Source organism: Lissotriton vulgaris, chromosome 10, assembly GCF_964263255.1.
Source record: "Lissotriton vulgaris chromosome 10, aLisVul1.2, whole genome shotgun sequence".
NCBI classification, from domain to species: domain Eukaryota; kingdom Metazoa; phylum Chordata; class Amphibia; order Caudata; family Salamandridae; genus Lissotriton; species Lissotriton vulgaris.
Window position 1 is genome coordinate 934,286,587 of NC_141698.1, and position 144,179 is coordinate 934,430,765.

Here is a 144,179-nt window from a genome sequence, read left to right on the forward strand (position 1 = left end):
GTTATTCGTATATGCGCACACTGCCCTTGTCCCTGTGGAATTCAGCAATCTCTCTGTTGCAACCATTCCCAATCCTTTCCATGGCACCCTTGTCCCTCCCATTACCCATGTCTGCAGTATACCTTAAAGTGGTGCCCAGATGGTCCGCTCCTCCCTTTCCAACCAGCTCTCCAATGGTCCCTATATGTCCATGGGCCTGGACCTAGTGCGCAACAATTCCCAATAATTTGTTAATTGATCCCTTCAGTACGTTGCTTCATGTATCCAACCCGCTATCCTGGGTGGGGTCTTTTTCTTCCAATGCAGAACTACTTGGCGCTTTTCCAACAACAGTAATATAGCTGAGAGCTTGCAGGTTCCCTTCAGAATTTCCAAAACAAAGCCTAGTGAAGCTAATTGTGGGGTCAGATTCAGCTGTATTCCCACGATATCTCCTATGTGTCCCAGTACTTCGACCCAATATTGGGCTATCATCCTACCATGCCATGCCAGATGTATGAATGTTGCGTCTTGAGCCCCACATCTCCAGCACCTTGTATCAGGCTGCAGGCCCATGCGGTGCATTTTTATCGGCGTTCGGTACGTTCAGTGGAAGAAGTTGAAATGTATGAGCCGGAGCCTGTAATTTGGCAACAGGTGTTCTAGCTGTGTGCAGCAGACTTGCCACTGCTTGTCGGTTATAGCATGGGCGAATTTTGCAAATTCGCAGTTCGCGAATTTGCGTATTCACGAACTCGCAATCCGCAAAATCTGCGAATTCGTGCGAATTTGTGAATTTGCTATTTTTGCCAGTTCGCGGGGTTTTGTACAAGTTCGGGAACGCGAACATACTTGTGTGGTCGCAACAGTCGCGACCATGTTGTTTCTACGTGTTGTTTCTATGTGTCACTGAATTTGTGCTTCAAGTCTGGCACCTGCTTCCTTAGCTGTAAGACCTTCCTGTTGCAGTTATTTTTTTTACAGGAGCATTGTGCCATACTTGTAACTATTCTCTGACCCTGCTTTGAGGGTCAGAGCAGGGTCAGAGAATAGTTGAAAGTAGGCAACTGAACTCTGGAGTGACCCCTCAGGAAGCACTACAGGGAATGGTTACAAATTAGTTTGAACTTTTGCACCTGCTAAGTGCTTTCAGTTTTCCAAAATGTGTTTTTCTTCCATTTCACGAGATTTGCGGGAAGCAAAATCAAACTTGCAATCCACAAATTCATGCAAATTTGCTGATTTCTCTTCTTTTTTGCATGTTCGGGCGGTTTTTCTTTTTTTTGCGTGTTTGGGTGGTTTTTTGCTTATTCGCGGGCAGCTTGCAGCGCACCGACCCCGAGGTTGCCCATGAGATCATGTACGGGTGCGGCCATCTTGTTTGCGTGACGTGTTTCCGTTTCCGGGCGCTCGTTGCGAGTTTGCGTCGTATGCGGCACGCGATTACGTATTCGTGGGGGTTTTTGCGTGCTCGCGGGGGAAATATCGCGTGAACTTACCCACGCGGTCCTCTATGGGCGCGGCCATCTTGTTTTTCATTCACTGCTATGGTTTTGGGCATGCTACCTTTCTATCCACCTTACATCTTTGCAATCCTATGTTTTTCTGAACTTTTTCTTTTTGCTTATTAATTCTCTTTTCAATTTCCTACATCTATATTTTGTGTTTTTTTTTAACTTTTTGTTACTTTATTAACTACTTTATTTCTTTTGCTCTCTCTCTTATTTTTTTTCACACCTATTCTTCTTTCCTTCTTCTTGTGCCCAGGACCATGGCTAAGGGAGGCTACAAGGGCAAAGGGAAGGGCCCAGCCCCACGTACCCGGCTCCCTTGCGGGCGTTGGAGGGGGGAGGAAGTGAAGCCCAGGGAGATCTTTTCTGCGGTGGAGGTGGCCGCCTTGCTGGTTTTTGTCCAGGTCCACCTCCCTAAGACCGTGGCAGCAGGTGGGCGGATTGCTTCCGGTTACGGCCTCCGGGAGCGTCGCCAGCTGTTGGAGAAGGTGTGCCGGGTCATGTATAAGGAGTCTGGGCTCCGGCGCACCTACCACCAAACACACCGGTGGACTGACATCTTGGACCGGGAGCATGACATGCTCGACCTGCTTGGTGTGGAGATCCCTGGGCTTGGTAAGTAGCTATTTAATAACTACTTTTTTCCTTCTGCTCTGTTATATTGCTAATCATTTTTTTTCCTGAAGAGTACGAATGCTGCTGATTAGATTACATTGCAGGTAAATTAATGTTTAAATAGCTTCTGTCGTTGCAGGTGCTCGCCTGGTTATTGGCGTTGCTACTATGCTTACTTGTTTGCAACTTTTTAGTCATTTGAGAGCATTACTACGTAATGCTAGAGACAGTAGACTCAAGTCTAGTCCTTCTTTGTACTCCTGCTGCTGCCACTTTGAAGAGATAGTGGTGGATTGATACGTTGAGTATACTATTTATTACTTGTTCTAGGACATTTCTTAGTGGTCTGCAATCATGATGATGGACTGTGTCTGTCACGCGACGTCTCGTGCTGCTGAGTGATGGCAGTCGTAGTAGAACCTTTTTGTTGTTGATGTAGTTAGTGAATTACATAACTTTCCTATTAGACGGTCTGCGAATCCTGCAATACTGTACTACTATCCTCTTAGTTGACCAGATCAGATGCAATTGATGTTAATTTGTTTCCCCAACATAATTTTAGATTGAGTACAAAGAAATCAAATATTTCCCAAAAAACAATCATCCATGTTGTGTTTCTTTATTTCATGATCACCAGCAACTCCCAGGGGCAAGGCGACGGCGGCGACAGAGACTCCGGTGGCAGAAGTTGGACAGGAGCAGTCCCTTCCAGGCTCTTCTGCTGGCCCCAGTAAGTTGTCTTATTGTTATCTTAATACTTATACTTCCCTAACTTTTACAGCTCCTATTTATTATAAACTGGTTCCTAATAATTCTATGTTTTACACAATAGTCTTGGATCTTCTTCTAATGTAGACTACTTTCTACATTCTTATCCTGCCTCTACCATCACTCTCTGTGCTACTACTATTTACAATTATGAGTCGGTCTGTGAAGGTAGCTAAGCTTGCCCATTCGGCAAACGGTGTGAAACAAAACTCTGATACAGCAATAGCTCTAGGCACTGAGTGTAGTCCTCTGGGTTGCCCTTGCTGTCTATTCCAGTCTTCTTAATGTAAGTGCTTTGACAATTTGCAACAACAAAATGTAATTGTTTACACCAAGTAAAAGGTAGCAGTGTCCTTTTTCATTTAAGAGGAGCACATCCCATACCGCTAGTGTTTCAGGGACTATTCTGCAGACAAAGAAGTATGGACAAGATGGCAGGTGCAGTTCCTCTTTCGACATACCTCAGTCCGAACAGAAGTTGAACCCCCAATCCCCTGACCAACTATCTAGAATGTCTGACCAATGATTTTTACGACCCAGAAGAACAGAAGAAGACTACCTCCGAGTCCCGACCTATCTGAGTCACGGAAACATGACTGCCAAGTGCAGTAGTTCAAACCTTTCGCTCACTCACTCGTAAACAGAAACCACGCAGTGTTTGTTAGTTTTAAAGTTTTATTTTCAATTAAGAAATGAAACACTATTTCTTTATTTTTAATAGCGTAGTATTCTGTTGCAACAACATTCCCATGAATGAAATTAGTATGACTCAAAATTAATAATAGTTAACAGACACATGAAATTATCAGAATAACTGTGCAGGAGCCCCCACCTTCTTTAAAGTACTTAAAGTACTGCTGGTGATGACTTACTAGTAGTTGGAGAATTGTCTGGCAGAAGTGCAATGGAATCTTCTTTCTGTAATGAGAAAAATGGTGCCTGTTAAGCAAGCATTCATCAGTTGTCATATGAAACAAGTGTAGCATTTAATGGAATAAGCATATAAAAGGTTAACACCCTCCCCAAAACCGTTACTTTTTTTCAATCCCAGTAATAAAAAAAATGTGTTATGTAACATTTTCTTCCGTTACGAGACAAAATAGGGGGTTGTTTATGGCATCTGAAAATATGATATGTTTTTCCTAGACGTCACAACATCTGATGCGGCACAGATGACAACCAGTGCCGGGGCCAGCAGTGCGGAGGGGTCCACTCAGGATGCGGCGGCGCCAACAGGAGGAGCTGGGGGGGAAGACTCAGCGGCGCCGGACAGTGATAAGTTTTTATACTCCTTACTTATTGAATTTTTTTTTAGTAGCCAGAGTGTATGATGTACTGTACAGTAGTACACAGTACACTAGTATAAGTGCACTGTACTGTCAAGAACATTTACTAATTTAGAACTACTTTTTTGGCTATCACGGAGAAGACAGTCAACCTTGACTTTTATTAGCGTTAGCTGCAGTACTTCTCTGGTAATCAATGGCCCCCTCTATTTCACTTCAACTCAGCAGGCAAATTTTTATTGTGATTTGTGAAGCCGAGTCATATCAGATGAAGTTTAGGGATGTGAAGAACGAAAAGTTAAAGAAGGGTGAAACGAAGGACGAGCGAGTCTTAATATTTATGACTGTAAAGAATGGTTTTGTTGAATGCAATTCAACATAAGAAGACAGCGCTTTCCAAAATATAATGAAAAGGGTGTTAGTTGGTTTTTGACAAAAATTAATTTTGGTACATTTGAGACATCAAGAAGAATCATAGACGTACTTTCGAAGCTTGGATGTTATCTTCTTTATCCTCCTCTTCGATAGCAGAGGTGTATGATGTAGTAGAGAAGACGCTGAGTGGAAGAAGTATGGCCAGTGGCAGTTCCACCCCTATAGAAAAGTAAGACATTCAGATCCCCACTTGCATGTACTGTTTAAAGTACTGCGAGTCTGCATCATCATGGCCTGTGTCTGTATTTCTTGGGTGAAAGCAGAGTGCGCTGCCATTATGGCGGCGAGCACAAGTTCACGTACCAGTGATTTAGTTTGCAACCCAAGAAAAAAAAAGTAAAAAAAGGTCTTTTTTTAGTACTCTCTGACTATGTATGTAGTAGTGAGTCCACCCATAGTGCTGCTAGTGGAATTCCTGAAACTCCCAGTAATGTCACAGGCTTACAAAGACGGCGGAAAGATACATGCCAAAATGTTATACTGTTACAACAGGTATCTGTGCATACATCGCCTTTTACAGAGTAAATGCTGTAGGTAATCAAACAACACAACCAATAGACAAACAATGTGGAAGTAGTCTTGATAGAAGTCTTGATAGAAGTTTTTCTTCAATTCAGATTTTATCCACCACGCCCAGCCAACACGTGTTTCGTCAGGGCTAGTAGCCCAAGACTTCATCAGGGCTCCCGGGGGCAGCGGTTCCAAAGCTATTGCCACAATGGCTAGGTGCTCTCAGCCGCTTCCAATTCCGACCCGGCTACCGGGTATTGTGGAGGTTCTCGCTGATTCGTCTCAGCTTTACAGCGTCTCTGCGTGTAAACTGTAAATGACTTCCGCATTTACACGCGGAGACGCTGGAAAGCAGTACGGCTTAACCTCCTATGGTGTGTCGCATCTTTGGTATTAACCATCACACGGATGGCTGAGACGAATCAGCGAGAACCTCGACAGTACCAGGTAGCCGTGTCGGAATTAGAACCGGCTGAGAGCACCTAGCCATTGCAGCTAGGCCCTAACTCCCCTCTGCCACCATGGATTTGCTTCAAACCTCTTGCAATCAAAGGTATCAATTCCCAGCAGTGCTCCCAGACCCCGAAACCCACCCACAAACACCAGGAAGCCCCCCAAACAGGCCCCCAAAAACATGATAGTGAGCAAAAAGGCAAAAACTTTTTCAAGTCTGATTTTCGCCAAACCACTTTTATGCGGTATTAGACCTTCCCAGCAATGGCCCCAGAGCCGTCAACTCACCCGCAAAGAAGTAGAACACCCCCACAAGTGCAGAGTCTTTCTTCATTGGGCGTAATCCAGCCCTCTGCTTTGAGGGAAATAGGAGTCTGGAGGAGGAGGATAGAGGAGCATGTTCTTGTGAACTTGTGAACATGAGGAATGCAGACTGCGGCACCTTCAAATCAATAAGCAAATAAGTGAAGACAGTTCTGCTGATGGGCTTGTTTTTGTGATTAGGTGATTAAAGTTTTTATTTATATTGATTTTGCAAAACAAAGAAAGACATACACACAGGAATAAAAGTGAATAAGGACGAAAAAGAAAGTTATTGATTCATTGGCTCATTTTCAGGGCTCGGTGTCAGGGAAGAAGAGTTCGTCCTCATACTCTGTGAATTCAGGCGGGAGTAGGTCTCTTAACAGAGAAGAAATTCCCTCATCTAAGTTGGTGTCCTCCTCGTCTTCTTCCGGCGTGTATTCTTGTACTTTGTAATCTGGTGGTATGAGGTGCTGATTCATCTTGATCATTGTTAACCTCTCCACATTTTTGGGCGAGAGGTGGGTCCTTTGCAAGTTACAATGCCACCAGCAGCACTGAAAACACGTTCAGAAGACACGCTTGCGAGTGGGCAAGACAAGTAGTTTATAGCCAGGTTGGAGATCTCTGGCCACAATTCTTTTTTCCCACGCCAATACACCAATGGGTCATCATGAACATAGACCTCTGTTGAGTCATTCAGATAGTCCTGCACCATCGACTCAAGGTTCTCCACGGTTCCTCCACTTTGCTTACTTTTTGCTGGGACCTTTTGAGAAGCAAACCCAAGCTGAGTTAGCCAATCCTCTTCTTCACACAATGTTACTGTTGCGTCTGGTGCAGATGATCCGGTTGCTGGTGTCTTTAACGGCTGAGAGGTCACTTCTGCCACAGCCACAGCTGCAGAAGTGGATTCTTTTGACTCCGGATGGCCTGCTGATGCTGATGTACTGCCTTTTCCTTCAATTTTCTGCCGTTCTCTTTCAAACCTCATGGCTGACAGAGCTAGCCAACGTTTGTACTTTAAAACTTCTGCGTCACCAAAAGGAAAGAATGCTCTGCCTGCCAGTGCCTTTTTGTAGCGTGGATCCAGAATAGTAGCACAAATGTAATGCTGTTCTGTGTGGATCTTTTGAAGACGTTCATCGCAAAGTAGGTGCTGTAATAATTTTTCCGCGAAATCAAAAGCTATTTGCTTTTCTTCATCTTTTTGAAACATAGAAGACATTGCCTTCAGTTGGTGCTCTAGCATGCGCAACAATGGGATAGCTTTTCCCAAACTACAGTCCTCCTTGCTGACTGCATGCGTGAAGACCTCAAAAGGACAAAGCATGTCTGTCAGGCTTTTAACTAGCTCCCATTGCTCCGCATCTAGCCTCAGGTCCTTCATAGCTGTACCCAATGTAAAGAAATACTGATCGACTACCGTAAACTGCTCATACAGACGCTCAAGCATGTAGAAGGTTGAGTATCAACGTGTTGCCACCTCCTGGATGAGTGCTTTCACTGGCAGTCGACGTTCATGTAGCAGGCCCCTCAGATGCTTCCGGGCCTTAAAAGAATGGCTGAAATGTGTGCACATTCTTCGGCAGATGGTCAGTAACTCGCACACTGGACTTTCTTCACTCAAGAATTTTTTAACAACCAGGTTTATACAGTGCGCCAAACACGGCACTCTGAAATATTTACCCATATCCGTGGCCTTAAGTACAATGGCGCCATTATCCGTGGAAACATAACCAATCTTGCGTGTTTTTGGGGACAGCCATTGAAAGACCTTTGTGTTAAACTCCTGCAAAATGTTTTCTTCTGTATGACTTGTCTCCATGCCAAACATGGCTAGTGTTGCATGTTTCCGAGCAGCTTTAAAAACGTTGTCCGGGTCAACACCTGCCCTTAGCTTTGCTGTAACTCCTGAAAAAGAGACCCAGTGTGCAGTGATGCAAATGTAATCAGTGCCTGCGCCACTGGTCCACATGTCTGTTGTCAGATGCATAGTGTGAACAGCACTCTTCTGCAAGGCTGCCCCAATCACCTCCTGCACATTTGCATATAGTGCTGGAACCGCAACTCTGGCAAAATAGAACCGGCTAGGAACCCTTCATTTAGGGCTGAGCGTTGCCACTAATTCACGAAAACCAACCCCTTCCACTAAAGAAAAAGGGAGAAGGTCCGGAGCTAGCATTTTAGCCAGCTTAGTGTTATACAGATGCGTCATTGGGTGGTTGTGTTCAAATGGCGCTTCTGAAACCAACATGCTTCTAATGGTGGGCTGGACCATGATTTTACGGGATGATGATGATGACTTCTTCGACCCAGTTACGCTTGGTGATGATGAACTTTTTCGCATTGGTGTCTCACTCTCTCCCACACTCTTAGTGTGGCTCACAGGGGGTGTGCTGCTGACAGGGGTACTGGGTGTAAGTGAAGAAATGTTTGACGCTTCTTCCTCCTCGTCATCATCAGATGAAACATCAACGAATACAGTTTGTTGACTTCCAATTCGGGCTTCCTTGATCTCCTTTAGGTGCGCATACCATTGGACAGTGTGCTGTCTCTCAAGATGACCTCTCTGGCCTCCGGTACCATAGTTGGTACCAAGCTTACCACGACTCACTGCAAGCTTACAAATGCTACAAAAGGCTATGGTTTCCCTTGTTGTGCAAACACTAAAGAAGTCCCAAACTGCGGACTTCAAATGTCTGTGGGGGGGCGGAGGAGGCGATACTGGTCATGCTGCTAATGCCAGATGAAGTGGAGGATGTGTGTTGCCGAACTTTACTACGTTGTGCACTTGCACCACCACTAATTGATGTCGAGGTGGATGGAGGTCCCTTCTGGCGAGAAAAAAAAAATGGAAGCGGTAGGTGGTGGTGTACTAGTTAACTCCAATGACGGTGGTCCCATTGCCTCCTCGTCAACAACATCACGCTCAGCAGATTTTCAGGCTAGGGTAAAAATGTCTGTTTGCTGCATGCCCGCTGAGGCTGGAGTGGCATGTATGATGACTGCGTCGTCGTCGTGAGAGTCTTCATCAGCAGGAGTAGTATACGCCACTTCTTCTTCAGCACCACACTCCATAAGTACGAGAGTTTCGGGGACCTTCCTTTTATGCTTAGCTACCTTTGTCAGATCATGGTGTGCCTAACTCTCAGACGGCAGTGGTGGTTCCCAAGTTGGATCCATATCATCAGAAGAAAGGGGGCTTGAAGAAGATGTAGACACCATCCTTGATCTTTTCCTTGCTAGGGATGTGGAAGGCAATAAATGATCAGGAGGAGTGGCTTCCTCAAATGATACCTCGGCTTGAATGTCGATTTCCTGATGTGCCCCAACTTCGGGAGGAACAACTATTGTGGGCACTTGTGCCCCTCCATGCACCTCTGCTTGCTCATCTCCTTGCGCTGCCTCTCCTTCTGATGGCGCGCTCTATCACTTCCACATGTACTTGGGCTTGTACTTGCACATGTGGTTGTTGTTGCGGCTGTGGTTGTTGAACACTCGTCAGATGAGTTACAACAACATGTGTTGATTGAGGGACATTGCTGCTACTTTCTTGCGATGAGCCAACTTCACTGGTCAATGGTGATTGAACAACTAGACGAAGTGCCTCTGCAGCCCTCAAGGGCTTGGACTTAAGTTGGCGTGGTGGTGGTGTGCACTGAGCCCAATGGAGCGGGGGTGCTGCTCCCAGCTTGGTCCCCAGTAGATCCTGCTGCTGCTGCAGGCTGACTGTTTTTTGTATTCCCAAAAAATGTGGCGTGCGGCACACCAGTCTCCTTGGTAACTTGCTTCTTCTGCTCCTTACTGGCAACTTTCTTGCTAGAGGAGCTACGGGGAACTTTTTTTGGGGCCATCTTCATTCGGTATCAGAACAGCAGGCAGCAGTTGCACGAGTTGCAGAGTTGTCTTGTCTGTGGCCACACGTAACGTCGTATGACGTATTCCTGCACACACCGCTGCAGGACTTCTTCCTGGCACTGGTGGTTCTCTTGTGCACCTAAAAGCAATGGAAGACAGAGGAACATCAGTTATACACCCCAAAAAGTCGAAAAACACATCAAAATCAGCACAATCCCATGCCATCCATGCCCTCAATGATGTTTAAATTCAAGACACCCCAGAGAAAGTCTAGATCCATGCACCACTGAGTACCCCTGGGCATAATGGATGAAAGTTAGGCAAAATGGGTGCAGGCCTGAGAATGATGCCTGCCTTCAAAATGGCCCCTTGCCCCCAGCACATGGCCAGGGCCTGCCTGTACCAGCACTCAAAATGGCCCCCACCCACATGGCCAGTCCCAACAACACCCCCAAAAAGTTGAAAAACACATACAAATCACCACAATCCCATGCCATCCATGCCCTCCATGATGTTTACAATAAAGAGACCCCACAGAAAGACTCAGTCCATGCACCACTCACTACCCCTGGGCAAAAGGCCCCAACAGCAGCCAAAGAAATCGAAAAACACACAAAAATCAGCACAATCCGATGCCATCCATGCCCTCAATGATGTTTAAATTCAAGACACCCTACAAAAAGACTAGGCCAATGCACCACTCACTACCCCTGGGCAAAAGGCCCCAACAGCAGCCAAAAAAATCGAATAACACACATAAATCAGCACAATTCCATGCCATCCATGCCTTCAATGATGTTTAAATACAAGACACCCCACAGAAAGTCTAGGCCCATGCACCACTGAGTACCCCTGGGCATAAGGGATGAAAGCTAGGCAAAATGGGTGCAGGCCTGAGAACACTGCATGCCTTCAAAATGGCCCCTTGCCCCCAGCACATGGCCAGGCCCTGCCTGTACCAGCACTCAAAATGGCCCTCACCCACATGGCCAGTCCCCATCAACACCCCAAAAAATCGAAAAACACACAAACATCAGCACAATCCAATGCCATCCATGCCCTCCATGATGTTTACATTAAAGAGACCCAACAGAAAGACTCAGTCCATGCACCACTCACTACACCTGGGCAAAAGGCCCCAACAGCAGCCAAATAAATAAAAAAACACACAAAAATCAGCACAATCCCATGCCATTCATGCCCTCAATGATGTTTAAATTCAAGAAACCCCACAGAAAGACTAGGCCCATGCACCACTCACTACCCCTGGGCATAAAGGATGCAAGCTAGGCAAAATGGGTGCAGGCCTAAGAACACTGCCTGCCTTCAAAATGGCCCCTTGCCCCCCAGCACATGGCCAGGGCCTGCCTGTACCAGCACTCAAAATGGCCCCCACCCACATGGCCAGTCCCCAACAGCAGCCCAAAAAATCGAAAAACACACTAAAATCAGCACAATCCCATGCCACCCATGCCCTCCATGATGTTTACATTAAAGAGACCCCACAGAAAGACTCAGTCCATGCACCACTCACTATCCCTGGGCAAAAGGCCCCAACAGCAGCCAAAAAAATCGAAAAACACACAAAAATCAGCACAATCCCATGCCATCCATGCCCTCAATGATGTTTAAATTCAAGACACCCCACAGAAAGAATAGGCCCATGCACCACTCACTACCCCTGGGCAAAAGGCCCCAACAGCAGCTAAAGAAATCGAAAAACACACAAAAATCAGCACAATCCCATGCCATCCATGCCCTCAATGGTGTTTAAATTCAAGACACCCCACAGAAAGAATAGGCCCATGCACCACTCACTACCCCTGGGCAAAAGGCCCCAACAGCAGCTAAAGAAATCGAAAAACACACAAAAATCAGCACAATCCCATGCCATCCATGCCCTCAATGGTGTTTAAACTCAAGACACCGCACAGAAAGTCTAGGCCCATGCACCACTGAGTACCCCTGGGCATAAGGGATGCAAGCTAGGCAAAATGGGTGCAGGTCTGAGAACACTGCATGCCTTCAAAATGGCCCCCTGCCCCCCAGCACATGGTCAGGCCCTGCCTGTACCAGCACTCAAAATTGCCCCACCCACATGGCCAGTCCCCATCAACACCCCAAAAAATCAAAAAACACACAAAAATCAGCACAATCCTATGCCATCCATGCCCTCCATGATGTTTACATTAAAGAGACCCCACAGAAAGACTCAGTCCATGCACCACTCACTACCCTTGGGAAAAAGGCCCCAACATCAGCCAAATAAATCGAAAAACACACAAAAATCAGCACAATCCCATGCCATCCATACCCTCAATAATGTTTAAATTCAAGACACCCCACAGAAAGACTAGGCCCATGCACCACTCACTACCCCTGTGCATAAAGGATGAAAGCTAGGCAAAAAGGGTGCAGGCCTGAGAACACTGCCTTCCTTCAAAATGGCCCCTTGCCCCCCAGCACATGGCCAGGGCCTGCCTGTACCAGCACTCAAAATGGCCCCCACCCACATGGCCAGTCCCCAACAGCAGCCCAAAAAATCGAAAAACACAAAAAAATCAGCACAATCCCATGCCATCCATGCCCTCCATGATGTTTACATTAAAGAGACCCCACAGAAAGACTCAGTCCATGCACCACTCACTACACCTGGGCAAAAGGCCCCAACAGCAGCCAAGAAAATCAAAAAACACACAAAAATCAGCACAATCCCATGCCATCCATGCCCTCCATGATGTTTACATTAAAGAGACCCCACAGAAAGACTCAGTCCACGCACCACTCACTATCCCTGGGCAAAAGGCCCCAACAGCAGCCAAATAAATAAAAAAACTCACAAAAATCCGCACAATCCCATGCCATCCATTCCCTCAATGATGTTTAAATTCAAGACACCCCACAGAATGATTAGGCCCATGCACCACTGAGTACCCCTGGGCATAAGGATGCAAGCTAGGCAAAATGGGTGCAGGCCTGAGAGCACTACATGCCTTCAAAATGGCCCCTTGCCCCCCAGCACATAGCCAGGCCCTGCCTGTACCAGCACTCAAAATGGCCCCCACCCACATGGCCAGTCCCCATCAACAGCCCAAAAAATCGAAAAACACACAAAAATCTGCACAATCCCATGCCATCCATGCCCTCCATGATGTTTACATTAAAGAGACCCCACAGAAAGACTCAGTCCATGCACCACTCACTACCCCTGGGCAAAAGGCCCCAACAGCAGCCAAATAAATCGAAAAACACACAAAAATCCGCACAATCCCATGCCATCCATGCCCTCAATGATGTTTAAATTCAAAACACCCCACAGAAAGTCTAGGCCCATGCACCACTCACTACCCCTGGGCAAAAGGCCCCAACAGCAGCCAAAAAAATCGAAAAACACACAAAAATCAGCACAATCCCATGCCATCCATGCCTTCAATGATGTTTAAATTCAAAACACCCCACAGAAAGTCTAAGCCCATGCACCACTGAGTACCCCTGGGCATAAGGGATGAAAGCTAGGCAAAATGGGTGCAGGCCTGAGAACACTGCATGCCTTCAAAATGGCCCCTTGCCCCCAGCACATGGCCAGGCCCTGCCTGTACCAGCACTCAAAATGGCCCCCACCCACATGGCCAGTCCCCATCAACACCCCAAAAAATCGAAAACAACACACAAATCAGCACAATCCCATGCCATCCATGCCCTCCATGATGTTTACATTAAAGAGACCCCACAGAAAGACTCAGTCCATGCACCACTCACTACCCCTGGGCAAAAGGCCACAACAGCAGCCAAATAAATCGAAAAACACCCAAAAATCAGCACAATCCCATGCCATCCATGCCCTCAATGATGTTTAAATTCAAGACACCCCACAGAAAGTCTAGGCCCATGCACCACTCACTACCCCTGGGCATAAAGTATGAAAGATAGGCAAAAATGGCCCCCACCCACATGGCCAGTCCCCAACAGCAGCCAAAAAAATCGAAAAACACACAAAAATCAGCACAATCCCATGCCATCCATGCCCTCCATGATGTTTACATTAAAGAGGTCCCACAGAAAGACTCAGTCCATGCACCACTCACTATCCCTGGGCAAAAGGCCACAACAGCAGCCAAAAAAAATCGAAAACACACAAAAATCAGCACAATCCCATGCCATCCATGCCCACAATGATGTTTAAATTCAAGACACCCCACAGAAAGACTAGGCCCATGCACCACTCACTACCACTGGGCAAAAGGACCCAACAGCAGCCAAACAAAATCGAAAAACACACAAAAATCAGCACAATCCATGCCATCCATGCCCTCAATGATGTTTAAATTCAAGACACCCCACAGAAAGTCTAGGCCCATGCACCACTGAGTACCCCTGGGTGTAAGGGATGCAAGCTAGGCAAAATGGGTGCAGGCCTGAGAACACTGCATGCCTTCAAAATGGCCCCTTGCCCCCCAGCACATGGCCAGGCCCTTCCTGTACCAGCACTCAAAATGGCCCCCACCCACATGGCCAGTCTCCATCAACACCCCAAAAAATTGAAAAACACACAAAAATCAGCACAATCCCATGCCATCCATGCCCTCCATGATGTTTACATTAAAGAGACCCCACAGAAAGACTCAGTCCATGCACCACTCACTACCCCTGGGCAAAAGGCCCCAACAGCAGCCAAATAAATCGAAAAACACACAAAAATCAGCACAGTCCCATGCCATCCATGCCCTCAACGATGTTTAAATTCAAGACACCCCACAGAAAGATTAGGCCCATGTACCACTCACTACCCCTGGGCATAAAGGATGAAAGCTAGGCAAAATGGGTGCAGGCCTGAGAACACTGCCTGCCTTCAAAATGGCCCCTTGCCCCCCAGCACATGGCCAGGGCCTGCCTGTACCAGCACTCAAAATGGCCCCCACCCACATGGCCAGTCCCCAACAGCAGCCAAAAAAATTGAAAAACACGCAAAAATCAGCACAATCCCATGCCATCCATACCCTCCATGATGTTTACATTAAAGAGACCCCACAAAAAAACTCAGTCTATGCACCACTCACTACCCCTGGGCAAAAGGCCCCAACAACAGCCCAAAAATCGAAAATTCCAAAATTGTAGTTGCAGCAACTGTAATGCCCCAAACAAACTTACTTGTGAAATTTCTAATCCAAAAGTGATCCAAAGAAAGTCAAAAAGGCCTCAAATCTAAATATCCAGCAGCATCCACAAAAAGTTATCCTTCAGGTCAAGATCCAAATGAAAGTGACCAGCACATGAAGAAAGCACTGGGAGGAGCCTGCTGAACAGGAACAGGAAGTTGGAGACTGTGGGGCATTTCCTTCCTCCCACCCCCCCACCCCCGAAATGGACTCCTTGTAAAACAAGCATTTGCAATGCAATAGGTCTCGCAGCATTAAAGTTTGAGTTACTGGCATTGTAAATGACAATGCTTTGCATATTTTTTTTTCTTTAATTTGCAATTGGTATATAAACATTATTTGTGAATGGTTAGCTGTTGCTTATGCGAGTTAGTGTTAGTGTTTTCTGACTCTAGAGCAAGCTGTGATGGCGGACCCATTACCGTGCGCTGTCACTGTGCCCCTGTTCCATCCTCCCTGTACGTATATCAGGGTGTCTTTGCGTCTGCCAGAGCATGTCGGTATATCAACACGAGTGTCCGTTAGCGTCTCCTGTGTCGCTATCTACGGTCTCTGAATGAGCCTATCTCTTCCTGCCGCAGTACAATTTCAGTGTTGCCTGTTAATACTTTGTCACACTGTTCTGTGCTCGTGCCTGTTAAACGCCCTGTGACAGTGTCTCCTTCACACAGTGCTGTCCTTGATACCCGTCATTACACTGTGAGTGTCTCATTGCCCAGTTTCAGCTAGTTAGGACAAAAAGCATGAAATAGTCACAGCAGGGTCTCCCTATAGTGTGCTGTCTCCCGACTCCCTGTAGTGTGCTGTCTCCGTAGTGTGCTGTCTCCGTAGTGTGCGGTCTCCCTCTAGTGTGCTGTCTCCCTCTGGTGTGCTGTCTCCCTCTGGTGTGCTGTCGCCCTATAGTGTGCCGTCTCCCTATAGTGTGCTGTCTCCTCTCCTAGAGTGTAGTCAGTTTTCCGTGCCCAAGTGTAAGTGAATGTCGGCCACTTGACTCAATGCCTTGCCATCCTAATGCACATAAGTGTATCCCTAATTGAACATGTCAGTGTCTCATCTCCATTCTGTCAGTTTCCAATGTCCCAGTGTACTGCATGCGACTCCTGTCCTAGCGGTCACCGTCTCTTGTTCCAGTGTACAATGGTGTCTTATTCTCCAATGCTTGCACCAGACCTAAACAAGGAATAAAAGCAGATAGCTTTCTGTCTTGGAGTAAAATAATTGTACTCTAAGACAGCCAGGCGCCTTATATTTCTTGACAGTACCGCAGTTATTTGTTCTGCGAAGCGCAGCCAGGGATTGGTGCAATATCCAAGCAGTAAATGACCTGTCAGTTAACAGAACACCACAATGACTATTTCTCCCTGGGGCGGGTCCTCTAAAGAGGGCTTTGCTCCCCCAGTTTGGTTGTTTGAGCTGTGTCACAAAGTATCCCTAGATGAAATAGGTTTACTAAATATTCCTACCCGAGGAAAGACACACAACCTGAAAATGCGAGGATAGGGCACCTGTTCAGCAGCCCAGGGACTGCTGAAACAATGTCTCTCACCTTGTTCTCGCACGCCAAATAACACAAGTAAATCATGAAATGATATAAACCCCTATGAACTGCATTTAATACTGCTTCCTGCAGTGGGAAAATAACGATCATTTAGTACAACACCTATGAGGAAAAATAAATTAGATATTTACTAAGTAAGCTTTACACACTAATCAGTACATAAGATGTGCATCTAGTAATTGTATACATTCTTGTTCATCAGTAAACTAGAGCCCAGTGAAAAGTGCAGTTCCGAGGTAGTGTCCCAAAGTTCCCTGTCCCCATTGTGCACCCCGGATGCAATACCTCGAAAGTTTGGACCTGTTGTTGCACTTACTACCTGAAAGTGAAAGGTGCTGTAAAGTCTGCAGCAGAGCTAGCTCCCACAATGCACTTTGGATGCATGGTTTGTAAAAGCTGCACTTTCCCAAGTAATGATGCTGTCTGCAGCGCACATAAAGCGACAATTTTACAGGCTGCAGCTTAGCACAGCATTCACCTGCCAGACGATACCGCTTTTATCTGCATGATATCGCTCTAAACAAGCTGGAGATTGGGGAGGGGGCAGGGTGGAGCGCTTGCACCTGGGAGGTTGTTCTAACCCCCTCAGGGAAGTTATTTTCGGGGCAAGATCGCGTTAAATAATCCTTGGCTTTATGGGTCGCCCTCTTTATGCAAACCTGCAACAGAGTTACAGGGCTATCCAAAAGACTTCGGTGTGAAAAGCAACCTTAAGAAAGATCTCATGGGGGCTTCATACCTACGAGGAAGGAAATCGGAGTTTTTCCTGTCTGGTTGTTTCTGTGTTTTTTAAGCAAACCGCCTCTCTTACGAAAGATCGAGCCCACAGCCAAACCCGGGCTGTCCTCTCGCATTACAGACAAATACAGCGGCCTCCGCCGACACCAAGTGCAACAGAATACCTTACACCAGGCATTATTAATGAAGGAGACGGATTAATTTCCTATTTATGAGAACCTAACCAACTAGCCAGTCTGCTGACAGCACTATTAATGACTCTTAATGCCCCGCAGGCGGTAATGGGGCCCTCTGGGACATCCGGGAGCGCAGCAATTTGTATTAAGGATTTAAACATAACAAAAAAAAAAAAAAAGACAAACCTCGAGGGAGCGAGGCAGTTGATCAGCGGGCGCCCCGGCGGAGCGAGGCAGACAAATAATAAATGACAGGCCTGCGATTAAATCAACCTTCTCCTTGAAGTGTTAAAGTGTCTGGCTGAAGTGTTAAAGTGTCTGGCTGTCACTTGGAATGTAGCGCTTGTTAAAACCTCCTGGGCGCTCCAGGCGCAGAGGCTGCGAACTGGAAGGCGAAGCGGAGCAGGGAAGGAGGAAAAGAAAACACAGAGGGGACGGAGCTCGGGGCGGGCTCGGCTTGACAAGTTGAGCTTCTGAGTCATGTTTTCAGTATATTTGTATTTCCGAAGGGGCAGTAGGTCCGTGGTTTCCTGTTGCTCTGGGCTAGAGTGCTGAAATGAGGTCTGCTGCTGACACGGAGGAGGACACGTCTGCGCGCGCACTCCTAAAAACGAAACCTATGGTGGGGGCGGGACTTCCGTTTTGTGAAGCCCGCGCCCACGGAGTGCCTGGAGGAGCAGTGGTGCCCGAGGGAGAGCCCCGCGGACGGAGGCTGCACAAGTCCGGAGTGCCGGTGAGCGGGGAAGGGGGGGATGCCTGTATGTGTGCGTGTGCGTGTGTCTGTGTGTGCGACGGCGGAGGGAGGGGGGGAATGTCTCTACATGCGTGCATGTGTGCTTGTGTATGTGTGTGCGCATGCGTGCAGGGGGGGTGTGTGCCTGTGTATGTATGCGCTTCCCAGGAGACAGACACGGCAAGCGCGTGGCCTGCGCCGATCGCATTTTGAGAGAAGCGCGTGGCCAGCACTGTCTCCTGGGAAGCAGTGTCCGTAACATTAGATCTCTCGGCGAGTACAGTGCTTACGCACTGTATCGCTACGAGACCTAAAAAGTGCAGGTAAATGTCAACCTGAGGAGTTATTCTGATAAAAATCATCATTTTCAGAAGGTTTATGCTGCTTGCTGGTGGATTTCTTGTGCAGAATTGCAAATGTTGCAATTTCGCGAGTGCAAGATTGTTGCTGCCCGCCGCATCTATGTGTTCGCAATTGCGAACTATCGCGATGCGTGCTGTGCAAGCTGGCAAGCCGCGATGACGTAATCGCGGTCGCCAAACTCCCGCGGGATCCAGCAGCAAGATCCAAAATGGCGCAGCACACGCAAAATATCGAGAAAAACAACTCTGCAAATGCTGAATGACGGTAAGTGAACGAGGCACGCCACAATATTGTATCACCATGCAAAAAAATCCACTACGTGCGAATTTGCGGATTTTTGGTAAATTCGCGAGAGTTCGCGAAATGCGAATTTACCGAAAATCCGCAAATTCCGCGAGCGGAACGAATTTTACGCCCATGCTTATTCATTTCCGATGTCACCCTCCCAGTGCGCCTTAGACGAGCTAGATATAATGGAGGATGCGTCTTGGGTGGTACTATATATGCGGGTTATCAGTTTACGGGGAGATGGGTTTGACAAAACATTTTACAGTGCCGCCGGTGTGGGGGGGGCTGGGGAAATGAGGCGTATCTAGCCTTACATGCGGCCCTGATTTGATAGTAAAGCAGCATATCTGATGCTGAAGGTGTCTGCTGTTTACACAACTGCTGAAGGGTTAGGAACGTATACTCCGGGAATAGATCGCTACCTTTCATCAGCTCTCGCGCCTTTGCTCTCAGTGTGGTTGCCTGGTCCGTCAAGGGTGCCAATAGTGGATTGCCCCCTAGTGGCATCGAAGGTGCAAATAGTTCACTGTGACCTGCCCAACTAGCTATGCCCCTCCACGCCCATCGTGTTGCTTCCACAGTGTTAATTTCCATATGGGCAATCTTGTAAGTTTGATATACTAATGCGTTAAGCGGGGTAGGCACAACTCTGTCGATTTCAATTGCCACTTGGGCTGATAGAGTATAGGATGATGCCAGAAGTGCAAGTACTGCGCTTGTGCGCTATATGCATAAAGTTCAAAGTCTGGAGCTCCAAGTCCACCCTGTACGATGGGCAAAGTCAAAAGGTCCCAGGACACCCGTGGATGCCTGCCTGCCCACACCAACTCAATTATACTAGTACGGAGGTGCCTAAAAAAATGCTTGTTTAGTGGCATTGGAATATTAACAAATAAATAAAGGAGTTTAGGGAGTATTACCATTTTTATGATAACTATAAGAGACGCCCAGGGACAAGGGGAGCTGTTTCCAGCGCTGAACCCTACTGTTGAGCCACTCCATCACTCTCCCTTAATTTGCCAACCAAATTTCTTGCATGGATCTGCTTATTAGCCAAATGTCGAAGTACCGCTTTTCACCCTCCGCCCATTGAATGGGAAATTCCGTGGGGCAAGGGACAGTGTCATCAGTGAGTGGAAGGATTAGGGATTTTGCCCAATTAATTTGAATCCTGGTAAGCACTCCGAATCTCACGATTTCGCTCATAACTATATCAAAATTCTCCCTGGCGTTCACATGATAGATTGTCATATCATCTGCGTACATAGAGATCAATAGGCCCCTAGTCGTTAACCCTAAACTCCGCTGTGTGTGGTGCTGGCGAGTCTAGCTGCCAATGGTTCAGTGGCTATTGCGAACAAGAGGGGGGATAGCAGGCAGCCCTGCTGCGTTCTGCTTGTGACGGCAAACAGGTCTGACACCTGTCCGTTCACCCTTACTCTCGCCATTGTGGAGTTATAAATCAATTGGATCTGCCTTACCAACCCTAAGCTCAGCCCGAGTCGGGGCAGAAGCGTGAAAAGGTATTTCCACTCCAGAGAGTCGAACTCTTTCATAGCGTCTAGTAAAGCAGCCGCTGCCTGAATGTGGGGGGCCAAGTAATGCAACAGCCCAAAGATAGTACATAAATTGTGCGCCATCGAGTGGCACGGAATGAATCCAGACTGATCTGGCAACGCGATCTGCAGCAGCATCGGTTGTAGTCTATTTGCGGGTAACTTTGCATAGATCTTGGCTTCCAGATTTATTAACGACAGTGGCCTATATGAGTCTGGCTTAGCCAGGTCTTTATCAGGTTTAAGTAATGTGATTATTGTGGCTTCTCTAAGGGTGGGAGGTAAAATATCCATCTCCATCGCCTCCAGAAAGACCTGCAATAGATGCGGCGCAAGTACGTCGGCGTATTCTTTATAAATGGCCGCTGTCAGCCCATCAGAACCCGGTGATTTATCTGCTGGCATACCACTTATCACCTGTTGCACATCCTCCACCGTTATTGATAAATCCATATATTCCCGCGCACCCTGATTAAACCACGCTAGCGCAACAGTGTCCAGGTAATCCTCAATAACTATCTGGGGTGAGTGTTTGGGAAGTGTACAAGTGTTTATAAAAGGAGGTCATCATTTGAAGAATGTCACTCGGTGTCCTGACCGTCTCCCCACTCTCTACCTGCAATTCCGTGATGTAACTGGCACCCCTCTGGGATCTAAGCATTAACGCTAGAGTTTTCCCAGCCCTGTCCCCCTCACCGTATCTCCTGGCTTGTACATATTTATTTATGTAAGGTGTTTCCCGTTCCGCCTCCGACTGGTAGTCTGTCATTTTTGACCACAGCTGGGCCAGAGCAGCGGGCTGCGGAGATTGTTGTATCGAGCGCTCCAGCTTGCCTATTTTGCGCTCTAGCCTATTAAGCGTAGTGCGAATATCTCTAAGTACCCCTGTTTTAAGTGCCATGCAATTCCCTCTAGTAACCACTTTAAATGCCTCCCACAACACTCCGGGCGAGTCAACTGTCCCCTCATTGAGTGCAAAGTAATCAGTTATTTTTACTCTTAATTCCTCTTGGAAGACCTGATCCCTTATCGCCCCTGATGGGAAACGCCAACTAAAGGGTTGGCAATATGGAGGTGGTACAAGCAGTGTCAACAGGGCATTCGTGTGATCAGATAGCGTGCAAGGGCAGTGCATGGCGTCGTTCACCCAATCATGTATATCTTTGATAACTAGCCAATAGTCCAATCTGGATCATGCATTCCGGTGGTGGGTCATGCATGTACCTTCCCTAACTGTGGGGTGTAACGCCCTCCACGAGTCTATGATGTTGAGACCTTCAATGACTCCCAACAGTGATTGGCCGCATGTGGATGATGTTCCTGTGGCACCCCTTGCCTATTCAATGAAGGCAATAGAACAACATTAAAATTGCCTCCCCACATATTTGCTACATCCCTCAAGGCCTAAATTTTCTGCCCTAAATTCCGGAAGAAGACGAGATCATCCACATTCGGACCATACGCATTGACTATCACCAGAGGGGTGTCATAAAGCAAGCCATGTACCAGTTTAAACATCCCCTCTTTATCAATTAATTGGGGATGTGTTTTCCACTGCAGCCCCTTATGAATGAGGATAGCCACTCCCCTAGAATAGTTTGAATATCCCGCCTCCATCACCACCCCCCACCTTGTATGTTTTAGTATGGCGGCAGTGGCGGCTGTTAAATGAGTTTCTTGCAGCAAATAAATGTCTATAGTATGCCGCAGTAAATAAGAATAAACTAGCCTAACTTTACGATGGTCGTTCAGACCTCTAACATTTCAAGATACACAATTGAGCGTTGTCATGTAGAGTGTATGAGGTGTACCATTGGGTAGACAGCCCTATGCAGGTCATATGTCATATCATGTACCAATATATACAACATTGAAAAAGCAATCAGCGTATCCAATCCGCGTGGTGGCCCACATCCTAGGAAAGAGCATGTGTGAGCCTATATGGTTCTCCCAACAAGCAATGACATAAATGATGGCAACACCAACAAATAATAAACATTTCCCCACCCTCCCCTCCACCCACACCAACCCCCCAAACAGGTTGTGAATCACCCACCCCTGTCCCCATAACTGTAAACATATGGTCCACAGCCGCCGTGAACACAAGGGAATCATCCCATGGGTTCACCGGCAACACTCCCCTGTACTTGTGACAGGGTGGCCGGATATATAGCGCCCCCTCCCTGATCCCATAATTAAACTAGCATTTCGCATTCCACAATCCGTATCCAGGTTTACAGGCGTTTTAAAAAAACAGGATAAGACCCTTGCAATTCAGACTAACGCCAACACATAAATGACCTCCCAGGTGAGACATTTCCCAGTGACCCAATATCCAGAACGCAGCTCTTATCTGTACATCCGGCATAAGGGCCGCTCCCATTCAGTCATTGTGGCTGAGATTATTTACGGCCTGTGAGGCAGTTCGTTGCTGCATATGCGAGCGCTGCCTTTGCATCCGTGAAAAAAGTGGGCTTCCCTGGCCCTTGGATTCTCAGTTTAGTGGGGTATACAGGGAATATTTAATGCTCAGTTGTTGAAAGATTTTCTTGCCCGGTAGAAATTCTCTCCGAGCAGCCTGGACCTGTAGGGTAAAATCCGGGTAAAACGCTATGTTGTTTCTCTTTTATTGTATTTCCCCTCTTTCCCTCGCGAGCTGCAGTATCATGTCCCGGTCCCTGTAATTCAGCACTCGTGCCAGGACGGGCCGAGCCGGTGCTCTTGGTTTAGGATGGGGTCCCAGCGTGCGATGAGCTCTTTCAATGAGAAACATGGCTGATAGGTCTTGTCCAAAAAGGTCGGTCATCATTGTCTCTATGTACTTCTCCATGTTTGGAATGTCTGACCTCTCCGCAATTCTTGTAATAGGAATGTTATTGCGTCGTGACTGAGCTTCCAAATCCTTGTTTTTCTGCTGTATTGCATAGAGGATGCCATCCATTTTCCGTATTTCTTGTCCAACTCTGTGTGGCCCGCCTCTGTTTCAGTGACTCTTGTTTCCAATATGCTAACTCAGCCCTCTGGCTTATCCATTCTCTGAGTGATTCTGTCCATCCTCTCGGCCAGGGAGTCCACCTTGGTGTCAATGCCCTGGAGAATGGTTTTTAGGGCCTTGTACATTTCTCGTATATCGTCGGCTGGCAGCTGCGACGTCGCAGGATACTCTGATTGTTCTTGGTGGCCTGAGTCCGCATCAGCGCTCTTGGCAGCCTTCGAAGTTCAGTCTCGGTTGCCTAGTGTCAGGCTTCCCCATCCTGGGTTCCACGCACTTTTGTATATGTGAGCTGCAATAGACCAATCCCAGTGCAGTGTCCTCTCGCGGACAGAGAAGCCTTTGGTCGGCTTGCGATATGGGCAGCAGTATCTTCTCTCAATCTAGCACTATGGATCACTGCTCCTTTGATTTCCCCAGCGCTGGCGTTGTGAATCCTACCGTCCCAGTGTTCCCGTCTGCTGTAGAGGCCTGTCAGACTGGTGTTTACCGCCTATTCAGGGTGCAATCATTCCTGGGTAGGGCGTCCATACACTACAATTTGGCATTGTTTTCTTCCCCCTCGAGTTGCAGTCCGTGCCATGCACCCTCTCTCGAGTGCGCCCAACAGCCCACCACCATGGGCTCTATAAGCGCCACTCTGCGGGATACATTCCCACCAATAATGCCTTCTCGCTTGAGCCCACTTTATGTGATTGTGCCTAGTGGTATGCCTTCTCCTCACCTCTGGGGCCACCTTCCATCCCTGATGCAGTGACAGGTCGCCCTCCATTCAGGCAAGCAATGTCCTCCTAGTCAGGCAGCCGGTCACAGCACAACAGTCTTCACTGCGCCAGCTTGCTCCCGCGGCCCGTGTCTCCCCTCGCCATCCCCATTTACCTCCTTTTCCTCTGTCCACTTTTCTTTCAAGGCGCGGAACGGGCAGCGCGCTCTTCTATGTTGTCGATGACCACCTCCGGACCCGCAACTTGTACAGGTCTACAAAATGCGGCTCCGCAGATACTGCCTCCCCGAGGTGGCCGGCCGTCCTTCTGGGCCCAGATCGCTATCTTCGGCATTAAGTGTTCCAAAGTCTCTTGGTTCAAATTTCCACACAATGTGTGGTCCATTCAAAAAGTCACTGTCCCATTTTCAGCCCTTCTGCCTTTGCGTGTCAGCCGAGTCTTCCTCAGCCAGATATTGCCTGGGGGCTTCCGGTGCCCCCATGCCTGTCCTGGATTTGGCCGTCTGCCACCTGGGATCCCGTCGCCATGGGTGTTGGCCGTACTGTGCTTACTCTTCAGCGGTCAGACCCACTGGGCCCCCGGCGCAAAACGCACTGTGCTCGGGGTGGTGTCAAAATTATGGTCCAGGCTTTGAGTGGTGGAAACGCTGGTAGGCCCCACTCTTACCTGACCTTTCCGCCATCTCCACTCTCACCCCAGAAGGTCCACTCGATATTGTGGTGCGCACCTGTTGCCATTCACTCTCCCAGCGACTTTCATGCCTCATGCCGCTCCTCAGCATCTTTGCCATTGTGTAGTAGGTTGCGCCCTCTTCCACCCGATAATTCCCGGGAGCTCCAGTCGCTCCCCGCTGGTCACAGATCCGGTCGCTTACCACCAGGGATAGCATCACTGTGGGTTAGCGTTGTTTCCTGCTTTTTCCCTGCCTTCCGGATTGTCGGGCCCCCGGTGCATACCGCAACGCGCTCAGAGTAGTGCCAAAATCGAGGTCCCGGCTTGTGGTTGAGGACACTCAAGCAGGCCTTGTTCTGTCTCGGTGCTTCTGCCGGCTCCTCTTTGCTCTTTTTCAGTGCTGCAGGGCAATCGTCTTGCTGCTGGCACCTTGTGACATGTTTTCCTTCACTAGGATCGGGGTCCCGTGCGTTGTGTTACAGATTAATGTCGGATTCATTTCCCGGCCAGCGGAACCGATCTAACGTGCGGCCATTCCGCTGCTCAGTCAAGCCACGCCCCCCAACTGTCACATAAATTAAACTCTGACTCACCAAGTCACATGTGAAAGTAATTTATTGCCCAATCATGCACAGCACAGAATGCAATGTGTAAATGCCATGGTGTCAGAGCATGAAGGCCCATATGAACACAAAACATGCATGGTCAATCTGACAAACTAAGTAAACTTAATGATATAAAAAAGGTATGTATAACATTCCATTGGTTAGTTCTTGCTTAGCTGAAATTGATTCCATGAAGAGGAAAGAAAAAAGGTGCATTACATAAAGTTGATGTGCAGCAAGTTGGTAGATGATGACAGGTCCTTGCAATCACATAATCTGTACGTGGCAGTGGAAACCCCCACCAACATGCAGAGCCTCCCCCTCCCCCGAAACGTGAACTCTCTGATGCAGACTCCCTACATTTCTTGGAGGAGCAGCAACAACCTGGCGCACTACATCTCAGGCCCTCATTGTCTCTACCACCACCACAGTAACAACAACAGTGCTGACCCCAGTCATTCACAAATGGGATGTGGTCTTGTGACATATGCTGCAATATGAGTGTTATGTGAGTGTCATAGACATCACCTGGCTTTGTTTGCATATGATGTTTGTGAGTATGACACTATACTGAACCAATATCTCTGTCTCTTGTAGCATTTACCAAGGCCAGGGAAGGACAGGGGACAGGCACCAGTGGGGAAGCTTCTTGCTCGACAGTACACAACGGTTCAATGACACATATGTGACCAGCGCCTCGGAGGGGGCAGGAGTGCCCTGGATGAATCACGCCCGGAAACACCACCTCCACATCTTCAGACTCCAGAGGTGACGCCTCAATGTTGGTGGGCACAGGAAGTTCCATACTTGCCTCTTCTTCCGGCACACCTCATCCAGTGCCCACCCTCCCAGATGCTCCCACAAGTGCTGGCCGTGCAAGCAGCCCTAGGAAGGTTAGAGTCTTCTCCCCCCCAGGCACTGCTGCCCCTGCCCGTCTCCCCTGCTGCACTCAGTGTGGAGGCAGTAGTCCTTTTGTGCCAGCTGTGTGTAGGTCAGACTGCTCTCCTGAATGCCTTCCAGGATCATGACAAGAAGTTGGCACAGGTAGTTGCATTAATGGAGGGCATTCATTCTGACGTTGGTGGCCTACATCGAACTGTCCAGTCTTTGTCCTCCACAGTGATGGCAGCCATGCAGCAGTCTCAAGCTCCCATTCTCCAGCTACTGTCCTTCAGCAACTACCCTGCCAGTGGCACCACCTGAGGAGAGTGCCCACATGCCAGAGTCCTCAGGCACCAAGTCCTAAGCATGCAGCACACAGCAGCAGCACACGGAGCGTACCAGACCACAGACAACATCACCACAACACAAAACGGGCACACATTAGCGCAAAAGCAAAAGCCCATCATTAGGTATGGGCCAAAAAATCGTTCCGCTTGCGGAATTTGAAAATTTTCCGCAATTTTGCGATCCGCGAATCTTGCGAAATTGCGGAAAAATTAGCGAATTCGCGAGCAGGACAAATTTTTATCAGGAAGCACTTACAGGGTTACAGCAGGTGCCAAAGTTGAAGCTCATTTCTTTGTAACTATTTATAAAATGGTTACAAAGAAATTAACTTCAACTTGGGCACCTGCTGTAACCCTGTAAGTGCTTCCTGAGGCGCCTCCAGAGTTGTTGCAACTATTCTCTGACCCTGCTTTGACCCTAGAAGAAGGGTCAGAGAATAGTTACAAGTATAACACCTGTCACAAAAATTAAACTGCCACAGGAAGCACTTACAGATAAGGAAGCAGGTGCCGGACTTGAAGCTCAAATTCAGTAACACATTACCAGCCCCAAAATAATTTGTCTCGTTGAGGCTGGCTGGGCAGGTGTGCTTTCTGCCCATAATCTACAGTGGTGAACCAGAGGGGGCTGTGATGCACAAGAAGGTGCAGTGGTGAACCAGAGGGTGGCAGTGGTGAATCAGAGGGTAGCAGTGATGAACCAGAGGGAAGCAGTGGTGAACCAGAGGGTGGCAGTGGTGAACCAGAGGGTGGCAGTGGTGAACCAGAGGGTGACAGTGCTGAACCAGAGGGTGGCAGTGGTGAACCAGAGGGTGGCAGTGGTGAACCAGAGTGTGCTGTGATGAACCAGAGGGTGGCAATGATGAACCAGAGGGTGACAGTGATGAACCAGAGGGTGACAGTGATGAACCAGAGGGTGGCAGTGGTGAACCAGAGGGTGGCAGTGATGAAACAGAGGGTGGCAGTGATGAACCAGAGGGTGACAGTGGTGAACCAGGGGGTGACAGTGGTGAACCAGGGGGTGACAGTGGTGAACCAGAGGGTGGCAGTGGTGAACCAGAGGGTGGCAGTGATGAACCAGAGGGTGGCAATGATGAACCAGGGGGTGACAGTGGTGGACCAGAGGGTGGCAGTGGCGAACCAGAGGGAGGCAGTGATGAACCAGAAGGTGGCAGTGATGAACCAGAGGGTGTCAGTGGTGAGCCAGAGGGTGGCAGTGATGAAGATAAGGGTGACAGTGATGAACCAGAGGGTGCAAGTGATGAACCAGAGGGTGGCAATGGTGAACCAGAGGGTGCTGTGATGAACCAGAGGGTAGCAGTGATGAACCAGAGGGTGACAGTGATGAACCAGAGGGTGTCAGTGGTGAAGCAGTGGTGAACCAGAGGGGGCTGTGATGAACCAGAGGATGGCAGTGATTAACCAGAGGGGGCTGTGATGAACCAGAGGATGGCAGTGATTAACCAGAGGGTGGCAGTGGTGAACCAGAGGGTGCTGTGATGAACCAGAGGGTGGCAGTGATGAACCAGAGGGTGACAGTCACGAACCAGGGGGTGGCAGTGGTGAAGCAGTGGTGAACCAGAGGGTGCTGTGATAAACCAGAGGGTGGCAGTGATGAACCAGAGGGTGACAGTGATGAGCCAGAGGGTGACAGTGGTGAACCAGAGGGTGGCAGTGGTGAACCAGAGGGTGGCAGTGATGAACCAGAGGGTGGCAGTGGTGAAACAGAGGGTGGCAGTGATGAACCAGAGGGTAGCAGTGGTGAACCAGATGGTGGCAGTGATGAACCAGAGGATGGCAGTGATGAACCAGAGGGTGGCGCTGCTAATCTGCCCAGGAGCCCTGTGGGTGTGAGCCCCCACACTGCTGAGCTGTCCAGGGGTTGTACATATATACCCGTAACGCACAACACCATTATGCTGGAACAGAGGTCCTTGTATATTCATGAAACAAATTATCATTCCCATCCACTATGGGAAATGTGACTCAAGAATAAAAGACTTCGAAGTAAAGAGCATGGTTCTATAACAAAAACAATGTTAGTCCCTGCATTTAGGATCCCATGTCGAGTCAAGAAAGTTGTAACAGCTGTACTGTTTGGTGCCGCAATAGCGACCAATTGTGCCAAAGTAGATATGGAATAAAGAACTAAGAAAATGGTAGCGCAAAACTGGGTAAAGAGGAACCTTTTCAACATCAAGCTTGAAAAACCTATAAACATAAAATATAGGCTGCTAAACCTCCCAACCACAGATGTCTCTGGAAATTGGTGTGAGGGTATCATGGACAAGCACAAGCGCTATTCAGGGGTATCGCGACTAAGTACCAGGCCAAATGTTGGCGGTGCCGTGTTATATGGATTCTTCCCAAGAACAGAACTATGCGCAGGATTATAGGACCTTGCTGTATAGAGCTGAGTCCTCCTACAACCTTAGAACCCAGAAGCCCAGAACTGACTAGCGGTAGTGTCTCACTTGCTCTCCTACTCCCTCACCGAGAAACAAGTGATTAGACACCCCAGAATATAACACTCCGGATCACTCAGGAATCACTGTGAAAAGATACACCCTTTCCCATTCCACTCTTTTACAGTTTAAAATATGTATTTTAACTAACGTACCCTAACATGCAGTATACGTGCCACAACAAGCAGGAAAATGCATAGTACAAATACAGTCAGCATAGCAGCTAGTCCATATATCATGAAGGGAGATGTTATCATAAAAATAGAATGGAGGACAAGCAATAGAGTCTAACCTCCCTCCCCTTGCTAAGGAAAAGTATTATTATATATTAGAATATCTCTGTACTTTGTCAGCAGACCCCATGCCTTAGCCTATAGATGGTGGATCTACATCATAGGTGCCGTCTCACTCTTCTCTCTGGAAACTTCCCTTTCCAAGTGTGTGTTACCTATTTGTGTATCCCCATAAGACCAAAGTATGTTGTACCAAACAGCAGCTGCATCTGTATGTTTTGTCTAGATGCTAAGGCCTGACCAGAATAGAATAACAAGGGGCATTATTAATCGACCCCGCTCACAATGTTCAGACCAAATACTGGGAACCGGTAGAAAAAGCACACAGCAGACTGTTCTCATGTGAAAGTTGCAAAGAAAGTCCTTGTAAAAATAAAGCTATGTAGTAATGTGTGCAAAGCTGCGTAATGTCTGCAGAACTCATGCCAACTTAGTGGAGACGACAATGCCCCCAGGGTCCACGTGACAGCAAAGAGGGCCCTAATGATGATAGGGGGTAGCTATGATCATCCCAGTTTCTTAGACTTGCCACCACATGCTTTGTTAAGCAAAAGGACAATCTGCATACACCTAGAAATAAATGAGAGGGGTCAAATAAAGTGAGTTTGAGGGATGAAGCCTTTTCATTGTTGATCTAATGTGTATCTTTCTTAAAAGACTAGTGCTCAATAGAAGCTGAAAATGGCGTGTCTATGTAATAAATGTAGGCGAGCATGAGCCATGAATGATTGAAGACTTAAATGAACATTTCTGTAGAGCTTACTGTAAGTCTTCTGAGTTCAGCCTGTTAAAATCATCTGTTTTTCCACTTTAGGACCTCTGTTTTTTTGGACTCCAGCTTTGATGTGGGACCCCATAAAAGAGTCCCATCCCACTCACAGTAATACTATGTTCAACATAGATTTTAGCTGCAATCAACAATGCCATACATTTTAAAGTCAGCTGCTGTGAACAGCCTTAATAAGGGGTGCGGAGCATGTTGGGCAGGAGGTGTGTCATATGTGTGTGCACCCAGGAATAAAGTAGACTGTTGTCTGACACTGTGGCAAATGGGACCCAGTCTAAATAGTTACAATTTATTCGGAGACTTAAAAAAATGGCACTGTTAATTTTGGGCAAAGTGTATAACGCAAGGTGATTTTCACTTTGTGCACTTTATGTTTAAACTGCACTAAAATGGTAAATTTGGATTGGGATGTGGTGCAAACATCAGAGTTGCTGTCTGGAATATGTGTGCCTATGCACTGAATCCACCTCTATGATTATTTTTGCCTAGTTTCATCCCAAAACATAGTATGTTATAACTGCGTGACTGAATTAGTTATTTACTGGGCTCCAACTTCAGGCAGATCAAAGAACCAAAAAGACAGAAGGCTCGTTCCGGGGGGTCGGAATGAGTTAAGAATCTCATGGTTTTGGAAGTCGTGCAATTGAAATTTCCCTACTTTTTTCTTTAACAACTTGTTTACTAAGAATCGGAAAGCAACCATGGTTAACAATGGAGAAGCGTCAGACCCCTGTCTCTGGTGCGCAGAAGTAGGCCCCCTTTTTTTAGATTTTGGTGGAAAACACCAGGGATTGCATGGACTGAGAGATAAGCTCAGACTCTAAAGTGCTCAGATTTTAGAGAGTATACAACACTGGGGAATTATTCAATTTAGGGAAACTGAGGCCGGAATCAAAAACTAATATATTTATACACAAGAATACCTCTGACACCATAGATTACACTCTTTCTTATGGCCACATAAGGCCTTTTTATTGACTATGGGCTTGAACAAATAATTTTATGTTTATCATTCAATATTTAATGATTTCTTAATTAGCTTCTCAGCCTAAAATATAAATAAAAATAAATCAATATGACATAATGTACAACATTAATATCAATCACATTCTCACTTAAAAAAACTATTAATTAATTAATAACTAATTGTCACTTCATTAATTTCCCACCCGATCCCCAACAAACCCAGCAACCCGCTATGACACTATAAATTACTGTTAGCAATTAAATAAAAAAAATGCAATCACTGAAAATTATAAACTATATTAAACAAATAACAATTATACAATTAATACATAAAATTAATATATGCACTAAAACATATTAAACTAATCAAAAAACAATATTTGGAACAACTATGTTATTGAAAACGATATTAAAAACAGTGACATTCTTAAGGATCCTAACAACAAGATGGGAGGCAATATGATCACAAATGAAGAGTCCAAATTTCAATGGTTTCAATCCACAGTTCCCAGTGTGAACAGGAGATTTGAATCAGACAACGTTGGAAAACCCGATACAAACACTTGGACATGAACTTTCAAACTATGGATGTGCCTAAAATATGCTTTTACAGGACTACTGAATTAGTAATACTCAGAGGAATTAAAGAACTGTGGCAGTAATCTGTCATGCTTTACCATGTTCTACAATCATTGATATTACTTTACAGTGCCCTGAAGAAGCCCTTGTTGTAGGGTGAAACGCCTTGGTTGGCTGCGCCCAGTCTGATATATACAAATTTGAAATAAAGAAACTCCTGTTCGCATTGGGAACTGTGGCTTGAAACCATTGAAATTTGGACTCTTCATTTGTGATCATATTGCCTCTCATCTTGTTGTTATACTTGTATTTGATTCATGACCATTTGGCGGCTGGTCATTTGAGGTGGGCCGTATAAAGCTTGTGACTTGAGTGACTATACTGGATGGTGCTGTAAATTGTGCCTTTCTGCCATTTTTTGTTCACATTCTTAATGATATTACGTAGTAGCCAAAAAAAATGATATTCTTGACAACGATATTTCTGCATTACTATATTTCTGCATCACAAAATGTATTTTCTGACATGTCTATCTCGAGATCTTTTTCCAAATTCCGGCCTCACAGAAGTGAAAAACGTATTTAAGAGTTGTTCATTACCAGGACGTGTAAAACTTAAAAGTACATGCCCACCTATAAAAATGCACTGCACCCTGCCGTCTGGGCTGTTTACGGCCTTCTTAAGAGTTGATTTAAATATATGAAAAAGGTATTTACGTAGGTTTGGCCTGGCAAAAAGGTTTATTTTGCCAGGTAGAGATTGCAGTTTAAAATGGCACACACAGGCTGCAATGACAGGCCTCAGAGATATTTAAATGTCGAATTAAGTGTGTGGCACAATGAGTGCTTTGGGTACATCAGTAGCATTTAATTTACTGACCCTGGGTACAGATAGTACCTCTTTACTAGGAACTGACAAGTAAATTAATAATGCTAATTGGACGTAACCCAATTTTAACATGTTTAAAGGAGATAGCACTAGGGCTTCAGCACTGGTTCTCCATGGTAAAGTGTGCAGAGTCCTAAAGGCAGCAAAAAGTAAGTCAGCAAACCAGGAGGGTGGAAGGCAAAAGGTCAGGGGAGAACCATGCCAAGGATGCTAGGTCCAACTGCAACCATTTTACAACCCTTTCCAATCCAAGATGGAGGGCAATTAGGTTTGACATAATTTCTTACTTCTAGCCTATAAAAAGAGAAGGACCAATCTATACTTTGCGTCACAACAATTTGAGTAGTAATTTATTGTGTTTCCTGACTCCAGACCTTTTTCTTGATCATCAGTTATGTCATCTGTTTGTTGCCTTCTTTTCCCCAGATTCCTCTTCTACTCCTCAGTTTCTATTCAATGATTTCTGATGGCTTCTTCGGATTCCAGGGGGGTCCAGCGTTTCCTGCTCCAGACACCACTTTGACTCTCATGCCTACTTCTTCCATCATGACCTGGGACCTAATCAGCATCTTGGAAGTTTTTTCCTTTGGACATTTTTCCTCCTGTACGGCTCCTTACGAAAGGCACAATCTACTGGGCATTTACTGGTGTCAGTGGCAATGTGGGTACTAGAATTGGTTTCCATTACCTCTAGCAGACTAAGTATGTGAAGACCTGGGTGTCTACACCTAGATGCGGCCTGAGAGGCTCTAAGTGTCAGCCTCGTTCAGTGGCTGCTGGTAAACTTTGGAAGTGGTGGGTTGTAAACAACCTCAATTAATTTCAGGGAGTGGAGTGAGAGAACATGACCTCTTATAGGGGAGTTCAGGGTGTGGAGGATTCTGACATAAAAATATTTAATAATTAAAGGGCCTCTGAATGATGCATTTTACAGCATAATTTTTACAGAAATTTGGTGGGAATTCAGGAATATGTTTTTGTTACCCCAGGCAAGCCTTGCCTTATCCATGTATGTTGGGACTCACCTTTCCCAAGAAGACATTGAAATCTTGATAGCAAAACAGTGAATATTTCAATTAAATGCACCCTAAAAACTGCCCAAAGAAAAATATGTTACAGACACTAAAGAAAATTTAGTTATGCAGGGTCATACGACATCGATTTTCCACATGCTTTTAGTCTCTCTGGTTTAGCTCGCATGTCTCTAGGAATAACTACAATAGGTGCCAGGCCACTATTCTGATAATGTTAGCGAACATGTCCCAAGAAACACCTAAAATATGTCTCTCATGGGCATGTTTATGTCACTATCAGCCAGTATATACCCAGGAATGCCAACCATATGACTTTAACATGTCATTATTATGTCAGGGTTAGCCATCATGTCCCACAGGATCCAGTAACATGTCACTAATTGGTCTTTATTCTGTTAAAGTTATTCTGCATATCTCCATAAGCACCAATAGGATGTCACTAATGGGCATTATTAAGTCACTGTCAGCTAGTAGGTTCCCAGTCATGTCAACAATGTTTTTAAATAGACATTATAATGTCACATTTAGCTAGCATGTCTCTCCAATACCCAGAATATATTTCTGATGGGCCACTGTCATTTCAGGGGCTGGCTAGCCAACATGTCCACGCTCATCATTACATGCCAAGATGACAATTTTCTCAACATTACGGGGCATGTTATTAAGCGGCTGCGATAAATATTATCGCTGGCCGCTCTTAGCGTGAGTATAATTATCGCCGGCTATCACTGGATCATATTTCAGAGATAGCGCGTTATCAACAACGCTTATCTCCAATGCGATATAAAATCCAGCGATAGCGCCAACATGTGTGATCATCTCTGGAAATCCAGCGATAATCGCACAGCGATAGGCAAATCCTTGTAGATAGGGCAGTGTGGTGTCGGCCTTATCATCCACCACATACAGGCTATTATGGCTTGGAAAGATTTAGAGGAGGCGTAATGAAACCTGCAATAAGCTCGGTTAGTGCTACTTTTCTCATCGCTACACAGGTTAGTGAACAGATTGGTAATTGGAGAAATATCTGTTAGCAACATTTTCCACGTTATTTCTGTCAGTTACGCCCACTTTGCATACCATTAACGTTGCAAAGCTGAGTGTTGAGGAAACGGGCGCAGAGGCATAGAAACATGCACTAGCATGTCCTTGCTGATAGTGCAAAAACAGATGCTAAAGAGGCGATAGTTTTAACACAAGGCCTTGATAATATACCCCCACATGTCTTAGCTTCAACTTATTTGTCCTGTAGGTACAATGTATGAAATGCGGTTGTCGGGATCTGTAAATATATTTCAGGAACTGTTGGAAATTTAGACTCTCCTGGTTAGACGTTTATCTGTGGAATGTTGTATTTTACTATAACAAATAAATAATATCACAAGATGGTTCTTTTTTTATAACAAAAGTAGCATACCCTCAAGGGAAACTTAGGCTGCTAGTTCTTCAAATATAACTTCTATTCAGAATCATGGGTGAGGAAACATGCATGTAAAGGAAAAACATGTACAAGGGCTTCACTTAATCTCTATGAAGTCTCATGTCAGCACACATCTAGATAAAACCAAAGCAAAGAGTGTATGTGGTGTTGGAAAATTAATTATCTTAATTAAAAATCAGTTGATATCTTTCTGAAGGTGGTGCTGTTACTTTCAAAAGTATAAATCAATAAAACTAAATTATTTTCAGCACATGATAAAGAGATATACTGCCAATTATATTAAAAGAATTAGAAAAAAATAAAAGATTGAATCAACAGACTGCTTAAAAATTTAGTCACATCGAAAGTAGAACTGGCAGAGTTCAATGTATGAAAGAGTCAGCCATAAATGATTCTAAGAACCTGATTTAGCGTGACAGTGATTCAAACTGAATGAATATGGAAATTAAAATAATTCATTGTGCAACAGCATTTAGGAAAGGTTTCAAATGAGTCCCTACTCATGACTCACCTTCACCAATCAACCATTCCTCATTTCCGGTATGATGTGCAGTAAGTCTTCAAGTAAAAAGGCAAGACGGGCTGTCGTAAAAGGAAGTTTAAGCATGTTTGTGTTTTGAGAGTTAACTAACAAGTGACGTGAGTGGCTGATCTCATCACGCAAGGCTTAAGCCATTGACGTCCTGTGACAACGTGAAGGACTGGGTTCTTTTGGACCCAGCGGTGCCAGGGCACAACACCTGAAACCTTCGTGGGTAACCTGCTCCGGCGTACAAGTCACAGAGACACGGGACACTTCCTTCGGCGTCAAAGATTCAAGGTTTATTTGCTGCAGGGAACACAGAAGTCACAGGAAGTACATCAAGTGTAGTTCGGGGAGACTGCTTCAAATTGGTTCTGTGGATCGCTCCTTTTATACAGTTTTTACCCATAGGATAACATGATACACAAAAGTTTGCAACCCGGTTCCCACAATTAGCCCCCAGAGGGGTCGCTTTGGTCACTTTGAAACACACAAGGTCCGGAACATAAGTGCGGAAACATTTGGCGGTTCCCAACTGTAAAAACCCATCTTCCCGCCATTAGCAAATTCCAATCAGCAGTAAAGTAGATCGAAATAGGAACGAAGACAGGTGCAGAGGAAGACGGAGACAGTGGGGAGATCGGAAAGGGTGTAAAAGGGGAGGTATCGGGAAACACGAGATACAGGCATCAAAGGGACGTGCCTAATGAGATGCACGGCTGAGACAATAAGTCCGTGCGGCAAGATGAGCCTCGAGCGGCGCCATCTGCCTTACAGCAGCAACCCCCTTGTCATAAAGACACTTACAAGGAACATGTGTCTTCCGCAAATATCTTGGGAGTCCCAGGGTCGCGAAGCGGACAGCGTCCGTTCGCTGACTACTTGAGGGCAAGAGACAAAATGGATGCCGTATCTAAGATGGAACCCGTGGGTGCAGATGAAAAAACCCACATAACAAACGAACGGTTTAAGTTAGCACAGCGAAACTGCGCACACTTACTAAACTCGTCATTTGCGGTTCATAGATACCAGACTCGACCATATTCGTGCGAGTCGAAAACACCACTTACAATTGTCACGGAACCTCAGACGCTCCTTTTGCCCTCATGTAGGCAAGCACTAGTCGGAATCATATTCGATATTCATCAGACCATCAAGATGTTGTTGTAGCATAGCTCTGTCCAACCGAGTCCCCTTGGTAACAGATGGTTGTCTCATACACGTTGTAGCACAGAGGCCACATAAGGCAGGACCACACTGCACGCAAAGGCAACACGTGAACAGGAACACTACCACAACCCCGATGATCATCAGAATCTTCCAACCCCAAGTCGACATCAGGCCCCAAAACCATCCAAGTAGCGTCCAATCCCCTACATCCACGTGTATGGATTCAGAGATCTTATGCAACTTCGAGATGGCTTGATAGACAGTAGGAGCATTATCTGGAATGAAAATGCAGCAGCTCGAATGGATCACCTTACATACCCCACCGCGATCTGCTAAGACGACATCTAAAACCATACGGTTTTGTAACGTCATAAGTCTCTCCGCCTGAAGTTCTGTGGTGATATTACCAAGGGCACTGGCAGTAATATTAGCTGTCGATTCTACCACTCGAGTCAACTGTCTCAGGTTCCTACTATTAACCATAGGTCCCCAAAACGGGAGGAAACCCTTGAAAAAGTCTCCTGCCTCTTGACCGGCAGTGTCCTCTTCGCTAATTACGCCTCGTACAACTCTAGTCTTATGGTAATCGGCATCTACAGTGAACGTCGGAGGCAACAGATTTGCAATAAAACATGAGCCCATGAAGTCTGCGGGCAACCATGTGTATGCACGATCATAACAGATAAAGTATGTACCCTTGGCAGCCAGAAACACAGGGGACGAGAACATTGGCAGAATGTAACTTTCAGTGCAAGCACTTGCTCCAGGTAAGGCTTGCGAACCACGACCCACAAGACAAAGATTACCAGTGTGGGGTACGACCCATATTGGAGGCGAGCTTTTAAGCTGCTTTTCACTAGTGAACATACTATATTCCCCTCTACTTAGGACCCTATAGGCTTGTACCTCTTCTTTAGGGATAAGAAAAGGATCATGGATCTCATCTTCCATATCCTCTATTGCCATCGATAGCAGCCTCTGATACGAGGTAGGACCAGAGTTGGGGGAACGTTGTTCTTGAATGGGGTGGAAACCCAGTGTGCTTCGAAACATTGTTTGGAATGCTCGAGCTGACCCTTGGGAACTATACGGTAACACCAGATATGGAATTCCCTTACCCGTAGTATGTGGCATCAACCCACACACCCAACAATTAGTAGTGTTAACCACTAACTGATGCTGATGGAGGAGCTGAATAAAGGAATTGTTGCGGAATTCTACACGTCTAGCCTGCTCGTGTTCCGGTAACATGTGAAAGGAATGGGGAGAAGCAGTAGTGGTAAGATTAGGGTAAGGAGTAGGAGTAGGGGTAGCAGGTAAGAAGTAAGACATAGTGTAATACACCCCACCCGTCAAAAATGCAGAAGCAGTCAGAAACAACACAAACAATTGAAATATAAAACATTTGGTACGACTGAGTTGCTGCAGCTTGAATCTGTACACCTGAGCTCCTTCCAAATCATTCAGCTTCGAAAATGCCATTCCCTACGACCGTCCGCAACGTTTCTTGACGCACTTCGTTCTGTGCAGCAATAGTCAATCCCTAGGAGTTCCTAGGAACCGACGGCCTTTAACCTAGCGTCAAGACCTACTGTCCAGAAGGAAGTACGCGCGCGGCCCTACGGCCCTTAATACACAATATGTATATATATAAGCACAATGTCTCTCAGCTGTGGAAGTAAAAAGATACAAGGAAGAAGCTTGATATATGTACAAAAAATTCCAATGATAAGAATGTTCAAAATTGATCATGGGAAATCGGGGATAATGCAGTTATCAATTTCAGCAAAGCAGGAAAAATTTTATTTGTCCTTAGTGTGAGATCGCAAAGAATATCGATGTTTCCCGGGACGTGTCTGCTCGTCGAACAAAGGATCCGTTGAAGAGACAGCGTCCTGCTGATCAGTTGGTTGATCTGGTCTTGAGTCTTTTGCTGACAAGTGTTCAACAGTGGCTTTCTGCTGCGCTGAGGGTTCTCCAACAAGCTGTGCGTCGCTAAAAGGTACAAACGCCGGCAATGTTTCTGTTTCTGTTGACGCAATGCCTTTCCTTACCCACGGGTCTGCCGGCAGAGGAATAGGGACTCGCTTACAATGGGTAGCATGTACCCAATTTTTCCGCCCCTCAAGACGAACGGCAGTCCTCGTGGCCAGGAGTACCTGGTAAGGTCCGGTAAATCGGGGGTCCAGATTGTTCTTGCGTGAAAAGTTGCGAGTAACCACCCAGTCCCCGGGCTGGAGCTGGTGGCCTGGACCCTCCGTCTGCGTCGGCAAGGCGTCGTAAACCTGTTGGTGAATTAACCTCAGTTTAGCAGTCAAGTCATGTAAGTAGTCAATCAACATCGGATACTCAAGATCAGAGAATATTCCTGGCCTAGGAACCCCCCACACATTCGCAGGACGGCCGAACACTATCTCATAGGGACTAAGCCCTATTCGGGAGTGTACAGTCGCCCTAGTTGACAGTAATGCTAGAGGCAAAGCATCAGGCCACGAAAGTCCAGTCGTAGCCTGAATCTTCGCTAGCTTTAGTTTAAGGGTGCCATTGTACCCCTCAACCAAACCAGCTGACTGGGGATGATTGGCGCTATGGAATTTTTGATTAATTCCAAGGCCCTTACACACACTCTTCATCACACTTCCAACAAACTCACTTCCGTTATCTGACCACACGACTCTGGGCATGCCATACCGAGGAAAGTATTCCTTCAGTAGGATTTTCGCAGTAGACAAAGCAGTATTGTCTTTGAGGGGATAGGCCTCGATCCATCGGGAGAATGCACAAACCACAACCAAAACGTATTTCAGGTTATTGCATCGCTCCATATGGATGAAGTCCAATTGGATCACCTCAAAGGGATACGAAGGAGGAGCAAAACTGCCAGGGGGAGTTGGGGTTCCTTTGCCAGGATTGTACATTATACACACCATACAATTCTTCACCAAACGTTCAGCACATTTCGTAATTCCATCATTCTTCCACACAGCAGCCAGCAACTTGCAAATGCCTTTCGCGCTAATATGTGCCAACCCATGTGCCATTGTCACAACGGCCAGCACATACGCATCAGGCAACATCCATCTTTTCTGATCTGACAAATCAATCCAACAACCATTCGCATCCAACTTTCCCATACTTTCTTTCCACTTCGTCTTTTCAGTCTCAGTGGCCTCATTCTGAATTGCTTTCACGCTCTCTATGGTATCTTCACACATACTTGATTCTGTAGGCCACCTAACCGAACTCGTCACATACATTCGAGTGCTAAGGTTCCGGGCAGTCTCCTTAGCAATCTCATCTGCAAACGCATTACCACGACCAACATCATCCGTCACTTTACGATGCGCACTACACTTAACAATCGCAACTTGTGCAGGCAAAGTCAATGCATCCAAAAGATCGTTCACAAGCTGGCCATGCTGTATTTTCGTGCCATGCGACGTCAAGAAACCACGCTCTCGCCACAATCGTCCAAAACTATGCGCTACACCGAAAGCGTACTGACTATCGGTGTACACATTCACACGTTTCCCTTTTGCTAACACACATGCTCTAGTGAGAGCAATCAGCTCTGCAGCTTGGGCAGAATTCTGATTCAATCTTGCAGTCTCAACAACAGTATTCAATGTTACAACAGCATAAGCAGTAGTCACATCGCCATTCGGCAACTTAAAACATGACCCATCCACATACAGAGTGCCATCCGGGTCTTCCAATGGGGTGTTTTTAAGGTCCACTCGACCTTTTGTTTCCTCTTCTGTCCGCAAGTAACAGTCATGTTCTGCGACTTCATCTGACTCTGTGCTAAGTGGTAACAAAGTTGCCGGATTTAGGACATTACAACGTTTTATCTGAATGTGGCTTGCCAAGAGCGTCAATTCGTACCCAGACAACCTCGCACTCGTCAAGTGCTGAGTTTTCGTTCGATTCAAAAGAGTATCGACTGCATGCGGAACCATCACCGTAAGCATATTATCCATGACCAATCCTGCTGATTGTCGGATGGAGACCGCAGCTGCCGCAGTTGCTCTCAAACAACTCGGCAATGCTCTAGCTACTGGGTCCAAGGTCGAGGAAAAATATGCACATGGACGTTGCTTACCACCAAAAGGTTGCGTTAGAACACTCAAAGCACAACCTTCCCTCTCGTGAACATATAACGTGAACGGCTTGCTGTAATCAGGGGTACCTAACACAGGAGCCGAACACAATGAATCACGTAATTCAGAAAAACTTTTCTGACATTCTTCCGTCCATGGTAAAGGAGTTGAAACATCCTTGCACGTAAGAGCCACTAATGGTTTCGCTAGCAATGAAAAATTTGGAATCCATTGCCTGCAGTACGACGTGATTCCTAGAAAGGCACGCACATCTCTTTGGGTTTGTGGCACAGCCATTCGCGCAATCGCTGCAATTCTCTCTGGGGTCAATCTCCTTCCCTCCTTTGACAATAAGTGACCTAGATAGGTTACTTCTTGACAACAATATTGGAGTTTAGAAGGTGACACCTTGTGATGCAACTCACAGAGATGTTGCAGCAACGACACTGTAGCAATTTTGCAAATGTCCTGAGTATCAGCAGCCACCAATAAGTCATTGACGTATTGGATTAAAGCCGCACCAACCGGCAACCTAAACGCATCCAGTTGACCCTTCAAAGCTTGACTGTAAATCGATGGACTTTCACAGTAGCCCTGAGGAGCGCGTTTGAACCGGAAGCTACGTCCACCAAGAGAGAAACCGAAAAGGTCCCTGCTCTCTTCGGCAATCGGGATGCTGAAAAATGCATTTTTCAAATCAATCACCGAAAACCATGAAGCAGTAGCTGGAATCAGAGTCAGTAGCGCCGTGATGTCAGGCACAACAGGGAATTGAGGAACCACAATTTTATTTACCTCCCGTAAATCGATAACAAAACGATAAACAGGCGGTTTGGTAGGATCAGTACGTTTAAGAATGGGCAGTACAGGGCTGTTGCACACGTTTCCCCGAGTCTCCTCAATAACATCTTTCTCGATCAAATCATAGATGATCGCTAACAAAGCTCGTTCACCATCAAGGGAGATACGGTATTGGGGAATACGTGGCAATCGCACATTAGATTTCAACTGAACAACATAAGGGGAGATATCAAGTAGGCCCACATCATTTGGACCCGTCGCCCACAAAGACGCAGGAAGAGAACTCAATTCCGGTGGAAGCTTATCGAGGGACAAATACATGGGAGAGACTACCCTCTCTCCTAACGTAAGCTTTACACCCGCAGGAGAACAATACAAAGTTGCATACAAACGTTTAAGCAAATCCAGACCCAAAAGATTTTCGCCACAACCAGTAGTCAAAATCAACGGAGCTTCGAGCTCACGAGGCCCAATTGTAAGGGGCAAAGGGCGCGAAACTGGATTGCTAACGGGGGCGCCAGAGAATCCAACGGAAACATTTGTTAAGCCAGACAAAGGTGCGCCAGGGAGTTTCGAATGCATGATAGAACTTTTCGCTGCACCAGTGTCCAACAGAAAAGGCTCAACGACGCCCGATGTAGCAACTGCGACGTAAGGCCCTCTCTGATCAACCGGAACTGATACCACTCCCTCTCCTTGTCTTTGGCTGTCCTAGTAATTACTGTCGTCAGTCCCCTGATCGACGTAATAATCGTCTACATTGTACTGCGCAGATCGTCCTTGCGATGATCCACGTTGATCGAAACAGTTATTAGAATTTGATGAATTGTCAGAGCGATCATTCTGAGCACCACGACCTCTACCACGTGATGCGTGCTGTGAACCACCACGGCCTCCTTTGGATGAATTACCACTATTACGTTCGTTTAAAGCAGGACAATTGAATTTAATGTGTCCCTCCTGTCTACAATAAGCACATTGATTGTACCCTAACGAAGATCTGTGGAAAGAGGAATCATTACGCGGCTGCGATCGATTCGATTGCGACTGTGATCTATTCTGCTGAGGCGCATTCTGATTAGAACGCGGCGGATACGCTTGTTGTAACAACACTTTAGTTTTTAGTTCTTTCGTCTTTTTATCAGCACGGTCATTTTCTTCTTTCTCTCTATTCTCGTAATATTGCGCCGTAGCCAATATCTGAGCCGAGGTAGAAACGGCCCATGCACTTTCTGAATTCTTCAATTTATTGCTCAAATCGGGCAACAAGTTCGACACGAATTTATCCACAAACAACCTCTGTCCACCCTCAGTACCCATATCCTGTCCACTATGATCAATGAATGCTTCCTCAAACCTCGTAAAGAAGTCGGAAACACTCTCATCTTTCTTTTGCTTACAAGCTGACAACTTGTCCCAATTTACCCTCATAGCTGGCATAAGAGTCTTCATTAACGTTATTATCCGCTGAGGAAGAGCAGTAATCAATTGATCGGGTTTAGTAGCAGCCACTTGTCCAGCATCTGCCGCTGTAATGGCAGCCCAATCACCACCTAATTCATTTGCGTGATCTTGGTGACGGATCTTAGCCCATACCGGTTGCGGTACGACGTTGCCAAACAACATATCGATATCGGCAAGATTCATTACCGTAGCATCTACGAGCTGCGATAATTCCTTGTAATACCCAGTAGGATTTTTGCGAGGATCGGGCAAAGATTGTTTCACCTGAAGCACTTCCGATCTTTTCCATGGGAGGTGTATCCACACTCTCTCAAAGTGCGCCACTACCTGCGGATTAGCAGTAGTATCAGCTGGTATCCAAACCGGCGGGACTTCACGCATAGGGTATTGGCCAGATTCGTCTACTTTTTCAATATCCTCGACAAACAGTGCATGTGGAATAGGAGCGGGTCGAAGAGATAGCAACCGCTCAATAGCCCGTCGGACATTAGTATCGACTATCAGTCCAGTTGCGAACTGAAGCCGAAGTTCAGACAGGGCGGTCAGCACCTCGTCAGGCGCATCGGCCGCTATCTGATCATGTAGGAACTTGCACATTTCGTCAAACACATATCTCTGAGTTGGTATGTTAAATTGACTAAACGTTTCGAGGACAACACGGGGTGGATTTCTAAGAGGGTTTCCCATCCAACCCATCGCCATATTATATAGTGCAGCGCGTTCTCTATTACCAGGGAGCTGACTACGTCTCTGAGGACCATCGGATCCAGCAGACCCAAAAACAGGTCCGAGCGACTGAAAGAAGTTTGTCGCAAGGGAAGAATTACGATTACGAGTAGAGGGAGAAGAGTAAGACACAGGACTAACAAGAGAAGGAGTAGAGACAGTAGCAACAACAGGGGTTAACAACACAGGAGCAGTAGCGGGAGCAGGAGTATGTGGAAGCGGAGGAGCAGTAGGAATAGAAACAGACAAAGGAGCAGGAACAGTCGGAAGAGCGGGTGCAGGTTGAGGAACTGGTGGAGGAACAATAGGTGGAAGAACAGGTACGGCAGGGACCACAGGAGCTGCGGTACCCTGTACGTACGGAGGTGGCGACTTCATAAGATAGGACATTAAAGGATCCTCAACTGCCTCTTCCTTCTTATCCGACTCCGTAGGCAAAGCGGGATAGCATTTATCTATGGTCATACGCTGTAGTCTCTCAAACACTTCCTTATCCTTATCCTCCTTATCACGCTGGAACTGCTCAGCTTTCTTCACTATGGTAGCAACATTATCTCGCTGACTACATTTATTCTGTCTGATTTCTTTCTGTCGGGCTTCTTTGCGCCACAACCGAAAGGCATCAAACATGGCCGGCCTAGATTTACGTTCAAACAACTTTATTTCCAAATTATCTAAGATCGACGCCTCGAAGCTACCGTGAGGTGGCCAACGAAGGTCGCCGTCTTTCTTTGTATATTTAACCCAATAATCGTTAAAAGCAATCGGGCCTAGCCCATGTTTGCTATATAAGTCATAAGTAGGAGTTCCAACTGGAGGTATCGGACATGAGTCCTCCAGCAGGGAATCTGCACCACAAGGTCTAAAACAACTGAACAAAGTACTGCGACCAGGCATCTCGCACACTAGCCGAGTTTCACAAACTTCAAGGGTTACGGGATTTACCAAGTCCCAGCAAAGAACAAAACCCTCGGTTTTTGGCGGCTGCAGTCGTCAAACAATACAACAACAAAGTACGCTAGCAAAGTGTCACCGACAAAAACACTCACACAGCGTGAACAACAAAAAACACTCGCTAAAGTGTCAACAACCAAGAACTCTGGGAGCGACCCACAAATACTTAACTCAAAGATCGATGGCGTCCTCAGGAAGGCCCGTCAATCGTCTCGCTATACCAAGGTCTACGCCAGGCGCCAAAACAGGTCTACAGTCAGGGCAGCAGTCCGTCGCAGCCGTCAGGAGGCGGGAATCTTCGCGGGAAAAGTCTTCGGGCCACTTATTTCGACAACAGGATCGATGAAGCGGGGTGCACCTTCCCTCGGAGATTTCACACGAAGTTCCTCACGATCGTCGGGCTTGGACCGGTACCACTGATGCAGCCCCACGTTGGGCGCCAACTGAAGGACTGGGTTCTTTTGGACCCAGCGGTGCCAGGGCACAACACCTGAAACCTTCGTGGGTAACCTGCTCCGGCGTACAAGTCACAGAGACACGGGACACTTCCTTCGGCGTCAAAGATTCAAGGTTTATTTGCTGCAGGGAACACAGAAGTCACAGGAAGTACATCAAGTGTAGTTCGGGGAGACTGCTTCAAATTGGTTCTGTGGATCGCTCCTTTTATACAGTTTTTACCCATAGGATAACATGATACACAAAAGTTTACAACCCGGTTCCCACAATTAGCCCCCAGAGGGGTCGCTTTGGTCACTTTGAAACACACAAGGTCCGGAACATAAGTGCGGAAACATTTGGCGGTTCCCAACTGTAAAAACCCATCTTCCCGCCATTAGCAAATTCCAATCAGCAGTAAAGTAGATCGAAATAGGAACGAAGACAGGTGCAGAGGAAGACGGAGACAGTGGGGAGATCGGAAAGGGTGTAAAAGGGGAGGTATCGGGAAACACGAGATACAGGCATCAAAGGGACGTGCCTAATGAGATGCACGGCTGAGACAATAAGTCCGTGCGGCAAGATGAGCCTCGAGCGGCGCCATCTGCCTTACAGCAGCAACTCCCTTGTCATAAAGACACTTACAAGGAACATGTGTCTTCCGCAAATATCTTGGGAGTCCCAGGGTCGCGAAGCGGACAGCGTCCGTTCGCTGACTACTTGAGGGCAAGAGACAAAATGGATGCCGTATCTAAGATGGAACCCGTGGGTGCAGATGAAAAAACCCACATAACAAACGAACGGTTTAAGTTAGCACAGCGAAACTGCGCACACTTACTAAACTCGTCATTTGCGGTTCATAGATACCAGACTCGACCATATTCGTGCGAGTCGAAAACACCACTTACAATTGTCACGGAACCTCAAACGAATAAAAAAGATTCTAGCTATCTCATCTATAATTTTCAATCCTATTAAGGACACAGTTGTGAAGATTATGCTTCTTTTCTTTCCCACAGCAGCCATTGAAAACTTTAAACTACATAACCTATGAGCCCTCACAGCTCCTTCTCTCCACCAATCATAGGGATCATGCCTGAAAATAAAAGTCCATAGAACCTTAGTCCTTCCTCTTACTTTGCAACAAACAACTGAAGTCTATATAACCTCAAACCAGCAGGGGCGTAAATTAGACCAGTCACCAAACTCCTTCCACCTACCAGCTCCAACAGGTTAAGATGCATCCCTCGCAATGAACATGGTACCGTGTGAGCCGCACATCAGTCCCCTTCAAGTCACTTTGGCATCAGTGCCTGGAAAGGAGATAAAACTCATAATATCCCATTTCCAATAACTCCTGCATGAAACACAGGGGGAAATCTTATCATGTCAACAGGAAAACCCAAACTGCTATTACATCATAATCACAAATGCTTCAATCTGAATAGGAAAAACATCAGGCAGCAGTGTGAGGATAAACCACATCCTAGGGCGTGAAAATCCTTGCCTCTTTGTCCTTAATATAATGGAAAATTCTTGACACTAGAAAATATTTTATTCTAGGTCAGGAACAGAGGCTCTGGATTAATCTAGTTTAACGTTGAGCCATTACATTAAATACATCTACACTACAATTAGGTTATGATATAATACTTTAAAAGTTGAATCAGCACACCAATCTGCCGCTGTCATAATGTCCTCCAAACGAGAACCGATGAAAAGAGGTTTTAGTAGTCATAGCCCTCCTCATTGAATGAGCTTCCAAAAGGGAGACATAATTTCCAGCCTCATGCAACAACCATTTAACTAAACTGGCCAAGGTAGCTGAAGAGACCAGGCAGAAAGCTTTCTGCAAAGAAATCAACAACTGACCTGCCATATCACTGCAAAGTTCATGTGTACAATCTTCATAACATTTCAAATATTTAACAACACCCATCTTTTAATGATGAGGAAAAGCCGGATAACTCACACATCTGGAATTTGTTTTGGTATGTATAAAATAGACCAGTCAACCAAACTTGTATAAATGCATCCAAGCTGATTGCTCGTGGATCCCGTCTCTAACTGTAAAGCGAGGCGGCCGAGCGTTCAGGTGGGACGCAGAGAGGTTGATCGTGCAAGGGCCGCATCACTAATTCAAAAGTCAAATGACTCTGGGATGAAGCCTGCAGTCACTAGAATTATGGAGGAACCAAGAGTTCCAGTCTGCCACCACATTGGAACTGTCCGGAATGTATTCCGCTGTTACCGATATGTGATATAGAAGGCAATAATGCCAAAAATCCTTGGCTATCTTTGCAAGTAGGCACAATCGCGTCCCCCTAATCAATTGATGTATCTGACAACTGAAACATTGTTCATGTTTAACTAACTACAACTCACTTTGCATGGGGATAAAGTCCGAATTGCAAAAGAACTTGTCAGGATTTCCAAGAAATTGATATGAAGACGCAGTACCTATGGAGACCACCAGGGCCCCTTCACCACAGAACTCAAACGGGTTCCCCCACCCCACGACTGGCATCAGATTCTATTATCACTTCCGGAACCAAAGCAAAAATGGCCTTGCTGTTCTATGCTCAGGTCACCAGGACATCTTCGTCCTGGCTTCCATTGACATAACAATCTGTTCCACATAAGCCAGATGTCTGTGAAGATGCTTTATCTTCAACCATTGAACAGCCCGATAATGAAGGGGGCCTGGATATATGGCCTGAATGGAGGAGGCCAATAGCCTTACAAGGCAAACCAAGATATTCAACGATTTAGGGCCTGATGCGGGTTGGAAAGCTTCCCGACCAAATCGGTTTGGAAATGATTTCCGACCCACTCTGATCAGGAGAGTCCGACTGATGGAGTACGATGCATCTGGATGCTTCCCGATACGATTTGGTTGGACTCCCATTGACTTCAACGGGACCATATGTTACTAATTGCATCATAATTGGGCCCTCGGTTGGAAAGACATGTTCCCAATCCGATTTGGAAGGAGCAAATGCCCTTAGGAGGCCTTCCTAACCGCATCAGAATCAGGCCCTAGGTGGGAATGCTTTCCTAACCGCATCAGATTCAGGCCCTTAATGTCCGATTTTGATCTTGTCTAGAAAGCCCTCCGTATGGTTGGGTTCCGAAGGGCGTTCCGGATTAAATGTGCTCACGGAGTCCAAACAAGTGAGTACGATGCGTTCATAAGCATACGGACTCAGTTCACTCGGACTTCCATTAAACTCTATGGGAGCCTGTGTACAGACGCGTACACAGGCTCCCATAGCCAAAAAGAGGTGGGTGGGGAAAAGTGTACACCCTGTGGAAGACACCCCATGGTGACCGCCACAATGTGCATGCTTGGATCGGGGGGCCCAGGGACACCCCTGTGACAGAGTTGGAGGGCCCCGGGTAAAGAGAAGCCTGCTATGGCCCCCCCGAAGTATGCTTCTGACAGCTGTTTTGTCACCCTGAGACTGAGGCAAAGTGTCTGTCCAAATTGTGCATCAAACTCGCTCAGTCAGAATCTGGCTGCATTGCGTGGCATGATTTGTCTACGAACGAGTCATACAAACATGATCGCGTTCGGAAACGATTCGGTCGACGCATACGCAATCTCCTCATCGTACTTGGTAGTTCTGAACTGTGTACGATTCGGTCGTAAACAAGGGCTACAAATAAGATCCGGTAAAGCCGAAGCCAATTCGGAGGACTTCCGAATGACATCAGAATTGGGCCCATAGTAGGAGGCGCACACACTCTCCTCAACTATGTCTTGATGGAAATCTTTTTCAACTGCAGCAGAAGCTAGTTCAGGATGAAGTCCACCTGAAATCCCATATATTCCATCATCTGAGAGGGAATCATAATTGACTTGTCCAAGTTGAGGACAATCCCCAGATCCTGAAGGAGCTGAGTCATCCAAGACAGGTGAAGAAGGACCCAGTCCTTGCCCTGTGCAAAGACCAGAATGCCGTCTGAATATATCACTCAAACCCCACGCTTTTGGAGGTATTGGACCACTGGTCGAAGTAGCTTTTAGGAGCACCAAGGAGCAGAAGATAGGCCGAATGGCTTGGGGGTAAACTTGAACCACTGAAGGCACCACTGGCACTGAAGAAATATGTGCCTGGAGGCAAAGATAGGGACTGCTGCATAAGCATCCTTGAGGTCAAGGTAAACCATCTAGTCTCCCTCTTGCAACAGATCTTGCAACAGGTGTATAACTTCCATCTTGAAATGGCCATATGCAATCCACAAATTTAATTCCCTGGGATTCAGAGCCAACCAAAACCCCTGATCATTATTCAATACCAAAAAAATATTGTGTTGACAAATCCGCGAGGGTTTGATTCTGTTATCGACCCTTTCTGCAAAAGATCAGAAACTTCATCCGCTATCAAATTACTCTCTCTGTTTGGGAAAAATGAAAGTAGCTGACTGCTCCTATGGATAGGGGAGGAGTAAAACTCCAGTTGAAAACCCTGATCAGTCTGCAACACTCACAAGTCCTGAGTAAGAATATTACAATTGTGTAGGAATAACCTGATCCTTCCCCTTGTAACCTCCTCTCTGGGCACGGCCCCAGCTGCCTCTGTTGTAGGTGGGATAGAAGTTGGAAAATAGAGTGCCACCTTATCCTCTGGGTGCATTTCTTTTGTTGTTGTAATACTTTATTCGATAAATATTTATCATAAAAGTACAAACATACGTACAAAGTACATAAAAACAATCTGCCCAAAAGTACTACATTTTCAACAGAATAACACAGACAATTTAAAAAGAAGGAAAATTAAAACTATACAGTCGTTTCAGATAAGTTTGGTACATTGCCTAACAACCTAGATCGAATTATCCAGGCACCGGCAAGATATTTTGCCACCCCACAAACTATATACATTGAGGCGGTGTTGGTTGACATGATGGGCAGGGCTGATCTAGGATCTTTCACACCCAGGACCCTGCACACTGGTTTCAGCCATTTGTTCCTGACGTGCTTATATGCTGTGCATGCAAATAAGAAGTGGCCCAGGGTATCCTCCGGGCAACTACAACCTGGACAATTTAAGTCATGCCCCCCCATGCCTTTCCAACCTTCCATGATTTTCTTAAGGGGCAGAGTACCATATCTCAATTTCAAGAACAAGGTCCTGTCTCTGGGTAGCTGAATAAAGTCCAAAAAGGGTTCCAGCTTACACGTTGGTTTGTGTTCAAGGAATTTGGTCGTCAGGGATCCCAAATTGGGGTTGACATGGACCTTATTCTCAACCCAATCCCAATATAGCTTTTTGACAAATTGTTTAGGAGGTGGACATTGCGAGACCCAAGACTCTCCCAAACCTATAGAAATTACCAACAGCTTAAGATTGTTAAGCCACTTTATCTTATTGTTAACATTAAGGGAGATTAATTCGTCCAACACTCGGGCATATTCAATTAATTCTTGAGTCCTTCTGAGGCGCACCCAAAATAACAGGGGCCTGAGATGGACTTTATCAGTAATTGATTTCTTGCCCATGTCAAAAAATAATGGTAACAAGGGGGTTGACACTGGAAGTGATACCAAATCTCTGATAAACTTGTTCTCTGCAACCATCAGAGCCCTGATGTTTTCAGTACCCCATAATTCAGAACCGTAAACTGCCGAGGCTACAGCCTTCCCCTCATAGACTGCCAGGGCTGGAGCAACCGGTCTGCTGATGGAGAGGTGCTGTTTTTTTAGTATCGCTCCAGACACCCTTTTGAGATTAAGTACCATTTTAGATATGTGAGGGCCCCAGGACATGTTATTGGATAACTTAACCCCCAGATAGTCAAATTTATTTACCACCTCCAGAGGTGACCCGAAAAGTGAGATATGTACCTTTCTAGACTTTCTTTTTGCAGATAAAACCATTAGCTTTGTTTTCGGGGTATTTATTGATAGACCACGCTCTTTACAAAACAGAGAGAAACGGTCAAGCAGTTTCTGCAGGCCCTTTGGGGTCTTGGACATCAGGAGGGTATCGTCCGCAAAGAGGAGTGTGGGGGTCTTCTCTCCGGCAAGGACGGGCACGTTCGCAGGGTCCTCCCTTAAATGGTCCACCACCCCATTTATAAAAAGGGAGAACAACGTCGGAGCCATCACGCATCCCTGCCGCACCCCTCTGTTGACTGGTACCCTCCTTGTCAGTTGCCCCTGACTCCCCCACCGTATCCTAGCAAAATTGTCCTCATAGAGCTTGATGATTAGTTGCAGCAAATAGCTAGGGAGCCCCATGGCCAATAATACCTCCCACAGTTTAACACGTGGAATGACATCAAATGCGGTTTTCAGATCTATGAAAGCCAGATACAGGCTGCCCTTGTTAATAGATACTGACTTCCAATAGACCGCACAAAACCGAAACACCTGGTCCATTGCTCCGACATTCTGCCTAAACCCAGCCTGGAAGTGTGTTAATACCCCTTATTCCATAAGCCATGTCTCAATTCTGCTTATAATGTCCCTGCCAACTACCTTTTGTATTGTGTCAATTATACTAATTGGTCTGTAGTTGGCAGGGCCCCCTCTATCTTCTTTTTATAGATCGTGATTACCTCCGCCCCTTTCCATGAATCCGGGACGGGGAGACCTAGCTGGATTAGATTCATTAGGCATGCTATAAAGTCTGCCCATATTAAGGGATCGTGGGATAACAAATCTCCAGGCAAGCCATCTGGACCGGCTGCTTTACCAGGAAGGATTTTGGAGATGGCATCTCGGACCTCGCGCAGTAAATGGGATTGCCTCGGTGGGTGAATCTATTCTTAAGTGGGACGAAGCTAATGGTATTGGATGAGCTTGGGCGTCATCATCACAGTATAGTTTTAAAAAATGGGCATGCCATTGCTGTTCACTTATGTGATTTAAAATGGGATCAACTCCTCTACGGTCTAAAATATTAATTAATTTCCATAAAGTGACTGAATTCTTTTCACATGCCGCGATTTTGAGCTGCTGCCAGTGGTCCTCCTCCCAGTTCTTTTTAGCTAGGGTAATGGTTTTGCGATAATCCCACCTGGCCAGTCTCACTGCTCTGGGGTCTTTTAGTTTTACTGCTAGGGCAATACCCTTCCTCTTTTTCCTGCAGTTTGCTGTGTACCAAAGATTAGTCTTGGGGGTTCGCAGCTCGGCCGAAGGCCTCCCCTTGGAAGTTTTAAGGAAATGCTTTCCTATGTTAACTACAAAGTTCTGATAATGGGCTAGTAGTTTCGGCCCAGAGAGATTTGAATTTGCCAAATCCATCGCTGACAAATAGGAAGTTTCCGCAATAACTAGTTCCCTGATATGGTTAAGTTTCTCCTCTTCACACTTAACCACATCTCATCTTAGTTTCCTGTTGCAGTTAGAGGGAAAAACCTCCTTAGTGATCAGCTTCGGTCTTGCACTCTCACTTAGCCCATTGGCCCAATTAATTCCCATACACAAAGGGTTATGATCACTGTCTGAGGACTGCTTGATCTCCATATCTATAAGGTTGGCCCAGGATTGGACGTCTAAGAAAATATAGTCAATTTGCGATGGGGAGCCTAACCTATTATAGGTCATCGCCCCATTGCGATCAGAAATGGTCCGCCCATTAAGAGCTCTTAGGTTATGGTCCAGGGCCAGGGCATTCAGCTGTATTGCTCTGGGGTACCATTTCTTAATGGGAGCCAGATCTAAAGGGGGTATAGAATGTCTCCAGTCCTCCGAGCTCCAACCCAATATGTCCTCATCATCCAGGGGTTCGAATGTGCTGTTAAAATCGCCCCCCACCAGGATTTTAGATCCAGGTGGCAGTTCTGATAACTTGGAATCCAACATCTCGATTGTTTGTGAAATTTGGCAACCCTGTGCCCCTCTTTCATAAATACAAAAAAATTGTATTTTGCCCCCATGGGGGCTTTTCAGGGAAATATGCAAGATGTCATTTGAGGGGACACTGTGCATGGTGACAACATAATTTAAATTAACTTTCACCCATATGTGGAGGCCACCAGACGGGCGACCTTTCCCTGAGGAAACTGCCAGAACATAATAGGTGGAATACACATTTTTATATTGCGGGGACAGACACCAAGTTTCCTGGAACATGCAGATATGAAAAGGATCGATAAATTCGTTCCAATCTGGAGTTGCAAGGTTTTTCTTAAGCCCTGCTATGTTCCAGGAAAGGATATTAATAGGAGTGCCGTCTACAGTCGGTGCAGTAAATAAATGAGTAGGACCGGGTTCCCCTTCAGTGAAACTAGGTCCGCAAGGTTCCGAGTATGGCTCGCCCTCCCTGACACTACCAACTTCAACCTCCGAAGGGTCTATCATTTCCCTCAGTACTTCTTTATCCAGTGCAGTTGGGAGTGAAGGGCCATCTATCTCTTTACTAAGACTAGGGCTACAGGTTTTCGGGTATACTTGAGCCTCTCTAGACATACAGACATCAGTCCCTGAAGGATCTAGCACTTCCCTCGGTACTACTTTCCCCGGTGAAAAAGCTAGCAGTCAGTAAACTGCTTCCAACCCACTATAACGATTAAAACAAGGTATAGGAGGAGGGTTATGCTGTTGTCCTGACCATGCTCCATTAAAATGGTTTGCCCCATACAGTGGCCTGCCTGTTCTTCTCGGGACTGTGCTCCACCCTCCATTGTCGCCACCATCCCACTGACTAGTATTATTGTGATGTTGCCCAGACCATGCCCCGTTTTGCTGGTTGATGCCATGGGAACAGCTACCCATTATAGGCTGCATTGTATTCCACCCTCCGTTATTACTACTATTCCACTGATTTAAGTTATGGTCCAGCGAAGGTTCCCCTCTTGTTCCTCTTCCCGTGTGGTTGGAGCCTCTCAGCCAGCTCCATCTATTACTGCGATAGTTGGAAACCATATAGAAATAGGATAGAAGTTTGGCTGAAACTGGGGAGTTAATGTTACATGGGGGTCCTGCAATTATATGTTCCACCGAACACGAGTCCTCAAATGTCACAACAACACAGTCCCCTTGAATGTTTTTTTTTTCTCGCCTACCCGGGTGGCTTTCTCTACCATAAGTACATTACTGTGGATATTTGGTGGTAGTGGATGATTTTGGTCTAACCAATGGCAGACTTTGTTTTTGAGAGCCCAAAAGGATTCAGTTGTTGTGGGGGCAAGCTCAGGAATGCCTGTTAACACTATTACATAGGGGTATGCGTCAGGTGGTAAATTAATATTGCGGCGTACCTTAGGTTTCACAGATGGAGGAGTTGGTGGTTTAGGCACCGGGATGGGGGGTCCTTCAGAAGTCTGGGATTTACTGGGGGCATTGGGTGGCAGTTTGGCTGCACAGTTGTTGGTGGTCTTCAGAGTGGGGGTTTTAGATGGAAGTGATTTGGTGGTCACATTTTTCCCTGTTGGCTGTTTAGAGGGTGTCGGTGGTTTGGTATCGGACAGTACTGGAGTACTCGAGGCTTTTTGGACAGGGGCTTTTGGGTGGTTTTTTAGCTCCAGGTGTATAGCCTGGAGCTGCTGTTCAATCCCCTGTAATCTAGTCTCCAAGGGTGTGAGTAAAGATTTAATAGGATTGGATAAGGAACTCATGAATATGCCATTTCTGTCTTCCAATCCCTCCGTGGTTTCATCCAGGCTGCTTATCTCAAGGAGACTCGCAAGACTGGTGTTGGAAACTAAATTGTCAGGAAGACCCATCGGGGGGGGATGGAGCACATGAGTCACCTCTACTCTCGCTACACTATTACCTGGGTTGACCATGCTAACCCTTCCCTCCATATTGCCACTGGTGTTGCTGGCAATCTCTAAAGGACCTCCCACTCCATCGTCAACCTCTATACAATCACTACTTCCCTTACTGGATGGTTTAGAACATTTGGAGATAGCACCCTCCCTTACGCCCCTAAGATTAGATATCTCTTCCTGGCGGTCAATAACTGCCTGGGGAATCACAGAGGGTGTAGGTAGAGCTAAGGGGGGGGGGGAATCGGGGTGGGGGATTCTAATGGGCAGGCTGGCTACTATTAGTAAAATGGCAAATAGGGGATGAAACGATTAGATTTAGTTCAGTGGTTGGATGGATTTTTAGTGGAGTGTGTGCAGAGGCTATAATACCTAAGGAAGACCTTCTCGCATTTGCGAGGTCCTGGGACACCCTTCTTTCCATAAGGGCGATGCCTTCATCAATTAATGAATTAGTGCGTACAATAAAGTGATCTAAAGTGCCCGTCAATTTGGAGGCACCAGCCGCGGTCTTACTACGTGTTTCGCTGGTACACATTCCTATAGTATGGGTTTGGGCCTAGCTAACTAACAAGCTCAAATCAAGGGACCCGCTTTCAAAATACAAAACAAATGCAGTAAGAAAAGGTAAAACACTCACAGTAATAGCGGGCCCCAATAACTATGCAAAAAGATGGAATTGACAAAGCCAAGGGTTCTGGCCCAGACCAGACTCTTTGCCCGGGCTTAGCCCCGGGCGCTACTGCGCAGCGGTATTGTAGACCTACTAAATAGGGAGGAGGAGGGGGCTGGGCAAGCAGGGAGAGCGTCCCAGGTGTTGAGGGTTAGTCAAGCAGAGACTCTTGGTAAATGGAGTACCTGAGACAGCGCTCGCAGCCCTGCTGCTAAAACAGTTCTCCCCTGGATAGTTCTGTGGCACACGACCCCAGAGGCTGCGCTCTCCCGCTGAGTCCAATTCGCGATGCGGGACCCGCGAAGCGGGTCCGGCGAGGTGCTGAGTTGACAAAGGGCTGAAGAGCCGGCAAGCAGAAGTCCTTTCCTGATGCTCCACAAGGTATGGCGATATTTCATATGGTGCATTTCCTATTGCAACCTGGTAGAACCCTCGGCCAGGTGCCCGACCTCTGAAGAGTCCGGCCCTGACAAAAAGGCCATTATGAAAAACTTTCTTCAAAGAGTTCTGAGTTTTGTCCAGGGAAGAAAAAGTCGGCACATAGTTGCCCAAGTCCTTTACAAACTTGTCTCCAAACAATAAGCTGTTCGCTAGGGTGCCCACCTCCATAGAAGGCAAATGTATTAGTTGAGGATCAATCCGCATAAGTAAGGATTTGCGTCTCGCCGTAGACAAAGCACAGTTAGAGTTGCCCAAGAAACATATTGGTCTTTGAGCCCATTTGAGAATCTCATTAGGGTCAAGTTTAGAGTTGGTATCCTTAGCTTGGACGGCTGAATCAAATATTTTTGTGAGGGGTCCCGAAACATCCAAGAGCTAGTCCTGATACCCGAACAAGGCCCTGTCTAGTCCTTATTAGGATACTTTGCAAATTTCTTTAGAAATGTAGCAATATTGTGGTATAGCTCAGAGGTCTCAGCTACTTTGCATTAAAGATAGGGCCAAGGACAATCTGACTTCAATGTATTTTGCACCTCGCACTGAAAGCCCCGATAAATATTATCCTGCACATAGTTTGCAACCTGCATGCAGGGCACCCAATCAGTAGATCTGGGATGTACTATATTTCTAAAGTCAAAAAGGAAGTTTTTATTGGTCCGGCCTCTGACTCAACATGATGGGTTTCGGGTTAGCGCTTAGTTGCTGGGCGCTGTTTCTCCCAGTCATTTTCTGAGTCAGAAGAGGGCGGAGAGGATGGAGAGGACACATCTGCCAACCCAGGACTGGAAATCGTGGAGTCCCGGTTCACTCAACTTCAACCCTTTCAACGAGGAATCCCCTAAGGGTCTTCCCAACACACGCCTGCCATAACTTCTCAATCTTTGAGTTAAGGGCTGCAAAGCCTTAATCAAAGCACGAATTACTGAGTCTTGTACATGAAAGTTTAATGCCTCTACCAACTGCTCTTCCATGTGGCGGTTGTAGGGCATCTCTTCATTCTCCACATATTCAGCACCCTCCTCGCAGTACACTATCCTGAGAACTGGAGGAGTGTAAGAGGTTCTGTAAGAGAATAGGTCCAGGGATGAATGGAAGTCTGTAGAGACTCACAGTGCCAGGAGCCCAAGCCAGCAAATAACTATTTGTTAAAATATTTATTAAAATATTGCCAAGCCTTTAAACGTTGACAATACCAGTAGAACACATGGGTCCTATTACAGATGACTGCGCCAGCGCTAATTGTTGCTGTGCACCAGAGTATGTCTGAGTTTATGTGCATTTGCGTCTGTGTGCCTGAACAAAATGCGTCAGAAGCAAGCGCACATAAACACAGAGTTCGCAGTCTGCTCCAACATCACAAAGGTACTACAGATCAACCCTCTGTAATGCCGTTGGGCGCATACTCTGGTGCACAATGACAATTAGCGCTGGCGCAGTCATCTGTAGTACAGCCCAAGATGCTTTATTAGAGACAGTGACCCAGGACTACAAAGCTTGTGTGTGTCTTTTTTCTGCACTCCTGGGGCTTCATTGTTATACTTCTGTAATACTCTTAGCAGCTGAGCAGACACAGCACTAGCATCTTCTTAAGAGGATGATCCCTCATTAGGATGGGGGAGCAGTTCCATGCTGATGAGGGAAGCATGTTGTTTGTGTGCCCATTCCATACTATGGACACAGGCACAGAGGCAGAGAGGCTAACAGGAGGCACACTGACTGTGCACCACAAAGAGGTGGCACACAATCAGTGCGCCTCCTGATGGTGCCCCTAGAAAGGTTAGGAATGGAGTGCCTTTGAATCCACACACATCTCCCTGCAGGTGGATGCAGCCACTCACTCTGTCCCCAAATAAAGTGCAGGCCGAGTGGCCTACTCAGAGAAAGTGCGACTTGCGGCTTAAAACAGCTAGTCGGCCTTTCACATTGTACTGCTCCCAGGTAGCATGAGTTTGTAGCTGTCCAGGGGGCAGGGAATTACGTGCAGTAGGGTGCACTGTTCCTTTTTGCACCCAGTGCACCTGGTTAAATGTGTGCCCCAATGCAAACAGGGACACTGCGGCCTATCTATAGTACTATCTTGGAAAGCTTTTATCCTGCACAGCTTTTTATGGGCACTACAGTAGATGTTTATGAATTCTGAAAATTAGAAACGAGGCATCCATTTGTGGACGTACATTTACGGAAGGAGATTGTCTGCTTTCTTGTGAATTCCCTATGAATAGCTTCACAAATAATGGACTCTTTATCTTACAACATTACTGTGCGTATTGCAGTGTTGAAGTAACGAAAAGGCGCCTACAGGGTGTCACTTCAATGGTAAGGGGATGTAGAATTGTAGGAGAAGAGATGCTGCCTGTTGCCAATTGATGACAAACCTGTGCTGTTTCAACTTGCACAAAGAAAGTTCTTCTGCATGGGTACCTCGTCATGTGCTGTCTTTTTTCATGTAGCTTGAAAGTAACATAGTAAGACACCTCTGAGACTAAATGTACTAGTTGCACCTGTGTGTTGTCTTGTATCAGACTTTCACAATTCTGAGGTTGCTAAAATAAGTACCAGTTACTCATGCTGGAGTGCCCCCTGTTTAGGATCCAAACACCAGGATTGTGCAAGATAGTAGGAAATGATGTGCCTTACAAAGGAACAACAACAGAGACAATCATGACACAACTTAATAGGCACAATGCCACAAAACTACTCTGTGAATTTGTATTCTCTAGTTATGCATGAATGAAGGCAGCTCAATCCATGTAAAACCTACATTTTCTCTCACTCCCAATTCATACCTGGAAACCAGCCCCTCCAAACCAAAGAATAACAGGACAGCTGTCCCTGTAACCCAAGCCGTACTGGGGTGCAGTACCTCCAACCACGTGGATGCTGAAAATGTATCCCCTGAATCCAATCCATACCATAATAATGCCCTCCAGTCACTGGCACAACACTGCTCAATTTGAAACATACCCACACACCTGTCAGTCCAATCCAAAGTACACATTCAAAGGGTACCTGGAGCAGTCATTCCAATCCAAAGCATACTGTATAGTCCAGAGCCTTGGCAGGATCACGTCTCTCCTCTCTAAAACACACCTGGAGACCTGCCGCTTTAATCGAAAGCATAACAAGGGAGTGTCTCTGGTAGACAAGGCATAAGTTGAACACCGTTCTCGTGTGATCCTTGTTGTGGATTTGGAGAAAAGTAAGCAGCACCTTACAAAGGGCAAAAGAAAAGAATTTTTTAGCTGGTTTATTTGACAATAATCCATTGCTTATACGCTTTTGTGGGTAGTGTAGTCTTCTATTAATTACATTCTAAATGTAAATACACACACACGTGTTAGAAGGGTTTATTATTTTTAATTGTGCTTCAAAGGACAGGGGCATTCTTAAAGTGTTTGAGATCAAGTCCTCTGCTGCTAATTTGCCGAAAAATGTTGATGTTGCGCTAAGTTATACAGATACCGATTTTATCAAAGGATTCTAAATGACATTATGGATTTTTGGTCACAAGTGAAAATAATTAAACGAATAATGCAACTGCACCTTTTTTACAAGGTCAGAACACTGACTCGTAAGCTGATCAAAATGTGTATTTCTCATAGTGATGATGTCGAGTTTGATGCTCCCTATATTGGTCGTGTTTTCCGTGTACTGTGTTGTGTAATAATTAGACATAAGTGGGGTGGATTACAAAACCCAGAAATACATCAAATAAAGATATAGGAAAAACATGCATTCCTCGACTAAACTGTTCCTAGTTAAAATAAGTGCTGAAAGACAACATTACAAATAATCATTGTACCATTTGATAAAGAATCTTTTTTTCCGATTGCCTCATTAAACTGTTTTGACCACTGCTTTTCTCTTACTGCACACTCGGACTGGTTGGGCATGGCATGCTCGTGCAAGGAGACCAGCATTTTTTCCAAGTTCTTGGAGGAACATAACATTTCCAACCATCCAATTATCTCAGTCACTGAAGACCTAAAAGAAGTTATTTTTCCATCAAAGTCTTGAGACAAACTCCCAAATGCTAAAGGTAAATGTTAGATATGTCAGACGGTAGTCTAGTTGTGCCTGTTCCATGGACAGTCTGGCACAGGGAGCAATTGCCCTGCTCTCTAGCTTCATTTTGGTTGCATCTTTTGAATGATATGTAGTGTTTGTGCAAAAACCTGATGACCTTTGTGGAGTTTAGAGTCTGAGATCAACAAAGCGGGACTTATTAACTCTTATGGTCAGTCAGTGAATGAAAAACATACCACTTCCGCCGCAATCGATTTTTTACACTAAAGGCAACTCTCTGACTCACAGCGTTTGCTCAAAACACTTAAATCATCATGAACAAAAATAGTTTCTTTTGGCAAAGTTCAGCCATAAAATAATCAGGATAAAACAAACTGAACATAAATAATTAACTAGGTAAAATCAAAGGTACATAACCTCAATATATATTAACTCAAGTCAGCGAATCATGAGCAAATCATGAGGGAAGATGTCATCAAAAAATTGTAAATAAAACATTTCCAACCAAAAGAAAAACTCAATTAATGACAACATGCAAGGAATAAAACTGGTGGACCGGCAGTGATAAATTCCATTTAACTCAAAAGGGAACAATACATTTCCTGTGTAAAACCCTATAAAGCCCACAAAAAATATGTATCGTAGTTTGAACTGAGAGACGATCAACAGGGACACTCATTTGGGTGGCCCCAAGGTTTTGGGAATGTAAATTAATAGTACATAATGCAAAACTTAAGTCTAGTAAAAAAGGGTGAGTTTTCATGGACGAACTACCCACTCCGGACAGGGTTGAGCACTCGGGATAGTCAAAGTTAAATATTGAGGGCCTTATTCATGAAGGCCTTGTGCCACCATTACGTCACTTTTTGTGACACTGTGGCAGCGTAAAAAATGTGCCACACTGCACCATATTTACAAAATGACACATCTAGGCAGATGTTTCACTTTGTAAACCCTGCGCCACATTATACCTGCTTCAGGTATAATGTATACAAGGTGGCCAGTCCCCCGTAAAAAAAGGGTGGTAGAAGTGGAGCAGTGAAATCCATGAGATTTCACTGCACCACGTCTACATGTTCACTGCGTCAAATCGTTACGCCTACTTCACAGCAGGTGTAAGGTCTAATGCAGACACTTTTACATGGGACTCGCCCATGCGTAATGACACATTGCTGGAGTTGTGTCTGTTTGTGACACACTCCAGTAATTACTGCGCCACCAGTTACGTCAGAATTCCTGATCTATCTAGTCAATACTTGCAACATGGAGCACGGTACTGTAAATACAGCGCATCCAAGGTGTCCCAAAAAGGATGCAATGAAAAGTGTTGCATCACTGTTTTCAACCATCTATCCAACATTTTTCATACATGTTGCCATGAGCTTTTATGATAGGTTTGACAAATCACTAGCTTCTCTACATGGTAACGAAAGTAAAAAAACTGCAGCCTGGCCTATTTCTTTCCATAATAACAAACACTATGTGGAGCAGTAAAAATTGTAGAGTGGCCAGTTGAGTGATATTATGATTTTAAATATGCTGACAATTTTATTTTACAGAGCACACAAGCAACTGATTATTCCTTGGGTCAATGAAACCTTTGAATTACTCCAAACAGACCACAATAGAAGAAATAGATTAACATGAATGGTAGCCTCAGGAAAAGGAGACCTCGTTTTGAGATGGCAGCTACATGCTGAAGTAGATTGGGGTAAGCCTAACAAGGAACAAAAGAATAAATTCTATTTTGTTTGAAGTTCTGTCACTTGTCCTATATCCGAAACTCCACCATCTTAGGTGACACAACTAAGACACAAATACTTCAAATTGTTTTAGTAAGGTATATTGACTTCCTTCTATCTTATTTGCAAAGTTCGGGATTGCACCACAGATTTAAACAAGAAGCAGCTCTCTGTGCAGCAACAGATAAGCTCATATTGTAGCGTTGTCAAAACACAAACCTAAATAATTAAAGTTGTAAACCTTACTTAGTATTGAATCATCGACATAGAATGTACTTAACTTAATGGAGCAAGTACCCAGGATTAAGACATGAGATTTTAAATAGTTTTTTGACAGATCTAAATTATCTATGAATCTATTATCCAAATGGATTAACAGTTTCAGGCCATTGGCTGTTCAAAAAATTAGAACTACATTATCTGCAGATATTTCAAAATTGAGATTTGCTCACAATCAACATTAGGTGAATCAGATCTCAGGTGTGATAAGTGGGTTTTTAATTAATTTGTTTGTAAATTAAAAAAACAACTTCAAGGACACACCCTTGTCTAACACCTCTTTGGAGTATGAAAGCCACACGTAACTTTTGGTTTTTACTGTAGTCATTTGGGCTAATAGGTCTCAATGGAACCATTTGAGGAAGTCCACAATAGGGTGATCTACACACATTTCTTTAGAGATGGACTCAGGATTATGTGTTAACCTTGTCAAAAGCTAAAATTTAGTACATGAATGTGAGAAGGAATGATTCCGCATGGGCAGAAATTATTAAATGGAGACTAAGGCATTGATCCAGAGTACTCACGCCAGAGTTGAACCTATACTGCAGTTCTGCTAGAATGATATCATTATCTACCCACCCCTGAATACAACTCAGCATATTCTTCCTATAATTTTCACGGTAGATCTTGTAAAGCAATTGGTCTGTAACATTTTTATAGACTGGAATGGTAATAGCAGAACTCCATGATAAAGGAATAGAAGAACAACAACTAGCATTATGAACTGAAGCTATCCAAGGAGCCCAGAAGTCAACACTGGACTTAAACAAGAACAGAGCATTTAATCAGTTCTGGTGCTTTATTAGGGAAACTGGCAGCCATGGCCTTGCAATCTTCATCCACAGTAAAACTAATGTAGAGAAACATGGTGTGAGAAATTGGGGTGTTGGTTGACTGGGGTGTGAGCTCTGGTCTAGCAACAGCCACAATCCCTGGCAGGGTGAGCTCAGAAAGTCACTAAATTAACCAATTAGGCTGAACTTAAAGGTAATGTGTAAAGTATGTATGCAGCACACAAACAGTGATAACGTGAAAACACAACACAAGAAAAATCCCACAATGATTTAGAAAAACAATATAAATTGCAATAAATATTGCCACCAAATCGACAAAAATGTAATCTGTAGAACGGGAGATATGAATTTTTAAAGTAGTTAGTAAACACTAGCACATAAAAGATCAAGGTGTCAATCGCAAACATCAAGTTGCATGAGACTGGGTTGAAGTAAAAAAATATGACTGACCGCGATAGAGGGCTGTCCAGATACAAGAAGTGGAGTGGTCCGGTCAGCAATTACCTTCGGAAATATAGGAATTTTCAAGAAAAATATTCTGAGAATGTGAAGATCAGCAAGGCAAACCTGCAGGTGGAGATGGAGGTGGAGGTATCGTCGGGCAGCCTTGGGTCGAAACTGCGGTGAAAATTTCTATGTTCGGACTTAATCACTTGTATGGACATTGAAAATCTCTAACAGGACGAGGCAGGAGGCTGTAGTAGAGGACAGTTCCAGGAGCTTGGATACCCCTTTGGCAAAGGACTGCTGAACAGGATTTGCCGCTGTGGAGAATAAAGTAGAGGGAGTGACCATGGCATAAGGCTGACCGGCAATGCACCTTAGGTGAATCGGCAAGCAGGTTTGTCCCAGTCTTTCCTCGGTACTCAAAACAGTTTTTCTAAAAAAAATATTCTAGTTCAAAGTTTTCGATTCTGGCTATATGGGAACATTTAGCAGCACAACCAAGGGTCCATGGCTCGTGAGACACTACTTACGGGTTCAGGAATCACTCGGCTGGGAGCAGGTGTGGGTTCAAGATGGTAGGAGCCTTTATGTCAGGGCTGGCCTCTGAGGGTTCAATGCAGGCTTCAGGGGCACTGTGACCAGGGAAGACCTCTAAGGACTGCAGCACCTATTGGACCTTCCTTAGAGGCCTTGTACCTTAACACCCACACATTGCCATTGCAGGTGCATATTTTGGTGCAGAGATAAGTGAAGAGTCGACATGGCACACATGTGTTGTGTGTTTTCCCTCCTGAGGCGGAAGCCGGGAGGTTACTGGGTCATTTGCTTTGCTCTTTAGCACTTTGCAATATCACTTGAATACGAAGCAGTTTTGCTTTTAAATTCCCTGCATTTCCCCATTCCCCTCCTGAGGTGGAAGCCGGGAGGTTGCTGTGTTATTTTTATGGGTTATTACTTACTGCGCATTCTCCAAGAAGCGTTTTTATCGTAATTCACTGCATTTCCCCGCATTCTGGTCCAGTCTCAGCCGAGCCAGGCGCTGAGTCCTTCGGTCCCGGGCAGGCTTAATTCCATAGCGGCCATCTTGGGTGGGAGGAAGCGCACTAAGCATGGGCGGAAAATCCGCTCCGCTCGCGGATTTTGCGGATTTTCGGTAAATTCGCAATCCGCGAACTCTCGCAAATTTACCGAAAATCCGCAAATTCACACGCAGCGGATTTTTTTTCTTGGTGATACAATATTGCGGTGGAGAAGTGTGGCTCAGGGGTTAGAGGCGGCAGACTGAAGCTGAGATCGGCCCTGGACCAGGGTTCAATTCCCCGCCTCGGCGGGTCTTGGGCTAAAAAATTCCACGGACTCGATAATTCTCGCTCCGGTGCCTTCTCGACTCACGGGTTCACACTCTGCGACTCAGGGCAATAGCTTGCTTAATCTCCACAACGGCCCCTCGCGGCGGGATGCCTGGCTTTCACCTTGTGGACACCCTGCCGGGGTTATCTCACAGGGGAATACCAGGACGGGTTCCCTAAGCAAGCGCCGGGAAACCCACTGCGGGTAGCTGTGCGCTATATAAGCTCAAATACATTTACATTTACATTTACATTGCGGCATGCGGCGTTCACTTACCGTCATTCAGCGTTTGCCGAGTTGTTTTTCTCAATATTTTGCGAGTGCTGCGCCATTTTGGATCTTGCTGCGGGATACCGCTGGAGTTTGGCGACCGCGATTACGTAATCGCGGCTTGCCACCTTGCACAGCACACATCGCGAGAATTCGCAATTACGAACACGTAGATGAGGCGGGCAGCAACAATCTTGCACTCGCGAAATGCAGAATTTGCAATTCTGCACAAGAAATCCACCAGCAAGCAGCATAAACCTTCTGAAAATGATGATTTTTTTCAGAATAACTCCTCAGGTTGACATTTGCCTGCACTTTTTTTTGCAAGGAGTCCATTTTGGGGGGGGGGGGTAGGAGGAAGGAAGTGCCCCACAGTCTCCAACTTCCTGTTCCTGTCCATCAGGCTCCTCCCAGTGCTTTCTCCATGTGCTGGTCACTTTCATTCAGATCTTGACCTGGAAGGATTACTTTTTGTGGATGCTGCTGGATATTTGGATTTGAGGCCTTTTGACTTTCTTTGTATCACTTTTGGATTAGAAATTTCACAAGTAAGTTTGTTTGGGGCATTACAGTTGCTGCAGCTACAATTTTGGAATTTTCGATTTTTGGGCTGTTGTTGGGGCCTTTTGACCAGGGGTATTGAGTGGTGCATGGGCCTAGTCTTTCTGTGGGATGTCTTGAATTTAAACATCATGGAGGGCATGGATGGCATGGGATTGTGCTGATTTTTCAGTGTTTTTCGATTTTTGGGGTGTTGTTGGGGCCTATTGACCAGGGGTAGTGAGTGGTGCATGGGCCTAGTCTTTCTGTGTGGTGTCTTGAATTTAAACATCATGGAGGGCATGGATGGCATGGGATTGTGCTGATTTTTCAGTGTTTTCCGATTTTTGGGCTGTTGTTGGGGCCTTTTGACCAGGGGTAGTGAGTGGTGCATGGGCCTGGTCTTTCTGTGGGGTGTCTTGAATTTAAACAACATGGAGGGCATGGATGGCATGGGATTGTGCTGATTTTTCTGTGTTTTTCGATTTTTTGGGGTGTTCATGGGGACAGGCCATGCGGGTGGGGGCCATTTTGAGTGCTGGTACAAGCAGGCCCTGGCCATGTGCTGGGAGGCAAGGGGCCATTTTGAATGCAGGCAGTGTTCTCAGGCCTGTACCCATTTTGCCTAGCTTTCATACATTAGGCCCAGGGGTAGTGAGTGGTGCATGGGCCTAGTCTTTCTGTGGGGTGTCTTGAATTTAAACATCATGGAGGGCATGGGTGGCATGGGATTGTGCTGATTTTTCAGTGTTTTTCGATTTTTGGGCTGTTGTTGGGGCCATTTGACCAGGGGTAGTGAGTGGTGCATGGGCCTAGTCTTTCTGTGGGGTGTCTTGAATTTAAACATCATGGAGTTCATGGATGGCATGGGATTGTGCTGATTTTTCAGTGTTTTTCGATTTTTGGGCTGTTGTTGGGGCTTTTTGACCAGGGGTAGTGAGTGGTGCATGGGCCTAGTCTTTTTGTGGGGTGTCTTGAATTTAAACATCATGGAGGGCATGGATGGCATGGGGTTGTGCTGATTTTTCTGTGTTTTTTTATTTTTTGGGGTGTTCATGGGGAAAGTCCATGTGGGTGGGGGCCATTTTGAGTGCTGGTACAGGCAATCCCTGCCATGTGCTGGGAGGCAAGGGGCCATTTTAAATGCAGGCAGTGTTCTCAGGCCTGCACCCATTTTGCCTAGCTTTCATACATTAGGCCCAGGGGTAATGAGTGGTGCATGGTCCTAGTCTTTCTGTGGGGTGTCTTGTATTTAAACATCATGGAGGGCATGGATGGCATGGGATTGTGGTGATTTTTCAGTGTTTTTTGATTTTTGGGCTGTTGTTGGGGCCTTTTGACCAGGGGTAGTGAGTGGTGCATGGGCCTAGTCTTTCTGTGTGGTGTCTTGAATTTAAACATCATGGAGGGCATGGATGGCATGGGATTGTGCAGATTTTTCAGTGTGTTTCGATTTTTGGGCTGTTGTTGGGGCCTTTTGACCAGGGGTAGCGAGTGGTGCATGGGCCTAGTCTTTCTGTGGGGTGTCTTGAATTTAAACATCATGGAGGGCATTAATGGCATGTGATTGTGCTGATTTTTCTATGTTTTTCGACTTTTTTGGGGTGTTCATGGGGACAGGCCATGTGGGTGGGGGCCATTTTGAGTGCTGGTACAGGCAGGCCCTGGCCATGTGCTGGGAGGCAAGGGGCCATTTTGAATGCAGGCAGTGTCAGGCCTGCACCCATTTTGCCTAGCTTTCATACATTAGGCCCAGGGGTAGTGAGTGGTGCATGGGCCTAGTGTTTTTGTGGGGTGTCTTGAATTTAAACATCATGGAGGGCATGGATGGCATGGGACTGTGCTGATTTTTCAGTGATTTTCGATTTTTGGGCTGCTGTTGGGTCCTTTTGACCAGGGGTAGTGAGTGGTGCATGGGCCTAGTCTTTCTGTGGGGTGTCTTGAATTTAAATGTCATGGAGGGCATGGATGGCATGGGACTGTGCTGATTTTTCAGTGTTTTTCGATTTTTGGGCTGTTGTTGAGGCCTTTTGACCAGGGGTAGTGAGTGGTGCATGGGCCTAGTCTTTCTGTGGGGTGTCTTGAATTTAAACATCATGTAGGGCATGGATGGCATGGGATTGTGCTGATTTTTCTGTGTTTTTCGATTTTTTGGGGTGTTCATGGGGACAGGCCATGTGGGTGGGGGCCATTTTGAGTGCTGGTACAGGCAGGCCCTGGGCATGTTCTGGGAGGCAAGGGGCAATTTTGAATGCAGGCAGTGTTCTCAGGCCTGCACCCATTTTGCCTAGCTTTCATACATTAGGCCCAGGGGTAGTGAGTGGTGCATGGGCCTAGTCTTTCTGTGGGGTGTCTTGAATTTAAACATCATGGAGGGCATGCATGGCATGGGATTGTGCTGATTTTTCTGTGTTTTTCGATTTTTTGGGGTGTTCATGGGGACAGGCCGTGTGGGTGGGGGCCATTTTGAGTGCTGGTACAGGCAGGCCCTGGGCATGTGCTGGGAGGCAAGGGGCCATTTTGAATGCAAGCAGTGTTCTAAGGCCTGCACCCATTTTGCCTAGCTTTCATACATTAGGCCAAGGGGGAGTGAGTGGTGCATGGGCCTAGTCTTTCAGTGGGGTGTCTTGAATTTAAACATCATGGAGGGCATGGATGGCATGGGATTGTGCTGATTTTTCAGTGTTTTTCAATTTTTGGGCTGTTGTTGGGGCCTTTTGACCAGGGGTAGTGAGTGGCGCATGGGCCTAGTCTTTCTGTGGGGTGTCTTGAATTTAAACATCATGTAGGGCATGGATGGCATGGGATTGTGCTGATTTTTCAGTGTTTTTCGATTTTTGGGCTGTTGTTGGGGCCTTTTGACCAGGGGTAGTGAGTGGTGCATGGGCCTAGTCTTTCTGTGGGGTGTTTTGAATATAAACATTATGGAGGGCATGGATGGCATGGGATTGTGCTGATTTTTCTATGTTTTTCGATTTTTTGGGGTGTTCATGGGGACTGGCCATGTGAGTGGGGTCCATTTTGAGTGCTGGTACAGGCAGGGCCTGACCATATATTGGGGGGGGGGCAAGGGGACATTTTGAAGTCATGCAGTGTTCTCAGGCCTGTACTCATTTTGCCAAGCTTTCATCCGTTATGCCCAGGGGTAGTGAGTGGTGCATGGGCCTAGTCTTTCTGTGGGGTGTCTTGAATTTAAACATCAAGGAGGGCTTGGATGGCATGGGATTGTGCTGATTTTTATGTGGTTTCCGAGTTTTGGGGTGTATACCTGAACTGATGTTCCTCTGTCTCCCATTGCTTTTAGGTGCACAAGACTCAAGAGAACCACCAGTGCCAGGAAGAAGTCCTGCAGCAGTGTGTGTGCAGCATAACGTCTTGAGACGTCACGTCTGGCCACAGACAACTCTGCAACTCGTGCAACTGCGTCCTGCTGTTCTGACCTCTGAAGAAGATGGCCCCAAAAAAAGTTCCCCGTAGCTCCTCTAGCAAGAAATTTGCCAGTAAGGAGCAGAAGAAGCAAGTTACCAAGGAGACTGGTGTGCCGCCCGCCACATTTTTTGGGAGTAAAAAAAAAGGTACGCCTGCAGCAGCAGCGGGATCTGCTGGGGACCAAGCTGGGAGCAGAACACCCGCACCATTGGGCTCAGTGCCACCAGCACCACACCAACTTAAGTCCAAGCCCTTGAGTGCTGCAGAGGCACTTAGCATAGTTGTTCAATCACCATCAACCTGTGATGTTGGCTCATCGCAAGAAAGTAGCAGCAATGTCCCTCAATCAACACAGGTTATTGTAACTCATCTGACGAATGTTCAACAACCACAGCCGCAACAACAACCACATGTGCCAGTACAAGCCCAAGTACATGTGGAAGGAGAGGCAGCCCAAGGAGATGCGCAAGCAGAGGTGCATGGAGGGGCACCAGTGCCCACAATAGTTGTTCCTCCCGAAGTAGGGGCACATCAGGAAATTGACAATCAAGCCGAGGTATCATTTGAGGAAGCCACTCCACCTGATGATCAATCATTGTTTTCCACATCCCTAGGAAGGAAAAGATCAAGTGTGGTGTCTACATCTTCTTCAAGTCCACCTCCTTCTGATGATACGGATCTAAATTGGGAACCATCACTGCCGTCTGAGAGTGAGGCACACCATGATCTGACAAAGGTAGTTAAGCGTAAAAGGAAGGTCGTCGAAAGTCTCATAGTTATGGAGTGTGATGAGGCTCAACAAGAAGTGGCGGATACTCCTGCTGATGAAGACTCTCACGACGACGACGCAGTCATCATAAAGGTCACTGCAGCTCCAGCGGGCATTCAGCAAACAGACATTTTGACCCTAGCCCGAGAAGCTGCTGAGGGTGATGATGTTGTCGACAAGGATGCAATGGAAACACCACAATCATTGGAGTTAACTAGTACACCAACACCTACCACTTCCATATTTCTTCCTCGCCAGAAGGGACCTCCATCCACCTCGACCTCAATTAGTGGTGGTGAAAGTGCACAATGTAGTAAAGTTCGGCAATACACATCCTCCACTTCATCTGGCATTAGCAGCATGACCACCACAAGTATCGCCGCCTCCTCCGGCCCCACAGACATTTCAAGTCCGCAGTTTGGGACTTCTTTAGTGTTTGCCCAAAAAAGGAAACTTTGCCATTTGTAGCATTTGTAAGGTTGCAGTTAGTCGTGGTAAGTTTGGTACCAACTATCGTACCGGAGGTCAGATAGGTCTTCTTAAGAGACAGCACGCTGTCCAATGGTTTGCGCACCTAAAGGAAATCAAGGAAGCCCGAATTGCAAGTCAAGAAAACGTTGATGTTTCATCTGATGATGACGAGGAGGTAGAAGTGTCAAACACTTCACTTACACCCAGTACCCCTGTCAGCAGCACACCCCCTGTGAGCCACACTAGGAGTGTGGGAGAGAGTGAGACACCAATGCGAAAAAGTTCATCAGCGAGCGTAACTTGGTCGAAGAAGTCATCATCATCATCATCCCGTAAAAGCATGGTCCAGGCCAACATTAGAACCATGTTGTTTTCAGACACGCCATATGTTCGCAACCACCCACTGACGGGTCTGTATAACACTAAGCTGGCTAAAATGCTAGCTCTGGACCTTCTCCCTTTTTCTTTTGTAGAAGGGGTTGGTTTTCAAGGATTAGTGGCAGCGCTCTGCCCTAAATGGAAGGTTCCTAGCCAGTTCTATTTTGCCAGAGTTGAGGTTCCAGCACTACATGAAGATGTGCTGGAGGTGATTGGGGCAGCTTTGCAGAAGAGTGCTGTTCACACTATACATCTGACAACAGACATGTGGGCCAGTGGCGCAGGCGCTGATTACATGTGCATCACTGCACACTGGGTCTCTTTTTCAGGGGTTAAAGCAAAGCTAAACGCAGGTGTTGACCCGGACCAAGTTTTTAAAGCTGCTCGGAAACATGCAAAACTAGCCATGTTTGGCTTGGAGAAACGTCATACAGCAGAAAACATTTTGAATGAGTTTAACACAAAGGTCTTTCACTGGCTGTCCCCCAAAAAACGCCAGATTGGTTATGTTTCCACAGATAATGGCGCCAATGTAGTTAAGGCCATGGATCTGGGTCACTATTTCAGAGTGCCGTGTTTGGCGCACTGTGTAAACCTGGTTGTTAAAAATTTCTTGAGTGATGAAGACAACAGTCCAGCGTGCGAGTTAGTGGCCACCTGCCGAAGAATGTGAAACCATTTCAGCCATTCTTTTAAGGCCCGGAAGCATCTGAGGAGCTTGCTACATGAACGTCGAATGCCAGTGAAAGCACTCATCCAGGAGGTGCCAACACGTTGTAACTCAACCTTCTACATGCTTGAGCGTCTGTATGAGCAGTATACGGTACTCGATCACTATTTCTTAACACTGGGTACAGCTCAGAAGGACCTGAGGCTAGATGTGGCGCAATGGAACCTAGTTAAAAGCCTGACAGACATGCTTTGTCCTTTTGAGGTCTTTACACGTGCAGTCAGCAAGGAGGACTTTAATTTGGGAAAAGCTATCCCATTGTTGCGCAAGCTGGAGCACCAACTGATCAAAAAGATTAAAAAAAGCAAGACGCTTTTGTTTTGGCGGAGAAATTATTAGAGCGCCTACTTGGCAATGAACGTCTTAAAATGATCCACTCAGAACAGCATTACATTTGTGCTACTATTCTGGATCCACGCTACAAAAAAGGCGCTGACAGGCCGAGCATTCTTTCCTTTTGATGATGAAGATGTTACAAAGTACAAACATTGGCTAGCCTTGTCAGCCATGAGGTTTGAAAGAGAACGGCAGCAAATTGAAGGAAAAGGCAGTACATCAGCATCAGCATGCCATCCCCAGTCAAAAGAATCCACTTCTGCACCTGTGGCTGTGGCACAAGTGACATCTTAGCCGTTAGAAACACCGGCAACCGGATCATCTGCACCAGACACAACAGTAACATTGGGTGAAGAAGAGGATTGGCTAACTCGGCTTGGGTTTGGTTCGCAAAAGGTCCCAGCAAAAAGTAAGCAAGGTGGAGGAACCTTGGAGAACCTTGAGTCGATGGTGCAGGACTATCTGAATGACTCAACAGAGGTCTATGGTAATGCTGAACCATTGGCGTATTGGCATGGGAAAAAAGAATTGTGGGCACAGCTCTCCAACCTGGTTATAAACTACTTGTCTTGCCCACTCACAAGCGTGTCTTCTGAACGTGTTTTCAGTGCTGCTGGTGGCATTGTAACTTCCAAACGGACCCGCCTCTAACCCAAAAATGTGGAGAGGTTAACAATGATCAAGATGAATCAGCACCTCATACCACCAGATTACAAAGTACGAGAACACACGCCGGATGAAGACGAGGAGGACAGCAACTTAGATGAGGGAATTTCTTCTCTGTTAGGTGACACTGACCTACTCCTGCCTGAATTCGCAGAGTATGAGGACAAACTCTTATTCTTATTCCCTGACACCGAGCCCTGAAAATGAGCCAATGAATCAATAACTTTCTTTTTCGTCCTTATTCACTTTTATTCCTGTGTGTCTGTCTTTCTTTGTTTTACACAGTTAATATAATTAAAACTTTAATCACCTAATCACAAAAACAAGCCCATCAGCAGAACTGTCTTCACTTGTTTGCTTATTGATTTGAAGGTGCCGCAGTCTGCATTCCTCAGGTTCACAAGTTCACAAGAACATGCTCCTCTATCCTCCTCCTCCAGACTCCTATTTCCCTCAAAGCAGAGGCCTGGATTACGCCCAATGAAGAAAGACTCTGCACTTGTGGGGGTGTTTTACTGCTTTGCGGGTGAGTTGGCGGGTCTTGGGGCATTGCTGGGAAGCTCTAATACCGGATAAAAGTGGTTTGGACTAAATCGGAGGTGAAATTTTCTTTGCGTTTTTGCTGACTTGCTTGCCTTTGAGGTGCTCTTTGGGGGGGTTCTGGGTGTTTGTGGGTGGGTTTTGGGGCCTGGGAGCACTGCTGGGACAGTCTAATTTTGATTGCATTTGCTTTTCAGGAAATCCGTGGTGGTAAACATGGGGTTATGACCTAGCTGCATAGCGCGTTTGGACCGAAGGCCGATAAATATTGTAAGTATGAGATTTTCCTTTTTGGCTGTTTGGGGGTTTTGTGCTTTTTTGTTGGTGGGTTGACGGGTCTTGGCGCGTTGCTGGGAAGGTCTAATACTGGATAGAAGTGGTTTGGACAAAATCCATGAGGAAAAATGTTTGCTATTTCTGACATTTTGCTCAATGTAGCGTTTTCGGGGGCCTGTTTGGGGGGCTTCCTGGTGTTTGTGGGTGGGTTTCGGGGTCTGGGAGCACTGCTGGCTATGGATACTTTTGATTGCAAGAGGTTTGAAGCAAATCCATGGTGGCAGAGGGGAGTTAGGGCCTAGCTGCAGAGAGCGCGCGGAGTGGTTTTGGAAATTGTCATTAAAATGACTAAGTCCCCATTTTTGTACTTTTGCTTTTTGGCTGTTGGGGGTCTTCTACTAGTTTTTGCCTGGGTTGACGGCTCTGGGGCCATTGCTGGGAAGCTCTAATACCGGATAAAAATGGTTTGGACCAAATCGGAGGCAAAATTTCTTTTTGCGTTTTTGCTGACTTGCTTGCATTTGAGGTGCTCTTTGGGGGGGTTCCGGGTGTTTGTGGGTGGGTTTTGGGGTCTGGGAGCACTGCTGGGACAGTCTCATTTTCATTGCATTTGCTTTTCAGGAAATCCGTGGTGATAAACAGGAGTTATGACCTAGCTGCACATCGCGTTTGGACCAAAGGCCGATAAATATTGTAAGTATGAGATTTTCCTTTTTGGCTGTTTGGGGGTGTTGTGCTTTTTTGCGGGTGGGTTGGCGGGTCTTGGGGCATTGCTGGGAATGTCTAATACCGGATAGAAGTGGTTTGGACAAAATCCATGAGGAAAAGGTTTTTACTATTTCGGACATAGTGAGTGGTGCATGGGCCTAGTCTTTCTGTGTGGTGTCTTGAATTTAAACATCATGGAGGGCATGGATGGCATGGGATTGTGCAGATTTTTCAGTGTTTTTCGATTTTTGGGCTGTTGTTTGGGCCTTTTGACCAGGGTTAGCGAGTGGTGCATGGGCCTAGTCTTTCTGTGGGGTGTCTTGAATTTAAACATCATGGAGGGCATTAATGGCATGTGATTGTGCTGATTTTTCCATGTTTTTTGACTTTTTTGGGGTGTTCATGGGGACAGGCCATGTGGGTGGGGGCCATTTTGAGTGCTGGTACAGGCAGGCCCTGGCCATGTGCTGGGAGGCAAGGGGCCATTTTGAATGCAGGCAGTGTTCCCTGGCCTGCACCCATTTTGCCTAGCTTTCATACATTAGGCCCAGGGGTAGTGAGTGGTGCATGGGCCTAGTCTTTTTGTGGGGTGTCTTGAATTTAAACATCATGGAGGGCATGGATGGCATGGGACTGTGCTGATTTTTCAGTGATTTTTGATTTTTGGGCTGCTGTTGGGTCCTTTTGACCAGGGGTAGTGAGTGGTGCATGGGCCTAGTCTTTCTGTGGGGTGTCTTGAATTTAAATGTCATGGAGGGCATGGATGGCATGGGATTGTGCTGATTTTTCAGTGTTTTTCGATTTTTGGGCTGTTGTTGGGGCCTTTTGACCAGGGGTAGTGAGTGGTGCATGGGCCTAGTCTTTCTGTGGGGTGTCTTGAATTTAAACATCATGTAGGGCATGGATGGCATGGGATTGTGCTGATTTTTCTGTGTTTTTCGATTTTTTGGGGTGTTCATGGGGACAGGCCATGTGGGTGGGGGCCATTTTGAGTGCTGGTACAGGCAGGCCCTGGGCATGTGCTGGGAGGCGAGGGGCCATTTTGAATGCAGGCAGTGTTCCCAGGCCTGCACCCATTTTGCCTAGCTTTCATACATTAGGCCCAGGGGTAGTGACTGGTGCATGGGCCTAGTCTTTCTGTGGGGTGTCTTGAATTTAAACATCATGGAGGGCATGGATGGCATGGGATTGTGCTGATTTTTCTGTGTTTTTCGATTTTTTGGGGTGTTCATGGGGACAGGCCGTGTGGGTGGGGGCCATTTTGAGTGCTGGTACAGGCAGGCCCTGGGCATGTGCTGGGAGGCAAGGGGCCATTTTGAATGCAAGCAGTGTTCTCAGGCCTGCACCCATTTTGCCTAGCTTTCATACATTAGGCCAAGGGGGAGTGAGTGGTGCATGGGCCTAGTCTTTCAGTGGGGTGTCTTGAATTTAAACATCATGGAGGGCATGGATGGCATGGGATTGTGCTGATTTTGCAGTGTTTTTCAATTTTTGGGCTGTTGTTGGGGCCTTTTGACCAGGGGTAGTGAGTGGCGCATGGGCCTAGTCTTTCTGTGGGGTGTCTTGAATTTAAACATCATGTAGGGCATGGATGGCATGGGATTGTACTGATTTTTCAGTGTTTTTCGATTTTTGGGCTGTTGTTGGGGCCTTTTGACCAGGGGTAGTGAGTGGTGCATGGGCCTAGTCTTTCTGTGGGGTGTCTTGAATTTAAACATCATGGAGGGCATGGATGGCATTGGATTGTGCTGATTTTTCTATGTTTTTCGATTTTTTGGGGTGTTCATGGGGACTGGCCATGTGAGTGGGGTCCATTTTGAGTGCTGGTACAGGCAGGGCCTGACCATGTGCTGGGGGGGGCAAGGGGCCATTTTGAAGTCATGCAGTGTTCTCAGGCCTGCACTCATTTTGCCCAGCTTTCATCCATTATGCCCAGGGGTAGTGAGTGGTGCATGGGCCTAGTCTTTCTGTGGGGTGTCTTGAATTTTAACATCAAGGAGGGCGTGGATGGCATGGGATTGTGCTGATTTTTATGTGGTTTCCGAGTTTTGGGGTGTATACCTGAACTGATGTTCCTCTGTCTCCCATTGCTTTTAGGTGCACAAGACTCAAGAGAACCACCAGTGCCAGGAAGACGTCCTGCAGCAGTGTGTGTGCAGCATAACGTCTTGCGACGTCACTTCTGGCCACAGACAACTCTGCAACTCGTGCAACTGCGTCCTGCTGTTCTGACCTCTGAAGAAGATGGCCCCAAAAAAAGTTCCCCGTAGCTCCCAAAGCAAGAAATTTGCCAGTAAGGAGCAGAAGAAGCAAGTTACCAAGGAGACTGGTGTGCCGCCCACCACATTTTTTGGGAGTAAAAAAAAGGTACGCCTGCAGCAGCAGCGGGATCTGCTGGGCACCAAGCTGGGAGCAGCACACCCGCACCATTGGGCTCAGTGCCACCACCACCACACCAACTTAAGTCCAAGCCCTTGAGTGCTGCAGAGGCACTTAGTCTAGTTGTTCAATCACCATCAACCAGTGATGTTGGCTCATCGCAAGAAAGTAGCAGCAATGTCCCTCAATCAACACAGGTTGTTGTAACTCATCTGACGAGTGTTCAACAACCACAGCCACAACAACAACCACATGTGCCAGTACAAGCCCAAGTACATGTGGAAGGAGAGACAGCCCAAGGAGATCCGCAAGCAGAGGTGCATGGAGGGGCTAATAATCAAAAGAGAATGGACACTAGTTTCTGCAAAAAAAACCAAGTAGTTTTTTTATCGAGAACCCTCATAGACTTCCTGGAATTTTATCGTAGCGGTATATCTTTTTTCCGCCCCATCAGGAGTCATGGCATAGTAATTGGGTCAACGATTAACGTGCAGGATGCCTGCCTCACCAGAGGCTACTTCTGGTATTTACAGAAGTGTCCAGAAATAAAAAAGGGAGTTGGGAAAAAATATTAAAAAATAATGACTAGGTCCGAACTGTACAATTTAATATCAAAAAAAGAAACTAGTCACTATTATTAAGAACCATTGTGATATGTAGGTAGTTGAGTTATTGAACTACCATATCGTTTTCAAAAGGGTGTCGACATGTTTCAGCTCTCGGGGCCCAACAGGGTCAGGGGAGCTTTCGTCAGGACAAGGACAAGAACAAACATACAAAAAGAAAGCGCACACAATTAGTGTGTGATTCGAAAAGTGATGAATTGGAATTTCCAAGCTGTATTCAAGAGAAAGAAACCAACCCAGAAATGGTATAAGTTGGTTTGAATGTGAGGTATGGCATACTAGTGCACACATTTTTTAAGCATAATTAACGCTAAACAAGATTAACCCTTATTGTAGAGGTAATCGGGTAAAAAGGAGAAAAATGGAGAAACGTGAGGTCTGAAGGGAGTGGGATACAGCCAAATGGCCGTTAGTTGATCAATGTCTTATAGACGGAGGTCATGCAGGAGTCTTTATATGATAACGGAATGGGGATCAGATCTCTGGATCGTTATCATGTTAAAGGTTTTATACACATAGTAGCTGTTCTATAACCACATCAGACATCAAGCACTTTGTGACTGTTTTAAAATGCTAAGAAAACGTATCTTGTGGATACCCATGCATTCATCAATATTTTACCTTATAAGTTCAGTATTTTGGCATCAACAGGGACCGGGAGTCGCTTCTGGATAATTACTGAGTGTGAGACAACGGAGCGTCTATGGTTAGTAGCATAGGCGTTCTTACCTGATCACTGAAGGAAACATCGGGAAACGCCATTCATACCCATGTGGCGCGGATTTCGTGCCTACTGCTGACTCTGCCCCTGGTTATGGGTGGGTCTTAACTCTCCGTGCTTTTTTACTGATCACGGACACTGAAAAAGGACTAATGTATGTGCAAAAAACAGGAACTCTAAGATGGTGGAATGTCTGATGGACTTTTAGGGTATCTTACAGAGGTTTCGATATTCACTTAGCAGTTGAGGCCACAGGTTGCACATTCTGCCTACGGGCAGGCAGGATTAACAAAATTGATGCCATGGAATGTGGTCATTCATACCTACTATATCTGTTTTCAAGCGATCGACCCATCTCTGTTCTTTGTTAAATAGAATTTGCTCAGCATTCTGATCTTTGAAGTCTAGCATTTCCAGGACTGTCCATTTTAGTTCATCGCATGTATGGCCAGCCTCTACAAAGTGAGCGCACAGTTTGGTTGTGTTCTTTTTTAACCTAACATTGCTCCTGTGCTCTCCTATACGGAGTTTGACTTTGCGGCAGGTCATGCCGATGTATTGTTTTTGACATGGACATTAGATTAAATAAATCACGTGTGTCGAATTGCAGTTTGTGTGGCTCCTTTGGGTCCAGAGTAAACTGTCATTCAATTGTAGGGTTTTTGTGCTGGAGGTGAATTTGCAGACCCCGCATGTACCGCATGGATAATGTCCGGTAACTGGCATCATGTTTATATCTCTGATGTTCGACCTTGCGAGCGGTTTTTTCGGTCTGGTGTGAACCAGAACATCTTTTATATTTTTTGTTCTTCTGTTTGCAAACCTTGGCTTTGGCCAATTTAAGTTTCCAGAGGTCAGTATTTGCCATTTCTTTTTTATAAGTTTTTGGACTTCATAGGTGGCTGGGCAGAAAGTTGTCACACAGGTCACGAGGTCTTTCACTGGTTCTTTATTGGTGCTTTGTAGGAGGCATTCTCTGGGCTGGTTTTTAGCCTGTTTTTCGCACTTCCTTATTATTGCCGGTGTGTAGTTTCTTTTCTTCAATTTTTGACTGAGTTCTTCAGCTTGTTTTTTATAATCAGCTCTTTTACTGCAGTTACGTTTGTGTCTAAGAAATTGGCTGTACGGAAGATTATCTCGTAACGGCCGGGGGTGGTAACTGTAGTATGACAGTAAGCAGTTCTTGGCCGTGGGCTTCGTGTAGGTCTTAGTTTCCAGTCTTCCATTATCTGAGAAAATGGTAAGGTCCAAGAAATCGATTGTTTTCTTGTCTGATGTGAAGGTGAATTTCAGCCAAGGGTCTCTGCCATTGAGCCAGTCTATGAAGATGGTAAGATCAGATTGTGTGTCCCATATGAGTATGACATCGTCAATATAACGTTTCCAATATTTGATGCTCGAAACGTAGGGGTTGATGTTGTTCAGGATGCATTCCTCTTCAAGGCGGCTCACATTGAGTCAAGCTACTGAGGGCGCAAACGCACTACCCATGGAGGTCCCATGGCATTGGAGAAATAATTGGCCGTTATACTCAAAATAATTCTCTTGTAGCGCCAATCTGCAGCATTCCAGAATGAAATGGCGGGGGGTCTTATATGTCCAATCTTGCATGAAGAGAAGATCCTCCAACATTTTCAGGGTGTCTTCTTGTGGTAGACTGGTGTAGAGGGATTCCACATCCAGTCCTACCAGTAGCATGCCGTCTTGATTATATTCCACATCCGCTATCTGATTTAAGAGGTCTCTCGTGTCCTTGAGGTATGTGGGCGTATTTTGGACCAGAGGCTTCAGATATTCGTCTGCAAATTTCGATAGTGGCTCCAATAGAGATCCAATTCCCGATACTATCGGGCGTCCAGGAGGAGGAAGTCTGTTTTTATGAGTTTTGGGTAGCGAATAAAAAAATGGTATTTTGGGTTTCTTGGGTGTTAAGAATTCTGCCTCTTTTTTCGATATCCAACTATTCGCTTCTGCCACATGTACCATTATTGCGATCGTGTTAGTTAGTCTCTCGGTGGGGTCGGAGTTTAGATGTTTGTAGAAAGTTTCATTGGTCAGGAGATCTAAACACTGTTCATTATATCCTTCTTTTGTGAGGATTACAACCCCGCCCCCCTTGTCTGCGGGTTTGATTATAATATCCTCATTGTCTCTAAGTTCGGATAGTGCTTGTTTCTCCTTTTTCGTCATGTTGTGATAGATTTTTTTCTTGTTATCTATTTCATCGATCCCTTTCATTATTGCTTGTTCGAATGCCTGGATTTCAATAGGCACCGTTGTGGATGGTGGGCAGAACTTAGATTTTCTTCTTAGATTTGTATCTCCCTCCGTCCCTTGGTTGGGTGAGTTGCTAAAGAATGCTTTTAATTTCAGAGTCCTGCAAAATTCAGAGACTTCACATTTAAGCTTAAATCGGTCAGTGGTGGGTGTGGGCACAAAACCAAGTCCCTTGTTGAGGACGTTTTTCTGTTCCTCAGTTAGAGTTATAGTGGTCAGATTCACTATCAGTGTGTCTTCTTGCTCGGGCCCGGTTGAGCTGATGCCATGCTCCTTGTTTGTACACTGGGCTGTTGGTCTTGCCACCTGAGATTTTTCTTTTTGCCTCTCGGAATGTTCTGGCCTCTCCCTAAAAAAGGCTGTGCCTGGTGTTGATTCGCATTATTTGGCATATGTTGGTTTTCCATTTGAAGCTGTTGGTTGACGTTGGGATGAAAAGGATTCATCCATCCAGCAAAGGGAGGCATGTATGGAGGGTAATATGGAATTGGGTTACCATGATAGAAAGGTGGTCTTTGCCACCTATTTCCTCGTCTGGGGCGCTGGAACCTGAAATTATTACGACCTCTTCTCGGTGTTGACCCATCGAAACTTGCTTCTGAGCCTTCTGACGAAGTACCCCCGGTGGAATCTCCATCCGATCCGTGACTTGCAAAGACAAAATCGTCCTTCGAGTACGGGTGCATTTTCTCCTGGCTGAATTTTTTCAGTTCTTTTGATAGTTTTTGGAGTTTATTTTGTGTCAAATATTCTTGCATATCATCCATTTCTTTTGTGATTTCATCTAAGCGTTTCTTGTACACTTGAGGATTTATATTCTTTTTGAGTTCATTCTCGCACTCTTGTATTTCTTGTAGTAGTGCGTCTGATAGCCTTTTGGCTGTTTTTACTATTAAGACTAAATAGTCTAGTGTACATTTCCATGAAATGGAAGACCAATCACGTCAAAAGACTAAATCATGTAAGAAAATTCTGGGTGCATTTGTAACCCATAGACCTTTTGGCGCAGATTTGGATCTAAGGTATTCCGTCATGATTATTCCGTGTATTGCAGTCCGGATCTGTTCTCGCTTTTTATTGGTTAGGGTGTCCCACTCGTCTGTTTGTGCTATCGTTTCAATAAGTTCCTGGTTTTGTAATAGAGAATGACCTGCTAATATTTCGTCGATGTCGCTCCCTGAAAAACTCAGACCCATGTTGTTCTCCATTTTTTCTCTTGGATATTGAGAATCTAGTTCAATACGATGACTAGTTCTACAGAGATCCCTGCAGCTGTGCGCTGCTTAATACATTAGATATCAAGAGGGAGGGAAGAGGATACGGAGTCCATTTGGTTCCCCTATGTAAGTAACTAATAATCAAAAGAGAATGGACACTAGTTTCTGCAAAAAAAAACAAGTAGTTTTTTTATCGAGAACCCTCATAGACTTCCTGGAATTTTATCGTAGCGGTATATCTTTTTTCCGCCCCATCAGGAGTCATGGCATAGTCATTGGGTCAACGATTAACGTGCAGGATGCCTGCCTCACCAGAGGCTACTTCTGGTATTTACAGAAGTGTCCAGAAATAAAAAAGGGAGTTGGGAAAAAATATTAAAAAATAATGACTAGGTCCGAACTGTACAATTTAATATCAAAAAAAGAAACTAGTCACTATTATTAAGAACCATTGTGATATGTAGGTAGTTGAGTTATTGAACTACCATATCGTTTTCAAAAGGGTGTCGACATGTTTCAGCTCTCGGGGCCCAACAGGGTCAGGGGACCTTTCGTCAGGACAAGGACAAGAACAAACATACAAAAAGAAAGCGCACACAATTAGTGTGTGATTCGAAAAGTGATGAATTGGAATTTCCAAGCTGTATTCAAGAGAAAGAAACCAACACAGAAATTGTATAAGTTGTTTGAATGTGAGGTATGGCATACTAGTGCACACATTTTTTAAGCATAATTAACGCTAAACAAGATTAACCCTTATTGTAGAGGTAATCGGGTAAAAAGGAGAAAAATGGAGATACGTGAGGTCTGAAGGGAGTGGGATACAGCCAAACTTGCCGTTAGTTGATCAATGTCTTATAGATGGAGGTCATGCAGGAGTCTTTATATGATAACGGAATGGGGATCAGATCTCTGGATCGTTATCATGTTAAAGGTTTTATACACATAGTAGCTGTTCTATAACCACATCAGACATCAAGCACTTTGTGACTGTTTTAAAATGCTAAGAAAACGTATCTTGTGGATACCCATGCATTCATCAATATTTTACCTTATAAGTTCAGTATTTTGGCATCAACAGGGACCGGGAGTCGCTTCTGGATAATTACTGAGTGGGAGACAACGGAGCGTCTATGGTTCATGGGTAGTGCGTTTGCGCCCTCAGTAGCTGGACTCTATGTGAGCCGCCTTGAAGAGGAATGCATCCTGAACAACACCAACCCCTACGTTTCGAGCATCACATATTGGAAACGTTATATTGACGATGTCATACTCATATGGGACACACAATCTGATCTTACCATCTTCATAGACTGGCTCAATGGCAGAGACCCTTGGCTGAAATTCACCTTCACATCAGACAAGAAAACAATCGATTTCTTGGACCTTACCATTTTCTCAGATAATTGAAGACTGGAAACTAAGACCTACACGAAGCCCACGGCCAAGAACTGCTTACTGTCATACTACAGTTACCACCCCCGGCCGTTACGAGATAATCTTCCGTACAGCCAATTTCTTAGACACAAATGTAACTGCAGTAAAAGAGCTGATTATAAAAAACAAGCTGAAGAACTCAGTCAAAAATTGAAGAAAAGAAACTACACACCTGCAATAATAAGGAAGTGCGAAAAACAGGCTAAAAACCAGCCCAGAGAATGCCTCCTACAAAGCACCAATAAAGAACCAGTGAAAGACCTCGTGACCTGTGTGACAACTTTCTGCCCAGCCACCTATGAAGTCCAAAAACTTATAAAAAAGAAATGGCAAATACTGACCTCTGGAACCTTAAATTGGCCAAAGCCAAGGTTTGCAAACAGAAGAACAAAAAAAAAAATATAAAAGACGTTCTGGTTCACACCAGACCGAAAAAACCGCTCGCAAGGTCGAACATCAGAGATATAAACATGATGCCAGTTACCGGACATTATCCATGCGGTACATGCGGGGTCTGTAAATTCACCTCCAGCACAAAAACCCTACAATTGAATGACAGTTTACTCTGGACCCAAAGGAGCCACACAAACTGCAATTCGACACACGTGATTTATTTAATCACATGTCCATGTCAAAAACAATACATCGGCATGACCTGCCGCAAAGTCAAACTCCGTATAGGAGAGCACCGGAGCAATGTTAGGTTAAAAAAGAACACAACCAAACTGTGCGCTCACTTTGTAGAGGCTGGCCATACATGCGATGAACTAAAATGGACAGTCCTGGAAATGCTAGACTTCAAAGATCAGAATGCTGAGCAAATTCTATTTAACAAAGAACAGAGATGGGTCGATCGCTTGAAAACAGATATAGTAGGTATGAATGACCACATTCCATGGCATCAATTTTGTTAATCCTGCCTGCCCGTATGCAGAATGTGCAACCTGTGGCCTCAACTGCTAAGTGAATATCGAAACCTCTGTAAGATACTCTAAAAGTCCATCAGACATTCCACCATCTTAGAGTGCCTGTTTTTTGCACATACATTAGTCCTTTTTCAGTGTCCGTGATCAGTACAAAAGCACGGAGAGTTAAGACCCACCCATAACCAGGGGCAGAGTCAGCACTAGGCACGAAATCCGCGCCGCATGGGTAAGAATGGCGTTTCCCGATGTTTCCTTCAGTGATCAGGTAAGAACGCCTATGCTACTAACCATAGACGCTCCATTGTCTCCCACTCAGTAATTATCCAGAAGCGACTCCCGGTCCCTGTTGATGCCAAAATACTGAACTTATAAGGTAAAATATTGATGAATGCATGGGTATCCACAAGATACGTTTTCTTAGCATTTTAAAACAGTCACAAAGTGCTTGATGTCTGATGTGGTTATAGAACAGCTACTATGTGTATAAAACCTTTAACATGATAACGATCCAGAGATCTGATCCCCATTCCGTTATCATATAAAGACTCCTGCATGACCTCCGTCTATAAGACATTGATCAACTAACGGCCATTTGGCTGTATCCCACTCCCTTCAGACCTCACGTTTCTCCATTTTTCTCCTTTTTACCCGATTACCTCTACAATAAGGGTTCATCTTGTTTAGCGTTAATTATGCTTAAAAAATGTGTGCACTAGTATGCCATACCTCACATTCAAACCAACTTATACAATTTCTGTGTTGGTTTCTTTCTCTTGAATACAGCTTGGAAATTCCAATTCATCACTTTTCGAATCACACACTAATTGTGTGCGCTTTCTTTTTGTATGTTTGTTCTTGTCCTTGTCCTGACGAAAGGTCCCCTGACCCTGTTGGGCCCCGAGAGCTGAAACATGTCGACACCCTTTTGAAAACGATATGGTAGTTCAATAACTCAACTACCTACATATCACAATGGTTCTTAATAATAGTGACTAGTTTCTTTTTTTGATATTAAATTGTACAGTTCGGACCTAGTCATTATTTTTTAATATTTTTTCCCAACTCCCTTTTTTATTTCTGGACACTTCTGTAAATACCAGAAGTAGCCTCTGGTGAGGCAGGCATCCTGCACGTTAATCGTTGACCCAATGACTATGCCATGACTCCTGATGGGGCGGAAAAAAGATATACCGCTACGATAAAATTCCAGGAAGTCTATGAGGGTTCTCGATAAAAAAAACTACTTGTTTTTTTTTTGCAGAAACTAGTGTCCATTCTCTTTTGATTATTAGTTACTTACATAGGGGAACCGAATGGACTCCGTATCCTCTTCCCTCCCTCTTGATATCTAGTGCATGGAGGGGCACCAGTGCCCACAATAGTTGTTCCTCCGGAAGTAGGGGCACATCAGGAAATTGACAATCAAGCCGAGGTATCATTTGAGGAAGCCACTTCACCTGATGATCAATCATTGTTTTCCACATCCCTAGGAAGGAAAAGATCAAGGGTGGTGTCTACATCTTCTTCAAGTCCACCTCCTTCTGATGATACGGATCTAAATTGGGAACCATCACTGCCGTCTGAGAGTGAGGCACACCATGATCTGACAAAGGTAGTTAAGCGTAAAAGGAAGGTCGTCGAAAGTCTCATAGTTATGGAGTGTGATGAGGCTCAACAAGAAGTGGCGGATACTCCTGCTGATGAAGACTCTCACGACGATGACGCAGTCATCATAAAGGTCACTGCAGCTCCAGCGGGCATTCAGCAAACAGACATTTTGACACTAGCCCGAGAAGCTGCTGAGCGTGATGATGTTGTCGACAAGGATGCAATGGAAACACCACAATCATTGGAGTTAACTAGTACATCAACACCTACCGCTTCCATATTTCTTCCTCGCCAGAAGGGACCTCCATCCACCTCGACCTCAATTAGTGGTGGTGAAAGTGCACAACGTAGTAAAGTTCGGCAATACACATCCTCCACTTCATCTGGCATTAGCAGCATGACCACCACAAGTATCGCCGCCTCCTCCAGCCCCCACAGACATTTCAAGTCCGCAGTTTGGGACTTCTTTAGTGTTTGCCCAAAAAAGGAAAACTTTGCCATTTGTAGCATTTGTAAGGTTGCAAAAGTAGCAGAAAACACAAAAATATAGAGCTAGAAAAATAGAGGGATAGATAATAAGTAAAATAGATTAAAAAAAACTTCAAACAAGCAAAGGATGGCAGAGATTCAGAGAGGATACAAAAAGCATGCCCAGAACCATAGCAATGAATGAGAAACAAGATGGCCGCGCCCGTTCACGACCGCGTGATCACACCCGAAATTGTACTAGCGAGCCGCACACTTTGCGAGATTACACATCGCGCCCGGAAACGGAAATACGTCTTGCAAAAAAGATGGCCACGCCCGTGAACGACCGTGAGGGTAACTTGGCGCCGTTGCGCTACAAGCGGCTCGCTAAAATGCACAAAACCTTGCGAACTAACACACCACAAAAAAACTAATCCTGGAAGGTCCTGGAAAAAAATTGCACTGCAACAGAAAGCAAATTACAGATAAGGAAGCAGGTGGCAGACTGGAATTTTAAAACAGTGACACATTAATAAATCAACCCCAAATTACTTCATGTCAGTTGAAGCAGGGCAGGTGTGCTTGCTTTTCCCCCCCATAATCTACAGTGATGAACCAGAGGGTGACATTGATGTACCAGAGGGTGGCATGGGTGAAACAGGGTGGCAGTGGTGAAACAGAGGGTGCTGTGAACCTGTGATGATGAACCAGACGTAGAAACAACATAGTCGCGACCGTTGCGAGCCGACAAGTAAGTTCGCAATTGCGAACTGGTACAAATCCCTCGCGAACTGGCAGACACCCTTGCGAACACAAAAAATAATAATCTGCAAATTCGCTAGAATTCGCGGATTTTGCGGATTGCGAGTTCGCAAATACGCAAATTCGCGAATGCCAGATTCGCAAAATTCACCCATGCTTAAAGAGCACTGCGCAGTCTAGCCTACAGCATATTAGGGGTAGGGCATGTCTCTGCTCAACGGACGCGATCAGCGGATGAGCCGGAATTGCGCCGGAGTCGCGCCAGAGCCCAGCCCGTCTGCGCCTGTCCGCGCTAAGACCGCGCTTCGGGCCCGGTTGGCTGGTCCTCGTCCATGTCGCCCGCTTACTAATGAGCGTGAGTTATCCATACCCTCTCTTTTGCTCACTCTTAGACCCCCTCTCAGGCCATGCCCTAATACTCGCACTCCTGAGGATATATTATCCAATAATTGTGCTTGTAACGCACCTAGACCCGCATGTACTCGACTTCACCAAAAATTTCGGGCTAGCTCTGAGACTGCTAGGGTTTTAGAAAACCAGGTAAAAGAGGCAGGCTATCTTATCAATGCCAGGTCACTAGTTAAAAATAACGTGGCATTCAACGATTTTGTATCACAGAGGAAGCCCCCCTGGGTCTTCATAACCGAGACTTATAGCTCGGCTTCCTCTGGCCCAGATTTGGTTGATGCTATCCCAGAAGGATATGCCCTGATTAAAATGGATCGTACTGGACGTAGGGGTGGAGGACTGGGTATCTTATGTAGAGTTTGTTTTAACTGTCGCATTGATCCCCTTTCGTCTCCCAAAGATAATTTTGAGGCACTATATTTTTCCATACAGCTTGCTCCTACAGCCTCATTCTTAGGCATTCTTTGCTACAGGCCCCCGGGCCCAAGGGCCACTTTCTCAGACAACATACTCAAACTGTTAGAGCCCTTTAATAATAAGCCAAACCTAACCCTTCTTGGTGACTTTAATTTCCATTTGGAGTTGTAGATGACAGAGACACAATGTCTTTAGTGGAGGGCTTGGCTGCCTGTGGTCTGAGCCAACTGGTTGAAGGCCCTACACATCAGGCTGGGCACACGCTAGATGGCTTCTTTTCGAATGACCCCAGATTGGGGGCGAGAACTCTGATTCCTTTATCATGGTCGTACCACAGTGCAGTACCCCTACTCCTCAACACAGGTATACAGAGGAGTTGCGACTCCAACGTCAGTATTGTAGAAATTTAGAAAGGCGTTGCAGAAAGCACTATAGCCCCTCCGCTAAGCAAGTCTATAAAAATGCGTTAGCGATATACAAGAAAGCTGTCATTACGCAAAGGAATCTCTTTTTTACTGGTCAAATTGAGCAAGCACAGAACTCAGCCAGGAGGCTGTTTCAAGTGGTGAGCTCTCTCTCTAATCCTCCGGCTGGACCCGTAATTTAGAATTCGCAGGAACTTTGTAGTTCACTGGCTACATTCTTCACCACTAAGGTGATGGATATCTATTCCACTTTTTCTAAAGAACCGGTGGGAAGAACCATTGATCCATCCACTCATCTAGTGCCTACTAACCCTTTCCTCGCTCAGTTTCAGTCAGTCACTGAAGATCAGGTCGCACGCTTGTTGCTAAGATCAAATCCGGCTCTCCGCTTGATCCATGTCCTCCTACCATAATGAATCAATTACATAATACCATCACTCAGCCGCTCACCGATATTTGTAATTCCATCTTCAAAACCGGTGTCTACCCTGAGACCTGGAAGAAGGCCATTGTCAAACCTTTGCTTAAGAAGCCTTCTCTAGACCCCACCATTACGGCCAACTATAGACCTATTGCTTGCCTTCCCTTCCCGGCTAAAATCTTAGAGGCCATTATGAACCAACAGCTTTCAGAGTTTATTGAGCAAAACAAACTCTTGGATGAGACTCAGTTCGGGTTCCGGAGGGGACACCGAACTGAGACAGCACTGATAAAGGCCTCCGATGAAATCGGAGACATCATGGATTCGGGAGGAGCGGCAGTGCTTATTCTGTTGGACCTGTCGGCGGCCTTTGACACGGTCGACCACGTCATCTTGGTCGACCGTGTCACAGCCCCTGGGATTAACCATCTGGCCAAAGATCTTATAACTTCTTTTTTAGCTAACCGTAAGCAGGCAGTCAAACTGGGTAACCATTACTCACCGACTTCTGAACTGCCTTGTGGGGTCCCTCAAGGATCCTCGATAAGTCCTACGCTCTTTAACATTTATGTCGCAGACTTGGCGAGGGTCATCAAATCTCATGGGATGCGTTTAACCACCTACGCAGATGACACCCAGCTTGTGCTGGCGGTGCATAAGAACGGCCCAGTGGTAGCAGCTAAGCTTCAGGAGGGGTACTGGATGTACAATCATGGATGCACAGTAACTGTTTAAAACCTAATGCGGAGAAAACTGAGGTTATGACCTTCGGTAATATTTCCCCAGAGTGGTCCCCGATATGGTGGCCCAGTCAGATGGGCCCTCCCCCGGTCCCAGCTACCATGGTCAGGAATCTGGGAGTGATCTTTGATAATAAGCTATCGTTTGGATATCATGTCAACAAGGTGGTTTCTGCTGCATTCTTCATGCTGAAAAAGATAAAAAAAAACTCCTTCCGTATTTACCAGCATCAGCAGGAAAAACACTGATTACCACCTTAGTGTTTTCCAAGCTTGACTATGGAAATGCTCTCTTTTTCAACACGCATAAATGCATCCTGAATAAGCTTCATTCTGTCCAAAATATGGCAGCACGGATCCTTCTCAACATTCCCAGGCGCCACTCCACTTCCGCAGCCATACGCCATCTCCACTGGCTAAGAGTGGAGAGCAGGATCAAATTCAAAGCTCTTTGCATCGCCTATAAGGCTATCCATCAGACTGGACCGAAGTTCTTAAAGGAAGCATTTCAGGTGTATATTCCTAAAAAGAATCTAAGATCAGCAGCAAGCTGTGTACTGTCTGTACCCCGTACAAGAACAGCTACATGGGGCGACAGACGATTTTTGGTAGCAACTCCCATATTGTGGAACTCACTCCCCTTAGACATTAAAACTGCGCCAACCCTCATTGGCTTCCGCAAGGCTTTGAAGACCTGGCTCTTCAATCAATAAGATCGTGTCCTGACTATTGTATCTTAGAGTATCTTACTGCGCCTTGACACCTCAGGGTAGTAGCTGCGCATTAAAAATCCCATAAATAAATAAATAAATAAATAAACATCACTTCCTTCGTCTCTAACCAAGTAAACAAGAATGTATGGAAAACCAAAAGAAAGTATAGAGAAATCTCAAATTCTGCCATGGCCCCATTTAAGACGGCTGTCAGCTCACTTTCTTCGTCGGACCCCAATGACGCTGCAATTGCTCTGTCCAACGCTCTAGCTAACGCAATGGACACCCTAGCGCCACCTTTTAAACATTACTCAGCCAGGAAGACTCCCTCGTCGCCTTGGTATTCAGATCGGCTACGACTTCTGCGGCAGAAATGTAGGCAGAAGGAGAGATCATGGTATGCCTGTCCTGACTCCCCTGGGAAAATTCTGCATAAACTAGCTCTTAGGGAATACAAAAGGGCTATAGCTGATGAAAAAAAGAACTACTTTAGCAATATTACTGCCTCGCTAAAATCATCTAGAGAGCTTTTTAAAATTATCTACACTCTGTCGACACCAAAAGCTTCCGACTCTGTTGTTGAGACACAGGAACTCTGCGATAATATTGCAGGTTTCTTTTACTCTAAAATTGAGGATATTCATAACTCCCTTAAAATCCTCAATATGGAGCTGGACATAAATAGTGCACCTCAGCCTTCCCTCCCTGATCCCACCGATGATGAGATCTCTAAACTTGGTCCCAGTCCTGGTTTTACAAGCTTCCCTTCCTTGACCTTGGAAGAATTGAACCGCCTTTTAGATGCCACTAAGTCATGCTCGCCCCTTGAACCTTGTCCTCTAAAGATCCTGAACACCTGTAGAGAGGTTATACTCCCCCTTCTAAAGGTCATGAATATGGCTATCACTGAGGGGATTTTCCCTTTATCTTGGAAAACTGCAGTGGTCAAGTCACTTTTGAAAAAGGTCTCTCTGGACCCTGAAGTCATGAAAAATTTTCGGCCCATATCATTGCTTCCAGCCCCGGCCAAGATACTCGAGGCCCATCTTAATCGTCATCTGGCCTCTTACCTGGAGAGCGCGAACCTGCTGGATATTTCCCAACATGGATTTCATGCTGCCCTTAGCACCGAGTCTGCCCTCACAGTCATGGTTAACAACATCAGAACTGAGGTCGACAGAGGAAAGACCACGTTGTTGGTGCTACTTGATCTCACGGCAGCCTTCAATACCCTGTACCCTTCAGTCCTGGTGGATAGGCTGAAGGGGATAGGGATGGGAGGCAGTGCCCTGAATCTCCTATCCTCTTTCCTCCATCTAAGACAGCAGAAAGTAAAGTTGGGTAACTTCATGTCCCCCTCTCAGTCTGTGCAATGTGGGGTTCCACAGGGCTCTGCCCGCTTTTATTTAACATCTATGTAACCCCACTTGCCAAGGTGGTACGCTCTTTTGGCTACCAGGTATTGTCATACGCTGACAATACACAGATTATCGTCTCCACTACTCCATCAACTGAAGATTCTCTACTCAAGTTCCGAGCCTGCATGGAGGCAGTTTCGATTTTTGGAGGAAGTCAAGACTTATGGTCTGGGGATTGGTGGGTTTCTTCTTTGGGGAATTGTCCCCACCCGACCCACTCAGCCAGGAATCTGGGCATTCTTATAGATCCGGCCCTCTATTTTAACCTTCAGGTCAACGAAACAGTGTCCACTTGCTGTGCCATCATCCGTACGCTGTAAAAGATTGCCCCGTATCTATCACCTGATGCCCATAAACAATCAGCAGTGGCCCTGGTCGCTTCCAGGCTTGATTATTGTAATGCACTTTACGGAGGCATCAATAAGAGGTCTCTCCATTGCCTCCAGATGGTCCAAAACGCCGCAGCCAGGATGGTCTTGAACCTTCCTAGGCTTGCTTCTGCAACTAAGGCTAGGAAAGATCTCCACTGGCTACCAATACAAGCCAGGATTTCTTTCAAGCTCATCTGCATGGCCTATAGGGCAGTATTTGGTTCAGGCTCTGAGGGTATTAGATCTCTGGTTAGCCCCTATACTCCTAGTAGAACTCTCCGTTCAGCCTCTAGAAATCTGCTCTCTCTTCCCAGATTTAAAAGGGCGAAGTGGGGAGGAAGAGCCTTTTCCATCTTGGCCCCGAAGCTCTGGAATTCTCTCCCCCATGAACTATCCAATCAACCCTCACTGGGGATTTTCCGCAAACTCTTAAAGACCTGGCTCTTTTCCCAGGCCTACAGATCTTAGGCTTCCCGTACTTCTGAGACTATCTATGTTTGTTTTCTGAGATGTTATGTTTGTTTGTTTCCTGCGCCTTGATGCCCCTTGGGCTAAGTCTGCGCATTACAAGACCCTTATTAATTCATTCACACAGGGATGTGTGCCATGCCTACAACCCACTGGCTGAGCATAGGTAAGCCACTTCTCTAGATGGGTGCACTAGCCTCAGGTGAGGGTACAGTGGCATGAGCCTTGTGCCCCTACAGTGTCTAAGTCCATTCTCAGACATTGTAAGTGGAGTAAAGCCATCAAGAATATATGGCTTGGGAGTTAGTCATTACGAACTCCAAAGCTCCATAATGGCTTTACTAAAAACTGGAACGTTTGGTAGCAGACCTCTCAGCACATTAAACCCACACTGATGCCAGTGTAGGATTTAATGAAAAATGCACTCAGAGGGCATCTTGGAAAAATGACCAGCCCTGGTGTGGTTCCTGAATGGCTGCCCACCAGTTGCCACTACCAGACAGGTTTCTGGACCCCTGGATAAAGTGCCTCTCCTCTCTAGGTCTAGAAACAAAGCCCATCCTGGGCAGAGGTGTCATGCCTCTGCCCCAGGATGGGCTGGGTCCATGAAGGGGAAGCTTTAAAGGCCTGCCACCTTTGTGAGCTGTTCCTTCCTTTTGCTTCCCCCAGCAACTTGCTCCCACTGGTTCTGCCCCCCACTTTGCGCAGGAGAATCAGAAGTAAAAAATCAAGCTAGGAGGAGAGGTGTACCAACCTTTGTAACCCCGCCCCTCAGGTGGAGGAGGGGAGGAGAAGCACACACCTCAGACACCTCCATCTTGAAGATGAGGGGACCCAACTAATCAGGGAAAGGCTCATGCCCCCACCCACTGGAAGGTGGCATACTAGGGGGTTTACCTACACTAAGGAAGCAATCCATTGGTCCCAACCTGTACACCCCTTTTAAATTCCCCTAAATCTAGTGTCTAGAGGCCACCCTGAACCTTCCCTCCTCTTATTCGATGAAGAAAGAAGAAGGACAGAAGAGCTGTGCTGACCGAAGAGGACACCAATTTCTTTTGCCATAGCCCTACCTGCTTGTCTGGCTCCGACCTGCCTACAGCAAAGAACCTGGCATGTCCAGCAGCCCCCTAGAGCATGGAAGACCTGTCCTGCAACCATCTTAAAAACTCTGTCTCCCATGAGCACTGGTTTTGCACAAGCCAAGGCTCACCCACAGATTCTGGTGACTCCACGATTTTGCACAGGACACCCACGGCCCGAGTTTGAATGGCCCAACACTACGAGGAGGTCTCCCCAGTGATCCTGACCTGGGATTTGCTCATCATGACCTCCCTCAAGCCTCAATACAACGCCTGCAGCCTCAACCTGAAGGGTCCCCCCGACTGTGACAAGAGCTGGTAAGAAAAACTCAATGCCAAAAGAGACCCCTGCAGCCGACGCACCACGGACTTGGATGGCCCAATCAATGGTGTGCAGGCATACCCCAGGAACCCAACTTACCTCTACCACTGGTGGTCACCTTCAGGAAGCCTCCCTGCCCGAGCCTACAGCAACTTGGCTGAACCAAAGGTCTCCATTGAAAACCTCAGGGCCCGATGTCCTCTTGGCATACATCACCCAGCCGCCCCTGTGCCACTGGTGGTGCTGATTGTTGGCTCCTGCACTGCTGACCTTGACCCCAGGAGCTTTGCTACCACACCAGTGTGGCCTGCTTGTTAGCAGTCCCCAACCAAAGCCCCCTTAGCCCGATTGGCTAACATTGGGCCCCTGCACTCTGCACCCGGCCGCCCCAGTGCCTCTGGTGGTGCAACACGAGTGCCGACATTTACTTACCTATGAAACCGTAGGAATCCATGTTCTTGTCCTGTAACTAGAACTCAAGCATAGGAAAGTCATACTTACCTTGTATTGTGAGATCCTCATGTATGGTATCTAGGCATACCACCCCCAGTACTCTAATTCATCTAAAAGTATTTGAAACTTATTATCAAAGTACTTCTTGTGTAATGTAAACAGCTTTTTGAGACAATACCAAACTGTAACTATTGCAAATTCCTTGTAAAGCCTTGCGTCTGAGAGTTTATTTTACATACCTGTGATAAGTACTGCTTGGTTCTAAAGATAGAGCATAAGTATACCTTTTTTATACTTATCCAATTGGTCTGGATTCAGTCTCTGAGTCTGTGTCATCAATCTTAATTGTGTGTATCAATAAATGCCTAACACACCCTCTGGATAAGCCTAACTGCTTGCCCACACTACAGCAAATAGACCTTTTAAATCCTTTTTAATTGAGCCTCTGCTATACCTCTGGGGACTGGACTATGTGCACACTATACCTTACTTTGGCATAGTATATACAGAGCCAGCTTCCTACATTCTCTGAAATGGGTGCCTCAATAATTTTCTTCCATTCTAGCATTTGAAAGTGGGAATTTTAGGCTTTAATAACTAACTTGTAGTTTGACCTGCCGTCCCATGCCCTTATTGTATCACGTAGTGAAAACTTCAAGACTCATAAGAGTGCACGAGTAATCTACCATCCAGAACGAGGTCTGATTATCTGTTTGCTAATAGGTATCATAAAATACCCCATTAATCACAGATGTCAACGAATGAAAGTCATCCAATATCTCACAAGCGTGGCCAGGCTCATGTAGAGAAATGCCAATTCTCCTGACTTCAATTGGCTGCACCTGGTATGGACCACCTTTTGTTTTCTACCTCTCTAGTGCAGGCGTCTGTCCCATTGAAGGGCTATTTTTTTTACAGTGTCTAGCCTCTGACACTAAACTTCAACATTCTCCAGCCGAAAAGAAATACCACAGATTATGATTGCTAATATGAGGAGGGGCCCCCTGCGTCTAGAGGAGGGGCGCCCTTCGTAGCGCCATGGGACGAGTATCCTCCGGGCCGAGAAAAAGGGTCTGGTGAGTAGTGGGACTGGTGACGACACTGGACCGGGGTGGCACAGAGGAAAGAAATTTACACGAAACATGGTAGTAGGCTATTAAAGGCTGCGCATTGAGGGTTTTGTCCTCTTTGTCCTTTTGGACCCTGAGGATGTAGCAGGAGTGTTGGCAACGAAAGCCAGTTGACGGAGGAGGAGTGTAGCAAGGTGAGTTTGAGGGGGTCGTGGCAGAAGGCTGCTTCCAATAACAGGTTAATTATTAATAAATATCATAATCATACTTCGATTGCCTGATTAGGAGGCTGCTCGGGGAGGTCGGAAGATTACTGAGAGCAGCCAGGGTCAACCAGGAATGTCAGGCGGGTTCAGATCCTGTCAAATACGCAACAATATGGACTTCTTATTTGAGATTCTGCATTAATATGAAACTACAATAAATCAAGCAAAGTCCGCACAGATTCGGAGACCGCCGTGGTATATGCGGGGGGCGCGTCTGATGTGCAGGGCGGTCGAATTTCCGGTTAGAAGGGTAGTGTAGTGTAGATTTTCTATATTATTGAGGCGCGGGTGGCTCACCTGGCAGCGTGGTCGACTCAGGTCCGGGGAATCAGTGTAGGCGCGGCGTGTGAAGTTACTTCGATTATTTTCATTGCATTATTTTACGGCCGAGCGAGGGCGAAGCCGCGCTGTGCACGGAAGGGGTGGGCTCCAGCCGGCAAGGCGGTTGGCTTTGACCTGGGGGACCCGGGGCCAAGTTTCAGCAGTGTTGCAGATAGGGCGTCACTGTCTCAATGATGGTTGCATTAATGTTATGGCCTCGTGGGGGCCAGGACGTGCCTGTGTAGAGAATGGGTTATAGCCCAGCAGGTGAGGCGGTCGTCTTTAATCTGGGGGGCCCAGGGTTGCAGTCCAGCATATGCACAAGTGTAAACAGGCTGCATCAATTTAATTGGTTATGGCATTGTGGATAGTAAAGGCCACACGGAGCAAGGACACGCCCTGTTGTTAAATAGGGTGTGGCCCAGTGGTTAAGACACTGAACGTCGATCCCGGAGACCAGGGTTCAAGCCTCATGCTAGGCCGCGTGGCTTCAGGAACGCATGCAGCATTATTTATTTTCATCTGCACAGCACGTAATACTGGTGTGGTTGGGATGAGCCTTTCGTGCGAGCGTGAGGGACGATGTGGTGAATGTTTGAAATGTATTGCTTAGAGCTCATGTGACAAAAATGTAGTTGTGTTGCAAATCACTGAAGTTTCCCATGCAGAAAAATGCAGATTACATCCGTAGACATCCTGTGTGCCTTTCCTACCTAAAGGCGCAATGTTATTCTAGGCCGAGCTCTAGTTACAGTGCAACACTGGTCCCTAGCATTGGGACCCAGACATCTGATCTGTTTGCTTACCTGCGTGACACTTCTAAAAAAAAAAAAAACCTCACAGGGGAGAGGGGGTGTCATTACGGCCAAGACTGCCTACCCTTGGGCTGGGGAACGGGGTTTGAGTCTCAGTGCTGGCTCACCATCCTGAAATTCTGGGTGCATCAATCAATAGCTCAGTGCGCTGTGCCTATAAAATAAAAACATGTCTCATGTACCTAGTGCTCTGGTAAAACGCTACTTCTGATTTGGTTTGCAATTAATTCGTCAACCACCTCTATGCAGAAGAGGTCAATGAATTTCTAATGCCACATTCGCAGGGTGGGCGGCGGTAGCGGCAGTACTGGGGAGGAACATAGCAAGCGCACTACTTAGCGTGTTGTGCAGTTCATGGGTGCGGCACAAATTGGGCATAGTTCCATTTCGAGTTGTGAAAGGGTGGACGCTTGGGGGCGATGATCATTCTGTGGGCAGTTGGTATAGGGGCGCAGTTTACAAAGTATTGGGAGACGAGGTGTTTTACATGATGTCTCTGGTTTCTGGCTAGTAGGTTTGAGGCATGGCGCCTAAGCGCGCATGCACCAATTCCGGGAAGTCTGCGTCCCAGGAAGATTTCCATGCCCTGCAGAAGTTGATAGGCGAGCCAGAACAACAGCAATGGCAGGGCACCAAAGCGGCATAGGAAGGTCCCGGTTCAGTATAGGGCGGGGCAGCAGGACAAGCCTTGCATGCAGCCTGAATCAGTAGCCATTGTGGGGGGTGAGTCGATTGCTCAGGGAAGGCCGCTCATAGCTCGGATCAGGGGGCGCAGGGGCCTGTTCTTAGTATGAGTGTGGGTGCAGTAGGGCAGAGCATTATGGCAATCTCAACCACAGCTGCATCTGTGGGGGCACCACAAGTAGGGGGAGTGCCAGTAGTGACACAAGCGCTGCAGCCCTCCAGCCTCCGGGGAGTATGGTGGGAGCGACGACACCGCCACTACACGGGCCAGGCGTGCCGTCTGGAGCACCAGGGGGTTGGCAAGCGGCAGCGAGCGCTGCTGCCCATCTGGCCCCCTTAGTGTTGGGAGGGGTATCAGTTCCACCACCACCGGACCTGTTACGGTGACAGGAGCACAAAGGGGGGTTAGCGGAACAAGTATGGGTACAGACTGGTGAGACGCCGGTGACAGTGGGGTTGAAAGTAGTGCAGCCTTCTACCACACTAGCGAAGGTGGGGGCGAGCATAGTCCAGTCGCCTCCAGTGGTGACCGCATTGTTATTTGGGTTGACATCCTTGGTGCTGGCCCCTCCTTCAGCAATTACATAGCACGTCACGTCGATGATGAGGGAAAAAAGTCACAGAGGGGAATTTGTGAAAGTTTTTGACCTGATCAATGCGGGGGTGGTCCCAAGTAGGTCCACGGCAGCAAAAGAGGGCGAGTTGAAGCCAAAGATGGTATGGGTTGAGTGGTTCTTGAGGAACTGGTTAACAGAATTTTCCATTTACGCAGCAATTCTGACAGAGAAAACACCATTGTTAACTCCACAGTTATTCGGCTACATATCCATCATACACTGGGCGGCACTAGAGTTCCAAGGGTCTGCGTGGATGCAATATGACAATAAATTTAGGCAGATGAAAGCGGTTAGGCCTGAAATAGCTTGGGACCAGAGGGAAATCAATATCTGGCATGCAGAGTTCAATATGTCTCATGCGATGGGCAGGGCAACCCAGTCCATTCGATTCAACAGAAGTTTGGGAGACAAAAATTTGGCCTGCTGGCGATTCAACAAGAAGGAATGTAGCAAGGGGGCAGCATGTACGTTTAAACACATTTGCTCTTTCTGCGGGGACAAGGACATCCATAGTTTAAGTGTTTCAAAATGCATGGCAAGCAGAGACAGCAAACAACACTCAAAGGTCTATTGCCCAAGTAATACTGTGAGGCGCCCTTCCCCAATTTGCATTCACATTCTCATGCACTTGCTCAGTAAATACAATAACAACAAGGATGCTCACATGCTATACTACGGATTCAAGGATGGATTCCGCATTCCTTCCCGTGCACCCCCTTCATCAGTCCCACCAAAGAATCAACAGTCAGTTCAGCAATAGCAGGAGTTGGTCCAGGACAACGTGTTTCCCATCATTGTTGCCCTACACATTTGGGGGGCATCATTAGCAAACACTAGAGTATTGTTTTGGTCAGACAGCATGTCTGTGGTCATGGCAATCAATATTCAGAGCGTGAAATGCCTTTGGGTGCTGCGGCTGCTGAAGACTCTTATTTGCCTATGTATCTTGCATAATGTAAATTTTTTCTGCCAAACATGCACCCGGTGTGGATAATACAGGGGCTGATGCTTTGTCTCGATCTAAGTTGGCAGAGTTCAGGGCACAGTGGCTGCAAGCATACTGTGCAGTGGCAATGGCGAGGGAATACCTTAAGGGACGCCCTGTGGTGGCCTTAACTAGGCTGCTAGTACACAAGGATGGGACGCCAATGACGCAATACCAGTTCACTCAGGTGTGTAGGAGGGCGCTGGCCTACCTGGGCGAGGATTCAACGCAGTTTAGCTCCCATTCCTTTCGCATAGGGGCAGCCACCACAGCAGCGGTGATGGGCCTGCCAGCAGAAGCAATCAGAAGGGTGGGTCTATTGCAGTCAGCATGTTTTGAACGGTACGTGCGGCCAAGTCTTGTGTAGAGGAGGAATGATGTCCGGGGAGCCCACCCTACAGAATCTTTGCGGGTTCTACAATGGGTACAATTCAGCACAAGGTGCTCCATCCTGGGAAAACAGAGTTGTTCCATCAGGATGGGGTGCATCTGTCGACAAAACAATTATCCAGATTTTACTGGGGGCTATTGTGGAGCACAGTCAGCCCCAGTGGGGAGAGTGAGTGTGCCAGGCAGCTTCTCACCCTGTGGCATTGAGCTAACAGTTACCAACAAAGGGGCATGCACAACAATGGATGTTCAGTGACTGGATGAACCCCAGGAGGGGGTAGGAGTGTAGTGTGCAGAGGGTAGACGGGGAGGGGGGACTGACCTGTTGGTGGTTCTGGCCTCTACTGTCCTAACCCACAACTTATGGACTGAGATGAATCTTGGGGAGGCTGCCTGTGTCCACATACCCAAGTGGGCCGGTGAGTCATGCAGTGCCCTGGATTTCAAGTAGTGCAACTGTTTGCTGTAGAAATGAAGAGGAGAGAGTGTCACGTTGGGCGCGCACTATGAGCAGGCGCTCCCCGTGTATAGAGGAGGGGCATCCTTAGTAGCGCCACAGGACCGAGCATCCTCCTGGGCAAAGAAAAAGGGGCTGGTTGAGGAGGGGGACTGGTGACGACACTGGACTGGGGTGGCGCAGAGAAAAGAAATGAAACCGAAACCTGGTAGTAGGTTATTTAATGCTGTGCATTAAGGGTCTTGTCCTCTTTGTCCTCTTGGACCATGAAGAAGCTGCAGGAGCATCGGCAACCACCCACCCACCCGACAATAGAGCAAGGGGGAGTGGCTGAGCGCTGACAGTTAACAACCAAGGGGCATGCACAACAATTGAGGTTCAGTGACTTGATGGACCCCTGGAGGGGGTAGGAGTGTAGTGTGCAAAGGGTAGGCAGAAAGGGGGGACTGACCTGCTGGTGGTCCTGGCCTCTACTACCCTAACCCACAACTTATGGACTGAGATGAATCTTGGGAAGGCTGCCTGTGTTCAGGTACCCCGGTGGGCTTGTGCGCTATGCGTTGTCCTGGATTTCAAGTAGTTCAACTGTTTGCTGTAGCACGTTGGGGCCTACTGGCACAATGTGTGCAACAGAGTGTTCAAGTGTATGGCCAAGTTGATGGTCAACTGTAATGTAATTTCTAATTTCTTACTGCCATTGACATGTTGATGTTGCTAGAGTGTGATGCCATTAATAATTATATATATATATATATATATATATATATATATATATATATATATATATATATATATATATATATATATATATATATATATATATATATATATATATATATATATATATATATATATATATATATCCATGTGGAATACTTTTACTCTCGTAGTGGTTTGTGGTGAATTACCTGATTGATGTGAATGAAAATCTACGCCTTGGACAACATAACCTGATTTTGGGAGTTCATGGGCACAGCAGGAGGGATGGAAGTGAGGTGGAGAGAGAGTCACGTTGTGCGCACACTATGAGTCTTCTGCATGTCAAAACCGAGTAATAGAGGGACTAATGTCTACACAATACAAAAAAAATTACGATTCTAGTTTCCCCTCAGGAAGCGTAGGAAGGCTCATATTGGTTGATTGAGAAAATGGAACAGAAATTAACAAGGTTCCATCTTGCCATAGCCTCCAAATGAGTGAGAGTTTGATATTTACTTGCTTTCTAAACGGGCCCAATATTAGTTTTCAGAAAGCTGATCAAGGACAACAGGTACGTCCACCTGAAATTTCAACAACAGCAATATTAAAAGCACTAACCAGTAACACATCTGTAGCACTAGCCAGCGATTGTCAAATACATGATTATTATGAAATCTGTCTAAAATATCTGTAAGGCCAGTAACATTGCTGTCTATATAAAAATTATCATTGTAAAAATTAACAGGAATTACCATGGTTACATCTTCAATTGCTAAAACCAAAACCTGGATATTAGGTAAATTCATTGGAACCATGACTACTGCTCAATTCACTGACAGAGTGCGAGCGTTAAGAAGCCACCCTATGCTCTGCTATGAACGGATGGGGTGGCAGAAATATGGCAAGAAACAAAGTCGCTGATGCAACCCTTGTCACTAACCTACATTTCCTGTAATAGATCGAGGTGCTAATTAGTATCAGTCCTACTCCACTCAGACTCACCTAGTTTGGATCATAAACCTGCAAAATCCCCAAATTATTTTTTTGCCTTTCCTAGATGGACAGACTTCCAAGGAAGAGGGCTCTGGTAATCTGAAGTGAATTTAGCGTCACTAATAGACTAGAGGCGTCAATCCAACTCCTTCAGCACAAATAGAAGCACAAGCCTAATAATTGTAGCGCACACTCTACTAAAAGACGTAGGATCTGACATGGAAAGCAGAGTCCCCAAAACCTTGTTGTTGGGAGAAGAAATTCTAGGGGGATAACTTAACATTGACAATACAAGAACTGTTTGGAGGCTGGCTGCAATAGCAACAGGCCAAGGCGCTAACTCTACGTCTGAAGAACACAGAACATTTATACCATGGGGTTGTGGGAAAGAGGCAGGCTTTGAAGATTGTATATCAAGAACAGGTTGGAGGGTTTAAACATTCTACTAATGGGCACAGGAGGTTGGTCTCGTGTGATAGGTCAAGGCAAGATGGTATTGTGGTGCAGACAAAAAATGACTGTATAACTGACAATCCCAACTTACAATTAGATTTACAAAATGTCGGAGCGGAACCACACAGATCGCATTTGGGATCATAGACTGAAGGAGATTCAAGATAAAAGACACAAGTCTGGAGTTTTTCAGGGTAATTACAACACAAGCTTACCACTCCACTAGAAGTATTCTTCCAACCCAGCCCACAACTCTGACCATGTTGCTATCACTGTGCCTAACCAAACTTCCACACACTGAACCATCCTGGGTGTTCAAGCAGAAAAGCACTTGATTCACTAAAAAGGATATGTCTTCAAAAATACCCTATGTCATATAGGTAACTCTCTTTAGAATAATAACATGCAGGGAAGCCGGAAGATGCAAAAATAAAATATCCTTACGGGGGATTATGACATGATCATCAAATGGCTCGGGTACAGGAACATCGCTGCAACTATCACCAAAATTAGACACATTTTGAGGAATAGAAAGAAAAGCTTCACCTGTACTTACAGATTCCTTCAACCAAACAATGGAAGAGCACACATAATTTTCATAGAAGAGGTCCGTCTGAGTTGATTAATTGAATAAAATAGCAAATGATCGTGGTTTGGATACATTGGAAAAACCACTAATCAGGGAGTCAAGTTTAAAGTTAATATTGATGTTGATGTACACAATGATACATGTGTACATAAAAACGAAATAAAATCACTGTTATCAAAATCACCCGATATGACTGCTCCATCTACCCCGAGTCAGAAATACGTGGTCAGGCAGGCCCTGCGACCTGATTGAGATTGACAAAGGCAACTGATTGACAGAGTCAACTGACTGACAGATGACAGTTGGGGTGGCACGTAACCAGCAGAACAAATGCGTGAACAGGAAAAATCCAGATGAATCCCACTAATAGGCTGCAACACTACAATGGTCCGGGAGATAGGCCCCTACAAAATGCACAAGACCAGAAAGGAGTACTTTTCCAAAGACACCATAAAGTTAGATGCCACAGGAAGTTAGGAACACTCTGTCAATAGGGACACAGCACACATAGTGATCACTTGCTCCCCATGCCAGACATCTGGACACTTAACACACTGGCCCTCATTGTGTCTACATATTTTTATCCGATGGGAGTATTTTATGACTCCATGACTAGGCCCACATTCCTCTTCCTAAAAAAGAGCTAAGAATTTTTTATGATGCTCCAAGAAATGTATATAATGGAGCTCAAATCATTAGAATTTTGATACAGTCCTCAGACCCATTTCTGTGGGTTGTACTCATGGACGAAGTATTTAATTAAACCAACTATTCCTGTTTTACCAAACGCCTCTTGTCTTAGTTTGTCAAGGTCAATTCATATTCGAGCAACATTTGCATGTAACTTGTCAAACAGAGGGCATATTAAGCTTGAAATGCATGAGGCTAACATAGGAGTAAACAAATCATTCATAAGCTCTTGTTTTGATCTTGACTCCTTAGGATTCTGGAATTGGGCAATTGGAGAAGAGCTCAATGACTGAAAAGGTATAGAGGTTGCGTCTTGTAGATGGTGGCGTAAGTCGGTAAAAGTAGCTGCATTAAAATGTCTGTCAAGATGGGACAACCTTGTTTGTCCGGATCAAGTCTCATTGACCCTGTGCATTGAAGAGACACACTCCTTCAAGGTGCAGGGTGCTTTCAAGGTAGATTCAATTATTCTGTCCCCTTCAAAGCACATATGCTACCTTCACAAAAAGCTTATCAATGGAGGAAGTTATGAGGTGCTTGTTTTAGGTACACTCAGGAGATGGTGATGTAACCGCTTTGGGCTTAGCAATAATGAGGATGTATTGGTCAACAAGCTATCAATTGAAGTGGTACAAAGTCAAATAAAAATACCACAATCTCAGAGCGGGAGCCTGGCACAGTCTAGTCCAGCCACTAATGAGACATGGGCCTCCCCTTCCGAGTTTTCGCACAGGCATTAGTCAGACACGTCCCGGGCCACAGGAGGAGTTCAAGCACTTCATAGTGTCACCTGTAAGCATCATGTGAGCTGTTCTTTCTGTCTTCATGCTTCACCTAGCATGGTGAAGCCTTCTGGAAAAATTAGTTTCCACTCCTAAGTAGCCGGTGTCCAGCACCGTTAGAGAAGTCCGAGCGTTTAATTGCACCACAGGAAGTAATCATGGTAGGGGTTACTCCTACCTTCGTCCTTCTCTTAGCGTGGTTAAGCCTTTTTTTGAAAAGTTAGTTTATACTCCTAAAAAGCATTGTGGGAAGGATGTCACCTGCCTCCACCCTCATACTTGCTTGTTGAAATGTTCTGGGAAAGGTAGATTGCATTCCAAATAGGTACAGTCCCACGTCCTGATAAAAGTCCAAGCGGTTTTGGGCACCAGAGGAAGGCGTCATGAGACGCATACTGCCTCCGTCCTCCTCCAAGCATGGTGAAGAATTCTGAGAAAGGTAGTCTGCACCATCAAGTAGCCAGCATCCAAGCGCTTTACAGCTCCATAGGAGAGCGTTGTGGAAGGGATTTCTCCTGCCGCCACCATTCCCCTAACGGTCGGGGGATGGTAGTTTGCGCGCCCACGTAGGCAGGTCTTTAAGTTATCGAACATGTCAGATTAGCAGGATGATAAAGACTCTTTTAAATCACAAAACAATAACTTACAGTCAATCTCTCACAAGGAAGAGAACAAATATAAAAATATAGTGAAGGGAGCACACGAAAAAGATATACTTCCAAATGAATATTACTGAAATGAATATTACTGGTTAGTATTTCGAATGAAAACTCTTTGTGTGATGATGCGAGAGGAATCATTTCATACCTGCTCAGTGTTTTGGAAGATACTGTAGTTACAGAATCTACTAGAACAAATGAATGAAGCTGTAATATCGATGTTTCCCTAAGGTAGATGTGCAAAGGTTTGACCTGGAAAAAGCAGAAGAACTGTAGGACAGAGATGTGCTGATAGTCAAGTCCGAGGGATGCCTCTGCAAAAGAGGTCGGGCTGAGGCCCCCAATGGAGGGTAAATCTCCTGACCTTTCCCCGGAAGTGATCCAACAGCAGAAAGGTGAATGAGGCCCCAAAGGCGCAAATCCCAAATTTTCTCAAATTCCGTTTCCTCCCTGAAGGAATGGTTGGGTGGGTTGCAGAAGGTGCAGGCACCTGAATGCAGCATTACAATGCTACCCCTCAAGTGTGTCTACCTGCTGTGAGATAAGCACCTGCCTCGGAGTGGGCCTAGACGTACCGGTTAATTTACTCCCGAAGGGGACATTTTACGAGAGCTGCCGTCCTAAATATGACAAACCTCCACCTCCTCCCCTAGCTCGAAACTACAAAAATTGGTTTAGAAGCAGAGCGGAGATCTGTTTGTTGTAGATAATACTGGAATCTAATGGCTAAATTATATCTTTCAATCGTATTGATTTCATTGAACATCAAGCACAGAGTTTTGAAAATAATCTCCTGCATGATAGGAAGTCAATGCACATTGATCCTTAGCTGAGACACATAATCAAATTCTTCAGTCCCCATGTTACTTAGAAAGACGAGTTCTGAATTTTCCACAAGGCTGTCAGATATGCCTGTGGTCAGGCTACATGAAGTCATTTACAGTAACCAAAGCTGGTTAACATACTTTCAGATAATGCATTAGGATATAGATGATTAGATATGGAAGGCAGATTTTTTTAATAATGTCAGTAAATTGAAGAAATCGCGACAAGGAAATCTTGGAAGAGAATGTGCAGGAGCAGAAAGTGCAAGGGCACTCAACTTACATTGAGAACATAAAGGAAGATATACAACTGTTGAATGCTGATACATATTGGAAGCACTACTACAAACATTGATACTAGACGTACCTTGAGGGTGGATACGTCACCCCGGGAGCACCTCAAAAAAACCTATATCAAAATACTATACCAACATAAGCACTTAGGGCCAGATGTAGGTCAGTCGGTAACGGCCGAAAATCAGTATTTTCGGCCGTTACCGACCGGTATACATGATTTGGCATGTAGGGGCACAATTTTACAGAATCGGTAACTTTACCGATTCGGTAAAGTTACCGATTCTGTAAAATACAAAATCGGTATTTTTACCGATTCGGTAAATCTCAGATGTAGGTGGGACTCTTCTGAGTCCCAAAGGCCCTGCAAAATCGGTATTTTACCATACAATCCTATTGTGTGGTAAAATACCGATTTCAGGTGTGCATGCACATGTGTGCATGCACACCTAGCCATGTGACAGACAGACATGCCCTTAGGGCATGTCTGTGTGCCACATGGCGCACATGCCTATTTGTGGGGTGCCAGAGGGTGTCAAAGTGACACCCCCTGCACCCTTGCAAAATTCGGTATTTACCGATTCTGTAAATGCAGAATCGGTATTTCCCATTGATTCCTATGGGCTTTGAAGCCCATAGGAATCAATGGGAAATACCGATACTGTATTTACAGAATCGGTAAATACCGAATGTTACAGATTCGGTATTTCCACATCTGGAAATACCTACATGTCCACCACATTGATTTACCGATTTTCAATTACCGAATCGGTAAAATTCGGTAATTAAAAATCGGTAAATCAATTTTACCTACATCGAGCCCTTAATACTTAACCTAGGTTGTGTGCAGCTATTCATCTTGTAAGAATATAAGATTCCCAGGGATTCATGTGCAGCAATAACATCCATACTGCAAAAGTGCCTGAATCGATGGGGTGACACGTTGTGGTGCTATTTGTTGATGCTCTCATTATGGATATCCTCAAACTCAAGAGCCTTTCTAAGGTCTACTCTCAGTAGTGCGCTCTTCGGTCTCCGGTCCTCCCACAGCATCCAGGGGCGCAGCTGCGGATCATATTAGCTCAGCTGCTTAACATCAGAGAAAGGGGTGTTGTCCTGCAGCCTGGCCCTCTGAAATTCGACAATGAGAGTCCTTTCTTGTGCAGCACCGGATCTGCCCTGCTACTGCACCGCCAAAGCTGTGGTCAGACTGCCCGCCAGATTAGGAGCTTCCTCCTGTCTGGCAGGCTTGGTTTTTAACTTTCCTACAGCGGTGTCCTTAAAATGGGGAACCGCAGTGAAAACGCTCAAAACAGTTCCTGCACAGCATGGACTGAAAATAATTTTCACCATCAGTGTGGCGGACAACATAGTTCAGTCACACAGGTGAACAGATCTACTCTCGCTATACCTTTAAATCCTCCTGTGACCCTACAGGTAAATGCTCTTCTCCCACATCCACTTTAAGGAGAATGGGGGAACGAAGGACCCATACAAACTGTTTGCTCAGAGCAAAAATGGCAAACTTTGTAACAACTTAAAACCTTTTCAGGCGTAAACCCACTTTTTTCGGTGTGTGAATTTATGAACAGGTGTGCAAACTATAAATACACCTTTGAATTCATGTGAGTCAGTCCTGGGCATGAAAAGGAACAGGCCACATCTATCAACAGCGCACCTTACTTGTCCAGGAAAGAGGTCGAGGAAGAGAATTCTCCTCTTTGGTGTGACTGACTGAGCCAAAACCAACAGCCCGAGATGCAGATCAAACAACCTTACAGCTGAGTTGTTCATCAATATTTGACATCTGGGATTTACCGAGAAGCTGGACAAAAGCAAGCCAGCTCATGCTGCTAGGCAATGCATGCCTTTTGTCTTTGTTCTTCCTCAATTCACCAAAACCAGGAACATATTGGAACAAAATGCGCAGTTCGTGCAAATGCGTTTGAATTGCGTAGGGTGCCTCACCCTGGCAGAAGCGTTGCTAGGAAGCCAGGCCAGCATCGGCTCCTCGGGTACACCAGCAGACTACAATATCACGCTTTTGTCCCTGGACGGTGTGCACGGGAACCTCTTCCTCCTCTCTGTATCCATCTTTCGCTCCAGGGACGGACACTTTTTGTTAACTGATTGTAAACTATTTGGTAAATCACTATTGTCTTGAAAAACGCACGAAAGTATCAAATAAAGCACTTAAAAGCAGAAACCAGGCACACATTCTTGACGTTGCCGTTTCACATTAAGTTATCACTACTCACCAAAAAATGAATCTTATTGTAAGAGAAGCCAATTGATTATCTATTAAAGAAGCGTATCACGATTCTGAAAGCTAAATCCAAATGAACATTATTCTATTTCACAATCTGACAATTCAGTGAATTTTAGAGCCAATTTTCTATTATCAGAAAACTATAAAAAAAAGATTCGTGCAGGCCTGATTGCAAGTCACAACTGTAAAAGGAAGGTTGCAAAGGAGTGGTCAGGAGTGGTCAAGCAAATAAAAGCACAATAGGGAAACAAACAAAAAGTTGTACAATTGAAGGCAGAGGTAACATTGTAGACTTCTATTTTTTACACTTAAATGAGGCCATATTTTTCAGCGTAGTGTATCGGGTACAAGTGGAGCGGTTATTCTACTGAACTACAACATGCGATGCAGATTTTGCATGCATGCCCTGTATAATATGGGCTGCTTGATTGTAAAATAGTTTATTTCTGGTTCAGAAACATGGTAACAAAACAAGCTCTTGAAGTACAATATTTCTGGCCTAAAAGTAGATGTGGATGAGCCACTGAAAGCTCGAGCCAGGTACCTGCCTGAAGTTCAGCTCAGCTCAAGGTCCTCTTCCACCCTCGAGACCAGAATGAGCTGAGATTTCCTGAGACAAACAAGTGACCTTTGATCAAAAAAATGAGTGACTAAGAGATAATACCTATCAAGTGGCTGAACTGCACAATATGAAATCAGAAAACTTGAGATAATCCCGGCCTCCGGACAGTAGTGGTCGGCATGGCTCAGGAGTGGCAGGGCAGGCACGGGGTGGTTAGCAGGGAGGGTGCGCAATATAAAAAAAAAAACTTGCCTTGCCGACGGGTCCCGCGTCTCTGCACCTGCTCTCTTTATCGAACTTGCGGAACAGGAAGCACAACCAGGCCCCACGGACCAATTACAACACTTCAATGGAGCGTTGTGATTGGTAAGTGTAGCATCGTGCTACAAATAAATACAGACACTGCTTATGGTTTTACTGGAGCTTTATTGTGTTGCATCCAGCCTGTCCCCTGTCCCTACTCTAACTGTCGTGGTTCCTGTCACTGGCTCCTCCCGTTCCTGCTCCTCCATCTTAACTCCACCCCAACCACTAGACTACATCATACAATCCGACATCTCCCCCCTTCTTAACAAAATGAACTTAATTTCCACAGTGTTCGCAATTCTTCAATCCACCACACGGGTTGGCGGACAGCTTGTTCTTCAAGCATCAGTAGTGTCGAATCCGTGGTGGTCCTGACATTGATCAATCTTTCCGGTGTCTTAACCAAGACATCCTTGACTACGGGAGTGCACTTTTGAGAATGCAACCCATTGTGTGTGGGCTGCTTATTATCCGGTTCCGCAGTTATCATGGTTCTTTCATGTTGTGTGACTGCTACTGGCTTAGCTCGGCAGTGGCAGTCTGCTTTCCTTGGTGACTCTTGTTCTGTTGACGGTTGATCTCCTTTGGGAGTGGACAATGTTCCGGTCTTCTTCCGAGCTCCCACCTGTAAGGTTATTTCTCTTTGTCTTGTCAGGTTGGGAGCAGCACTGTTCTTCTGTTCACCGTCAGGCATGCCAGCCGTTAATGTACTATCTGAAATGGGTGTCCTGTCTTGATTCTTGGACTCGTTTGCTGCCTCTGTTTGTCTCTCCCTCTCCCACTCGTGTTTGAGACTGGCGAAACCCCTGACCATCCGGTCATGTACCTGTTTCTCTCTCATTCGGTGACAGTCTATCTCTGTCACCACTTTTGGTCCTCCCCCCGGGGTGACAGGATAATCCTTTTCCACTTGGTAGATATTGTCCCATCTCTTTGTTTTCCTTCCGTCAGTTCTTTTAGTCAGCCTCGCTGACCCCATCAGGGGTGACGGCATATTACTCATGTCTTGAAATGGCGATGACTGATGTGACATGTTGTCCTTAGGTTCTGTTGTGCGTTCGGGTGATTGATGCCATGGACGTGGTCGGGACCATGATTTTGTTGACCTGAATGATCGGACAGACATATTTTCCGACTCGGAGGAGTCGTTCGCCGATTCCTTTTGAGAACGTTCCTTTGAGGGTATCGTGACTGATAAGTTTATTGAGTCGGTGGTCTGGGATGACATGCTCCTGGAGTCGGAGCTATCGACGGAGCATTCCTTTGGGTATGTCTCTTTATGTGTCTTTTGTGTTGTTGCGATTGAGAGATTGTTTGCTAACCACACATTTACTTCTTTAGTTTGATCTCGGAGCATTTGGTCTTTACCCTTTTCACGGGACATCACTTGTCCCTTCTCCGTTTTCTCATTGACACAACTGTCTTGAGTGCACGTGCCCCTCCCTTTTCGGTGTCTGAGTGACTTACCACTCCTCATGTGGTTGGTTTCTTCTTCTCGTTCGTTAGGCGTGCTGACGTCCGTGCCATTGGGGTGATATGTCTCGCTGATTGATGCTTCCTCGGACTCATCTATAGACTTTGGTGCATAGCGGGAGGATGCCCGGGGATGTTCGTGTGCCGAATTCCGGCATTGACGGGACTGGTCCTGTCTTCTGTAGTTTGTCTTGCTTGCCCTCTTGTTGAGCAATCTGCCATCTTGTCCATGGGTGTGATCTGACCCGCTTGACACTTCATCTGCTTCATAACCATTTTCATCATCGGTTGACTGACTCCTTGAGGTTGAGTAACTCCGTGAGGTTGTATCAGTATCGTCATCTGTTGACTGACTCCTTGAGGTTGAATAACTCCGTGAGGTTGTATCAGTGTCGCTTTCGCAATCCTGATTCATCCTGGTCTGTTGTGATGGTGAATTGGGGTGTTCCATGACGCTGTGTCTCTTGTTTCGTCTTGGCTCTGATTCACCCGCCTTCTTTTCAGTTTTGTTTGTTTCCTGGGCCTTGCCCCCAGACATGAGGGATGTCTCTCTCCAGACATCCTTGTGTCTTGCATTCGAGTGCACGTCTTTCGACAAGTCTTTTGCTTTTATCCGCACTCCAACCTCGGCCCCTCTGATGATTCTCTTTAGCGACCACTGTTCCTGAAGAGTCTTGCGCTTTGTGTCTGCGCTTGAACAGCCTTCGATTATCCGGAGCCGAACTGCTTCTTCATTTGTAAATGTATTGAAATAGCAGCAGGGTACCAGACTTAGCAACCGGGTGATGAATTTCGGCAATGGTTCTCCTGGTTCCTGCCGTGCTGTATTGAAAGCGATGCGAGCATGATCCACTTCCACCTGTGCATGGAAATGGGCACGTAACTTCACTTGGAGTCTTTCATAGCTCTCTGTGTCTCTTTTGGGAAATGTTCTGATTAAGCGTCGGCCCTCATGACCGGCCAGTTGAAGGAGTAGCATCAGACATTTTCTGTCTCTTCGCTCACCAATTGCCTCAAGAAAATCGTCCAGTGATTCCAGCCACCGGTTCCATTTGAGACCCAAACTCTGACTGTCAGTCTGTTGCACTGGGGGTGGTACTTCAATGCAGAGATTGGACCGGTGGGTTGCATTTACCCCCGCCATGATGGAGGAAAGGTTTCGTCTACTACCGTCGCAGGATTGTTCACTTTGCCTCCAGTCTTATTTGCTGACCTTCTTCGCCTGAGATTCTGTGTCTAGTCGTCTCCTTCGATGTTGGGAAGGTTCGCCACTCCAGAGTGACTACTGTGTTCTGTCCGCCCTTAGCGCGACTGTCTCGGTAGGCTTCAATGAGCGAGGCTTGAATTTCATGATTTCGAAATTGAGTGAACTTGGATTTCTGGAGTTCAGGCGGGCTACCACTCAGCAACCTGTGCGTGACTCATGGCTTCCTTTCTTTAGAGTCGTATGTTAGCTGCAGGTGATTGAGGGCTCTTTCACGATGACGCCTGACACATTTGGTGTCTTATTCCTTCATGCATCTCTTCTGGACTAGCACAGGTCCTCCACTCCCTTTGCTGATGAGAGAAGGCTTCCTCACTGCTTGTGTTTGTCGCATTCACAGTTTGTGCAGACTTGAGTTTGTTTTCAGCGCGTTTCTTGTACTTGCCAGTGTCCGCTATGTTCGTTGACCCTTGGCTCCTTTCACGTCACGTTGCTCATTCGCATTCATTGATTACATTTGATGCGTTCTTCGCTGATTTGGAACTGTCTTCTGCAGTTCGGTCCTCCTCTGGTCGTAATCGACGTTATCTTTGTTAATCTCGGGCACTCGCTTAGGCTTATACATCTGCTTCTTTCGCCTGCTTGCATTTGCATGTGCTTGTCTGTGTTGACCCTTGACCCTTGTGTTCACTTGCGCTTGTTTACCCGTTCTATTCACTTTTGGTTGGCTAATGCTTGTTTGTTAGTTCACATTTGCATTGGCTCATGCTCGTATTTTCTTATTGTCTTTGCCAGTGCTCGTTGCTAACAGTCGCTTTTGTTCATTCCCCTTCTGGTCACTTGTATTGGTGCTTGTTTTCTTTTATATTTCTTGCATTGGCTAGTGTTTGTTTCCAGTTTCCAATGTTTGTTTCATCAAGCTGGAGGTTGCCCCTACCACTGCTTCTTCTGCATTTACCAAATGTAAATGTAAATGTATAGGCATTTATATAGCGCACTACTTACCCGGAGGGTCCCAAGGCGCTTCGACCGCTGCGAAACCCTTCCTGGCTTCCCTGAGAGATGGTCCCTTAATGGGTATCTCCGGGGTGAGACCAGGCATCCCCAGCGGTCTGGTGGGGCCGTTAGTGAAGATGAGGCAAGCTAATGCCCAGAGTTGCCGAGTGTGATCGCTGATCAGAGTCGGCACCGAGGCGAGAGAATTATCGAGTCCGCTGACCCTGGTCCAGAAACCTGCCGCGCCGGGAATCGAACCCTGGTCCCGGGCCGTCCTCTGCTCTCGGGTCTGCCGCCTCTAACCAGTGAACCACACTACTTCACCAATGCTTGATTGCTTGTCCCTTGCCTTCGCCAATGCTTGTTTGGTCTTCGCCAATGCTTGTTTGGTCTTCGGAAATGCTTGTTTGGTCTTCGCCAATGCTTGTTTGTATGTCTCTTGCCTTCGCCAATGCTTGTTTGGTCTTTGCCAGTGCTTGTTTGTTTGTCTCTTGCCTTCGCCAATGCTTGTTTGGTCTTCGCCAATGCTTGTTTGGTCTTCGCCAATGCTTGTTTGTATGTCTCTTGCCTTCGCCAATGCTTGTTTGGTCTTCGCCAGTGCTTGTTTGTTTGTCCTTTGTCAATGCTTATTTCCAAACACTGCTTGCCTGACTTAAAGATGGCCGCTCCCGATTTTCACAGGGATGTCCCATTGACTTGCCTGACTCCAATATGTCCGCCGTCCCTGAAATCCCAGCTTGCACGAGACTTTCACTTTGCTCATTCAGACCCGGGCTGACTCAATCAGGACTCACCGGCCGCCGGTCCCAGGGACATCAGCACTTCTCCAGGTCTCCACACTTATCCACAGGTGAGGTTGGGGTGGGCTCCCGCTTCGCTGCACTAGGGGCCGAGTCCACGCGGCGACAGCAAGCCAAGACTCACGCATCGGGCGTGAGATTTCTAGCGTCGGGAGCCACCGAGGCTCCAGGTCCACCGCGCTCGACTGCGCTCGCTGCCAGACCTTCTCGGGGCGCTGCCCTTCACTCAGGCACTGGTCCTCTGCTTCTAGGGTGCTAGGCAGAGTCGGGGTGGGCTCCCGACCTCTGCTCTTTCTGTATGTGCTGGGGTGCACGCATCCAGGGATACTGCGTTTCGGCGCGAACTGTTCCGACTTTTTGAGCGGTCCAACGCTCGTTGCTGCGGCTCCCTCGTTCCTCCCTTGGGGCCTCTGGAAGGACAGGGTCACCTGCTGCTGGCCTCTTTCGTCAGGCGGCAGCTCCACACAGCAGCATCTCGTTTTCTTCGGTGCTGCACGGGACAGGGCACATTCGTGAAGTTCTGTGGGCTGTGTTTATGCCCATCCCACCCTCGTCGCCAGTTGTAGCATCGTGCTACAAATAAATACAGACACTGCTTATGGTTTTACTGGAGCTTTATTGTGTTGTAGCCAGCCTGTCCCCTGTCCCTACTCTAACTGTCGTGGTTCCTGTCACTGGCTCCTCCCGTTCCTGCTCCTCCCTCTTAACTCCACCCCAACCACTAGACTACATCATACAATCCGACAGTAAGCACCCAGGCTCCCCTGACCAATCACAACGCTGCAATGCAGTGCTGTGATTAGTCTGGGCAATCTGGTTCAACGCTCAGCCAGGTATGTGCTCCATGCAGGTTGTAATTCAGCCTGCATGGAGGACAGGGAAAGTGGGCATGACTGTTTTGGGCGGCCTGAAAGGGCTGGCCAAACAGTCATGCCGACTTAGGAGTGGGCAAACCACTCCTCCCCTGCCCTGCTCTGAGAGCAGAGCAGCCCCATAGCACCTGCCCGCCCACAAAGCAGCACAAGCATAAAATGATAATACCTCAAAGTTATTATCATTTTATGTTTCCACTTTGCACTGCTTAGAAGCAGTGGGACAACGCTCCTCCGCCCTAGCAGATGAGCCGCCACGGCTCCCGGACCAAATAGTGTGATCCTTATTTTTACTTCATAGAGTCTCCTTTTTCTGAGAGCATCGTCAAATAAATAAGTTCTGGATGTTTGCTGTACAAAAACCTCCTGTATTTGATTTAATATTCTACAATGTTGCTCAACCTATAATAGGAGTCTAGGTCACATGCAGGGTACACATAACAACTGACTTACTTCTTTCTTCCCAAATGTCGTCATAGCGGTGGAATGATTGTTTCTAAATGTATATTTACAATCTTTCACTTTAATAAACGCCTTTCAATTCAAATATATAATATGATGTATCAGGGTAAAACTCTTCTGCATGTTAAAGGAATACACTTTTTTGAATTTAGAAGCAACTTTGTCATATTTTTACATGATATCCGATATTTGATTTTCAAGCAAAATATTTTCAAGGCTCAGCTCATGCTCAGGCTAATAGCTCCCAAGCGAGACCCTTTGCTCGGCTCTGACTTGGCTCCCTGTTAATTTGTTGGCTCGCCCAACTCTACCTACAAGTTGGTACTATATGAAAATTTAGGAACATAAAAGGTTGGGGAGGCAGTCATAAATCACGTGTCTGAGAATTCTACCCAGTTGCAGACATGAATAATAATGAAATGATTTCTTATAAGTGTGACTGGTATTTGTGAATTCTGAAAAGCTGCAATTAGCAAAAACAAGGATGTAAACAAATGTAAATTGTAATTATGTGTGCTTGAGTCAGTGTATTGTTAGTCATTACGGTTTCTTCTAAGCCTGCATCTTTAAACTTGAGACTTGGTAGAACTAGAGGTATATTTCTTTCTTTTTCTTTTTATTCGACTTATATAGCGCATTATCACCCCGGGGTCTCTAAGCGCTTGGTCAGGTACACACCAGAATTCATACAGCCAATCATCAGATTATAACACACCCCATGCTTGCTGGAAAAGCACTGTTTTAATTTTTTTCGAAAAGGCAGCAAATTAGATTCTTTGCGCAGTTCGATTGGTAGGCTATTCCAGACAGCTGGAACAATGTAAGAAAAAGCACGACCACCCAGGGTGGACAGTCTGAAGCGCGGTTGAGTTAAAAGAGTGGCTTCTGAGGAACGCAGCACCCTACCAGGCCTGTATGGGGCCAAGCGAGCTTTCATGTAGCTTGGCGCCTTACCATACAGAACTTTATGTGTAATGCAAAGCCCTTTGAACATTACCCTCTGTTTGACCGGCAGCCAATGGAGTTCGCGCAGAAGAGGGGAGGCATGCGTTCTCCTTGGTTTTTTAAAAATCAATCTTGCAGCGTCATTCATGACGATTTGCACTCTATTCAGATGTTTTTGAGGGAGCCCTGCATATAGCGAATTGCCATAGTGCATCCTGGCTAAGATCACAGCAGATAACGCGTGCCTCAGGGTAACAAAAGACAAAAGCTAGGAGATTTTCCTTAGTTGTCAAAGAAGGCCCACACAAGTGCCCACCACCACTGAAACTTGCTTCTGCATTGTCAAATTGCCATCCAGATGTATGCCCAGGCTTTTTACTGCAGCTGCAGGTTCTGGGGGCGCCCCTAGTTCCGTTGGCCAGAACAGATCATTCCAGGGATTGCCGAAGATGGTGATTGGCAACACCTCGGTCTTGTCTGGGTTAATTTTCAGGGAATTCGCAGACATCCAGTTAGCTGTAAATTTTAGGATATTTTGCAGTCTTGCATGTGCGCCTGGACAATCCTCCATTTGGATGACGATCTGGGTATCGTCAGCGTAGTTGTAAATTTGACAGTCCATCTGATTGAGGGCCGAAATCAGGGGCTGTAAATAAACATTAAATAGAAGAGGGGAGAGGGCAGAGCCCTGCGGCACACCACAAGTAATTGGCGCTGTGGTTGCGACTAAGTCTGCCATCTGAACTCTCTGAGTTCTCCCTTGGAGAAAGGAGGAGAGCCAGATATGTGCTGTGCCCTGGATGCCTAGATCCCTCAACCGTGACAACAATTGACTGTGACAAACTGTGTCAAATGCCACAGAGAGGTCTAATAGCACCAGGGCACCGGGCATTTTCTTGTCTGCTCTACGCCTTAACTCATTCAAGACGGACAGCATCACTAGCTCCGTGCTGTGATGCGCACAAAATCCTGCCTGGTTCTGTTCGAGTAAGGCATTGTCCTCCAAGTGATTGGAGAGATAGGTGAGGACATGCTGCTCCAAAACTTTGGCCAAGAATGGTAGTTGGGAGATAGGCCTAAAGTTCTTTAGATTCTTGGTGCCCGCCCCTGTTTTCTTCAACAGGGGATCAGCCGTGCCTGATGGAACTTGCCCTGTTTGTAACGATTTATTAAGGAGAGTTAGAACATCTTCCTCAATGCCTGGCATAGCTAACTTGAAAACCCCCCGGGGGACAGGGGTCCGCCTGGGAACCCGATTTAACCCGTCCCACGAGATTTGTCAACCTGCCCTTCGTAATCAAGGGCAGGGTGACTAAGGGGTTATTCACCGGCAGTGTAGCAGGGGTAATCTGTAGAGGGCAGTCAATAATAGGAGGAAGGGCAATTTCTGATAGGAGACCTTTGATCTTATTGGAAAAGAAGTCCTGGAATTTCTGGCAGTCTTCCTGCGTAAACTCAGGACTCTGCTCCTTATTTTTTCTGAGTTCCGTAAGGTCCTTAAAAATGTATTTTTGTGGGTCCCTGGCTTTAGCAATCCTGTCCTCATAGAACTCAGCTTTCCTAAGCAGAATGGCCTGTTTGTAGAGAGCGAGCTCCTGTGCGTAGAGGCTTCGAGCGTTCAGATTGTAGTCCTTCCGCCATGCTCTCTCAGATTTACGTAAAGCCCTCTTTTTTTCCCTAAGGGATTTGTTATACCAAGGGGCCCCAAATCCCCTGTCTACAATCTTCATCCTTCGTGCTGGTGCCACGAGGTCTACTGCCTTTTTTATTTTATCTGTTAGATCATTACAGATAACTTCTGGATTGTGTTCTGTCGTATTAAGTGGGAGATGGGTTAGGAGATGAGCTACCATTCTATTTCCATTTAATTTTTTCCATTTCCTCACTACCTTCCACCCCGCTCCGGACTTCCCCTTCTGTTCATCAACCGAGAGCGTACCCTTCACGAAGTAGTGATCTGACCATGCACAAGGCTGTGCAGCTATCGGGCCATGCTCTGGGGTTGTTGTCCAGAAACGATCTAGGGTATGACCCTTATTGTGTGTAGGGCCCATCACTCTTTGAGCAAACCCAAAAGACGTGAGTGCCTCATCTATCTGATGAGCTTGGCCTTCTTTCGGGGACTTTTCCCAGTGAAAATTAAAGTCACCCATAATTATCACCTTGTTGTAACGTGAGCGGACATCCTGAGCCAACTCCAGGAACAAGTCCGGGAAATCCGGCGACGCCCAAGGGGGACAATAAACTAAGAGGATAGTCAGACAGTCCATCCCCATCCCAAGCTTGACGCCCAGCACCTCAGCGCCCCAAGACTTTCAGCATAAATTCTTTCGCCTCTCAGGCGGGTGCTGTATAAAAGTGCGACACCGCCCCCTCTCTTAGTACCTGCACTGTTAAGGCAAATAGCCGAAAAATTAGCCGGTATGGAGGCTACTAAGTCCGGCAGAGAGGAATCCTCTAGCCACGTTTCCGTGACTCCCAGGTATATTGGAAATGTATTTCATGAAGCAAATAAAACATTGAGCAATCATCACAAAGATTTATTATTATGTACAAATGAAATCACATCTGTGAGACCAACTCCTGAATACATCGGAGGAGGAGTAAACCTCAAAGGAGGCAAACAACTTAAACACAAATGTGTTTGCAATAGATGAACGCACTGAAGCCGCAAGCAAACTTGGTACAATTACCCACACCTGAAATTGCGCATAGACAGGCAGGTATTAACAACAAGTAAGCTCAAAGAGTGATGATGTTAGTGAATTATAACAACAACAGTTCATGTGCAAAAGTCCCTTTTAAAAATATAGACTTCAAAACACAGGTTGAAAATGTATTTTCAAAATATTTTCCATCTCTCTTCAGAATATCAGCCTGTTCAAAAAATCTAGCCAATCATTTTGTAGGACTGGGTGGGTTTACTCATCCACAGGTTGTCCTACTATATTTGTTGGAAAATGCTTTATGGTGGGCTTAGGTGCAAGTCATACGTTTTGTACAGAGATATTTGCATTTGGTACATAATTTGTCATTCTTTTTGAATATTTGTTTGTGCATGCTGTGTTTTATCGCGCTTTTGTGGCATACTACCAGTGAAAACCAGTGCTCAAAATGCACAGCGAATTCCACAATTAAATGGTGGCAAGGCTCATTCTGTCTCACATAAGGGACACAATGCCTCTAGAAATAAAATGCATTCCCGTCAGCTATATAGGCACCACCTCTGTGCGGTGACTTCAGGGGCCCTAATATGTATTGGCATTGTTTGCACTCAGCGCATCTTTGAAAAGGTATGCTGGGCGCAAACAATGCCAATGTGCCCCATTATGGTGAATGTACTGCCCTGGGGGCAGCCGCAAACTTGCGTGCCCTGGGGCAACGCATTCATGTGAAAACATGGAGCGGCTGCTAGGTGTTTTCACATTGCAGGAGGCACCTGCCTGCTCTTTTAAAGGGGCTTAGAGATCCCCTTGCAGGCGGGTGCAGTCAGTGACTGTACCCGCCTGCAAGGGTATGTCCGTGGGTCCATGGGACCCCCTTTACCCCCAGAAGAGGGCTGCTTTCAGGGGGCGCACTGACAGTGCATCACCATTTAAATGGCGCACTGTCAGTTCGTCTCTTGCGGGCTTCTTTGACTCTGCGCCCACGTCTGTAATATGACACGGGCACAGAGTCAAAGGAATTCCCTCATTTGCATAGGGCACACTCTATGCAAATGAGGAAACATCCTCTGGTGATATCGCTGGTGGTTTAAGTGCAGCAGGTGTATTATAGAAGGGGGACACCCAAGCGTCTGCGGCCCCTTCTATAATACCAAAGTGCCCCGGGGACGCACAAAGAGGACGCAAACGCCCGTTGCGCCCCCTGGGCACATTATGTAATACGGCCCCAGTTGTCTTCTTTCTGCGCTAGTCAAGAGCTGATCCATGAAAAGAGCTACCTCTGTCACTTTTTGACAGGGTTTTTCTACATTTTGTCAAACTCTTTTTTGGTGGGAAGTTTATCATGTTGAGGAGGATTTCAGGTAGCCGTGCGGCCCCTGTCACCAAGCCATGTCTGTGATGGACCTGCATTTGGTTTGTCTCTGGTGTCTGGAGTGTGAACACAACTCGCAGTTGTGCTGTGATTCCTGGCCCATGGCTCAAAAGGCTTTGAGAGACCAGTCCCTAATACTTCTTGTGGCCTGGCAGTCAACTTCAAGTTATGTTATGTTATGTTAATGAGATTTATTGAGCATGCAAATACCCGGAGATGTCTTGACGATATGAACGCAGTAAGCCCAGCTAGGTGTCTAATTCTGGAATAGCGGTTTTTAACCCTTTCCTGAAGATGGTGCGGGAGCTTGCACTTGTGAGCTCAATTGGCAGGGTTTTGCGGTGCCATAGGAGAAAATTCAGCCGCCCCCACCTGCGGACCGAATTCTCTGCACTTTCATGAGTCTAGCGCCTGTAGAGCATAAGTGTCTGGATGGTTCATACCAGACAAAGAGATTTCTGAGAAAAGAAATTCCTGTGTTGCTCTGTGCTTTGTATGCTAGGCATAGAGACTTAAATGTAATTTGTTGTGCCACCGGGAGCCAGTGAAGTCTGCGGATCTTCTTAGTTACTGATCCATACTTAGGGATATTTGCCAACAGCCAAGCAGCTATGTTTTGAACTGTCTGAAGCGTTTTTAGATATTGCTTCTGTATGCTCAGGTAGAGCCCATTGCAATAATTCAGTTTTGACTGGATTAGTGTTGTTACCACTGTCTTTCTAGAGGCCATAGGAATGTATGGTAGGATCTTCTTTAATTTCTTTATTAGAAAGTGGGAGCAGAGATAATGGCATTTGTCTGGTATGAGAGTGCTAGTTTGTTATCAATCCACACTCCCAGATTTGTTGCCTTTTGCGCTGGTTTTGGTGGTTCGCCCATCTCCGCTGGCCACCAGAGATTGTCTCAACTGGGTTGCACGTTACCATAGATAATGACCTCGGTTTTCTCGGAGTTGAGTTTAGGACAATGAGTTCCCATCCATCTGTTTCTTTCTCTCATACAGTTCTGAAACTGTAGGGCAGGAGATGCTTGATGTTTGTATGCTGCAACTAAAATCTGGGTATTGTCAGCATAAGATGTCAAACTAAAACCAAATTCCTGAATAAAAGGGGCAAGTTCCGGGACATACACATTAAAAAGGGATGGGCTCAGAGATGATCCCTGAGGAACTCCACATGGGAGGACATATGGCTCCAATTGATACCTTTCTAACGTCACTGTAAGTCTCCTCCCATTCAGAAAGGAGGAAAGCAGGGCCAGTGCCGCTCCCTTGACCCCCATCATTTCCAGCCTCAGAGGTTATGGTCCCGATCAAGAGGAAAGTTCGGGTGCTGCTCCAGGAGTCCCAAATCCTCTTCATCTGAGTCAAAATCTGCAGGACATTCAGGTAAGAGGCATAAGAAGCACAAGAAGTCGAAGCATGCTTAAACTTCTCCTCGTCCATCAGCTGATGTGACAGAGGAGCCTCGGCGTTCAAGGCTTGTTCTTCAGGAGCTCCGCCTGGGTCAGCTTCGCACCTCCCCAATTTTCGAGGAGCTGGAAGGACCCTCACCCAACTCAAATAATTTTAGGCCAGGGTCCAGATCAAGAGGAAACTTTGGGCGCTGCTTCAGGAGTCCCAAGTCCTCTTCGCCTGATTCAAAATCTGCAGGACATTCAAGTAAGAGGCATAAGAAGCACAAGAAGTCAAAGCATGCTTAGACTTCTCCCCGTCTGTCGGCCGATGTGATGGCAGAGCCTCTGCGTTCAAGCCCTCGTTCTTCAGGACCTGCACCTGGGTCGGCTCCACACCTCCCCAATTTTCGAGGAGCTGGAGCGACCCCTGCCAAATTCAAAGAATGTTATGAATTTATGCACCTCATTTTTGGGTGACCTGACCTCTCTGGTGTACCTTAAGGCTCTGCAGGATCAGAGTGGTGCCCACCAGTGACATCAGCACCATTTTCATCCCCGGTGACCCGGAGCCGGTACGGCATTGCTCAATATTGATTATAAAGCCGATAGGGCCTACCGGTTCTTGGTCTTTTCCTGAGCCTTATTCTGAAGTGCTAACAATGGGAGACGATTGGGAGGGTCGCTGGACCCTTTAGAAGACCAGCCAGAAGAGGGAAAGGACTGGTATGAGGAATTGAGTGAGGCCAGCGGGCTAGAGACTTCTCCAGATACTGGCATGTTTTTGCCCCCTACAGTGGCTACGGAGGAGGGAGTGTCTTATGATATGGTGGTGTGAAGAGTAGCTGAAGTCCTTGGCCTTCAGCTTTCTTCAGTGGCAGTCAAGCCTAACATCTTGACGGAGGTAATGAAACTGAGAGTCCCATCCTCTGAACCCTTACTCCCATTCAATGAAGACCCCCTGGATGTCCTACTGGGAAACTGGTCCAAAGCAAGCACAGGGGCTCCAGTGAATAGGACAATTGCCTGCTGCCACCGCCCTGCTCTGGGAAACCCACATTCCCTCAATACCCTCCCTACCCCAGAGAGCTTGGTAGTCCAGGCTTCTACATCCCAAGGCTTGTTTCCTTCCACCTGCCTGGACAGGGAATCCAGGAGGCTGGATAGGTCGGTAAGAAATATTTTTCTTTTACCAGGCTTGCATTGTGGTTGGTGAACACCACATGCTTACTGGGCCATTATTTCTACATTATATGGAAAATGGTTTTGCAAGTGCTGCCACAGGTCCCGAAAGAGGCCCGGGCCATTCTCTCTCAACTAGTGTCAGATGGGAGAGGTGCAGCAAAGTTCACCATCCGGTGTGGTCTTGACGCAACTGACTCACTGGGCAGAGCGATTTCATTGATGGTGGCTGCCAGATGCCATGCCTGCCTGAGAGCATATGGCTTTTCGAGGATGTCCAATCCTCTCTCATGGACATGCCTTTTTATTGCACGGTCTCTTTGGAGACAAGGCAGAAACAGCTCTGGAGCACTTTAAGGACTCACTGGGTATGGCCAAGTCGGGGCCTCTCACTGGTCACACATCCTCAGTCTGCCTTTTACCCATTTTGTGGCCACGGAAGGGGCATTCAGCAGTGCCAGACATACCCCAGTCATCGACCAGCGCAAGTTCAGCAACCCCTTCATGAGCTTAGTTCATTTTGCCCAAGCGGGTCGGGCGGCCAGAGGTCAGGTGGCCAGAGGTTGGGTTAGTCCATCACCACCCCCAGCAGATTCAGCTTCAAACCTTCCTAGTCTCGCCCTTCAAGACCTTAAACATACAGTTAGTGGCAGTATCAGCCATCACTTCCACCATTGGTAGACCATCACTTTGGACAGGTGGGTCCTCCAGATAGTCCGAAGAGGCTACACCCTCCACTTTGAGACCACCTATTCCTCCATTCCTCCACCCTATGACCGGCTTATGGAGGATCATTTGATTTTATTCCTTGGGGAAGGCATGCCTCTTTTGACTAAGGGAGCCATAGAGTGGTTTCTGGAGCCTGAAGTAGGCTGTGGTTGTACTTTGTGCTACTTTCTGGTCCCCAAAAAGGACAAGGGCCTTCGTCTGATCCTAGACCTACGAACCCACAAGTACTTCCTCAATAGGGAAAAAATCAAGATGCTCACTCTAGCTTAGGTCCTGTCCTGTCTGCCCTGGACCCAGGTGACTGGATGGTACCGTTGGCCTTGCAGGATACCTATTTCCACATTCCAGTCATGTCTGCCCATTGGCGCTACATGCAATTTATGGTAGGTTACAAGCATTTTCAGTTCACTGTGCTTCCTTTTGGCCTTACCAGTGCCCTTCGGGTGATCACCAAGGTGAGGGCTGTGGTCGCAGCTCACCCGCGCAGATCAGGGGTACCAGTCTGATTGCTGAAGGTGGACTCGCCCCAGGCTCTCCCACCTCCAGGCTACAGCAAACCTCCTGCATTTGCTGGGGGTTACTTTCAATGTGCTAAAGTCATGCCTGACTCCCTCTCAGACACTCCCCATACTCAGAGCCATTCTGGATACAGTGCAGTTTCAGGCTTATCCTCCCGAACTGCGAGTTCAGAATATTCAGGCTATGATAATGATGTTTCAGCCTTTTTCCTGATTTTTGGTGAGAATGACTCTGAGACTGCTGGGCCTCATGGCCTTCAGCATCCTGCTAGTGACACATGCCAGATGGCATATGCGGGCTCTGCAGTGGGACCTGAAGTTTCAGTGGGCGCAGCATCAGGGAAATCTCTATGACATGGCCCAGAGATCAGAGGAAACTGCACAAGACCTGTAGTGGTGGAGGAGTGGGGTCTTGGACTCTTTGTCAAGAGGCTCTGCGTCTCTGGAAATGGCTGGAACAGCAGGGCATATGCCTGCTGGTTCAAAACCTTGCAGGTTCCCTGAATGCCAGGACGGACAAAGTCAGCAGTCCATGACTAGCAGATCATGAATGGCGTCTCGATCCGGAGGTGGCGCAGGTCTCTATCAACAGAGGGGAGAGTCTTGGTTAGGTGTGATCTCTTCTGTGGAGAATGTGCAATGTCAGCAGTTTAGTGCCCTGGAGTTTCCAAGGCTTATTTCTCTGGAAGATGATTTTCATCTCGAGTGGAGCTCAGGCATCCTGTACAGCTTTCTGCCCATAACATACCATACCATACCACTCAGAGAATGACCAGGCTGTAGTCATCCTTGGGGCTCCGGCCTGGGCAAGGAGAGTCTAGTATCCCAAACTTTTCAGCATGAGCATCGATTCTCCGATCAGGCTGTGCCTTTGGGAGGATTTTCTGTTGCATCAGCAGGGGAGGTTTCTCTATCCGAAATAGTCAACTTTGCTCCATTATGCGTGGAGCTTGAGCTGTGGCAGTTGATAACCTTCGACCTTCCTCCCAAAGTAGGCAGTGTTATTCTGACAGCCAGTTGTCCCTCCACTAAGACTGTAAGGCCTGCTGGCAGAACATGTTTGTAAAATATTGTACAGAAAAATCTATTGATCCTCTTTCTGCTTCCTTTCAGATGTTTTGCTTTTTATTTTGTCCGTTGCCCGGCAGGGCTCCACTCCAGACACCTTGAAGGGATAGTTTTCAACTTTTTCTGCCTTCCTGAGACTACTAGACCAACCCTTCTTATTTAAATCACCTATTTTACAAAGATTCCTGAAAGGTCTTATACATATGTTCCCTCCTACCCCTTACATTATGCCTCAGTGGGACCTTAGTTTGGTTCTCACTTTCCTAATGTATGCTCCTTTTGAGCCTTTGTATAATTGCCCCCTCTGGCTGCTCACTATCAAAACAGCCATCTTAGTGGCAAATACATCTGCGAGGAGGGTGAGTGAGCTGCAGGCTCTATCGTCCAAACCTCCCTTTCTCACGAGATTCCCCGACAAACTGGTGCTTCGCACTTGGGCCACTTTCCTTCCGAAAGTGGTGACTCCATTTCACGTTGGACAATCTGTCACCTTGCCCACTTTCTGTGCTCCTCCACATCCCTCCAAAGAAGAGCAACTCCACCACCTGGACCCAAAAAGAGCATTGTCATTTTGCCTTGACCGCACAAAAGAATTCTGAGTGGACATTCAACTCTTTGTGGTGTATGTTGAAGGGAAGAAAGGTTGTGTGGTTCAGAAAAAGACCATATCCCAGTGAGTCATTCTCTGCATTAAAATTTGCTATGCTCTGTCCAAGAAGTAGCATCCTGAAGACTTAAGGGCTCATTCCACCTGAGCGAAGGCTGCTACCACTGCTTTGCAATGCGGAGTCCCAGCACGGGCATTTGTCAGGCAGGGATGTGGGCATCTCTGCACATGTTCATCAAACACTACTGCCTGGATAGTCAGTTCCGCAGGGATGGCCATGCTGGCCGCTTTGTCCTGCAGGACTTCCTAGTGTAAATGTGTCCACAGTACCTCGTTCAGGAATGACATTGTTTGGGTATCTATTCAATGGTAAGGAATCTGTGGCTAGTTGCCTCTATCAGATGGACAATTTACCTACCTTCTATAATACCTTAGCTGGTAGAGACATGACCTAGCCACAGATTCCTTACTGACCCACCCATCCTCCCCATGCTGTAGACAGGTTTCTGGGGTCAGGGCTGTGCCCTTTGAGGTCCCCAGTTTCTTAAAAATACAGCAATGTCAGTACTCTCCATGGCTATGATTTTCTGGCATGGAAAGTTGTGAAAAGTAAATGATGTTAGTGCACAGAGGTAGCGCGGACATCACTTTCAACTCAGATGGCTCCAACAACATCCCACAGAGCCAACCGACACCACCTACTGGCACGCTGGGCTATATTGCTAAAAAAAAAATCTTCCAGATCCAGTTTGACTCCTCGGAACTTCAAAGGTAAGGAATCTGCGGCTATATCATATCTCTAGCAGATAAGGCTTTACCGCAGGTATGTAACTTGTCCGTTAGTGTAGATAACCCCAAGCATTGTATTATACTCATTAAATTCAGACTGTTTCTCCTGACCACATTCTCAACATATAATGCTTAACAGTAGTTATGATATATGAATCCTACACCTTGTAACCCTCAATGCCTTATACATCATTTAATTTTCATTGATGTGCACACCTGTATGCTTTGTTGTTGCTTTATAAGGTGTACATAATGTAAAGCACTCTGACACACTACATTGGGAGGAGCAGTGCTCTAAAACTATAATATGAAAAATTAGTAAGTGCTATTCAAATCATGATTTGTGTAATTACTCACAAAGACAGATACGGCTGATATTAGTACAGTGCATGCAAATCTCTGACCTAGAGAGATTGAACAATGTAAAAAACCTGCCTCAAAATCATAGTTTCTATTAGGTAGTTGTAAAGTAATCATAATCTGTGTTCCTTTGTTTCCCTATACTGAATTGGTATCCAGGTGTTAGACCCAGATAGCTAGCAGTCATGATGATACTCTTTTTTTTTTAGAAAACATTTTTTATTGAGCAGAGCAAAATAAACACAACAGAAACAGATGTCTACAGGATATGTAACTAATACTTTTCAATAAAAAACTGTAGTCATTATAGATTGGAACCAACATGGATCAAACACCTGTACATAGAAAAAACGCATATTTCAACAGTAATCTGGCCGCCTCTTAAACTGTTTACAAGTTAACAAATGTTCCTCTTTAAAATGCTAGTGTTTCTTCAGTACCCAAAGATAATCACACTAAACTCAGTGAGTCAGGGTGATATTCGAACAAACTGAGGGTTGATGGCCTTTAAATTAGGCCTTTGATTAAAGGTCAGTAAAATAATAAACCCACCCTCATCAACTCTGCCGGTTGCTGCTCCAAATAGAAAGCAGACAATGTACATGTGCTTCTGAATGAGTCCTGGTGTCGTACAATTATACTGGAAAAAATTCAACACAATTTCACTGGGGCCAATCATATCCAGGCATGCTCAATAATGGCTGCTGGAAGTATATCCGATAGGACCCCCCTCATTTTCGGCACCACATGGAAAGTTTGTATTGCCAAAAAACGTTGGCAATACTCCTGAGGATGCAAGACACAAACTGACACAAACTGTGGTTAATTCGTCATTTTAAACCTTAGGAGTCAGAAACTGCTTACTAACATGCTTGGAAAAAATATAGAAATTGAGGTTGTGAAATACAGGTGACACCCAGTGTTGGACATTTTGGCAATGCCACACATAGGGCAATTTCGAAGGGCCAGTGTGTGGCCAGTTTTTCAGACACCAGCCCACACTCTGGCCCTTTCAAGTTGGCCCAACTAGCAGTGCCCGAGTTCCCAAAAGGCCAATACAACACTGGAGGCGCAATCCAAAGATGGCAGCCTGTGTTTACGGAAGGGGAGGGCGGTAAGCCTTCAAGCATACATTCCTAAGACTGATGAATTGATCTGATGACGTGTGTGCCAAAGACATAGGAGACAGAAATAAAATCGTATTTGCTCTCCTGTTTGCAACATGCATCGTAAAAGAATACTATTTTGCTCTTTGAATATACTTTGATTAATATTTTACTTTGATCAAAAAGTAGACAGCATGAGAGCAGGCATATTCTGATTAAGCAGATCAAATGTTGGCATTGGCTCTGTCACATTATATGCTCCGAGGACACATTTTGTGCTTTAAATTTTATATATTAGACCTATGGCTTTATTGTCTTTTTATCTACTTAAATGCAGATAAGTTGCAATTATGAAATGTATATGTATATACTTTTTGATTCGGATGTTCCTCCAGTAAATAATTCTGGCTTGCTCTACTCAGGCTCTTTCCACACCGACTTTATTAACCTGCTTTTAAGGAGTGTTTTACGCTGGGTGGAACCTGGCTATTTTCTGGGTGAAACACAGAACTGCATTTGTGTATTTATACTACTCCTGACTGGACATGAAGTACTGAGGTGTGCTGTTCCAAATCCTCTCTAAATAGTATGCTAACGCTGCGGCTTCCCTAAATGGAGCCTATTTTTCCACATTGTTGGTGTGTCAAATAAAGTAAGTGGTGGGAGCGCTAAGTTATGACAGGTCTCTGCCACTGTTTGGAGCTGACTGGTGTCGAAAACAGCTGAAAGGCTGGAGCAGCGCTATTTTACCACCTCCGACAGTGTAAATCGTTGCTCGTCAATGGAACCTTACACGCGGGTTAGGCTTTTGTCGAGCAATGTAATAGCATGGCTGACATATCGTAAGTACACAACAGCATATAGCACAATAACAGACACTAAGCAGCATAGCAACAACACAATAAAACAGAAAAGGACTGGAATAGAACACAGCAAATACATATAGCACAGCATACATTGCAATATTGTAGCACAAAAAGAGAGCAGTACAAAAACACAAAGAACACATCATTACCACTGGTCGTGGACCAGGGTCAGCAGACTCGATAATTCTCGCGTCGGTGCCTACTCTAACCAGGCATCACACTCGGCAATTCTGGGCATTAGCTTGCCTCATCTCCACAACGGCCCCTACATACGCCATGGATGCCTGGTTTCACCCTGGAGATACCCAGTAGGGTCCATCTCACAGGGAAAGCCAGGACGGGTTCCCCAGCGGTCTACAGAGCGGAAATACCCAATGTGGGGTGATTCATGCGCTTTACAAGACATCATTACATTACATTACATATGCCACACACAAAGATGTACAAACATTCTTGTCATACAACACTACTACTAAAAAACCTACTTTGATAATACAGCGGTAAAAGGCGTTTGGCCAAGCACTACTTTAAAACACACCACAAGGACATGAAATAGTCTAAAGTTTTTCTAATTGTCCCTTAATATTAGTTTGTGCAGTTTGCCTAAGGTGAGCTGGGAAAGATGCTGGGAAAGCTGTTTGATAGAACCTGCACTTCTGCACATTGGATTTATCATTGTGTTTCAAATATCTTTTGTGCACTTCATCTTCACAAAATAATACTCATTGGTTTCAAAAGCATGTGTTCCTGTTAAAATCTCAAACAAACATGAAAAAACATCCATCAGAAGTAAACTTGCAGAGTTGCGCACTGACATATAGAATATGCTTTCCTTATAACCAAGTCAGTAATAAATCACACATTTTGTGTCAAGAATAAAAAAAGAGTGAATAATTAGAACAACCACCACAACATATCTTCTGTCACAAAGAAAAACCATCGTTGCTTCACTGCTGGCTGAATTAGAACTATGCAAAGTGCTACTTAATCAGAAAACAACTCAGAAACCTATTTTCAGCTTCTAATCGTAATGACGGATAATTTGCATGAACACTCACAGATCTTAAAAAGGGAAAAAAACTTTTTTTCTGACCTTTTACTTGTGGGGGAAACATGCTTTGATGGAAATTCGAATTCAACTATTAATTCCTTAAAATGTTATATGGAAGAGAAGACCATTAAAATAACTCTAATCACGTACTGAAATGCTAATTCAAGCTGTATGTTCAAAGTGCCTTTGCAGAGCCGCCTACACCACAGCGTCACGTTTAGACATTCGTTTTAAAAGGTACAGTTATTAGACCATATTAGGGAACCTATTAAAAAGTCAAACACAAACCGGCAACTATTTTACATCTAAAGTGAAATCCTACAAAGTTACCAGGAAGGATCTAAACTATATTCTGATATTTTGTTCTAGGATATGAATCAAAAAGCAAAGATGAACTTTCTGTCTGTGTGGAAAAGGAGGGTATTATTGCAGACGTCCATGCTTTGATGTATGTCTGATTTTCTAAAAACAAAATGAAGGCGCTCTTCCCAATATTAAAAGAAAATGAGATACGGTAAATCATTTCCACTCAGAGCTCTCCAACAAAACCTAATGTTAGATTGAGATCACCTCTTTTTCGGAATATATTGAAAAATAGATCGTAAAAGCTAGCCGTGGGATTCAGCACCTGACAATACACATATGGAGCTGTCCTCTCTCACGGCTGTACCCCTTTTCTCACACTGTAAAGTCGTGGGGCCCTAGGCCCACATGGTGGAAGGACTGCGACACGGACACCAGTTAGTTAGATGGTTAGTGAGCCTAGAGCACGTGCGCTCGGTTCCTTTTATTAACTGTGTCACGTGATGTCGTGACATCAGTGGTGGGTGGGTGTTAAGTGTAGGCATACATTGTTAACCCCTAACTGTGTCAGCTAGGACACTACACACACAACTCAGGAATCACACTCACACCCCGGAATCATTCACCCTGCCCCTCCGGCCCCAAATCATTAAGGAAAGGGCAAACTTAAGAAGAGGTGTGCTTTCTATGAGAAGAGAAAGGGACTCATTTTAACGGTCACAAACTGTCAGATTCTCAAAATCTGTGAATTTTTCAGTAGCGGCTCCTCGAGGGAGTGCTGTGGAGCGGTGGGTGGGGCAGGGGAGGGGCAGGTTGGGGGGTAGTAAACTCCAGCATATAGCCAAATGGAGGTAATTAAATAAATAAATAAATAAATAAAACAAATTACATTGCGCACGCTGCTACGCCAAATGGCTCTGCAGCGCGCAATGTAATTTGTTTTATTTCTTTATTTCTTTACTTACCTCCGTTCGGCTGCATGCCGGAGTTTACTACCCTCCACCCTGACCCTCCCCGCTCCACCCTATCACCCCGCAGCATTCCCTCGAGCAGCCGCTACTGGAATTTGGGCAACTAAAACACTATTTGGAATGTTGTGAGCCCTATTAACGATTTGAAAAAAAAATTTTGAATTGTAAAATGGATTAAGGAAACAATAATGAATTGGTATTTGAAAGAGATGTGTTTAGGGCGAACATTTTGAATGCCGATTTCTTATTGCGTATATTAATGTTTTTGCAATCGAAAATCGGTTGCAACTTATTTCATCACGAAGTCAAAGGAGATGATTTAACCCATTAGTGAATGTCAAAGTCTCCTAAAAAAACTTTTTTTGGGTGGAACACACCTGGCTTTATTATTCAAAAGCAATCACAGACATGATGGTAAGCTGACCCCAGTAAGACACCATCCATGATTGTGTCCAATCATGAATGATGTATTTTGTTAAGAGTACTAGAAAGGTGTGTTCTAGCATTGTAAGAAAGTATACCTTGATGGTTCTTAGGAAAAAAATATTGGGTTGAGCTGAGCAGTGTGTTGTAGTGTCGTGTATAATTTGGATAGGTCTGCTGCAAGGTGATGAGTGTGGCCAAATGAGACAGTTGACAGTGTGGTGGTGAACACAGTTAACTGTATGGTGCACAACTGAGTGGCTGTGCATTCTGTCATTAACCCCCGTACATGGAGCATGCAAAAGCATGTATTGCAAAAGGCTATTCTGTTGAGCAAGATCAACACCATTTAACTTGTTTACCGTGGTGCGAATTTCACTGCGGTGCGGGTGAAATAAAGGGTGGCCCCCGTCCGTCCGACGCACTGAAAGGGTTAAATGGCAAATGCGAAAAGTAAATAAAAGGCAAGTCTATTAAAGTGAGAGCTCTTACTTTCGTGACAGAAGGTGATTTCTGTCACACAAGGCAAGGCATGAGTTTCTATTGGTAACTTAAGTTCATGTGAGTAATTTGTGTCTAACTTTTACTTTGTATCTGGCTTACTACTCCATCTAACGTTTTAAATAGTGTATATATTTTTTTCACTGTTTTCTATTGACAGTTTTCTTTATGTGCTTTTTTATTTTAACAAATATTATTCCTCCTCATGTTGGTTCATTTTTTATTTTATTTTATGTTTTCACCCACTTTTCTATTCTCTGCATAAAGTGTCATGACGGCAATTAAGCCTTGTTCAAATTTTGTAAAACTAAAAAACTAAAACTAAATTAAATAAAACCTTTCCCATTTTTGAACAAACGTACTTCGAAGCAATGACTAGCTTATGCAATTTCTTTTCTAATTTGGAAGATCTCAGACCAGAATCTAATTTGTTTTTCAATGGTCAGTAAAGTGTGCATTCCACTTTTAATAAGTGGTGAGTTTTGGCAAATGGGTGAGACAGCAGAGCTCTACCAAAATGTTATTGTATTTCCTCAGTTGTAAAAAATGCCAGTTCCCCAGCAAGTGTGTGTTGGTAGCTGATCGTACCAAATGCTTTTGGTTGCAAATATGAGGGAGTATGTCTAAGCTAAACATTGAATAAAACAGAAAAATAGGGGGTGAAGGAGAATGAGGGCTTGTTGGAAATGGGGCTTCTGGTTGGATAAGGTATATACCGAAGCAGGGCAGAATCCCCCACTCTAGTCAGAGTGGGCTAGTTTCACACCACGTTAACTTGTGCTCATCCTCTTGCAGCTTGGCGCACAGCAGGCAGGCTTATCATAAGAGGCAATGTGTGAAGTATTTGTTCAACACACACAGCAACACAGTGAGTACACCACCAAAATACTCCACACAGGTTTAGAAAAATAGGAATCATTTATCATCATTAAATAAGACCAAAATGACAAACATCCAATCAATAGGTCACATTTAAAAGAATCAGGGCAAAAGCAGTGCTTTATAATATGCAAACATTGTCAAAATATGTGAGATATTGTAATCCTAGAAGCAGGAGTTACTTCTCTTTTGGTAATTAGAGTTATAGGGGATTTATGATAGGAATGTGCTTGGGGGAGCGGGCAGTGGGAGCACCACATAGCAACAAGGGCTGCTTGGAACTGATTGTATGTAAAGCAAATGATGTGCACTGGGCTGTGCGGAGTGCGGCTCAGTCCCCAAGACCAGATGAGTCCAATTGCCAATAAAGCAAATAACTTCTGTAATGCAGTGTCTACGTCAGTGCCGACCTCTGATACGGCGCTCCCACTGGGCTGCTGGTGATTTGGTGTGTTGCTCATCTTGTTGGCATGCGGCAGGGGCATCGATGACCTTGTCCAGGTCTTCAGCAGCCTTGTTGCCCCAGGTAGGAGAGGGGCTGTGATGCCAAATGCCGGTGCTGCCTTTGTCTCCACCACCACTCAAGTGTAGAGTGCAGCTTTGGCTACAATGTCAGCATGGAGCGCGGAACGGCCTGTGTAGTAGTGGAAAGACCATGAGACCTTGGTGGTACAATTGCATTGCACTGAACCCGCAAAAATTGTGCAGCCCTGAAGTTCATTAAACACCGTCTTGGTCTCCCAAAGAGTAATTTTTATTTGGGAGGAACAGTCTCTGCGCTGGTAAATTCAAGAAGTAGATGGCAAAGGATTTGATGTCCCTGCACCGAGGGCAAGCTAGCAAGCCCTTGGGGTCGCTCTGAGACTTAATCCTTGGTTCTGTAGCATGGCAGAACCAATTAACTTAATCCTTGGTTCTGTATCATGGCAGAGGTGAGCAGGGCAGCTCAGCATAGCTGGGAAACAGTTCCTTAGAACAATCAGGCACAGCAAAGAGGCAATCATTCACCACAGCAGCTTTTACTCCAGTAGAGTTTCTTCCAGGCCCAGTAGTGTACTGTTTTGATCTGGCAAGCACCCCCATGCTTATACTCCAAAGAGCCTTTGACGCAGGGGGTGACTTCAAACGAGCCTTCGGAAGAGCACAATGCTCCCTTTCAGCCCAGCCCTGTCTCCAGACTACTAAATCAGCCCTTTGCATGAGATCAGGACACAACCTATTCATATGTAAGTGAGAACCACATCTCCCTGCCCAGGAAGACTATCAGTATGCAGATGAATGCAGAAATGTCACACCCAGTTCTTCCTGTGTTGTGGCTGTCTAGGGAGTATGCACAACGTGTAGCTGTCATCCAGCCCAGACGTGTATTGGTGACAGGCTGCAGGCACACAGATCAAAGTTAAGATCAGAGAATGGTAATGTCAAATCCAGCTTTATCATTAAATAGGATTTGTCATCACCATTCCAGAGATATTAAACATGAAGTAGCTACTCATTTCTAATCAGGAATTACAGCTTAAAAGGTATTTTAAGGAATCCCCAAATGCTAGCCTATGGAAGGAGTAGTCCTCACAACAGTGAACAACTAATTAAGCTGCGTTTCACTACCAGGACACGTACAACTTGAAAGTACATGTCATTTCTTTCAGGTACACAGCACCCATCCCTTAGAGTTACTTAGTGCCTGCCTTATGTGTGTATTATGTGTAATAAAACTGGATACAAGGGCTTGGCAAGGTTTTAGATGCCAAGACTAAGTGATAGTAAACTGCACAGACAGGCCCTGCAATGTCAGGCCCGAGACAGGTTTGAAAGGCTACTTGTGGCACAGCTAATGCTGAAAGCCCACTAGTAGCATTTAGTGTACAGGCCCTGGGTACATGGGATACCAGTTTGCAAGGGACTTACAGGTAAACTAAATATGCCAATCAGGTATACACCAATGTTTAGGGTATAAGCACATGCGCTTTAGAAATGGTTGACAGTGGTAAAGTGCTCATTGTCCTGAGGCCATCAAAAAGGATACAGCAAAAAGTGGGAGGCAGAAGGCAAAAAGTTGGGTAAAGACCACCCTAATGATGACAGGTCTATCAGGGTTTGATTACGATTTTGTGTACATTGCACCAACAATAAGTATAGTTTGCAAGGACTGTGGTAATTAACTGAAAGTGAAAGTGAAAAACTTTATTGTATAGTTAATTAAAACCATTACAAAGATACAGATATGATAGTATGCTAAAAACACACTGAAAATTTACACTAATGTGAGAATAATAAAATGTAAAATTCGAGGTAAAAACAAGTGTCTTTCTGGGGTAAAGAATAACAATTTCCAAGTTCAAGATTTTGGCAATGTTCTTTGCTTTTTCTCAAAATATTCAATAAATTTGATTGATCTACAAATTAATTTACTGGTGTACATTTTGTACCCACCTCTGAATTGTAACCCTTTGAGTGGGGAATACCTGCAAATTTTAGATTTTTTCACACAATCTTAGATGCATACATAGGCATTTCATTTGGCACTTTTTTAGCCCCCTAACACCGATTTAAGCAATGCTTTATCTGGTGAATATCAAGAGGGCAATATCTAATGGATGATAATCCCAATTCAGCGCAAAAATGAAAATATGCACTTTTTTTAATTTCAAAATTGTTTTAATTGTTTTTACAACATATAGCATATAGTCAATACTGCTTGTAGTTGCAGGGTGGCCTCCCAGGTTGGCTGTGTTGCTGGCAGAATATTGTTGCCATGTATATGCTAGGCTGTCCCCCTATCCACTGAAAAAGTAGGCCCATTGTATTTGGGACCTGAGTGATCTAGTGGCTAAAAGAACAACAGCAAGCAAAAAAGGGCACACATTTTAGTTGTGTGTCAGAAAGCGAGCAAGAGAGAATTATATTCAATCAATCAATCAATCAATCAATCAATCAGTGAATTGTGAAGCATGCTACTCACCCGTAGGGGTCTCAAGGGGCTGGGGGGTGCGGCTCAGATGAGTCTAAGAGCCAGGTCTTAGGGGTCTTCCTGAAGATGTGAAGAGTGGGGGCATGTCTGAGGTTGATTGGGCGCTCATTCCAGGTCTTTGCCGTGATGTAGGAGAAGGCTCTTCCCCCATTCTGGCTCTGCGGAAGGGCGAGGCAGCGGATCTGAGGTTTCTCTTGGATATGTGGTAGGAGATTGTTTTGTTGAGATATTGGAGCAAGTGTTGCGGAGGCATTTGCAGGCATGGGTGAGTATCTTGAAGGTTACTCTCTTCTCAACGGGGAGCCAGTGGAGGTCTCGCAGAGTTGGGTGATGTGTTTGTGTTGAGGGATGCCGAGGATGAGTCTGGCTGCTGTTTTCTGTATGGCCTGCAGCTTGCAGAGCAGAGATTTGTTGATCCCAGTGTAGAGGGCATTTCCTTAGTTCAGTCCGCTGGGTATGAGTGCAAGGCTGATGATCCTTCTTGATTTGGGGGATCCTTTAGAAGGTCTTGCGGAGGATGCAGACGGTGTTGAAGCTGGTGGAGGTGACGGCATTGATCTGTCGGGTCATGGTGAGGGAGGAGTCGAGAATGATGCAGAAGTTCCAGGCATTGTCCATGGGGGTGGGTGGGCTGCCAAGGGCCGTGGGCCACCAGGTGTTGTCCCATATAGAAGTCGAGGGTCCGAGGATGAGGACTTCTGTCTACTCCAAATTAAGCTTGAGGCAGCTGCTGCTAATTCAGGATCTGACATCCTTCATTCCTTCCTGGAAGCTGAGTCTGGTGGCGAGAGGGTCCTTAGTGAGAGGGAGGATGAGCTGGGTGAATGATGTAGGATACTATGCCGAGTCCATGCTGACTGACGATGGTGGCAAAGGGGGCCATGTAGATGTTGAAGAGCGTAGGTCTGAGCAATGATCCTTGGTGTGCTCCGCAGTTAATCTATGTGGTTTTGGAGAGGAAGGGCGGAAGTCTGATTCTTTGGGTTCTGCCGGTGAGGAAGGAGCAGAGCCAGTCGAGGATGGGTCCCTGTATGGTGGGAGATTGTATTGAAGGCTGCAGAGAGGACGGGTAGGATCAGGGCAGTGGTGTAGCCAGGTCGAGGAGGGTGCAGATCCGTATTGGGAGGGGTTGAGGATGGAGTTCTCTTCGATAAATTTTGTTAGTTGTCCATTGACGATCTTTTCTGTGACTTTGACTGTGAAAGGGAGGAGAGAGATGGGTTGAGTTGATAGTTCTTGAGGTCCATTGGCTCTGCTGAGGGCTTCTTGAGGAGGGGCTTGACTTCTGCACATTTCCAGTTGTTGGGGAATGAGCTGGCTTCGAAAGTGGCATTGATGGTGCGTCGTAGCTAAAGTGCAATGGTGGCGGTGGCTCTGTGGAAAATGTGCAGGGGACATGGGTCTGTGGGGGCTCCTGAGGGAATGCCTTTCATGATCGACACGGGGTCTTCAGTGCAGTGGTGGCTCTGTGTTGCTTGCGAGTGCAAAGTGAGTGCTTTTATTGATTTATTTCCTTACTCTCCACTTTCATGTTGTATGTCACACTCCACTAGCCCCCCACCTAGCCCTGCCTCACCGCCCCAAAGCGTTACCTGTGCGAGCTGCCACTGCTTCAGTGGTGGACAGGAGGATATGGTTGGCCAATTGGCATTTCCTGGGGGAGAAGTAGAGTGGGTGTCCGGAGTCTGTTCGATTAAGTTGGCGTAGAGGAATCTAATTTTCAGGTGGAAGAAGGAGCTGAGTTTGTCACAGAAGTCCTGGGAGGGTGTGACGTCAGTGGCTTCGGTGGGGGGCTTGGAGAATTCCTGAATGATGTTGAAGAGTTCCTTGATGTTGGCATGGATTTTGTTTTGGATAAAGGTTCTTCTTGTGGATCTGATGAATTGGTGGTATTCTGTCATGGCATTCTTGTATCTATTGCGGTCCTCCGAATTATTGATGTTTCTCCAATTCCTCTCGAGACGTCTGCAGATGCGTTTGGATTCCTGGAGGTCGGCGGTGATCCAGGTGGACTTCCTTGTACGCTGTCTGTCGGGGTTGCAGCACAGCTTGTCTGCACAGTTGTTGATCCATCTGCAAAGTTCTATGGCTGCAGAGTTGGCATTGGTCGAGGTGGGATGCATTGCTGTTGAGGGTGGAGTTGAGGTTCTCATCAATAACTATAGAATGTGTTTTGTTGAATGAGAGAGAGTATATCTGCGAGAGTATGAGTACAGATGGCTCTCAGCAATATAAAAAGAGATAGTTTCAGCCGTTTTGAACAGGTGCAGTAACAAGGTCACGTATGTGGCTAAAGCTAAGCTAGCATGCTGTAGGTGGCTGCACACAGTGATGTGTTTGATGAAGGAGTAATTGCTATGTTGTAATCCTGTGGCTCTGATTGGCAGGTATAGATTATTTAGTGATGAATCTGTTTATTATGTATACATAACTCAGCTAACAGCATGTTGTTTATTTGCATTGTTCTATGCGAAAGTATACGCATAAATGCAAAGAAATTCTATTTGACATATCATGGTGGTTTGAATGGACATATTCTCCTGTCAGATGCATTCTGATGGACTTTTTTTCCACCATAGTACATTAGATTACCATCACATTTGTTACAACATGTATGGTGGATGCTATTCCTCTAGATTATAGCCATGGTTTCATTTCCCAGATTAGAAGGATTAATCATATTCTACAAGTAAGTTGTAACATGCTCCTGAACCTCATCTGGTGCTACACGAATAAATAACAACGTTCGTAAAGGAATTTTCTGCTTCAGAGCAATAATTGAATTATTTCAGAAACTCTACCAATCTATCTAGAACGTTATCTAAAACCTATTTCTTTCAGCCAAAATCACTGGACTAATAATAGTTAAATATTTATGTGTTGCTCCTTTCTTTCAAAATGAAACAGAGAATTGTCCCAAATCACCCTTAGAAGGAGCATGATTAGTCACATTGTGAGTCCTATTGAGTTTCATTTGCTCACATAGCTCAGAAAAGAATGCTCGTAGATTCTGCATCTCAAGAAACATAATTAGAGGGAACACCTGCCTCTAGGGGCACTCCTGTGGTATTGTTTAATGCCCGATTAAGTTCACAGACCTTGAGCTTTATCCCTATAACAGCTTCCCGACCCCTAGCCAATAATCAGAATTTGCCTTTCACCTTGGATCCATGCCAAGGGGCAGATTTATGAAGGCCTGGCGCCACGTTTACGCCGCCGTTGCGTGACGCAACGGCACGGAAACGTGGCGCATCCCTGCGCCCTATTTACAATGTGACGCATCTAGGAGATGCGTCACGTTGTACAGCACTGCGCCATGAGGAGGCGTTCCTGCGCAGGGGGGCGTTCCTGCGCAGGAACGCCTCCTGAAAGTGGCTGAGTGAAATCTATGAGATTTCACTCAGTCACTTTCAGGGCAATGCTGCGTCAAAACCCTGCGCCTGCTTGAAGCAGGCGTAAGGCTTGAGGCAGCATTGAAAGAATAGGCCCCCCCAGAGCATTGCTGGAGCTGCGTCGCGCTTGCGACGCAACTCCAGCAATGCGCCACATTTCCGGCACAGATGCGTCACGCATCTGTGCCATTTTTCCCCCATGGTGCGCCGCATCATAAATGCGGCGCACCATGGGTGTCGTAGCTGTGGCGCACTGTGGCGCATGTTAACTGGCGCATCCCTCGGGATGCGCCAGTTAACATAAATCTGCCCCCAAGTGTTTTGATAGGCACAATTAATTTTCTCATAAGACTACATTTTGCCAGAATTCCTGACCTTGTGGCAAACTTCTGAACTTATTTCAAGTGTTTTGAATAACATTTAGGACCGGGTTTGTATTACAGATCATGCCAGGCTATGTGGCAGTCTAGACACTTTTCATGCTAGACCGAATTCCCGAGAATCCCTGCTCGCTGCTGTGTCACCAGGCTCGTGGGCCAAGCATCACGTGTGTAGAATCAGCACCTCTTGGGTTCGAAGGTGCTTCCCTGGTCACCCCTGACGCAAGTTATCATAAGTGCGCTCTTTTATAGACTCTGCTCGCATCAATCCTGGATTGTTCGTTGCGGAAAGATATGTGGACATAGGTGTTTTGTTTACCTTTGAGTATTTTGTTTAAATTACCTCTTATGGCATAGTTCATGTCTTTTTATCCTCTATTTCCAGGGAGTTCCTATGACTATTTGAGTATTTTCTCAACATTGCCTTTTACAACATTGTCAAAGTTTTCATCTCCACAGAGTTTGTCTTTCTATATATGAAAGTTATGTGGATATTTTGCAGTCTGTATTCCCAAAAGCATTAGTCAATGAAGAACTTGAATGTTATTCTTGCTTGGTGGAGCACTGTACTGCTTTATACCACATTTTCATTAGCACTACTGTCTTCTGCGTGTCTTACACGTCCTGTGTGTTAATTAATCTAAATGCAGATTGCCTGTTGATTGGCTGTTATGTATGTATTCTGAATTCCTTTGTTTCCTAGTGCATGGTTTCCTCATTGGGACCCACTTTTCCTCTGAAGCCCTTTGTGATCCTGGGGAATTCTCTTTTGAAATTCTCCTTTCCTTTTGTCTCCTTTCTTACAAGTCATTATCAGACCCTTGAAAGTGGGTCATCACCAGCTACAGTCAGATTTTACCTTTATAATTCCCTGCATGACTAGCTCCCATCAAGGAGCTTACTGGAACCAGAAAAACAAATGCAATCTTTTGTGCTTGTGAATAGGTAAACTTCTGGTCTTTCAGGAAATTTGTAACCCATTCTGCCGTGAAGGTCTGAGCCTGGAGAACCTCTCCACGAGCTATGTAAGCTAGCTTATTGCAAGCCCAAAATGTCCAAGCAGTCCAAATCCTACCAGTGAAAAACCATGAAAAACTTCTCTCTTATGACTGGAGAAGCCACAGTGCCCTGGAACAGAGGAAGATGACATTGACTGTTACAAAAGCAGCAGACCTGTTAAAATTGTGAAAAGTATCCACTATCTACAGAAAGTCCAGATGGTACTGTGGACAAAAGAAGGTGGTGTTCTGGGAGTTTAATCATAATAAGCAGTTAGAACTGACCATTTTGCTGTGCACCTGAACTGACTTGTGGAGCCCCAGCAGGTGGCTTGCAACTGTTGAATGATGTCTTAGGACCAGTCCTGAAAATATGAATACTTTTACTGAATGTACTTTGCATAAGTCTGTCTTTCTCCAGATAATTTGGATGGAACTCTACATCCCAGATATGGAAACAAATTTTCTGCTGTACCTTCTGGTAATTTCCACATTTTCGTTTCTGAAACTGACTCCCTCCAATGGACACTACAATTAATTCTGCTTTTATTCTTCATTTCTACAACAGATGTCCTAAATGTCTGCGTCTTTTTACTCAGTACATTGTTTCCTGTTTATCTAACTTGGGCCCTCATTAGGATTGCTTTTTTTTCTGCCTCCTCCGGGCTGGCGGAAGTGTCCGCCGGCCCGGAGGATGCGGAAAAACCACTGCAGAGACTTCAAAGACCCCCCGCCAGATTAGGATGGCTGGGGGGTCAGGAAGACCGTCCGCCACTTTTCCGCCGCGGTCGCCTTACGACTGCGGCGGAAAAGCTCTAATATGGAGGCGGTGTCTAACAGACACCGCCAGCCATATTAGGATGGGGGAACACTGATGCCTTTCCCCGGCGGCTTCTCCGCCATGGACAAGCATACAGAGATATCTTTGGGGGCCCGTTGCGGCCCGCCAGGGTGACGGGGGTGGGGGGTGCACATGGGGGGTACCTATGGTACCTCCCCGCATTTGCGTGCACGAAGCAGCAGACACCGCGTGGTGCCTGCCGCTTTGTGCATGCAAATGCGATGCATGCATATTTAACCTTGTGGCGGGTGCAATGTTAAATATTGAGGATGTGACCGCCAGGGTGGCGGTCACATCCTAATCTGCACGGTGGGACCGCCGCAGCCCCTGCGGACGGTCCCTCCTACTCTGGGGTGGCGGACGGATGCAGCTCCGTCCGCCATCCTAATGAGCAGCTTGGTTTGGACATTTTTCATCCTTGATTTTCTTAACTCTCATCTACATTTACTGCAATGTACCACATCACATAAATCACTATACTGTATGTTTGCTGCTTTGAGTCCAGCTTTCATGGAAAGGAAAACGCTAAAGTTTCTTATAGAAACTAGAATACCTTTTGGAGTCAATCTTTTTAGACCTACTGGGAATTTATTTAGACCTTGGGAGCGGCCCACCATAAATCCTTCTCAGAAGGCCCTCCTGCCTGGTGGGTATCTCTGTGTTGTGAGGAGAGGGACCACTGCTGAGACAGCATTTTAAGTTTGCCAAGTGGGCACCATTTTTAAAGAGACCTCTCAGAAAATGACTTCTCTATCCAACAAAGAAATATCCTGACCCACAAGAAGCTTTCTCTCTGTGAAAAGGGGACATTCTACTTTCTCCCTTGCATTATGGACACAGGCAAGGAAATGATGTTTATTTTCGTGCCCTCAGTAGGGTGGGATGACAGTCACTATGACCTGGCCATCCCTTGGAGGACAGACCACCAGTACAAAGCACTACTATGGTGTAATAATTGTGCTTCTGCTGATTTGCATAGAGCATGTGATCTGCTAGTTTAGTTAGGCAGGAGAACAGCTGATTTATAGCTGAACGACAGATCATTCACTTTATGGCCTTGCTTCCACTACTCTGTATTATTTCCTATCACTATATATCTCTTATGATAACTTGCTCCTAGCTGCTCAGCCTGCGTGAGTCTACTGAGTGGAATGTTTGGTGTGGGGGCTATGTGTGGATTGCTTGGGTGACTGGAGCAGAATGACAGTTGGATGGATGGGGCTGAGCAGCTAGCAGGCTGCTCTCGGTAGGACTGTTGATGGATACTTAGGACTACTGATATACCTATTGATGAAAATTTATACTTGTTTATCTGCCATTGAAATAAACCCACATTGCCTTCATCGCACCAGAGTTGTCCTGATTACAACATACTCCAAACTGTAAATGAGGTCCTTATTCATAGGTCATGTTCAACATTGTGGTCTATCTCTCTCAAACACATACCATAACAAGAATCCTTATTTGGTATTTCCGCTCCAGAGCTGTTTCCCACGTTCATCACTTCATACATCAAATGAATCATTTCCAATGAAAAATGCCCACTTTTATTTAAAAGGTTGTATCTTACCTTTTGCAGTAACAACGTAGTTGGGCCTCTGCGATAGAACCTTCATTCATCCAGTGTTACTTGCACCTGTTGCTTTGAGAGAATGTTGATGTTTGAAAGGAGGAACTAGTGAGAAAGATGGAGGAGCTGGAGGAAGGAGGCTGCAGTCAATACACATTGCTCACAATAGAGACTATTCACTGTCAACTACCCGCGAGACCTAGCTTTATTACATAGGACTTTTGGTAGCATCTTTTCCAAACTGTGCAAGAATGCCATAAAAACTATTCATGGATAGTTTATGTGCTGTAAGGGCCCCTTTCTAGTACCAAACCTATGCTTCAGAGAACCAACACCCCCTACACAATGGCATAAGGTTGTGTGCATTGGCACATAGAAGCCAAAAATGTGCCAGTGCTAAGGAGATTAAAAATGTGCCATGTCTTAAGGGAAACCTTCCAGCATAAAATATATTCTAGACTCTCGCACACACCCTTGCACTGTGGAGCAAATGTGTGTGTGTGCACAGTGTAAGGCACCAAAAGTCTGCACTGGCGCTAGAGAGAGAGAGGAGAAGAGCGCCTTATCTCTGTAGATTTGGCACTCACCTGCTCGCACCCTGTCACACAACACAGTGCAGCATGTGTGGCTGCTGCGTCGGGGGGCTCTTTAGTAAATCTACCCCTGAATGTTTTAAGGACAATCCCAATATTGTGTCAAGGCCGCTTTGATCTTTCTTTTAAGCAAACCACACTGGGGCTGATCAGTATTCAGTGCTCTCTTCTGTTCGCATTTTTGGCAATGACTCCCTTTCTGGCTCCAAGGCACATTAGTATTGGCATAGGAACTCTCTCTAAAGAACCCCTTTGGCAGCATTGCACTTTCATCAACTTGAAATATATACATCACTCTGCATAATGCGGCCGCTGAATGCCTTTATTTCAGAGAGGCTTTTGCTCATTTATGATTCAAACCACAGGGCCCACGCCTCGGGGGTCACACGTGTCTACGCAAACTCCGGCACGCTTCCACTGATAGATGCCAGAACATTCATTTGAACAATTACGTCCTCATGTTTTAAAGGGCGCTCCTGTTACAGCCACGCAGTAGCGTTTTACTGTTCCGGATATAAAACCGGAGAGAGGGTCTGTGCCGGACGAGGCACACTTTAAAGGACTGTCCACCATAGCTTCCAGCTGGCCCAATGGAACGTAGAACGGGTGATGTCACAGATGATGGCTGTCCGAGCTAAGAGCCGCGCGCAGCTCCCTGGAACATGAGCACTTACCAGTGATATACGACTGTCTGGGAAATTGTAATCAACAAATGGAATATGATAATTTGGACAAGGTCACGCTGGAGTCTGCCTAATGCATTTAAACAAGCAGGCTGAAAGTAAAGGAATAAAGGTATAAAATTGGAGTAAAGACAAAGCGAAGCTAAAACGCGCGTTTGGTTTCAATTAAAACCAATATATTTGTCAGCCATTTTTATGCTAAAATGTTCATTAAAAATAATATTTTTTTCCTGCGTGCCACTATGATAATATTCTGTGACATGGCCTTGTCGCAGGCAAAGCAATCAGCCTTAATGATATTCAGAAACACAGATTTTCAGAAAAACGTTGTTTGAATCCGAAATAATAATAACAACACATATCAATATGTATCATCATCATTATTATTATTATTATTATTATTATTATTATTATTATTATTATTATTATTATTATTATTATTATTATTATTATTTATCATTAATATTATAAAAATAACAGCACCAACGTCGTTTTTATTATTATTATTATTCCTATAATTATTAGTGTTTGGGGAATGCGAATATTACCACTTTTGTTATGACAATGACTATGATTAATGATAATAAGCCACTACTACTGACACTACTTCTACTACTACTGCTACTACTACTACTATTGCTACTACTACTACTACTACTACCACCACTTCTACTACTGCTACTACTTCAAATGAGAATAATTTTAATAACAACATTATAAACATCAGCAATAGTAAAGAGCCAGTCGCACCAGAGGTTCATGTTGGTAGTTGTTGCAGGCAGCACAGCTTAGGTGCAAACTGACTGATTTGCAAGTGCGAGGAGCCCAAACTTCAGGATTTTCACCTTTTACTTTCAGGAGGAGCTCCCCCTGATTCCAGCCAAGAGTTCTGGACCTGCGGGTCCCCTTTTGGTGATCAGGACGTACTCCAGCAGAGTCAGGTCCAGTTGCAGCTGGTCAACTGAGGAGATGCAAGGAGCACTCTGGTAGCTTGTTGTCTCCTTGTAGATCACAGAGAAGGGCAGCTGGCTGACCACTGGAGTCACTCAGGGTAGGATGGGATCAAGGCAATAAGGTCCAATCTTCCTTCTTCAACCCACAAG